Here is a 144,179-nt window from a genome sequence, read left to right on the forward strand (position 1 = left end):
ATGATGGCTACTTTTGGAATGATGATGGTGACCCCTGTGGAACTTCACAAGGGCCTGAACACAAAAGTCTGGCAAGCTCATACTAAAGCATGGGATGATATATTTAAAACAGGTTACTTTTTTTAACATGATTTCTCTCCTTTCCCTTCTCCTCTGTTTCCTATTTGGTGGAATTAACTTTCTTCATACTTGCTACTGTCCTACACTGCTGTTCATTGCTGCCTTCAGCACAGATTGAGACACCTTTGCTGCAGCTAACCACAAACCTATTCCAAGCATAGCAGCACTGTTTTCTTATGACTAACACTTAGCTCTGCTTGTGGGGCAATACCCAATCCCCAGGGAAGCCCCAGAAATTTGGGAGTCAGCAACATCATGAGTCCACTTTAATCTGTCATAAAAGTAAGTAGCCAGAAATTGTATAATCTCTTTAAAGGCAAAGTATACGAGTGAGAAAAGGGACCTCCCTCAAAGGGACCTCAAAGGGAGCTGTTTTCTTGAGAAACAAGAATTTTGCATGCAACAAAAGCCTGTTTGCTAAAAAAAGAAACGATATGTTTTCTGAACGACCTGGAATATAGTCGTAAGTTTTAAAAACAAAAGCAATTTAAATCATAAGGTGCAGTTTGGCTTTTTGACAACATTTTCTGTCTATTTAAGTTGAATTGGCCTTCAAGGTTACAAAAATTACTCTAACTCCAGATATGAAGTTAAGTTTATATTTTTCAATATTTTGCTAGACAGTGACAGTTATAGCTAAAGATTAAGAAAGGTTTTGGCACTTGGATGACTGTAATGCTAAGTGATATATTTCTCTTACGTATTTGAGTACTTGATACTTTGGCCATGCCAGCCACACATGTACTTATTGTATTGCTTCTTAGTTTATGGGTTTTAGGAAAGACACTTTAAACCAGTTTTGTTCAGAAAAAACAGTTTGACACCTTCACTTGACATGAATAGCTCCTTACTAGGAACTGGTCTTAACAACTGGGATGTTCATGAGAAAGGGTGGGCAAAATCTAGCTCTCTATATTTAAAAAAAAAATAGCATGTAGAAATTTGGCATCTACTTTTGCCTTCCCCTGGTAAATCAAAGGCTTAAATTTCCCCTCGGGGAGTCTTAGTGCTAAGTCTCTTTGATTTTTTAACACCTTGATCCCCTTTGAAAATTCAACCTAATAAATTTTACACACTTGTATTTCTGTTTGCTAAATATTTCACTCAACACATCACTGATTTCCTTTCCTAATTTAAGAAAGCAGAATTCCTAGTAGTTTGCAGGAGCTCTTTCTGTTCAGAAGTGGGTTTTATGACTGATTTCTTTGTTTAAAAAGTGAAAATACCATTATTTATTCAGTATAATGCTCATCGCTTGAAAAAAGAGCACAGCTTGGTATCCTCTTTCAAAATCCTGCATGTAAGATGTATTTTTGCTTTTATTTTTATAGTATTTTTAGTGATTTTCCATTAATTACCTCCTGCTCCTCCCTCCTCAGCCAAGCACTCAATTGACTGTCGACTGGAAAAACACTCGGCAAACCCTCGGGAGGATTTCCTGTGTGACATCTATTCTGGAGGACAACTTTCCAAGAAGGAGCTGTACGCTGCCATCGCAGAGCTCCAGATTGCTGGAGTTGAAACGGTAAACCTGACTTTCCAAAAGCTTGTTAAAATTAGCATCGTTCCAACTCCCTGCTTTCTTCCGTAACATCTGAGAGTGAGCTAAGCCTGTAGTTCCTTCGGTGGCCTAAATGCAAGTGAATTTTTACCATAAATCACTAGATTCTTTCTTCTGTTCATTACTCCTAGAGAACAACCAGGATGGCTCATAATCCCTTAGGTTTACAAAATACCATAAGGCAGTGACCAGCCGTAAATGTTGCTCTGAACTTCTGGCAAGTTCTTGTTTCTGTCACCACAAATGGAGGTCTTTTATGTTTCTTTTTGGTTTGTTTCAGACGGCCAATAGTTTACTGTGGGCTTTGTATAACATTTCACGCAATCCACATGTTCAGCAGAACCTTTTCCAGGAAATACAGAGTGTTTTGGCTGCTAATGAGAGTCCAAGTGCTGAGAACTTGAAGAATATGCCTTACCTAAAAGCATGTCTGAAAGAATCCATGAGGTAAAATTCTCAAATAATCTGCAAAAAGCAAAATGATCACTAAGTTTTTTACCAGCCAGTGTGTACTAGGGAGAAAGTATATATAGTATATATAATTTTGTTCACCTTGTTGTTTAGGGTAAACTATGATAAATACAGGAAGAACAAATGCTGAAAATTTAACCCATTTTGTTTCTTTCACTGCAGATTAACACCCTCGGTGCCATTTACCACTCGCACCATTGACACAGAAATGGTTCTGGGAGATTATGTACTGCCCAAGGGGGTAAGTAAATTAATTTAGCTTATTAGAATATTTTGCCATTGATTAACTGTCCTGTAAACCACTGAAGTTGGTCATATTTCAGTCTCAAAATGACTTTGCCAAAGGACAAGTCCCAGGATAAGGAATGAGAAATTCACACCAAGAATTCCCATAAACTGAAAGCCATGCCTGCCTGCACTGCTGTTGGATTTAGACAAAAATATTTTGGTGTGCTATTGCAAAAATTTTTTTCAAACTTTCCAATGAATTTCTGAGAAAACTATGACCTTTTCTGTGTTTGAATTAATCTTAAGAGACATGACATCTTCTGAGGAAACTGCTTCGCCTTTACTGTTGCATTATTTTTTTTCATTAACAAGCTGATTCACTTGGTAGCTCTAAGCCAATTTGTAATGAGACTCTCTCTACTGCTCTATTTATAGACCGTGTTGATGATAAATAGCCATGCCCTGGGTTGCAATGAAGAGTACTTTAATGGCTGGACTCAGTTTAGACCAGAGCGCTGGTTTCAGAAGAACTTAATAAATCCTTTTTCTCATGTTCCTTTTGGCATTGGGAAGAGGATGTGCATCGGGCGCCGCGTAGCAGAGCTACAGCTTCACTTGGCCCTTTGCTGGGTAAATACTCTAAAATGGCATTCTGTACATAATGCCTGCTTCTTCAACATTTAACCTAATCAGAAGATCTAGAAGCCAAAGCACGCTAACTGAAATGTTTGTGTTTCAGCTCATTCGCAAATACCAAATTGTAGCAACTGACAACAAACCAGTAGAAACACTCCATTCAGGAATACTGATTCCCAGCCGGGAGCTTCCCATTGCATTCCACAGACGATAAGGTATGTGCATAAGGGTCTCCTGAGTACATGAGACTTTTCTTTGAACCCCATTTAGAATTTTCATAGAACCGTGAGTGTAAGAGAACAGATGTTTTTCTAAGCTTTATTCTCACAATGTGAGATTTATTAAATGCCATCACATTTCTTTACTTTTAACAGAAAATATTCTATGTATTAAGAAGACAAATTTTGTATGGCTTATGGCCATACAGTTTTAAACTCCAAGAGAGCATGTTTTCTGTGCATGATGCAGATCAGAAATGGGGAAATCAAAATGTATATACTCTTGGGGAAAATAGCCATTATTTTGTTATAATAAAACTTCTCCACTGCATTTCTAGAGGATATTTCCTGAAAAATAGCATTTCATTTTGAGCATCAATGGTGCAGATAAAAAAGAAAATGCCCTAGTGAAGGAACAGTAAAGCAGGGCTCTACAGAGTTTAGATTAGAAAGCTTGATTTTAGGCAGAAGGACAAAGAAAAGAAATATCTATTTGTAAATAGTCATGCAATGTTGCAACTTATTATACAGTTTTGGTTCAAAAAATTGAATGTAAGATTTTTCTCTGCTCACAAGCTTATACAAATAAGCTAACAAAAAAGCTTAGTTGTATAAGAATCTAAATTGGAAAACTGGGTGTTTGATCCAGAATTAAGTAAGTCCTCAAATTAGAGTGACATTTAAATACTATGGGATATTTTTTTTTTGCTGGCCAACACCACAGTAAAGAATCACCCAATATAATTCAAGTAAGGGTATTAATTCCATTAACTCCTTTAACTGAAGTTTGTTCAGTGTTATTTGCTTTTAAATAATACATCACTACATAGATTCTTTTTCTCTTTAATACAGCTTGCAGAAAATAAATGACAACCCTGCTGCTGCCTTCTCTGAAAAAATATACATTGACTGGGAAAGCCAAAGCCTATGGTAACCAGTGGAGAAACTGCAACACACATCCCTTGAACAATTGCTGAGCCAGAAATAGTATCAACAAAAGCTCCCATACTGTTTTATTGGAAAATGTGGTTAGTTAGTTCAGCTGTACTTAGCAATGTTAAAAGGAGAGAAAAATACCGTGCACGTTCATAAACCTATGTAAATATACTGCTTTAGTGCAGCTGAGGGACTGTACGGAATAGAGCTTGATAATGAGCTGTGGAGTGTTATGTATAGTTCTTCTTAGCACACAGTGAAATTATTACAGCCTCAAGCTGTTCAACAGGCTAGCTTGAAAAGAGCTGGTTTCCAGTTTGTGGGTATCATATAGGACACCTGGGGGAACAACAGTTCCAACGGAACTGGTCCTGTTAGCTCAGAGTTGAAGAGCTTTGAGAAGTCAGCCTAAGGGAGAAGGAATTCACTTAGTCCTTCTCAAATTACCAATGTCATGAATTAAACTGAGAAGTAAGATGGCAGTCTGTAATAACGCTAACAACAGGGCTTAAAAATCAGGATAATGAAAGAAGCGTGCTTTCCCTAATGCTATTCACTTCCTTAATAAAAGGGAAATAAGGACAAAGGTATATAAGAGGATTTATTCCTCATGCTTGCACAGTACTTTGATTTGGCCAGTTGCAGTACTGTGCCTGCCACATACTCTGCTCATACCCGTAGAGTGTTTCATGGCTTCAACTCCCACACAAGCCATTTTATCACACATTTATTGTAAAACCTTAGTGGCCTTTTATTGCATGAAAGGCCTTATCCGTAAATGGAATCACTGGAATCCTATGGATTCTGCCACTATTAAATGATGATTATCCTAACAGGATAGTTACTTCATCAGATGAGTAATATAAAATGTATGTTTCAAAGAACCACAGGAAATTAGGGTCCTAAACGTTTCAGAGAGGTCTATTTCTTGTGGAGAGTTCAATACCTGTATCTAAAGGTTAAAGTTGTCACTGCCCTGCACGTAATACTGTGTGTTAGCTATTACGGTCACTAGTCTATTTTCCCCATCATGCAGTTTCAAGTACAGGTTTATATATATAACCAGGAATGATTATTTTTATTTTTTTACATTCTGAAATGGTACAAGTTCGTAGCGTTTGTTGGTCTGTCTCCTGCATTTTTTTTCATTTTCCTCTGCTGTTATACTCAGACATGTAAATGTAGCCATATTGCAATGTGTAAAGCAATTTGTGCATTATCTGAATCTTTCTAGTCAATTTGGTAATAGTCAATTTTGTAATAAAATAAAGATTTCTATTTTTTTTTTCTATAAATAGCCTTCCATAGTTTGTTATAAAGTCTTTGTAGCATTACAGAAATGTCTTTCATGGTAACTTCTTGCAAAAAAATTTGCTGTGGTACTTTCGTCCCTCTGCTTATCCTCAATGGGCTTGAACTTGAAGCTCTACAAAATCAAGTTACTTTAGTTCAACACTGAAAAAATTCTGCTCTATGATGCCCCCAAGTTTCTTGATTGTATGCTATAACCACACCTCAGCTGGGAAACTGTTTGCAAAACCCAGCTCCTGGCGGGAGGGTACCGTGGGCACTGCCTGGCGCAGGACCAGCCCGGGGGGTGGATCCCGGGTTAGCAAATACAGGGGAGTTAAACCCTGCAGCACGGAGCTTTGATGCCAAACTCCTTTTGTGCCATTAATCTTCTTGCTATTCCTTCAATCCAGGACAGCGCCAGTATTCAGGAATGTGTTAAATCCATGGCTACAGTCCCTTTCCCTCTGTATAATCCTATCAGACCTCAGTGAATGCAAGCTTTCTGCATCCATAGCACAATCTGGACATGCTCCTCCCCAGCATGCACAGCACTGAGGTCTCCAGGGATGGGATTGTTACATTTCTCTGCTATTAGGACAAGATAAAATCAATATAAAGTTTTGAGGAAAGATGAAAATAGTTTGAACCTTTGCAGGATCAAAAGAAATGATGTATATAAAAAAAAGCCATCCACCCAGCACTGTGACTGACAGCCTGATGGTTACGCAGGGAGCAAATTTGACAGTTATCAAAACCATGCTGTCTTTGCCAAGTGAAGGCTGCCTCCGGCTGAGTGAATGATAGCGTAAGAAAAACGGTGCTGCACTATGCGAGAATATAACTTTTCTGAAAATCATATTGCAATGTGTACGTTCGAGTGACTGTAGTTTGTGCCACTGGAACTAATCTGACAGCGGGAGCACTGGGTCCCAGAGCCTGGGGAAGGCGGGCTGGGAGGCCGGGGGTGCTCACCTGATCCCTGGGGAGCTCTGGTAGCTCGTGCTAAGGTGCAAGACTGTGTGGGGAGATCTACCCAAGCTGCTACGACAATAATATACACTAGTCTCTTCTTATAGTATTATGAACTAATATTACTCCATTAGAGCCAATGGAGTTGTGCCAAGATGAAAAAGTGTTAACAGAAAGTCAGGACTATTGTTCAATTCCAGGCGTATCACATTGCTTACAAATGTTCTGACGATTTAACTTTTAAAGACAACCAAAGAGAAGAGGTGTTATCTAGTTGAACTGACCTTGACAGCCTAGTTATGAGCTATTTCGAAATCCTTTATTGCTTCTGTATAGTAAATCACAGGTTCATGCTTACTGGACTGCTTATTATTTTCACTATTTAAATTTAGTGGACTCAAAGATCTAGACAAGTGTTGCTCTGAGCAAGGTTTTGAGCAACTCTATACAAGCTGAGGTACAAATGTGTGCTGTCTTCTGGATTTCTAAAAGTACAATAACCAATGACCTGGAAAATTTTATTCCGGAAGCTTTGTAGATTTTCAAGTTCCTGAAGTTTTCAAAGAAGTCCATTAATCTGCTACCTCAAAGTAAATGTCCAGAGCAATTTACCTAGGAAATAGGTAATTATCAAACTACACAGATAATGAATGACCAAGCCAGACTTGCACATTGAGAAACTCATATGGCTTTCTTTTTCTCGTATTTCAGAAGTATGAAAAACAGCATGATGCTTCTGAGATTAATAAATGTCCATGAAACCTTTCGCCTATGCTCAGCTGGATAAATTCAGTTCAGTTCTTTGCCCCTTTGAAATTATTTGCTCATTCAGAATTACTTATTAAAAAGACAATGACAACAGTACTTCCCTGTTATCGTTTCCTACAGTTACTCCTCAGAGGAAGATAGTTGGATTGTAAAATGAATGGAATTAATTGGCATCCACATTAACTTTCTCAACAAGGAAGTAAACAAGGTTTACATATCCAAAAGGAAGTTAATTCTGCTCAGGCTTTAGGCATGTTAGTGGGAATGGTATAGACAGAGTTGGAGCCAAATAATCTGTGGTTTTTTTATGAATAAAGAATGCCAGTTTTCAGGACTGACAATCTGGCATTTTTCATATATGTTCTGTTCATTATAAACTGGCTATTATGTAGTATGCTCTGAGCCAGCCTCTGCTTACACCTTTTAGTGCTGTGATCAGATGACAGATACTGTGTTCCAGTTTGTCTTCTTCCACACTGAGAAGGTTCTTTGTTCTCGACAACTAGAGGTAGAATTCATGTCGGTGTCAGTGCTGACTTTAACTGATGGGGCAAAATAACCCAAGCTCTGAAAACTTAATTCTGCAAAATGTTAATAGCTAATGTTCATTTCAGAACAATTTTTAAGAGAACAGCTCAGCACATGCTTAATTTTAAATATGTGAAACATCATCTTGACCCCAGTGGGACTGCACATGTGGGGTTTTTAATGCATTATCACTTTTTATGAGAAGAAAAAGTTTAACAATTTCCAGCATGTCATTTGTGGCACACATATCCAAAATTCATGTAAGGGTTGTAGCTTTAGAAGAAAAAGCTGATTTTTTACTTCAGATAATTGAGACAAAGGGCCTATTGAGGTTGAAACTACAAGCAATCTCATTAATCTCTTACCCTGGATGTGTGTGTTGTTTTGATAACTTGTGGATTGATATATCGTAGTGTGGGTGGCTGCATTCAAATTTTTTTGCTGTGTCCTTTCAGGCATGGCTTGGGAAAAAGTATGAATATTACATTACGAAACTGAGCATTATGCTTATTCACTTACATTTATTCTTGGGTATTCTGAGTATCGGCCTTCAAGACAGTGAAAAACACAGAGATGCTAAGTTGTTTTGTCACAGAAACAGCACATGTCCTGACCTTCCTGGCGATACTGCCGACTCTCCCCTCTCCTGTGCTGTAGCTCAGGGCTGCAATCCCACTGCCTTAAATCCCTTTCACACACCAAGGTATAAACCAGGAATACATTTGTTGACACTGAGAAATGTAAACTAACATGAAACTGGTATCAGCCCCTATGGAATCAGTACAATTCTTTGGGCAGGGAGGTGTAACTGGTACGGATGGAGACCACACTTGGGATCTGGTTCAATGTTACAGTGTCTTTTTTTCAAGACAGCCCAACTCTCCCTGTGAATATTACTGTTCACTTATTTCTTGTCTGTTTATCCAGAAGAGCATTAACACCTCATACAATACCTATCTGGACCCTATCTTCTATATTCCTATAGTCATCTTTGCTAGCAGAGGAAGAGCTACATTGACTTTCAACTCTTGCCCATAGTTTTTGTCTCAGCTGTATGATCAGTAGGCTGTGGCTTTGGAACAACATAAAAAGTTAAACTTAAGCTACAGTATTTGGATCCAGAAGGAGTTTTAGAAATCTTTACATTGTGGGGTTTGGATGGAGCTGAACGCTTATGGAGCAATCCTCCTCCTGACAAGGAATGCAACAATGAGACTTCTTTATGAGACGAAATATTTTTCTCCAAGGGACAATGTCAAAACAAGCGTGGAATGGAATGCATTTTATAATCAGGGTAAATTATACTTTGCTTTCTTGGGCATGTTCCTCTCGACAAGTTCGAACTCTTTGCCTCTAATTGTTAAGTGTGTTGAATGAACTCCAGGCACCGCATGTCAGAGAAGGGAAGGCAGCGGAGGCAGCAGCTGGCAGGGAGCACAACAAGGCAATAAAGGGGAACTATGAGTATGAGAGTTACCCCTTGGTCTTCCCAAATTGGTATGCATGTTTATGATACTTTACCCTCTGCTATCAACTTAGGTGCCCAGAAACTTGATAGTAAATCAAACAAATCACATCTGATTCATCCTGCTATTGAACTGTGTTCCACATAAACACAGGAGATAGGAGAGAAGCAGGGGAATGGTGCAGGTCTTGCTCACCTTGAACTAAAGGGTACCCTCACTGTCAGATGGACTTCCAGTAGCACGGAGTTGGCTCAAGGTGAGGAAAGGGAAAATGTGCTAAATTTAATGGAAAGAAGTCTTTAAAAAACTCATACCTCAGGCAGTATGGGTTGCACTGATCTAGACTTACAAGTTCCCACAAAAAAGTCCGTGTTGTTATCTCCGTTATACCAATGGAAATCACAAATAGTTTTGCAGATGAGGTCAATGCCTGAATCAAGCTTAGTCCCACTTTGTTCAAGGCAAAAAGATACCCACATATCTGATCAGGGGTCAGCCGAGAGCCAGCTCAATCCATGAGCAAAGGCCACCCTCAGTCCTAAAACTGGGACCTGCTTTGGTGGCTTTGCAGGAACATTCAACCACAGGCTGCAGATACCCAACTTTGTCAACACACTCATTATGTTGAGGATGAAAGTTGATAGGATTAAACTGACTGTCCTACCATAAAGCACAGGAGAAGGCCTCAGCTGAGGCCCAAATTTTAGTCATCTTGAATGGGACCTGCAGAGCATAAGTAGAATAAGGAAGACTGTGGGAGCAAGGTTCTGTGCAGGAAGACATTGGTTCACATACTTCTTCTGCTCGGTTCAGGAGATGCCAAGTTTTGGTACTCCAGAACGATCCTGTCTTCCCTCTGGCTGTGTTTGAAAGTCAGAGTAATAGAAAAGAAAAGCTTTAAATATACATTGCTGCTTGTGACACACACATCCAGTATCTCATTTCAACGCAAGCGAAAAGCTTCAAAGCACACTCCACTAGAAAAGAGAGCAAAACAGGAGATATCTTGTATAGAGTCACTGAACACACTGATAGACATTTCTCAAGTAATTGGACACCCTGGACATGTTATTAGATACTTATTGGAAGCTTCCACTGTAGCTTCTGCCTTTTAATAAGTGTACAAGAGGTTGGGATGCCACAGAAAGTTGTTTTTAATCATTAAAGACTAAACCCTGCAGCATCTTGGATTTTCTACCTAGTGGAAGCACATTGAGCAACTTGCAGAATTGTGAAATCTTTAAATGACTTCAAAGAAGACAAAATTAACTGCTATTTTTTTTTTTAAATACTTCACATATTTGAATTGCTAATGTTATCTGATCCACAGCAATATACTTTTACTATATTACATAGCATGCTAATTCTGGGTGTTAACTGTAATTTCTAGCTTTGATATAATAGAAGTTTTTCTGCTTTAAAATTAAATTGAAACCAATACTCTGTTTAAATATTTTTAGAGGATGAAATAGACAGGTATTTTCTTATAAGAATGTTTCACTGATGACATTTTTCAAAAATTGCAGTGAATGAAACATTTGTGTGTGTGTGTATGTATAAAAAATTGAAAAGCCTATAATGAAGCATGGATAACATCTCTAAAAATACTTAGTAAAAACTCCAAGCAAGTATTTTCCAAGCAAGGCTCGTGACCAAATAAAATTCTTTATGAAACGGAAATTCTGCTAAAAAATTTCACTTTTACATTTTAATGCAAATTATTCATCAGTAAATGAGGAAGAGATTACTTGTGAGGTGATAAGTAAAGGAATTTGAAGGTGTTTTGTCTTTTAGTAAGGAAGGTGTACAATAGTGTCTGACTTTTAGCTTTGAAGAACATAGGCAAATCATTGGAGGAATAGAAATTTGTTAGATAATGCAAAATAATGCTGGTTTGTCATCAAGGAAGCTATTAAGAAGTCACATTTTGATACAGGTCAAAAGTATACCTCCCTGAAGAGAAGTCTTAGAATAAGCACTGGATCTTTAAGAAGAAAAAGATAATTTCTGGCCGTGAATCATTTATTTAGTGAAAAGATCCAAGTACACTTTGCTATTAATGGGAACCAGCTCAATTCAAAACAGTACTCTATACAAATGTTCAATAAACATGATTTATCCATTCCAAAGCTTGAATAAAAGAAAGAAATGTTAGTTAGATTAAGAATAGCTATATTATTTTTTCTCACCAACTCACAGAAAAGTGGGAAATTGAAAGATGTGTTACTCAAGACGTGATGGGAATTTGGCTTCATAAGATATCAGGCATTGCTTTTCCTAAGAAAATTTAATATTTCAAAGTTCACGTCTAAGTGCTTTCTCTTGAAAGGACTGATAAAAAGTGCAGACTGAGGGAAACATTTGCAGTGAAGTGAAATATTGCTTTATCAGCTTTATTAAATCCAGAAGCAGTGCTGCATCTTTGTGGAGGCTTCTGCCCAACCTACCTATTAAATATCTATTTACATGCAGATTGAAAAAGACATTTCAGGGAGAGAAAGTGCAGTAGAGTTACAAGAAGAATGCAGGCTCTTAATTGTAAGGGTATTTAATTTTTGAGGCCTCTTTATAAATGATGTTTTCATCTTTGATTTAGACATCTGGGACTTCAATGACATCAACCAGCTGAGAGATAACTCAATGAGAGTTAAACTCTGCAGCCTCTTCTGAAAATGCAAAGAAGCTATTCACACCAATTCAAAAGGATAGGGTAGTTGTGCAAATTTTTTTAGGTGTGGTTAGCTAACCTGCAATAAAAGCCCTTTGGAGATTGCACCCCAAGGGAACTTCATGGGTTCACAGACTAATTATGGGCTGTTGTCCTCCACCCCTCTCATGACCATGTATCCTGATCTCTTGCAACCATGAGACTTTGATCCAGACAAAAACCTTTTTTGCAGGGTTGGTTTTAGTAGGATCAGACAGCTGCTCTGACTCACCTCTTGGCTACAAAATTGCTGGAGTCAACAGTAGGAAAGTGGCATGAGCACGTACCTGGGGGAGGACACCACGGAGCTGGAGAGGGCAAGATCACTTTTCCTCAGCTGCAGCATAGGTAAATCTTTTAAAAGATAAATCTATTAGTCAAAGGAAGCATGTAATTGTACCTGTAGCTGCACAGATCGACCTAGAGAGTGATTCTCAAGATCACTTTTAAGAGAAATACGGGTGATGAACCATTTAGTTTGAGATGCAGATCCTCAGGTTCTTAAATATTTAGGTGAAATTAAGGCATATAAATTTTTTTTTTCCTAAATGCCAAAGTTTCACTTTGGATACGCAAGAACCTTTCAGAAACTTTCCTTCTGTTTTGAACAAATTAGAAAAGAAGAACAAATTGAAAAAGATGTCCTTGTTGCTGAATCATGGCAAAACAAACTTCCAGCAAAGGGGCACACTCAGAGGGAAGTCTGGCAACTAATGCATGGGAAGACACACTTGAGGACATTTTCCAGGAAGCAGGGTAGCTTCAAATAGAATTGATTCATAACTCTTGCAAAGTTTTTCTTGCCCAAAGGCAGAATTGAAAGAGAAACGACATCAGTTCATTGCTTGAGGAATCAAAGAGTCAGCTGTGAGCCAACGGCGTGCAGATATTCAGCATTCACTGTGGACAGGGGGGGGAGTTTTATTTATGTGTAGATATAAATGAATGGAATAAATAGTTAAAAATAGCATATTATACTACTCACAGGTGGAGGTGTTCAGGGAGGGATATGGCTGATGCCAAATATTTGATCTGTGCTTTGATCCAACAGCAGGGTTCTGGCAGGTGCCCTTAGAAAAACAGAGCACACATTTTTCTGCATATTCAGTAGCCCCTCGGGAAGCCACCGTTTCCTCTGAGCCCCTCTTGGGTTGTGATTGGCACCCAGTATTCTTCACTGGAAAAGGCGATAGATTTCTGAGGACATGAAGAGTATTGTGCTATATATAGAAGTCAATGGGATCCAGGGAAAAACAACAGAAGGAGCAACTGGCAGTTCTGGGGAAAATTAGAGCTCCTGGGCAAATAAACAAAGGTGTGAATACTGTGTAATGGAAATAACATGCTCATAAGGGAAGTTAAAGTAGAGGGTGTTCAGACAGATCACACAGCAATCACTAACACGCCTGTCTCAACAGACAGAGATCAGGTACAAGAATGAAGGGGATTATGAAAGGAAATGGATATTGTGTTTGGCTGCCTGAACCAGCAGCCTGAGCCCTCATGTTGGGGCACAGCCGGCGAGCAGGGCAGCCCCGGCCGGGCTCTGCGCTCCTGCGGCTCCCCACTGCCCAGCAGCGGCATGGCCGGGGGCAGGATGCCCTGGAAGGGAGATGGGTGCAAGACCTCCATGGCACAAACAGGCAGGGACAGTTAAACTGCCATGAAACCTGCTTGTATGGTCGTAACGAAATGCACTATTCAAAGCATGAACATCAGCTACCTTTCCTAACGGTCTCACAGGATGCTCAAAATTTTACAACAAAGTGGCCGTGCAGGCCTGCGAAGCCACATGCCTAATGCTGGCCACGCTCAAACTCCAACACTTGTTATTCTTCTTTCTGGAGGGATGTTGTACTTCTGCGCAATGTGCGTTGAAGCTGACAGCTCCTTGTCTTTACACCTTGTATAGGGCTGGTGCTTTGTATTGCTGCTGAAAGGGAACGGGAACTAGGGTTGCTATTTTTTTGGACAATCTTGAAATTTCAAATTCTTTTGTGTTTGGAAAATGAAAGTAAATTAAAATGAAGATTTTTTTTGCAAAATCAAGTTTAGGAGAGAGAAAATAATACGGGGTGAATGCAAATATTATGCTTTGAGAAAAGGAACCTTTTAGAAAACTTGGAATTGTTTTTAAGAAATAGCAGGGTTGTTAGAAGAAATTATGCCAGGACAAAGATTTTTCTTTCAGTCAAGCTCCTAATGGGCAGCTTTCAACATTACTTTGTCAACAACTCTTCATTTTCATTTTGAAAGAGCATTTAATGAAAGCTGCCTTAATCTCATGGCATGATTTGATTTTAAGAAAGTAGATCCATCTTCAAACATCTTCAGGCACAGCATCATCAGGCACAATTCAGCAACATTAAATTGTGTAAAAACTTTGGACAAAGTCGCTTGGAGTAGAAAGTGTCCAAGAAACTCTTGAGCCGGCTTTTAAAACACACCCTTTCCCCAAAGACTTCTAAATCTCTGCGAGCTATATGGTAAACACTGCTTTACTCCTTGATTAATGATTGCAGCATGAATGATAGCCATCTAAAATTTTACAGATGCTGATTAAACTATTGACATTTTGTGTGTGAAAAGACCAGGTACATTATACACCTCCACAGCTATGTTCTTGGTATCCTTAGTTCCTTCTGCACCAAACTTCTGATTGACTGGATAGACAACCTGCCCCATGAAACCTTTCTCTGTTCATACAGTTGAGAAGACCCTAGTGAAACACAGTCTGTGATCAAATGCAGAAAAGCTTATTAACCATGCTTGCCAGGCGTATGGAAGGCTTCACACAAACACTGTTTGAGTTAGCAGGAAAAAAAATTCATTGACCTGAGTAAGGGTATTCATCAGAAAACTTTACACTGGACTTCTGTCAAAGGTTGCACATTTTTTTGGTGCGTGGATAACACTTACGTCTTCAGAAATATGCAGCCATTGCTCCCTTTCCTACATGCTCTTGTCTTAGCATGTGCACACAGAATCAACTAATTTATTTTCAGGTGCTAATGCAGAGCTAGAGTTTTGCTTATATGAGACCTGGCATGGAGGGCCATACTTTAATTAGGCAGTGTCATTCATGGGGGAAACCTGTCCTACAAAACATTTCCCACAATCTGTGTACAACTTTGTGATATTCTTAGCTTGCATAGAAGTCATAAATATTATATTATTAGTGACTTAAAGCAGGTAGATATTTTAAAAGCCCAGGTAACAGCATTTGACTCAAAGTTAATCTGTACTTGCTCAAAAGCAAGCAGGCTCTATCTGCTTTGATTCCTCTCAGAGTACTGTCCTCTCATTTCGTGCTGTACCTTTCCAGATTTATCTCGTGCAATTGGATAGAAATCTAGGATCCATCAATTCTCACCCTTGGTGCTTATCTCGACCTGTCAGACGCCTTTCTCCTTCGCTCCTGGATAATTCCCACGTGCATGTTTCACCTAACTACGCACTTTCTAGCATTCCCCGGGCTATTTTCTCAACCTGTACCATATCTTCCTTGAGACAAGCTGAGCAAAACCAGACAGGGCAGTGAAGATAACACATTCTGCCCATGCCCATGACTGTCCTATCAAATTAGGGCCAGAAGGCTTGTTTTAGCACAGTTATTGCTCCAGTAACCTTGTGTAGAGAGTGACTGCAAAAGAATATGAACCTGTTGCCATTGATGAATGACATCCAGTAGCTGAGATGCGAAAAAAAAAAGAGAATGTGCCACATATAGCATCTCTTTTGATCTTTTTCAAGGAGAGGAAAAATTTACAGAATGCGTCTAGACAAAGTGATGATTCATAATCTCTGCAATGTCTTGCAGCTGCTGGGGGGAGACGGGGTATAGCCAGTATGACTCCTTTCTTCTAGGCCCTTTCTGCTTTTTGGTTTTGTCACTGTTTCTTCCTGTGGAAGGGCATAGAGGAAAATTAGTCAGGATTGTGTTTGGACGGATCTGGAGCAGCTCTTATGCCAAAGATTTGTGCTGTTCAGCACATCCCAGAAACAGGAGATTTAACTACTTCACCGTTAATCCCTGAAAGTTCAGATAATAATGAATCAGTTGTATGGGAACTATTGCCAATGTAGCCAGTTTCTCATCAGATTTGGATCCGATGGTTGACTGAATTTTAAGAGAACAGAGGCATGACTCCACGTGTAAGTATTGCCATTGAGATAAAATACCTCTGGATGGCCTACGACTGAATAAACACAGAAGGTGCTGTAGTAGCATTAATTATTGGGTGAAAGTCTATCACAGATTCTTTTTTACAGAAGATAAGGGCTGCCGACTGGAAAGCCAGACAATGACCTGTGCATCTCAGCTGCCTGGAGAAGTCATGAGACTTTATACTGTATTTTTACTGTATTTTTAATTTTGAGCTTATCGTGATGTTGCTAATAATACATGTGGTAACTCCTTTATAATTCCCATGTGATAAGGCTAGGTTGAATGAGCTGGGGTGGTGTACATTTCCTCTCCAGCAAAAAACCCCACATCTGTTAGGTATTCTTCACTAAACTGGTTTGACTTGTGCTAAATGTTTTCCTAAAATAACCTGTGACACTACTTAGTGTCACCTGCTGAATTCTTTTGTCCTAAGAGACTTATTTCAACACTCTTATACTGAGTGAGTCAACCTCAGAGTCAACTGTGAAGGAAGGTACGTCTGGCAATGCCATCTCCAAAACATTTTCTGCAACTGCTTTGAGCTCCAGCTGGAGAAAGAATTTCCCTCATGTCAACAATTTGCTACTTAGTTGTGCTTTGCTAATTGGCTTGAGAGTTTTATGGCAATTCCTCTTTCATTTATCTGATGTTGTTTCCCCTGTGCTGATGGTGAGGAGTTCTTCAGACACGAAGAACAACTTTTTGCTTAGTCTTTATATACTGCAGTGTTCAATCTTGTCTTTCCTGAATGCTGAAAATATTTGTCAATTTTCTTGTAAGTTGGGAAGTGTCCAAGAAATGTAGGTTTGAGTCCTAAGTGGAATATCTTCGGGAATGGGTAGGTTCTCAGCTACATCAGCACATGCCAAGCTAGGGATTACTGCAGTCACAGGATTAATACAGGCAGCTTCATAACATTGAAACTAAAATCTAACACTTTTTTTTGGTTTAGAATTGACTTAACAGTTGCTTTGTATTCATTTTGACTACAGTTAATAAAATACATCAAAACACCCTTGAACTCCATTTCAATTCATAAACTGAAAACTAGAAAAAACCTTTGCTATATATTAATTTGGAAATACTATGAAAACAGAGATTACAAATAAAGTAGATGATGCTCACCTGCTTTTTTTAACACAATGTTTATTCTATAGCTTCCGAGGAACTAGCAAGGGAGTATCAGGGATCAGTGCCTCCAGGGCTCACGGAGTTAGTATAGTATGTGGGTTTTACTAAAAAAATTAAAGTTTTATCAGGATTGGACTTTTGTGTGTCTATTTTTGGCATCCTTCAGTTGAAAAACACACTGGCTGAACTTGCACTCCTAACCTCTTGATGGTGTTTTACTATTAATAGAAAATGTTTTAATAAGTAACCAGTCTCACAGTGCGTGATAATACATTCCCACTTCTTTGCAATCTGCTTCTGTGAACTTTATGACTTGATACCCACTTAAAAAACAATAGAGCGCTCTGCCAGAATGCCTGAGCAAGAAGGAGCAGGTGCCTGCAGTGCTGCCGGCGGCACCGCGGTGACTCAGCCACACGCCGCGTGCAGCAGCGCAGCCCGGGCTGGCTGGTCCTGGGTGGCAAACTTTCCCCTGGCTGGTGACCGAGCAGCCGCAGCCTGACTATGTAACTGTGGCCAAATTGCCACCAGCTTCCTGCCTCAACCCGTCTGTTGATGTAGGAGAGGAGCGGCACAGGCGTGTCGGGAGGATGCCTCCCAGGGACCAGGGATGCAGGGACAAGTGGCAGATGCAGGCTCACAAGTCTCAGCTGCACATTTCCCCCAGACTCCCTATTATTAGCATGTTAGGAGCTGGTTTGAATCTGAAAAGCAGGGAAGGGTCATGATTTAAGAGGAAATAAAGGATCCAGATAATTTTAAGATGCCTTGTTGCACAAAGATAATATGTAGGTCATGTGCATAAACCAAAAATGCCACCATGGGTTATGGTGCAGCAAGTGGGAGCCAGTGTCAGCATGTAGGTAACCGGCACGCTGTAGCCACCTCACCTCAGAAGAAAGGAGGAAAAGCAGTAGGAAAACCAGGCCAGGAAAGCTGCATTTATTTCAGAGCAATATATGACACTCTCATGTCAAATGGTATTTTCACTTGAAAGGTTAAGTGAGAAACAGAAATGGAGTGTTTGCTACTCTGTTCCAAGAATAATATTTAAACTAATCCAGCACCTTTGATCATCCGACTACGCTTTATGTTTATTTGTAAAAAATGTTTACATTTTTCTAGGCCCATGCGGATTTCCCCTCCTTTTGATCTCTCTACACCCCCAGTTTTCCTGTAAGGTTAGAGGGATTAATCTATATTTATGTTCACATAAGAAATAAAGTATCCTTTGTTTTTAAATTTTCCAAACTGGACAGGATTAAGACACAAATAATAAAAACATACAGAATAACTGGTTGCTCTTCCCTGCTCTTACAAGTTAAACATTCCTTCTCATGGGCACTCTCAGAGCAAGATTTCCACCAGCTCTTATCAGTTCAGAGCATGCAGATACCATTCCTTGGGTAAAGGTGAAAAGGCTCTTACAGCCAGAATAGTGGGAGCACAAGGTTTGGGGTGGCTGTGTCTCGGGGCTAGGCTGGAGCCAGAGTGAGGTGGCTGACAGTATAATAAATACATGTAGATGATGACTTTCCTTTGCTAGCTCGTATGAACGCTTCTGGCTCTGACCAATTAAGCAGGAGTCGATGTAGGCCTCACCCAGAGGAGTGATGGCCAGCCCCTGCATCTTCTCAGCCAGGCCAGAGGACCCCGACTCTCAGTGGGAAAGTCATTGCAAGTTATTTATTAGTGGTGTATCAAAAAAGGAATGTAGCTACGTGCTGTTCTTTGAGCAGTGTTTTTTACCCATTTTCTGTTTTCCACTTACGGTTTAGTTGATGGTTTATTATTAAAGCAAACCGATCGAGTACAAGGAAATGCGTGTGGTCATTGTCACTAGCCCCAGCAGGAGGAGGTTCAGGTTACTATATTTGCTCCACGAGATTCTTGACATGTACTTTGATTTAAAGCTTATGTCTCCATTAATTGTATACCTCCATCTTATGACAACGTACAATATCCCAGATGCACAACATTACTTTCCTGTTTTTGATGGTAAAAGGGATATGGCTGGCTGTGCTGGAAATGACCATTTCCATTTTCTAGACAGACATTGTTAAAGCTCCATTAGCCTTTACCTGAATGGTCTTGTTCCAGTAGAGAGACTATCATTAATTTTACATGTTAATTGCTTGGTTTTTCAGCTAGAACTGCCAAGGGCAGTTGAACATTTTGTCCAGTGAGGCTTGAGTCAAGACCACTTTCTTACTGCACAGAGAATACTGAAAATATTCAGAGTCTAACTGGCAACAAAGACATGAAAGTCTTTATAGCCACTGTTTTTCCTTTGCCATGCCAATGTTTGAGAACTGTTACAAAAATTATCTCCCACAGCCTTCCTGAATTCCCTACAATTTTACTGAGAATTTTCTCCTAGAACTGGTTCTGTATCAAACTTATTTCTCTTTCTGTCTCTCTCTCTCTCTCTCACCCAAAGCAGAAGCATCCTAAGTCCCACATCCTAAACCCTGAATTTGTTTTTGCATTTTCAGTTATTCTCCCTACCACCCATTCTATCTACATGTTGCACAAAGTCTTCCAAGTCCAGGTTTGTTGCAGCCAAGAAAAGCATTGGGTAGTCAGTGGTGTGGAAAAGTCTAATTGGGGTTTTCTTAAATTTTCTTGGGCAACCTGTTAGAAAAAGGCTAGTAGAAAATTATGATCAGCTCATAGGAACTTATTGCAAAAGTTTGTCCCTCCTTTGTACCAGCAATGAACTCTGTGGTATGAACTGGAATATATTCGTCTCAGAGAATGGACGAGTGAGTTTGCTGGGATTATCAAGCTTGCTTATGAGTAAGAGCACTGCCCTTGCTTTCAGCAATCGTTGATCTAAAGGAAAACAGTTTGCTTCTCATCCTTTACCTTTTATTAGACACTATTAAGGGTGGAAAAAAACTGTTGGAATTTGAGGCCTCAGAAACCCCGTGCTAGTTCCTTGGTAGTGTTACAACCCATTTTACCAGCCAGGCAGCCCATAAGAGCTGTAAAATTAACTAGCTGCTGCAGAAAGTACACAAATAATTATTTTTTTTTATCAAGACGTGGCCTTTCTAAACAATGTTTTCAGCAGAATTCTCTTTTATAACCAGTCTCAATCTTTAGGTATGCAACTCAGCCTACAGCTTGCAGGCAGTATCTAGACCATCAAGACAATTAAAAGAGTACTCAGCCCCGTCTTGGAAACGCCTTTCCTTGGAGGCAGTTTGGGAACCACAGGGAGCAGGTTGCAGGCAGGCTCGGTTGTATGGGCAGCAGCAACAGCCCAGTCCTGGCTGCTGCCACCTCAAGCCTTTTCCCAGCATGTCCTTAAGAATTTGCTGAGTGAATTAACTGCACATACACAGTAAATCCAGTGCTTCCAGGAAAGCATCGAGTTTTGGGAAAACATGAAATATAGTCATGTTATATATGCACAGCAAACCTAGCTCACACTGGGTCTACTATGTGCGTGCAGAACAAATACAGAGCATGAATCCTTTACGCGATAAGGGAAAGGCCAAAGAGTGCAGCCTATCCCAGCACTGACATGAGTATGTGACCCACTCTGCCCTGCCGGAAAATACGGGCACTACTGCTTGAGGTAAAACACACCCCTGTGTTTTTCCTGTGAGCTTTAACACCAGTTGTCAGCTGAATGGAAACTCTTACATTTTTCAATTTTTTTTCCTTTTAATTGGGAATTTGGAGAATAATATATATAATAGAGGGTTTTTTTCCCTGAAAGTGGCCCCAAACTGTGTAAACTTTCAGGTTAAGTGCTCAATTAAAAGGTCAAATTATCCAAATAGAAAACTGAAGTGTCAGGCAATAATTGTCTACTGGACTCGGTTACCTGAAGAGTTCATTGCACACTGACCTCGTTTAAATATTATACAAACTAGTGATACGTGTGGTACTTCCTACCAGTTATTTATAACTCTTAAAAATCCGGAGTTAGGTAAATATCAAGATCACTCTTCCGAAGTGTTTCGATATGAAATTGCAGGATCCACAGATACAATAAAGATGCTCTTAGAATTCCCAATTTTTCTAGAAAAAAGGTAGTCCCTATCCCTCACCAGCATAACAAAGACTTACATTTATATAACATGATATTTAAGCTATTACTATTGCATGCTAAAGAAGTCCCGTTTTATGAGCCACCCCCAGGTCTCAGCTCTATGCTGATACTTTTTCCTATGTGGTATCTATTGTGACTCAATGTTTCAAGCTCATTCTTTGCTTTTGACCAAAAACTTAGCTTCTATTTATACTATCTCGGCCTCTGGCAAATCAACAGGGATAGTGACATATGGTCATCAGACCTACTGTAAATCCTGCTCAGCGCCATTTCAAAAATTATTTCAATTCAATGCTTCATAACCAAGTTCTTACTTTATAATAGTTGTTAAAAAAAAAAAAAAAGTACTAAGAAAGATTTCAGTGTCTAGTTGCAGCATTCAATAGCCTTTTGGTTATGTCCAGAAAAAGCTATTATAGCTCATTTTCAGAAATGAAGAAGGAAATATACTTGAAGGTATTGTACTGAATAAATGTTTCTCCAGTGGAACTAGGAGTTCTTGTTGGCTACATCTAAACGGCAGGGCAGGTGGTGACTACATTTACCTGGAACGGCCTATGGCTTCTTTTTGTACCATACCCCAGGGAAATCAGGAGCAGGGTGAAAAGAGGTGTGCAAAGGTTTCCTCATGGCATGGACCCAGGATGCATTCCTACATCTAAGTTGGGGACTGTTCTTCTCTGAGCACAGATCTGAGTGCCAAGGTTGTGCACACCATCACCTGCAAAGCACAACAGTATTTCTATAATGTTCTTGTTATTAATCTTCATGTACATTAAAGGCGGTTTCCAAAGCTTACTAAAATTCATGGGTTCCTTTCTATTGGGTTTGAACATGCTTAGATGAGGCCTGAAATGCTTCTGTCTTTTGCACTCGGCAAACCTGACGGTGCCACATGATATGCAGATCCTCTTTCTCTTCTTACTTGCGTGTCCCCTCTGGCTGAAGTCACATGCTAACTGCAAAAACATTAACCACTATGTCCTCTTTAAACCCAACCCACTATCAGCAGCAGGGAGGCCATAACCTGGTGTTTTGTGGGAGATGTGGTCTATTTCTGATAAGGGCTATCTAATCACTTCACAAAGTTGAAAAGAGATAGTAGGGACAAAAAAACCTGCCGAATATATATTATTTCTCTTTCTTTTAGAAATCTTGGGCACTGTAAGCACACATCATCTAAATACAATGATAAAAAGACTTCCTGAGTCATCGGTTGGATTTGTTGTGAGACCTGAGTGAGTTAGCACTGACATATGAGTCACATTAAATCATTAACCCCACCTGAAAATGTCAGCATGGACTCTATGACCCCAGGCAACAAATTTAACAACACAAAAACTTGATCTGAAAAAGCTAACTTTAGAATGAGACTAGTTCAGACCAAACATAGCCAGTCCTGTGGCTTGAGAGGCAACCTGAGTCATGTCATGGCTTACACAGAGTGGTGCTGTGGCTGTACAAGACAGGGAGGTAGCTGCATCTTCAGAAAGTTTCTCATGCCTAAATTGGATGTTTTGTTCAAAATGAGAACAAAAGAATAAAACTAGACTAGGAAATAATTCGGCTGCCCAAGGAGTTGATCATAACAGCTGGCGCATTCATGTCCTGTCCAGTCTATGGTAAAGAGAGAAATCTGATGATCAGTTAAGAAATGTTTAAGTTACTCTTAATTAGCCAAGTGTCAAAGAAAAATCTTAGCTTCTCCTGGGTTTTGGTTGTATTTCTTTAATTAAAAGGCAATTAAAATGATAACATGCTGTGGGAAGCACCTAATTTTTTTCAAGGATGTATGTGTATGTCCTTGACCTGATGATACGTACACATTATTTTCACAGCTGTGACTTACAGTTTTACTACAGATGCTAAAAACAGATCTGGCCATGAGTATGTCATGACGAGAACAGCTCTTTTGTAGCCAAACTCTCCATTCAGCCACCACAGTCACCACAGTTTGTCTATTTTAATAACACAAGGGAAACAGTGTGCATTGTAGCAGCGTGAAGAAAAATCAGAGCACTTAAAAAGATAAAAGTCTTTTTCAGGGATTAGTGATTAAATAGTAGAAATGTCACTTGCAGTTTGAGTTGCACAAGCATGCACATACATGTGCAGTTAATCAGACAAGTTTGTCCTTGGTTGAAGGCAAAAGAGAGAGAAAATTCCCTTGCAGGAGGGAGGAAGTGGCTGGAAGTACCCGTGAAGGGTTATAAGGCACGAGATTGCATAAGAGTACCCCATTTCGAGTCACAGAAATGTTCAGAAACTTAAAAATGAGGTTGATTACCTCGTGACACCTGCTGTCAGTGAGGAAACGGCAAGGCAGGGGATGGCTTGTTTTCTGGCAATGGAAGTTGCAGGGGACAGATGCCAGAAATAGTTGTGTAAAGTATGTCGCGAACCTCAGCCCCTTGCTGACACTTGGGTTTGAGGACAGATTAGGCAAACTCAGTTTCAGACTACCCTATATCAGCTTGCCAAATGAGTTGAGATCCCATGGCAAGATGACCTCTGTCAAATTCCCAGACAGTCCAAATCTGTGTTTCCAATAATCCCAGGTCTGACATTTCAGACGGCCTTTAGCTTGGTGTCAAGGACAGCATATGGCTGAAAGGTGGTTTCTGCTGGGGAAATTATGCAAATCATACTGGCTTGGAAAAAAGTTGGTGGTTTTAACAGTACTTCACTTGAGGCATTGAGTTCTTTCTAATCCAGAATTCATAAACTGACTGCAAAATAATTACGCAAATATAAACACAGTGGACAGCTACAAACCAGACCAAACAGGTTTAGGAAGGCAAACTTCCAAAGTCATACCTGCAGGATGAGTTGAGAAGGCCAGGAGCCCACATGTTCAGATTGTAATCACTGTAATGTCCTCCAGGAACTTGAACCTGGATTGGAAGAAAATACCAAATAATGGACAAAATTGAGGCTTGCTGGAACAATGGAACTTTTTGGTGGATACAATCCTCTCATTTGTTGGAAATAATATGAAAGAAAATGGCTTGTTACTAGGAATGTTCAGCTCTGGGGCCCCCAACATAAGAAGGACATGGACCTGTTGGAGCAAGTCCAGAGGAGGGCCGTGAAGATGATCAGTGGGCTGGCGCACCTCTCCTATGAGAACAGGCTGAGAGAATTGAGGCTGTTCAGCCTGAAGAAGAGAAGGCTCTGGGGAGACCTTATAGCAGCCTTCCAGTACCTGAAGGGGGCCTACAGGAAAGCTGGAGAGGGACTTTTTACAAGGGCACATAGTGATAGGACCAGGGGTAATGGCTTTAAACTGAAAGAGGGTAGATTTAGATTGGATATAAGGAAGAAATTCTTCACTCTGAGGGTGGTGAGGCGCTGGAACAGGTTGCCCAGAGAAGTTGTGGATGCCCCCTCCCTGGAAGTGTTCAAGGCCAGGTTGGATGGGGCTTTGAGCAACCTGGTCTAGTGGAAGGTGTCCCTGCCCATGGCAGGGGGGCTGGAACTAGATGATCCTTAAGGTCCCTTCCAACCCAAATCGTTCTAGGATTCTATTTTTTACTTTAGTTACCTAGATACTGTCTAAATTATTGAACATTCAGACTATTGAAGCATTGGAATTACTATTCCAGATGAGACCTTTGGTCAGCCAATGATCCCACAGTCTCCAGGAGTGATCCAAGACCTTCAAAGCAAGGCAGGAGAAAGATGGTTTTAGCTAGGTACCAAATACGCTGTTCCTTATTAGGGTTCTCTTAATCTCTAGTAAGAGATTGTATTAAATCCTAAAATGTTTTATTTGACACTATTTCAAAAGCACATCAGCAGTAACCATTGTTATCCTGGATTTTTTTTTCATGTGGCAGCCATTCTCCTTTGAAGGTTTCTGCAATTTTAGCTTCGTGCATGCTGTGGTTCAACCTTTGCCATTTGTGTTGGCCACTGTGTTCACCAACACACCAGCATTTGAAAAAAGGAGATGCCAAGCCTAAAAGTGCGACGTGCAAAGACATGAAAGAGACAGGTGTGGCAGGAGGAACAGCATTTACCAAACGGATAAATTCTACAGTTTATCAGGGATATAAAGGAGCCAAATGATGCCACAGCTGTGTATAGCTAAACTATTGCTCTAATGATTAAATCCAAAAAACCCCAAGTCCATAAGAAATGCTAGTTGTGGTGGTTCACCCCAAGACATGTGTAGCTGAACTTACTAATCAGATTGATGGGGAAAGTGAAATGCAAAGCAGACACAGCGTTCCAGGCACTCCCCTATGAATCACTGTTGCAGCAGACAACATCAATGAGAAATGCTGATTGCCAGTTTTCCATTCTTTCCCCAGATATTGCTTCCTTAACTTTGCCCTTCACAAATCTCTTTCTTACACTGTTGAACGTACTCCTCTAAACAGCTCCTTCCTGTCAATCATCAGCCTGCAGCTCTCACCAGCTTTCAGAGGAACTGAGAAATGCCACCATGCGACTCAAGTGAGAGTTTGGCCTCCGAGAATCCTCATTTGTAATTCAGAGGGACCACGCTCCTTCCAGCTGCCTACATCATTCACTTGTAACTAGCGAGGCACATATTTTCCTAAATCCATGTGCAGAATTTGCAGTAGTGGCACTTAATAACGGCATTGCCAGACAACAGGCTCCCATTAATTTAGGGCATTCTTTCTGTAAGTACGAACCAGTGCAAGAGTTACGTATCTGTCATCACAGCAGTGGTGATCCAGAATGACCTTTTGTCTGGCTCCTCCTCAAATGTTTAGGTCTTGCGCTGCAATGCGTGGGCTCAGCCAATTTGTAAACAGATGAATACAAAGTGATTCAGGTAAGGTTACACAGGCAAAAGTGTATGGAGTGTGAGCATCTAGCCCAAATCATCCTATGTTTAATAAGGATTAAGGCAAATTATTTTCAGCAGGTAATTCTTACATTGGCAAATAAAGTGGGAGAGAAATTGTTCTTAGGTGTGGATGAAACTATTTACATCCTGTAAACAATTTTGGCAAGAGAAAAAAAGGTAGAGAAAAGTATTCCAATAAACTCAGTTTTGTTTGCATTTTGTAGATTCTTGACATCTGGTTCTTTTTAATGAATTAGAGTGGGTTATGTAATGCATAGTTTCTGATCAAATAAAATTTTCCAGATGACCTAGCTCATTTGAGGATTTCTTTTTCACTTTTTTCAGAAATATTTTCATTTTGAGTCATCCCTGAGTAATCGTTTCACTCATTGAACTGCAGTGGTCATTATTAAGAGCTTAGAGATGTTTCCCAGATCAGCTGGTGAAAGCATGACAGAACTATGCATAAAAAGAAAAAGGGGTTCCCATCTTTTAGTCTAATACCCCAAACGGAAGCCTTTGCTATCTGAAGGCATTTTGTCTTACTGGGAATATCTCTGACCATTCGCAGTAGTGCTGAGTAGGTTGAACTACTCAGATGCAGAAATGACCATCTGCACCCCAGAGCATCTGCACCCCAAAGCATCAGCACCCAGGTGTGGTTTTAGCTATTTAGGAAGGTTGGGGCGGTCACGCAGCAGCAGCGAGGTTCAGCTCCAAAGCAAATGTCAGACTCTCAAGCCTCTCAAGTGGATGTTGCCTTTTGAATCCCAGGGACTGTTTCACTGCTGCCTCTTTTGGTCTAAAATACTGCACACGGTGGGAGCCGCCTCGTTCAATGTGATTTAAGGCTGCCATCTGCCGTCAGGCTGCCAGGGGCTGGACCCGCTTGCGCAGGTGGCAGCATCCCTGATCTCTGGGCCCCATCTCCCTGCTTTTGCTGTCAGAATGGGGACCATGTTTCCAGCAGGGTGAATTCATCCTCATTTTTACATTTCAGAATTGTTGCAGTATGGAAGTTGTGGTGTTTTATGTATTGTTTTGCTTTGTCTCATGCGCTATAGTTGCCATCATCTCCCTAATTCAGAATTAAACAAAAAAACCAACAAACCATACAACTACAAAAGTAGTGTGGGTAATTCTGTAATTTGATGATAGTTTCCAAATAAAATCTACAGGGTGAATTACCTTCTATATGTGAATGAATTATGTCAGTAGCAGCAACAGCCTGATCTGTGCTCTTATTCTTTGTAACAACAACAAAAAAAAAAAGTCCAGCGTCTCTTTAAAAATGCTGTTAGGAGAATTTACAATTTTTAATGTTGTAGTTCCTTCAAACCACAGTTCTGGACTTGCATTCCCCTGTGCTTTGTGCCATATAAACACCAGCCCACGTTGTTTCCTACCCTGTTCAGTCTTAATGTGGGACTAAAGGCAATAGAAGAATTGAGCAGAGAGGAATGAAAAGTGCAAAGCAGGCAACAGGCCTCTATAATTGTGAAAAGAGATGCCAAAGGTTATTAATTTCCATAAGTAAATATGCTCACTAAGAGCTGGAGAAGCTTACTAACAGGACGATACTTAAACCTCTGTAGTGGAAGAGGTATTAGTAAGTGAAGAATTAATTTCTTCTTGCCTATTTCTCAGCAGAAATCTTAGGTGAAATCCTGGCTCTCTTTCCGAGGGCTGTCTGAGCTTGTAAATACCCAGAAGACAAAAATTAGAGAGCCTTGGTGCACAAAGAGCTTTTTTCCTGTTTGTCACAATAGAGCTATGGAAAGCCTGGCTTCAGTGTTAGTTTTGTTTAATTCATGTGATTTCTCACTAGCCCTGACTCACCTGACAATGATTCACCTTGTTCAAGGTAAACTTTCATTTTATTGAACTAGCAGGAAAAAATGGTGTGGAGAGCAGCCACCATTTATTACACTGCTGTGAAGAGCCCATGAAGAAGTGGTTTAGAGGATAAAGAATAGTTCACACTAGAAAAAAGCAAAATAGACCTAACTGACAAAAAAACATGCTTCAAAGTAGAGACCTATGGGGAAGAAGAAAAGCAGGATACAATCAATATAAAAAGGCACAAGTAGCAAAGAATGACTAATTCATCATTTGACTTACAGCGTAAGTACATAAAAGGCTTTTAAATATATATCAAGCTGCATTCATCAAAACAAGTTAACCTTCTTGTAGTCTCCTTTGGAATTAAGGTGACATTCATGCATTTAGTCTATGTGTATCATTTCCAAATTGGCAAATTAAAGAAAGGTCCAAGAATAACACTTGAAATGAATTGGAACTTGGCAGAAAAAGAAATATTAAAAGAACTCCTCATGTTTAAGTATCAAAGGAAAAGTTCAGTGGTTCATGGTTGTTGGAGGATGATTAAATTATGGAGTGAGAAGACATATTCTTGAGTCTTTATTAGAAGCAATAAAAGAAAGGTGTCAACAAAACAATCTCTTCCACATCTCTTGCCCTTAAGCTACAAAGGGCAGATTGGGAGAAAAAAATTGGTAGATGAGCCTGATATTTGCAATCCATGTTTCGTAGTTTTAAGATATGTAAGGAAATCCTCTTAATTGAATATTTTAAAACTGGACTGCCTATTTTCTACTGAAAAATTGGGAAAATGCCAGGAATCTTTTGGAATGGTTTTGGCTCTCCTGCAAGAGCGTGCTGTGCGGGATGGCTCCCAGTGCCACATCCAGGCACACGCTCTCCGTTCCCTCCATGTGAAAGAAACACACGCATTGAGGCTACCTGGAAGCCCCCGAAGGGCCTCTGCTGTGAGCGGGGACACAGCACGGTGCTACCCAGTTTAGTCACAACCAGAGGCAGGGCTGGACGCTGGCGCACACCAACTCCCAGCTCTGCAAACAGCCCCATCTGGGAGTAGCCTCAGTAAAAGCTGTGCAACTGTGTGGGCAAGAAATGAGAGAAGAATAGGCGCTTGTAAATTCGGGATGTTTTGACCACATTATCTCACAACATCTACCTTCATACAGTTCCTATTAGTGCTGAAGTTCTCTGACACCAGCCCACCCTATGTTGTTGTGTGTGTTTTTTTAAGTATAGTTGCTTCCATGCAGTTATATCTTTACTTAGCCCTAATTATCAATGTGAGCACCTAGGTGCAGCCAGATACACATCAGGGTTCACGGGAGGGCAGGGGGATGCCCTGTCCTGCGCTCACACAGATGATGCATTGCACGTGGCGTTGCTGTACCTGGTGTTCCAGGTATCAGTGTTTATTGCCAGGGGAGGGCTAACTCACATTTCTTACAATATCAGCTGTGCCTAGATCTGGGCTGCTGACATTTCACCTCCCCACTGGAGGGTTAAACTAGTGGAGGATTCACTGCATAGTCTCAACCCAAGCCAGTACTGAAACTAGCCAGGAGACATGCTTTTCCACCCAGAAGGCATTCCCTTTGGCACCGTTCCCAAAGGCAAAATGCAATTACTCTGTACTAACAAGACCGATAGGTGCTTTCACTCAACCCACATTTGCTTCTGGGCTTTGTTTATCTGATCTATAATTTGCTTGCCTTTGTAAGCGTTACTCATTCAGCTATCAACTGGATTGTTTTATTGTGTCTCCTCAGTGTTGATTTTTAGACACATGCACAACTTTGTGATACTATACCAAAGCATTAGGAATCTGGACAGTATTGGCTAGAGATGTATAACAGGAGAGAATCTTAAAGTTTATGGCTTTACAAGTCCATGAAATCGAAGGGAATGTTATGTTGGTCATCCATCTGTATAATGAGCTAGGTCCGAAGAGCCTGACTGCAAAAGGTGTATTTTCTAAATACCACACAGTCACCTGTTCTGCATTAGAAACACCTCTGTCGCAGTGGTAGCTGCACCTCTAATTCAGTTGCTACTATATTCTACAATATGTTGACAAATTAACGCAACATCTGAAGTCAAACAAATCCTCTGATGCCTAGCAGAGAGGGCAGGAAGGAATTCCCCTCTGTTTGCCCTTGGAGGAATACCTGCTAGGGTTTTTAACTGGCAGTCAGAACATCACCTCTGCCATCCAAAGCTTGTCTATGAACTGAATTTTCAGTGTTATGAGGACTGCAGTGGCGCAACAGATAGGAGAATGTCATTACAACCGGTCCTGAAGGACAGGGAAGAAAAGACTTGGCATTAAGTTCTCACCTTAAAAAACGGCATCCTAGACATTTTCAGGTTAATTTGTGAAGGAACACAATTTAACTAGCTATTGAAGAGCAAGCAATTGACACTGTTTGGGGGGGATGCATCTTTGAAATGGGGAAAGGACGAATGTTTTTGCATTTCTTCAAGAGTCTTAATGTCTTTTTCTTGAAGCCCAAGAGCAAGGACTTGAGGTTTGGCATCTCTCTGAATGCTTGGGAGTCCCTTTGCAGTAATATCTTAGTGCTTCCCAGTCCTCTACAAACTGATGCTGAGCATGTGGTTGGATGTAAAGTTGTCATTCCATTTCACAAGTGGGCAAAATGAAGAACAAAGTTGAAGGTTACATAGAAAGTAGAAATTCCAAGCCTTGGTCATGCAGGACAGGTCAGGTCATACCCTGATGATCGAACAGCATAGTGTGTCAGATAGTCACTCCTGGAGAGTTCCACTTAAATTAGGTGAATCTTCTTTATTTAAAGCAGGAAAACTGATATATGATCCTGAATCCAGAAGTAATTACTCCAAGCTGCATCCGACCTAGAAATCTTCTAATATTTCTTTTTTACTCATTTTGAATTCAGATGTGATAAATTAAAATCAACTCAGTTTCATTTCTGCCCCAGAAATATTGCTCCTCACTACATAATGAGTATCAGAGAGCTTTCATGCAGCACGGATCACTTCTGGGAGGAATCACACTGGGAGGTTAGAGCTCAACTGCAATGCCAGAACCGTGGGTGAGAGAAATTTGTTTAGCTGCTATCTTTCTTATGCATAGCTCTCACTTTTGCTATTGAGAATTTACAGTTTTAAATATTAAATTCAGTCATGAAGTTACTATTTGGTAATATTATCCCCTACAAAAAATGTAAATTATTACTGGATTTGAGTATTATTGATATTACTGATAGTGAGTTACAGTTAGACTGTAGATCTCTTGAATTGCAGTATGAATTCTGAATATTTGATAACTCCTCTTTGGCTTTTTTTTACATCTTGACAATTTTTTCATGCTGATAATTAATTTAAGAACACCCCAAAGCTATCAAAATGTTCCTAAATGAACTCAAACACAAACACCAGCAAATCAATGAAACTGTGACATCCCAAGATGCGTGTCATATTTTTTTGTACATGAAACAACCGGTTTCATGAACCAGTAGGATTTACAAGAAGTCCTCCCGTGCTGCTGGAAATTCCTGCTTTGTTTCTCCCGGCTCACTGGTGTCACGTTCGCTGTCTGCTGAGCTAATCTGCTGATGTAACGTCATTGACTTCCGTGGAGCTGTGCTGAAGGACAGGCCTGTTCTGTTCCAGGCTGGGAGTTATCCTGAAATAAAGCTTTAGGTTGTCACAATCAAGAACTTGCTGAGTAATATGGTGGGGTTACAGAGTTTAACTGAAGTGCTGAGATGGTGATTTCAGAAAGGGAAAGGGGCAGTGCAGGAGCTGGCAGAGGTCACATCTGACATTTCAGTGGCAGCTCATCTCCAGTGGTAGCAATAAAATTACATAATATTCTTATACTTCACAGTCATTCACTGAAATTAATGTTTCCTTAATAATTTATAGCTTCTATCCCTTCAGTATACTGAAGTGACAGCTATCCATGCTTATGTTTTCACTTGACAGAAGTTTAGTAAATCATATTTTTCCAGGAAGAAAAATTGGCTCCAGCTGTGCTTATCCTGGAGTGACCTAAGGGCCCTCTCCTGCGCTGAAGAGGAGTATTTCTGCACACCGCGGCAGCTGCGGGCATTCACAACTGGAGTTGTAGGTAGAGTTTTCCCAGATCATGCCTTGTGAGCATGAAGCATCAAAACAAGGTGCCTAAGAGGCCAGTCAATACTGTTTTCTCAGGAGAAGTTCAAAGAAAAGAAAATGAAAGAAAATTTGGACATTTTCCTCAGCCCAAAGCCATGAGGACAGCTGGTGGTGAAATAAAGGTTTAAAATCAACACCATGACAGAAAAGCAGAACTGCCGACACCTCTTCACTTTCATGGCAATTGGCACCAGGCATTTGCCAAGCCAAACCTGACTGTGGGGACTTGCCCTCTGCCTGAAAGCCAGCACTTACCCTCAGCTCAGCCCAGCCCATTGTCTGCTGGTACAGTCTTAACCTCACGCCTGGCTCCTCCTCAGGACAGAAAAGCACCATAGACATGATCCACATGGATCAAGCACCCTCTTAAAGATAATTACTTCTCTTACTGCTAATGTTGCTGCAGGTTCATGCTGATTGCGACCGGGCTAGTTACTCACCAAAGTGAAGAATGAAATACATGGTCTACAATAATCCTTTTTTCCCCCTGCTTTTTCTTTTTAGTAAGCCAAGCTCCTCACATTTTATATTTCAGGCTTGGGAAGGGGAAGGGTGATAGACTGGCAGGGGGAATGTACAACCAGCAGGCTTCAAAGCTGTGAGAGCTGGCGAAAGTCGTGACCCAGCCTTTGCAGAAGCTATATTAATGAAGTGAAATATTTAACATAGTATTGTTATCATCAGTGCATATTTGATGGAAACATAAAATGCTCATACAGGAGAATAATTGTGGTTCAAATGCCTGTCCCACCCACTAAGGCACTATGTATACAATAACTCTCTGTTTCAATCCTGACACAGTAACGTTTTATCTGTTCTAGAAGCTCCCACATGAAGAAATAGCTGGTATATATTTTGTAATTCTCCCTCTTTAAAAAAATAGTGACAGCAGGAACCTGTTTTTTTGTGATGAGGGAAGGAGAGATAATAACAGATTACCAGTTCCCTTCCTACATCAACACTGTGCACCACAGTCTGCATCTGGAGAAACTGGAGGTTGCAATACATAGTTTGAAAAATCATGTTCAGGCTCTTTCTGGTAAGCAGCACAAGCGCATGTTTCTCATTCAGTATGGTGTTTCAGCTGAAGTGTGTGAGCCAAATTCTGCTTTCACATTAGTGTGAATCTGGAGGGATTCCACTGGGTTTGGTGGAGTTATTTCAGAGCGAGACCACAGTAACCCAGGCTGCAGCCTCGCTCGCAGTCCCCACACTGAGAGGTATGGGGAGCATGGTAATAATTACTGATGATTCTGCTTCCCTGGAGCTCCCCGCACTGGAGCAATTATTCTCTCCTTTTCATTACCCATTCAGACCGCATTGGCTAAATAGAAGACAGATTCAACAATTAATATGGACTCCATAAGAGACAGTGAGGAAAACCTACTTGCTGAAAACATAATTCTTCAGTAATCACTAGGAATCCCTAACTGTAAAGGAGCCAGATCCAATAAAGCTTAAAACTTAAGTAGAACTTAAGCAGAAACAGTTTTCCTTGTAACTCTGAGTCAGGCATTTCAGTTTTGGAGGCACACGAGTTCAGATGTGCTTTTCTTTGCCTAGTTCAAAACAGCACCTGCTCTCTGAAAGATGGGGATGGTTTTTGATATTGCTGACGCATTGCTGGTGTGACGTGTCTGACTCTACCTCCGCACCATCTTTTGAGCTCATGTCTGTCCTAAGGATTATGGATTTCACTCCAGGGATCAGGTGTTTAGGAGGGCCAGCATCTTATTTTGGGCTATGTCAGTTGTTGAAGCCCCAGGTTTGTAACAACATCAGTCATTGTGCTGCCTCTGAGTTTCTGGAAACCTACTCTACGGTGGGTTACTGAAGGAACTTATATTGATCTGACAAATCTGAACCTCAGAGGTCTCACCCGAAGTTTCTTAGAAATGCAAGGTTACATCTGAAGACTAAGAGTTGCTGTGTTGTTTGCCATCTGCCATCTGCACTGAAGTGTCGGACGGGACAGAGTCTCTCCCTTTCTTCTGAAGTGATTGTGCCAGCGTGCAAAAGCTCTCACTGCCAGAAGAGCCTTCCCTGAAACACAGTATTAAATGATGCATTTGGCCAACATTTTCATTGGGGAAAATTCCCACTGGGATATTCAGATGATATTAAATGTGGTTTGGACGTTCAGATTAAGCTGGAACCAAATCACCTACTTCAGACTTGCAACCCTGCTGGATTCTTTGTACCTCAGCCTGCTTCTCTGACCAAAGAAGGCAGGAACATATCCAGTTTACCCTTTCCACAGTCATCTTGGACAGGAATGAAATTGAACTCAATGAACTTGGAATTTTTCACTGTAAACGAAGCATTTTCTATTTCACAATTCATCCCTGTTTATGGCTGTTACTCAGCCATCAGCGCAGGGCAAACAGCGCAGGGCGCAGCCTCGGAGGCTGGTGTGTCACCCCTTGGGCAGTCAGTCCAAACCTGCCTAGGTGGGTCCTGCCAGGGGCTGGCCTGGCTCTGGGATTTAGGTGGCTCACACAGTTCTCCCCGCTTGGGATCCGGGGTAAATTAAGCAATGCAAATGTTGGGCTGGTCCTCCCTCATCTGAAAGAAGAAGGAAGTCCATGACTCTCTGCATCCGTCCTCTTGGGACTGAAATGGGCAAGACTGAGTCAAAGCTTCATTTGTATTTTGCCTGAAACTGTCAGAATTTGACTGGATCTATGCCTGATTTTTTTCACTCAGCTGTTCTCCTGCAGTTTCCTTCTCTCAGCACTCTCTAGTGTTGCTCAGGGTGTATTGCTGCTCATCCCTCCTGCTCTGCTAAATAACCCTTGACCGAAACAGCCAGATGGAAGTCCTCACCTTAAATTAACACATCAGCCCCTTTCAAGACTACATATAGCAAAAGGAGAGGCAAATATAGACCAATATTAATCCGCTCTTCAATTGTCAATATTTGAATGGTGTTGGCTCTCATTCTGGACAGTAATAAAAGAAGCTGGCTAATCATACATAACTGTTGGGAGCTCTGTGCCATTAATTAAGGGAAAGTTTTACGCAGCTGTCAGATGCACAAGCTGAGCATTTCCTGTAGGGGAGAAAGATTTCTTTGGTGACAGTTTCATTATAGATTTTGGGTAGAAAAAATTGCATTTTGATGACTGAAAAATCATGAAAGAAACACCCAGTTTCTTCTGCTTTGGAAAGGATTCTCCTCTGTGGCCATCATCCTCCCTCCACGGCCACCCAGCTAAGTAATTCCTGAGCACGAGGCAAAATAAAACTCACCGTGTGCACCTCTGGTCTGTCCTTCATGAATACACGGGATGTCTTTGAAATGGCTGTGAAAGAATAATAAAACCTGAGCTGAAATATGCCTCAAAGAATGGATGGATAATTGCCCATTAGGATCACATAACTGGGAAAAATTAAATCAGTATAAACCTCGCTCTGATCTCTCTAATTTAATAAGGTTACACCAGTGTAATCAAGAAGAGCATCTCAGTGACTGCACATCAAATTAGCTCTCAGTATAATTGCACTGATGTTGGAGGAGTCACAGCAGACAGACATTTCCTCTGATACTTGCTGTAGTTATTTCTGTTGTAAGTAAGTGCCGCCAAACCAGGTCAGAGAAGGATGAGCTACGAGGAGGAGGGGAGGGAGAAACGGCTTTGATCTCAACACGAATAACCTTGATACTGTGGAAAGACACATGGGGACACTGGGAGTGTTCACATTGCCTGGTTGCAGGTATCCAACTCAGTTGCCAAAATTCAGGGATTGGACTTGAGAGAGAAAGGCACTTCAGACGGGTGTCACAACGACCTCCTGATTTGTCCAGATTAACGCAGATTCACAGCACAGCCTGTGTAGCATCCAAAGGAGATTTGTCCCCTCACTTAAGCACTTATGTTAAATGCCTAAAGCTAGGCAGTGACCTTTTCTTTTAAAAGTATCTAAATTATTCTTGCCCAATTCAAGTCATGAAGGGAAAAAAATGCCTGGATGAATAATGGCAAACACAATTCTGTGGAAAATAAAAGAAAGCGTACAACCATCCTTCAGCAATACTACCATCTGTTTGGGCTCAATTCTAAGAAAAGCCTTTTTTGAGGAAAAGGAGTATTTTTATTCTTATATTCACAGCACATGCCATAAGGTGAAATATATGATAATCCAAATTATTTTTTTCATGATGCACATTAAGTTTTTAAGACTGAGTTTGATGACTTTTTAGGAGCAAATAGCTCCATGGAAAGCAAAATATGGTGCAAACATATACCAAATTTTAATGACATTTTCTTAAAGAAATTAAGTATTTCTGGAATGAAATATTTACATTTTGCATTTCAAAATTATTTTATTATAATAATTAAACCTAAGGAGAAAGACCAAAAAATACAAAAACCAGTGAATGAAAACTAGAGTCACTGAATGGATGACTGGTTTCGCAGCCAGGTTGGCATGTTGTGCCTTAGCCCGCAGATAACTTTTGTTGCCACCACCACATGTGCCATCCAGAAACCATTCCCAAAATCAAATTCTTTCTCTGGACAGGATTATGAAATTGAACTTGTGGGGTAGCATCCAAGCTTGTAGGCAAAGATTTGCAATATCTAAAGTGATAAAATAAGGAAAAAATGACAAAGCTTCTTGCTTGACCTCATGCTTGAAGACCTGAGGGAATCAGAATATCCACTCATCCTGCCACGCACTGCTGAGCTGGTGGATGTAATCAGAAGCTCTGTTTTCATGCTTGTATTTTCTTCATCATCCTCTGAAGCACCTGACACCATTCACAGCCAGCACATCACCCTTGTTACAGATCTGTTTCTTTATCGTGGCTAATAACAGAATTATATTCAAAACCATAAAGCACCACAGAAATAAAAGTGCCATCCGGATAATATGAGCAAGTATATAGGGAAAAAGATCGCAGGGATTGCAATGGTGTTCCAGTTTATTTGAATCTTGAGACACATACTGTGCAGACAACACGCTACTTCAAACAAGCTGATTAATATATTTGAACACTTGAAGCTGACAGTCAAGTGATCTGTGTGCACCAGGCTTGGATGAAAGGAAGCCTAAAGAGAACTTCTGGGAACCTGTGGCCTCGGGATATTTCATTAATAATTAAGGAGCAGTTGACATTGTGCTTTTAGTTTCTTCACATCATGACAGTGTTAACAGCATTGCTGCTGTCACCCACTGTGCTGGGGAGAAGCCTTGCAGCAGGAGCTCCAGCCAGTCCCCAGACTGGTTTATGGTATCTGCCCTATGTGAGCCTTTCACAACTCTTTGCTATCGCTTTCTCAAACTATAAAATAAGGAATTTTTTCTTGGTATTACGATAGTCTGTGGGAACCCCAGTTCCCAAAAACAAGTTTTATTGGCTGAGGTGGTGTGAAAACTCAGAACAAAAAGCCTTTCCCTGCTCCAGACACCCTCAGTCTGAGCATGGGCTTAGTGACTCACGTACGGGAGCAGTACATTGTGACAACAGGTTTAAAATATAAACACTTAGTCAGTTTGCACATTATGGAAGAATATTAAGATCCACTTTGACTACAGCAAACTGTCATGTCATTAAATGTACTTTGTTTTTTTCTGCCATTGTAGAAAAAATCCGTATTTGGAAGGGATTTTTAGGTGTTCAGCACAACATTGCAATTTCCAACAACAGAGCGTCCGTGTTGGGCTGCCCCGAACCCATAAAGTCAGCTATGCACTTGAACAGGTTTGGGTAGCCAGAATGCTGAAGAACAGAAAATATTTCGAGAAGGGCTGGAAAGGTGGACTACTCCACCCCTCCGTGTGTTTGCACCCAGTGTTTGTGAGCACTCCCTGGGCTGATTGCGGGAGGCAGAGGCAGAGGCAGGGGCAGGGGCAGGGGCAGAGGCAGAGCCGCCGGGGCTGGGCAAGCAGCACCTCGCCCTGACCAGCTCCAGCTCCCAGGGGCGCTGGCTGCCCCGGCCACCCTCCCCCAGGTAACTTGTGCTGCTGGTGTTGGTTTGGCTTTTCTTGGGTTTTGCTTTTGCTCTTCCTCTGCTGCCACTTCTGTCCCTCGCTTGAGTTTAGTCCTACGTGTGCTCTTGTGCTACATGAACTAAGGAGCTCCTGCCAGTGCTTGGCTTTTTTTGTTTGGGCTTTAAAGTGCCTGGTATAAATTTTCCCTTTTGGTGTGCTGGCTTTTTCTGCAAAAGGACACAAGAATAAAAAGATCAGCTTTCTGAACAGAGCGTTTGTACCAGCCAGGTTGGGATTGTTCACCTTTGTGGCATTGTTGAACTGTTCCTTCCCTGAAAGCCCAGGGTGTGAATGTTTGAACTATTTTCTTTTTCCCATTTGGCTACAATGCAGAGTGGCTGAAAGAATTTTATTAAAAACTGTCCCTAGAGACTTAAGGACTGATATTCTGCATGTCCTGGATGCACGGCCAGCTGCCAGGTTGCTATTCAAATTGCTCTTGGGTGTTTCTTGTTTGCTCTAGGTGAGTCATCTCAATCCTTCCTTCTCCTGTCCCTTCCTTTCTGTCTGTTGTGTGTCCATTTCTCCTCCTTAGCCACTGACAATGCTCAGATGCATTTGTCCCCTGGTTTCATTATACCCAACATGTGTCTGAGTTATCTTTTTCTGCAGGAGAGCAATTGAGAGCTGCACTGAGGGAAGGTAAGGAGACTTTCTAAAACCCTATCCTATTATGAGTCCTTCCTTGGCTCCACATGAATCAGAACAGGAGCTTCTGCCTTTCTAGCTGGACCCTGACTGACACGTCCCCATGTTCACCTCTTTTCCAAGAGGCAGAATAAGGGACAGGGATGTACTAAAGAGGATCCAGTCCTTGCCCTGCGGCCACAAGACAGGCTGCTTTTTGCCTTAATTAATGCGTGCTAGGTCCTTCCTCTGCCTCTGGAATGTACGCAAGTTTATTTAAGTCTTTCTCCGACACCTGCAGAGTGGACATACCTATAATGAAATGGGATGCGAAGAGAACTAAGTAAAGTTGATTATTTTTTCTGACATTTAAGTACGACACATGGCAAGTTTTAGTGAGGATTAGTTGCGTACTTTTTATATTGATACACACTGTGACACAGGCGATATTGTAATATTTTAGGTTGGTCAATACATTAGAAAGGTCAGGCTTATGTGGCTTCAGCCAGAGTACACAGTAGATCACGGATTTTCTTGTGATTTTCTCTTGTCATTTTCAAAGCTTTTATCACTCTGCCAGTACCAAAACAATGATTTTTGAGAGCAAGAGAAAAAGGAGAATTTTACCAAGCCTTGAGCTCATGGTCAGGGCACACTACAGTTCATATAACATAAAGAAAAATCTAAAATATACCATTTTCTTTTGGATTATTTTCTGCATTACAATAGAAGCAGTGAAGCATAATTTGGGAAAGGAACTGTTTCAGAGCTGCGTCTGATCTGGAGGCTGGTAGTTCATGTTCCTTTTTAAACCAGTCAGGCTGCATTCCAGCTGGTCTGAATGAGCCTCCCCCCGCAGGGATAATATCCTTGAAACTTAATCGAAAAATCTGTATCTGGAAAGGAAGCCGAAGGATGGGAATGAGCTTACTCCAGTTCCTCTCAACTTCTAAGGGTTTTCTTCTCATTTTGAAGAAAGCGTTCTTGCATCAGCATCATCTCTTTTCCTCTCTCAGTCCCCCCAAATTGTCTTGTCCCTGTGAATGTTGTCAAACCTTCCCTCATAGAATTGACATCTTGCCAACAACACCTCCCAGGTCTGGTGGAGGTTTGCTCCTTACTCACAGCTTACTACAGAGGCAAGCTTTGTGCTTTTCAGACATAGAACAAAGGGCACAAAGAGGTCCTGCCTGGTGGTTGTACCGCTAATAAATAACCATGATTAATAATCAAGGCATACCAAAAACACCCAATGGAGACACCAAGTCAGCATCCCAAGAGATAGTGTAGGGTTCACAGCTGGACAGCGGGCCCCAGGCATTGACAATGATGTCTGATTCTGCCCACTAGGAGCAAGCGTGTGGCCAGATCCTGACGGCTCCCCAAGACTCATGGTTCTCAGGCAAGTCACTGCACGCTGAAAGTCCTCAGCATCTTTTGAAAATCCATTTGTTTGTGTGAGGACTTTAGCTGGGTGCCAGAATGAGGCTTGATGCTTAGCTTTTGGCAGCCCGTGTTCAAAATGGCAGTCTTTGTAAACGCATTGGTGAAAACAGAAACCAAATGGGAGCCTTGTGGGAGTCCCTTATTTTTCCGAAAACCTCCTTGGCTCCATATTTAATAATTTTAGCTTCAAGAGAAGGTGTTTCAAATGAGAGAAAAATGGATTTGTTCATATTAACCAGAGTCCTGAGCACTTTGGGAAAAATGTAACCATTTCATGTTGATGACCGAGCTAGAGTTGCTTGTTTATGCAAATCTAGAGCCACATATGGGTGCAATCAGATGCAATGGTCTCTGCAGCAGCAATTTCTAGATGCGATGGCAGAAGCAAATAACTGTGACATTACTTGCTTGGAAACTTGAAACTGCAAATTTGATACCATTTTCTACGTGTATATTATCACTTCTGCTGATACTCCCTTTTGTCTATAGGTGGCAGTGACCTTTCATTTTTTCTCTAAAATAGGGCAGAAGCATACATATATATATATCTTCCTAATTTTACTAAAGGCTCTGGGCAAGGAATGTGAGGCTGTGCCACTGTGAGCTCTGCACCCAGAGGAATGCCCACCCAGAGCATGCCAAATGGGTAGTTGTAATACTGCTCATACAATGCAAAAATCAGTGCAATACAATAATCAATTACTGTTGCAAGGAGGGAAAAAGTCTGAAGACATATTATACATGCACATGGTGGAGAACTGCATTTGGTGTTTTGGGATCATATTCCCAAGAGCTTTATGTAGCAGGTTTGTCCCATTTTTAGCAAAAATAACCTCCAAGTCTTGTCCAGCTTTCTATGAGAGAGAGGGTTCTGGTGAGTGAAAAACTTTAAAAATTCCACATGACCACTGTGTGTGTTTTATTTCAGTGAGAATTATAAACTTAATTGTAGAGAATGGGTAATCCCTCCTAGAGTAAAATACGCCAGAGATCAGAGCCTGCGATCTCTGCTCTGTATCAGTTAAAGATAACTTACCTGACGTGAGTAGAGCTGCATCAACAGGAAACTGGAGTAATTGAGAATCAAGCTACAAATCATTGTCAAAATAAAAACAAAAAAAGAATTTGCTTCTCACACTCGCCACAGATATGTACTGATTTTACAGCACTTGTGAAAAAGGAAGTACGTAACCTGCAAATATTCCGTCCTCTGCGTAAGTTGTCTCCTGGCATAAACCAGGCGGCCTTGTGAATGGAAAACAAAAGTAAATCCTCCAGATTCAACCAGATACTAAATTTACCATCGAGACTAAGCAGTAGGATTTGAATCTTGTTTTCTTCTCTTCCGATAGGATAATGCTTAAAGTTGCTAGGAAACAGAATTACATAGCAAGGACAAGAGGCCATTGTACGTCCATGGGGAAACGCTGGCTCTTTTCCAACATAAATCAGAAGTTCTGATTTATAGTGGAAATATCAGCTGAGAAGATAAAATCCCTGTAAAATAACTCTGCAGTCTGAAATCAAGGCTCAGTCCTGCAGCCACTATTTATGCAGCGATTCTCAGCAGTGCACGACCACGGTTCGTGTTTCAGCAACAGCGGGGGCCGTTCAGTGTCCAGCGCGGCACTAGGCACTTAGCAGAGAACAATAACCATCTCTGGAGAGAGTCCCAGCTTGGATTTCACGTCAGCTAGGATGCAGCATAAAACAGAAGCCAGATCTGGACCATCCTTGTAAAGCAAAGGTTTGTAGATTGAGGTTAGGAAAAAAACACAACGAGCCTGAGCTCCGTAAACACTAACGGGAAGCAGACACTTGGGTCTGTGGGCTGAAAGGGGAGCTGCCCCCAGTTCTCACATTCAAATTCTAGTGAACATGATTTAGCAAAACTACTCTTTTCCTTCTTTTCTCCAATAGCCAAAGGTTGTTTAATTAAAATACTAAAGAAGTTGCTCTCATCCATACCTCTGCAGCTTCACTGATTCATACAGGCATAAACCAGAGCAATAATAAAACAGAAGAGCACTTGGTACCCACGGTGGCTGTGCAGGACATCCAGAAGGATGAGCACTGGGGGTGGAGCCAGCTCCAGCCCTCTGCGTTCCTCTCTTTAGAGACCTTCCTCTTTCAATGTGTGGCTCAGAATAGTTTCTCCTTATTGTTTTTTTTGTGTAGCTTTAACAGTATATATACATACATATCCTGAGCCAAAGTCAATAGGAACCTTCCTCTTCACTTCAGTCTGGTTTGCCCTTCAACCATGTTGCAGGGAGTATGTTTGGCCCCAAAGAATTTATGGTCCTAGACCAAAGCAAGCTCAGAGGGTACATAAATGTATTTTAAATTAAGGGGAAAAGAAAAAAAAAAAAAAAACCAAAACAAAAACCCCAGCAGGTTTATGTGTACTTGTACATAGGAAAGATGCTAAAATTGAATCAAACACATTGCCCGTGAACAAAGTTTAAAGAAATCAGAACACTTTCACTAAGTGTTGAATTATCTAATGAACTAATAGTAATTAACTAGCTAAGATTATGCCTGGATTGTACCAGAGCTGTGACTCCAGTGGGTATGAACATAAGAAAGCCATTTTAAACTGACGAGCTTGGGTATCAGTAGTGCTGCACCTGTGGCAACACAAGATGCTCAAAAAACACATCCAGGACCACAGATGAATGCTGCAGTGGCTGCTTCATGTTGTCTCTGACTTGCTGCAGCTACAGTCTTGGCAGTGCTCGAAATAGCCAAGGAAATGTAGCTCAGTTAATTCTATGGGCTGCCGTCGACTGGTGAAGCTGTCTAGGGCAGGCCAAATACTTCCACAGCCACAGGCCAGAATTTTCCCCAGAGGATTTGTTATAAGTAACTGCAGGACATACAGGGCCTGATATTCAGAGTTTACATGCATGATGTCTTTGCATGCTGCCTCTTTTCTTTCTTCTTTTTTTTAAATGAAAGCCAAACAAAAATATAAACCCCCACCAAGCTGCTGTAATTTATTCATATATTTTGGTCTTTTTCACTTTATTCTGCTGCTAACTCCATGTTACTATCTACTGAGTGCTAATGAATGATGCAGGTGTGATTGCATCCAGTTTTCCTCAGCAAACAAGAAAAGTTTGTTAGTTTGTACCATTTTTAGTGAGCAGATGTGAGCCCCTCTGCACAACTGGGTTTGAGTAAGACTGGTTGGTGCAGACTGATGACTGGGGCAGGTGCCTTTGGGAAAGCAGGTGGGGCTTATTAGGAATTTAAACAGCCTGCCAATGTCTGTCACCATTGGCTGTCTCTTAATTTGAATTAGGCAGTAAATTCATATTAATGGGAAAGAAAGGGTTATTTGGGGTTTTTTTTTTCCCTCCACCTTACAGGAGCTATGGGGAATACAATGAGTGTCCCAGAGGGAGCTGAAGAAGACAATACATGCACAGTAAAGAGCTATCAGGTAAGCAAGAGCTGCCCACTCTCACGTTCCCTGGCTATTGCATATTGCAATATTGCAATTTTCAAATCCCATGATGTACCCAGTAGTAAGGACTGTATTATTTGCTGTTTCAGGCTCTGTCTGAATCTCCTGACAATATTAAAAATGGATCTGTTGCATTTGTTCAGGCTCCTTCTCCTGCAATGAATGGTGAAGGTATGTACTGGGAAAGGGTGGCATATTTGCACTTCTTTTGCCACCAGACAGGCGGAGAGAGGTTTATACTGGAGCAAAAATAAATATTGGTGTATGGTCTCAAATTAAAAGATGAGCCCATGCTTTAGCTCTTATTTGTGAATCAGTACATGTGTTTTTTCAGAAGCTTGAAAGCTTAAAGGTAAAAAAGAGTAAAATAGGAAAATATTTCTGAAGTCCTCTGGAAGCTGTTTATTTCATTGTTCTAATAATTTGGTTCTGCATCTGGTCCACAAAAAGTGGTTTTATAGACTGAAGACTTTGGTTAGTGTGAAGTGTTACAGGGCAGGAGTGGTTTGGCACTGGTGCCTTTCAGGTTGTTGCACAAACCTCAGGGTGTCCTGTGATAAACTACTTCTGCTTGGGCTCTGGTGGAAATAGTGCCTCTAACAAGCCTTGGAGAATCACTGCTGCAAGGAGCACAAATTGGGGCTCTTGAAAGGGGCATAATGCAGTAATGGCACCAATGTAAGGATCAGTGGCCTGTTAGTGAGGTTTTGTCTTTGGGGGGGCACAATGAGATGTTGTTTTGAAGACTGGAATAAGAGAGAGGTTCATGTGTTGGAAGGGAGAGCAAAATAATAGTCTTTAAATAATGTCATGGCATCCCTGCTGCTAGCAGGGAGTTATGGGATGATGCTGTTGCCAGATTGAAATATCCACTGGTGTGGAAACCAATAGTCTGGAGGGGATGTAGGAGAAAATAAAAAAAAACCAAAACAAAACACAAACCACAAGGGGACTCAATGTATTGAAAAAGTAAACTTATGCAGGCTAGAAACTAAACTTTTTGAGCTTTAAAATATTCCCCAACTACTGTGGAGAAGTAACCTTTGCGAGGCAAACGTTTGTGCTGTTGATCAGGCTGCTTTGCTTTGCCAAACCCATTCTCTGGTCACAGTGGGCACAGCTCTGGGACTATTTAGAAACTGGGCTGCTCTATAGAGAGCCACTATAATCTTCTGTTTGTAAAAGAAATCAGCAATGTGCCCTAGACTTAAGAGTCCATCCCCAAACTGCCTGATAATGATGCCTAAAGATAGGCAGGCTAGAACTGTATGAAGATTGTATTCAGGTGACAAAAAAAAAAGGGAGTAGGGAACTGTTTAGGGGAGGACTTCTTTTAGTGACTGCAATAGAAGACATTCTTTTGAAGCATTCTGCATGCACTCAACTTTCTGGGGATGTTTTGAGCAGTTTAATGTTAATAAAAGAAAACTTTGTGAAATTCTTTGCAAGCTGGTTACAGAAAATGAAATAAAAATAAAATGAAATCCACGTCCTAGCTACATGTTCTCATCCACAAGATTGTAAAGTCTTAGAAACCACCTCTGCATTTTTTTTGTGAAACCATATTTCTGATCCTTTCAGTAGCAATTTCAACAAATGATATGATAGAAATGTGAGTACCTTTTTGTTCATCTAAACATTTCCATCTTGTTCTCTGAATTCTGGTCCTGTGTTCTTGAGTAGGTGCATTGCTTTGACTTCAAAGATACCAAACAATTATTTGTTAACAATCAAATATGTAGAGGGATATGTTTTTCTGTCCTGTTTGTCATTTAGAAAAAGTGATTGACTGGGAAAAGTACCATAAGGTGGTAAGCATTATACCTGCAGTGGTGGTGTTACAACATAATTGCCTCTGGACCTGAGGTTTTGCAGTGAAATGTCACTTCTGATCCTGAGCTGGGCCTTGGTGGTACCTTTCATACATAGAAACCTACCTTGCTCTCATTTTAGAGGTAGTAGACCTTCTTGAAGAGAGCAGAGTATGTCTAATCTGCAGTGAGATATTCATAAACAAAATTTAACTGTGTCAACTGCCTGTGTTTAAATTCTAGAGAATTTAGAGTATAGCACAGTAATTTATAAAGCTAGATAAGGGACAGCTGGGAATGCAGCATGGCTGACAACATCATTACCAAGAGATCAGTCCTATTTACCAGAATTTATTCAAACTGTGTCACAAGACTGATGATGTAAACCTGACCACCTCTCTCCTGTTACTGTTATAGGGTGTGTTAGATACTACTCAACTACTGCCAGGCCAACAAGAGCATTGCAGGGGATGATGATGACTTGTTTCTCTTTCTCTGTACACTAATGAAATAAAATCAATATGCCCCTATTATGTATAAACTGTGGGTGTTAGTGTAGAAGTTGAATAGTTGGTGGGGGTATGGGTAAATCGCTACTCAGTGAGCGCATCCCATTTCAGACCTATTTGGGTGGTGTTCGTAGCAGGACAGCAACCGGGTTCTCGAGCGATCACACCAGTGGCAGCATGGGCTCCCCGTGGAAAGGTGCTTGTCAGCAGCTGAGCCCCACTTCCAGTGTTGACATCTTGAGAATCTGGTGTAAAGTACATGTCCTGAGCATTAAAAATTTGGCTTCAAGTAGTTTTGAAAAGTTATCTCCACGTGTTCATGGGCAATTGCTCTCATCCACAGACATGTGTCTCTCTCCTCACCTTTCAGCATGTCATTAATTTCTCCTTCCATGTCTTGTTGGCTTTGGAGCCTTTTTGAGCAGCATTCAAGCAGCGCTCATTTGGAGCAGTGTTGCTTCTGTTCCCATCTCTGCAGATTCAGCTGTGTTAATTTTACCAGTGTTTTCCTTGCATCGGATTGCTTTCTGCTTTCAGAATACAATAAAAACCAACAATTCTCTCCAATCTCTGTAAGGAAAGAAAATATTATTTTATTATTCATTGCTAAGAGAACCCTCTCAGCCTGTTACATCCAGTTGAAAAATCTAAGCTTAGACAAAAATAATCAGAGACTGGCATGGCAATATGCAGATGGTGCTGGTTACAGTTCAGAATCTCTGTTCCATGGCTAATTTCCTAATGCCATCTAGCTACAAGAAGTCAGTTTAAATGGTTGCCTACTAGAAAATAAAAGCCTGTAGCTGTGTTTCTGCTGGTGTAAACCAGCAGAGTTCTGCGAAGTAAATAATAGCCAGATGATTTACACTGTCTGAAGACCTAGAAAACAAGTGTATATTTTACTCTTAATGTATAAAATGAAGCATATGGCATTGTTTTACTTCAATGGATTACCTAATTAATGTAATTACTAAATCAGTTTAAGTAGCAAGTTGAAAAATTGGACTGTCCTGTGTTGATATTACTCATCTTTTAACTTTATTAATGTTTTAAAAGCAGATACCACTGAAATATCACTGGTTTGTGTAATGTAATCAAGGTCTTGGTGAAATAGAAGTGCGAGCAGGGTTTGGAGATAGAAATTCCTATAGAAAATGTAGTTGATAGTATTTCTAAAAAGAAATAATGCAAGAAATAGTACTGTAGTCTATGGTCATAAAGTGAGCACTTCTGGAGAAGACAGAAGAGCTGCAAAAAAGGCAAGTGAAGCAAGAGGATTTTATGAATAGTGTTAGATGTATATTTGTGGTCTTTGTCTTGTTAGTTTGCATTTCTGTGATTGCCAGTGATCTGACCATGTGCTGTGCATTAAATGGTATAGTTGATAAACGAGTCTATGAAATCTATATCTGCTAATATAATGAAAAAAGAATCCAGAGAGTTAACTTAATATGACCAGAGGAAGTAATGTTATTTGGAAGAGCTCTGTCACCATCTGCTTCACATCTGGGTGAGCGGATTGGTGACTGGTTCCCTACATTTGCTGCTTCTGCTCAAACAGGCTGACAGATGTGTGGACGTAGGGATTCTTTCCATGACTTGCCTTTCCTGCTCCTATTGATTATCAGGGCTGCAGACACTGCACAGGGTGCTAGCATCCACCTTCTCCTCCTGTAATGCTATTTAAATAGGAGCGGTGCCCTTACTGCTACTTCATGACATGCTGCTTTGCAAGCAAAAGGATAGCAAATTTGATCCTGACTTTTCCTAATGTTTTGTGTTGGCCTTTTTGAACCTTAAGTAATATAAGTACTTGGTGAAAAATGGGTAAAGGGAAGAAGGCCAGAACTAAAAGCCCTATATCTCCGAGATGTTCACTACATAGAGCAGAAATGTATCAGGAGGACAAAATGGGAAAATTTTGTTTGTATTTGGGTGGCAATTACTTGCAGATTAAAACAGCGACCTGCTCATAAAAAGAAAGATTCCACAAAGAAGAAAAGTTCGGTTAAGATGCAACTCCTTTGTTCCAGAGGATAAATCTGATTCAGCAACTTCTGCTACTAGCCAGTACCTAACGGATGTGGGTGTATTGCAATAACTCTGTGTGCCTGTGAGGTGTGAAACACAATGCATTTTAGTTAATTTTTTAAAGAATGGTCGTTACTATTCTTGCTGCTAGCTTCTCTTGCCCTATTCCCATTAATTTCAGTAAATCTGTTAGGTAAATAATGCTAGTTAACTCAGTGAAACAAAATTATTCTTAGAGCATAAATGTACTGTCAACCTTATTTGCATGGAATAGTTGAGCAAGATTGCAAAAGAATATTAGTATGTTTTTTCTTTTTTAAGAAAGGGGGGAAATGTCTTATTTTGGAACTCTCTGATGCTTCTGCAAACTCACTCATTTAGTCTTGTCATACCAGTTTTTGGAGGTCTCCCACACAAGCACAAGGTATACCTGGAGATCTGAAAATTCTACATCTACAGTAGCATTGTGATACCAACTCAGTTCTAAATAATGGAAGGAAAAATTAACACACACAATATCTATAAAAATATTTCAGAAATGTAAATTAGAAAATTCACTCTTTGTTGCTAGGTGTTTAGATTTTTAAGCCTAGTATTTGCTGCAGTAATTCATTCAGGGCTATTATAATCCATTGTGCTGGCCTACACTGGTGGACTTCTTAGTGCCAAATGTTGCCTTGTAGCCCTTAATGGTTCCTTCATGGCCATTAAAATATATTGTCTCCATAATTACCTGAACTCCAGGGAACAAGATAATGCTGTGGTACTAGAATTACATTGCTAAGCAAAATATCTGTTTGTAACTGGCTTGTATTCAAAATAGTCAGATACTAAAACCATATTTATAGTTAATGGCTTGCTCAGTTCAGTTTAAAAAAAATGATTTATTTTCTATTGTCAAAAGCAACAACATCAAAAAATATTTTCTCCTAGCATTTATTTTATGGCATGTTCACATGCTAGTGGCCTACAGGAGATGTCTATGCTGAAGACCTTGCCAATTCAAGATGTTCCTCATTCAGCAGCTAAAAATTACTTGCACTATGAATGAGTCAGTAGGATAAATGGCAGGAGGTGAGAAGCTGCCAATGTAAGACATCAGAGGACCTAATTTTATATGTTCCTGAGTGTCAGTATTAGCTGTGAGGGTGCATATAACTGCTGAAACCAGACTAGTGATAGAAGGCTAAGGAAAAGGAGCATGTTCTAAGAAAGCATCTGAAGGATTTAAATTAGGCAAATTCAGTATCAAAAATAGACACCTACCTAGTACATGGCTTAGGCTGCTGCCAGGAATAAAAAGAGCAAACTAAGCTTCAGAGAAAATCAGGGTATAGTGGAGGAGGGGGGAAGGCAATCTGGAAGTGCTGGACAGAATTGCTTTTGGTCCCACTTGAGGGAGTTTGGCTGCCATCTGTTATGTGCACCAGGCTGAAGTCTGGTGATATTCCCACTGCTTAGCAAAAGCAAATCAGCTGACAGAAGCTTGGGCGGCGTTTTCATTTATGTTGGACTGGTGGCTCTGAACTTCCTTTTGTGTCAGCTGCATCCTCAGGATTCCTGCCCACCTCTGGTCGAGTGCTGCATCTTGGTCCCAAACACATGTGAAATAGGTGCTTTGCTGCAGGCACTCCACACCGATGCTGCTGGGTACGTTAGGTCCCATAATGAACAGAAGTAATTCCATACCTATGTGGTCAGTTTTGCAGCTGGCATGGTCAACATAAAGCCTGTGCTTGCCTTAAGGCTTTGGCCATTATAATATTTTATTTGTTGGCTCTGTCTATTAAAACATAAGCGCTTGCTTTTTAAAATTCAGTGCGAATTCTGCACTTGGTCCCATTCTGTGTCAGCAAACATAGTGCTGTTCTTCATCCTCGGCCTATGGAAGTGCTTAAAATGCTAAAGTTGAGGATACGAAAGGAAGGGGGAGAAAGTCTGTCAGCAATTACTTCTGAGCAGGTAAATGGTATTGACATAACATAGCACTAACCATTGCTCTTCTCTGTACAGTTTTTCTTACAAGTCAAGGAAAAAAATGCTGGTCTAATATAGCAAATTTCAGAAAAAAATCCTTATTTTAAGCGTGTTCTTACAGAAGAGGGACTTTGTGCAGCTATAGTATTGCCTTTTTAACATACCCTGATGACGTGAAGGGAAAGAAAGGGCGAATCTTCTGTAGCATGACTGTCTTTTGTTAAATACTTGAAAGGAAAATGCCCATGTACTACTAGTATGAAATGCAATCTCACAGCAGTGCTGTAAATTGTATATTGATTTTAGTTTCAGAGCAGTTATTAATCTCATTCAGGGTGAGCAGCTTTGATCTACTTGCAGACCTGGCCTAGAATTTGGGAGGTTTTGCTTCTGTTTCTAATTCTGCCTCTGGATTGTGGAATAACTTTTGAAAGAATGGCACTTCTGTGTCTCTCTAAAAACAAAAATATCATGCACTTTTCATCCAAATAATGCAATTTCAAAGCCTTTCTCCTTCACAGTTTGCTGTGAATATGGCACAAGTCAAACTCTTCTGTGCAGCCCACCGCAGCAGTGTCTCCTCTCTGGTGGTGGGATCTGCTTTGCCTGGTGTCTGAGCAGACTTTCCCTGAAACAGTTTGAACTGTTTTGACACAAGAGACATGCTGCAGAGCTCATGCTGGTGATATTTTCCAGGTCTTTCATTCCTTCCATATAATTAGAGATAAAAGGAGCTTGATAGGTTCATGAGCTACTTTTTGTTTGGTTGGTTTTCTTAATGATGAGCTTATATTCCTATTTTTATACTAAAGACAGTTTTCCTGTGTTTCATTTTTTATCTGTTACATAAAGCAGATGTTCAGCACCTATTACAATTATTTTCCAATGGATATTGTTTCTGCTTTCTTTAGCCGGGGAAGGGTTTGCTTTTTTCTTCCTTCCCCAGTTTCCAACTATAATTAGAAGCTAGTGCTTCAGTTTTTTCGTATAGTACTGCAGGAGGCTTCGGAAACTGTAACTGATACTTAGTGGCCCTGACTGAATAGGTGGTTGAGTAGCTAGTTATTTGTACCTTTTCTTTGCATGTCAGTATGTTGAAATAGGTGCTCATGAAATATTGCAGAAGAATATTACTGGCAAAGGATTCTTGTCAGTGTGAGTTATTTTCTTACATGAATAGTAACAGAGAATCCAGGGAAAGAAATTTTCTCTATTAGAGTGCACACAAAGAAATGAAAATCTATTTACCTGGGCAGAACAGGTTGTACTGAGGTGCTCTGGCCCCTCTGCATGCTTGAATATGCCCAAAACACAATAAGAAAACAAATGTCAGATTAAAAATGTTAGAAGTAGAGTAGTTAGGTGCCAGCTCCCGGGCAGCTGGTGAAATGCTGGCCGCAGTTGTGAATCCTGCCACCACAGCCCTTGCTTTGTCAGCTGTTGCCTCCACTGCTGGCAAGTGTTTCAGTAAAGTCACTTGAGATTCACAGTGGCATGCTGGCACGCTCCGGCACTTCTCATCGCTCGGGTTTATGGAAGTTCCCACCTCCTGTTAGTCAGGACCAACCCTGAACTGTGAAACAAGGGTCCAGTGGGGACTCTCCATCACCGAGTTAAGGCTGTGGGGAAGGGGATGTCACGGCTGGATGCTGGGGCTCTGTTCTCCTCCTGCATTTGCCCAGGGACATGGCCAGGGTCCCCGGGCACTGCCACAGGAGGACAGTGTCAACCGGAGAGGGACGCGTGGTGTACAGTGCCTGCTTCTGCCTGCGTGGTGTTATGCAAAATCCTTGCGGGGGGTGGAAAGGTGGGGTAATTTTGCTGTGAAAAGCTAAGGGGTAGTTTTGAAAGCTGCGATTTAAGTGTTCTGCTTTCCTCGTCTTAAAAAGGAATTTAAAAAAATAAAAACTGAACACTGAAGATCTGTACTGTGGAAGACAGGCAGTTTAGTCAGCTTTTGTTGGTATCTGGGGTTTTATTTCTGTTAAAGTAAAATGTGAAGGGCATAATATTGACTAGACTATTACCATTAAAATTTGAAATAATTTCAATTTTACACTGAAACTGACAATTTTAAAATTCTAATTTAGCAAGTCAGTTTGAGACTGTCAGTTTTGCACAGTTATAATTAAGTAGATCTAAATTCATCCTTGAAATCTGTGGAGATGATTGACAGGGAAATCGGATATATATTCTAGTCAAGGTAGGGAAGCGAAGCTCAAGCTGAGGGGGAGCTGTAAGGTTTACCTCTCGACAAGCCTCCTCTTGTTTTCTGGGGTTTCACACCACATAATCTGTGATTCAGTCTCCCATCCACAAAACAGTCACAAAGATTTTTTTTCTTTTGTCTTCTGTAACAGGAGCATTTTCCTCCCGTCTTCATATACAGTATTAGGGGTTTTCATCTCAGCTGTATTATCAAAGTGCCATTGTAATATAGAATCATAAAATATACTTTTAAGATAAAAGATTTTTTCACATCTAAAGTGTGATGGCCATGTACGTACACAAGGGGGAATTATTTGTGAGAATTTTGAAGGGGGGAAATATGATTAAAAGCCATGTTGTTTGTGGGTAAAAAGAGTCGGAAATATAAGGACGAGAAGCCTGGCTCAGATGTAATTTATAAGTATTCAAATCAGGCTTAAACTAACCTACAGACAATAGAGGAGAAGTGCAAGTAGAAACTGCACTATGGAGAGTAGGCAGCAAGGCAAGGAACGGTGTTGGAAAAACGAATGAAATAAGTTATGACTGCAAAGCCCTGTGGGGAGTTTGGCAAGCCAGGAAAAGAAATCAGTCCTTGCGGTTTCCATTCTTTTTTTCCTGTTTAGCTTTGACAGAGGAAAGTGTAATATATTAACATATAACTTTGTCCAAAATTTTTATTTCTTTTTTTTTTTTGCATATCACTTCTATAATTTTAATTGGAAAGTAAGATATCCTCGGCATGTCCACTGGGCTAAGCAGTCAAAAACCCGGGCTGTTATGTGACTTTGGCAGCTCAGAGGGGGCTGTGGAGAACTTAAAATTTGCACTGACTTCAGTGAGGAATGACAGGAAAGAAAAGCAGACGGGCAGGTCTGATAGATGAGCGGCAGCTTGTACTTAGCACAGGAAGACAACAGGGTCTCTAAACAAGCTGTCCTCTGTGTGGTCCTCCCCAAGGCTCCACGTTTCAGAATTAGTTTATTAAAGAGCGAGGTCACCATGATTAATTGTACAACCAGTATAACTTCTTTGCTGTGCTGGATAATTACTGTTTTATGCTTCTGTTTGTAGTGGATGCAAAGGCAAGTGTTGCACGGGATAATGTGGCCATTTCTTCCCCGAAGACAATGGAGCAGAGCCCCGTTCCCGACGCGGGCGGGCAGAGTCTCGGGAGCGCTGCCAGGAAAACGCTGCCATCTGCTAAATCCCGCTCTGTCTTCGCGTTTTCATGGTCTGTACCAGGGCGTACTGAAGATCCAGCTACAGATTCATCAGTTGGATCGGCGAAACTTGATGTCAGCTCAGAGGCGCCCGGAGTGAACAAAGCACCAAGTGACAGCGTGGAGGTTCCCGCAGCAGCTGCGCGGGAGGAAGGCGCACATAAAAACCTGGCCTGGGCCCCGCCGGCAGCATCACTTCGTGACATCGATCTCACAGCATCGGTGACACCTGAGGGAGAGGATGTGGCCACCTCAAAGCCAAAACAAGTAACCTTCTTTGACAGGATCTTCAAACTGGAGAAGGGAAAGGAAGGGACTAAAACGCAAATTGGTACCCGGGAGGAAAGGCAGACTTCAGACCTTCCTGACGGGCGCATCACAGCGAAAGAGGCTGCTGGATTACAGAGCACATCAAACAGTGTCCCACAGGGGAAGGCAAGTGCTTGAGTAGGAATATCCATTTCACTCTTAATGAAACCTCTTGGGAATATTAATAGTGCGGGGCAACTTGATGTCACGATGGCTGTGTGAATGAATCGGTGTTGCTCTTAAAATTATTGCAGGTAACCCCCCACAGGGGTGGCTGAATAGAGGCGTGGGAGAAGAACCTATGGCAGAGTGGTAATAGCTCTGATGTCTGCCTCGTGACTAAATGCTGGCATCTGACCTCGAGTTTAAATTCATTTGTATTTCTCTGAAAGGTTTGGGCAAGATAGGTGTGTTCGTGCTCCAGTTGTCAGGATGATGAACAGCAGCCAGCTACAAATGGAAGGAAAAATACCTGAAAGTAAAATTGTTTCTTATGCTTTAGGACCTTGGAGTTTGACACTGGATGGTTTTAAAGAAGTTCTTTAGCATGTTTTGTGCCATTCTTAAAATGCTCACTCTTGAGCAATAGCTGCTTGTTGCATACCCTACGTACCAGAATAAGGAATATTATGGAGTAGCGATTTTTGCAGTCTTAGCTATTGTGATTTTTTTATTTTAGTCAAAGAAATGTGGTCCCTTAAAATGGATTTTACAGGATGAGAATGTGATATAAGAAATCAAGTAACTTATCTGAGAGAGCACACTAATCAAGAAAGGAGCTGAAAACAGACATGAGTTTAGATTTTACGCTTCCTGCAAAGTTTGATATCAGCAAATATACTGTAGGATTAATTTTCAGGTAATTAACTATTGAAAAAGCCCATCCCCTCGATGGGGATAAGTGGCATAACTCCTATTAGTTCTGCTGGAGCGGTGCTAGTATACACTAATTAGTGACCTAGCCAAAATCCTGTCCAATGTCAGGAACAGGAGGGAGAAACTAGCTGCATGGCCCCCTCATCAGAATCTATGTGTAAATGCCATTTTAATAGTAACGGCTTTTATTGGCCTAGTTCAGGCTTACAAATAAGACTGCTGTATGATCACTAATGCTTTGAATAGTGTCGAACATAGTTCACAAGGTGCTCTCTGCTTGCACAGATGACATTGCAGGTTATCCCCAAAAGTATCTTCAATTTCTATTCTTCTACCTTGTCTTCTCTATCTTATGTCTCCTCAAATTGGAAGATCACATTGCTTGTACAAACTTACAAATTGTAATATTTTTCTGAAGATTCAATTGTAAGACTAAACAGTTGCACTTTTGACCATTGCCCTTCAAAAGTGGCACCCATCGCTAGTATTTCAAGACAGCTATACATGCGCATTTAAAGAATCCATAGTCTCAACCTAGCACAATATCAAGTCATTCACTACATAAACAGAACAGGGTGAATAATTCAGAATGAATAATCTATTCAATGCATACTGGCACTTCTGTTTGTAGCTTACAAGATTGAAGCTTTTCAACACTGTAAATTCCTGCAGATATTTTTGACTAATACACACAAAGAAGTTGTTTTGGCTGTGGCTTGGAAGAATTGTTACTTTTACAATCAAATGCAAAATTGATAATTTCTTATTTTGCTGTGATTGCAAACTACAGAGTGTGAAAGGTCACAGTTCGTGCTATTGAAGTAGTACAGTGTGAAACTCTCTGCAATGAAATAACAATCTGAAGCAGCTTTAACCAGAAGTCAGAGTTAAACATTTGCTGGTAGCAAATAGTCATGTTGGGAAAGCTCAAGTAAGAGAGTGTTTCTAATAAGAAACCATCTGGGGACAGGACAAGATAATCTAAATCTTATTCTGCCAGTTCAAACAGATACTAGAAGCACTGTTCATTCAGCTCAAGCTTTTTTATATCAATAATGCCTAGCTTTCTATTAATTTTGAATTCTGTTCCAGTCTTCAGCTTGTACCTATCCACATCCTGAACATCACTAATGGGAATAATCTGTAAATCCCAGGCACTCATCAGCTGTAGGTTATGTTTGGTATATGTGTAAGTGTTCGCAGGATCCTGGCCCCCACAACCGCTTTTTGGTGCCTGGGGACCTGCTTGAGGACAGGTCTCCTGTTTAACAGAAGTGCCTGTACATCTTTTACACGTGTGCTTAAAGCTGTACCACTGAAAATCTTTGAGGACTCACAAAACTGGGGTTCAAGTTGCTCAGTGTAAATGAGTGGCAGAACTGTATCGCAGGGGAGAGTGAAATTTTAACCTTATCCTTGAATTTCTGGACTATCATTTTTGCCTTTTATCCTTCAAATAGGAAAAGGAGTATATGCTGGGGGCAGAGAGGAGTTAAGGACCTTTTCTGGGAAAAAATATATCAACTAAACACTTCTGATATGTTGCCAAACTTACTTTAACTCCATTTCTAAAACAAAGGCTGTGGCTCTGCCTTGCAGCACAGTTGCCTTCTGTTCCCTTTAAAGTTGCTAGCTCTCATGCAGGGTGCGAGAATGACCAAGTCTAATTTAATTGCTGTTACTGTAGTAACTACAAACTGTTACCAAATAATCATATTAAGAATCCAGATATTGCTTCCAACAGTTTCTTTTTTCTTTTTTTTTGTGGATTATGACTTGTAGTATCTGTAAAAGCAAAGCAAAGTTTCCCTGAATTGAGTGCCAGCACAAAACAAACAGCATTGCTGGTAAGTAAGAGAGAGGCTCTACAGTTGTAGCTTAAGAGCTGCACAAACATTCTGTGTTTGGTGAACCACTCTTTATTTTTGTGGTCTACAAAACTACATTCAGAACACAGCATAATTAAAACAAGGACAGAATTCATGAATTCATGAAGCATTTACTATGTAAGCCAACGAAAAGATAAATTATATGCCTGAAATGTTTCACTGAGCCATGATTCATACAAACAAAAGTGCTGGCAGGAATACAGTCTTTTGATATGTTTTTCTACTGACTGAACTGAAGCTACAGTATAAGTATTTAAGGTGTTTATCACCCCCAAATTTCGCTCCTCAAATAAATGAATTGAACATTTACATAGTATCTGTTAACTACTGATACTGACTTTCTGCTGTTATTTCTGGAGTTCTCTTTCATTATTTGCCTCCGGGGCTTTGTGCAGCATATTGCGCAGTGAGCTGCTACGGAGGTTTTTGTGGTTATTTGACTATGGCTCTGAAAATGTGATATCGTGGGACTCCACATTATCTCTCCCTGATTTATATGCTGATGGCCTGAGCCTGTGCTCCTTCCTACAGCAGTATTCCCACGAGAGCGCAAGATGGATCACAGCATCTATCAAAGTCCAGATTTGAGTTGTATCTTGGTAGCTAATGGCAGCCTTGTCTTGGGAATCCTGGAGTAGGGTTTCTCGTGCAGTAGTGGGTCATCACAGGGTCCATTTGTGCTCTGCAAGTTGGAGTTCAGGGATTTTTGGATGGCGTTGTGCCTCAAGCTCTAAACAGTCTGCAATAGCTTTTGCTTCTGCAGGGCAAAGTGTGGCTTTAGCAGGGAGATACCCTGGAACAGCTAGTGCTGCCAGTGGTGGTACCTGTCCCCTCTGCAGTTGTCCCAGGCGGTATCTGCTGCTGCTAGCAGCTGTTGGCTACAGTGCCTAGCAAAAAGAGCCCTTCCTCCTAAACTGACTGCAGCCCAACATCGGAGCTTGTGTGTGTAAAAAATAGTTTGCTTGTTTTTGTTTGATAGCATCAAGTAGTAAAGAGTTTGATAGCATCAGGTACTTCAGTTATGAAGCTAGTTCTGTTTAGCAACATATCTTCGGCCTCCTGCTTCTTTGGTCTCTTGCCTCATGCCTTCGTTGCCCCTTTAATATCTGAAATAGAGCCAGCATTTTTCTTATGACCAGAGCTCTTTAGATGGCAACCCTGGAAGCAGGGCTGCCGAAGCTGGCATGGCCATGCATGTTCTGCATGGGACATATTGTTCTTGGAGCCACTCTGGCCCGTAACTGGCAGCTGGACAAAGTGGTGTGTTAGACCCTTGTAAGAAACTTCTAAATAGCCTGTTGAAGCACTCTGAACTACTGTGCTGTGTTTCTTCCTGGGTAAACTTGGAAAACGGTGGGTGGAGAATGAGACAGAAGTCTGTTCTTGCAAGTAAAACCTTGCGTATTTTAACTCCTTAAATGCTGCGTGGAGACTGGTCACGCCATGCTCATATTTCCTGATGCCAAATTAGTGCTCTCACGTTTTAAAACATTTATGCATCTTTAGTCTACTCCTTTTAGTGACCTATAGGAATGTTTGTCCTCTGCAAATCCTATACAAATATTGTGGTTTTTCTAATCACCCAGTACAGGGAAAGGTTCTCAAGAGTACAACTTTAACTTTACCTAGTAAAAATGGCACAGAACAACTATGTCTAATTGGCAGGTTAGGAAAAAACCCCTTGGTGTCACTTAGACCTCCAGACAGTCTTTGAGAGCAGTGATTCAAAGATGCTGTTTACTGGAAACACCTGGACAGGCTCATCAGTTTTATTTCTTGTCCTGATTTTTCCTCTGGAGTAATCTGGGCATCTAGTATCCTACCAACTGCTTCTCTAGTCATTGTTTCCTAAGTGACCACATGTGTACTGCTGTCTAAGTAGTTGGGGATGGTAACTTCTGCTGAAGAATTATGGCACAACTATGATTGTCCATTCAATAATGTCTCAAATCCCCTACCAAAGTTGAGGTCACCATTGTGCCAGGCACAATTTAATAATAATTGACAGATCCAGCCCTGCACTTAGACAGATAGACAAAAGGGAGGAGGATTATTGGTAACACTCTGACATTACTAGCCAGATGTAGTACTCTTAAAAAAGAAAAGCTGAATGGGACATGGGGACTTGTCTCAAGCTTCTCTCTCCTGCACAACATTTGTGTTGGCTTTACGTGTGCAAGCTCAAGGCAAAAGTGGCCAGAATGGCAGGCAAATTCAGTATAAAAGGATGCCAAGCTCTCCAAATCTGGTCCAATAAGAGTCTTTTTTTAAAAAACAGACCCTTGTTTAGGTGTCTAAAGAGAAACAAGTAACTTAATATTACATACTTGTGAGTGCTTGAGCACTGGAAAAGTATTTTTGGGCTCTGGGAACTGTTATTCCAGGAAGAGAGGAGGCAGCTCTATCTGGCTCAGAAGAATTACTTTGGGTTGTTGCTTTTTTCCTTCTTTTAATCTGCACCAAGTTTGTGTTTGCTCGATAAAAATTATTTCTGGAATTGCAGAATAGAGAGTATGGGAAGCAATCTTTGTATGGTACAATCAGACACTGAACTGTCAAAGGCCAAAATCTCGGCGTTTGTTCCTATTCACAAGTTCAGCCTTGAAAAGAGAAAAGCAGTGTTGTTTGGGATGCCGTGTGCAACTTTACTTCTGTTTGTTACACTTGGTAGCTGAGAACAATGTTCCTCCAACCAACGGCAAATGCTGAATATATTAGAGAAGAGGGAAAAGAGATGTATAAATGCTTAATTGTTCTGAATGCGTAGGCTGGAGAAGTATGGCTGGAATTAGGGTTGTGACTCTCAGAGCAACATAATGCAAGTCACAAATGTTACTTTTGCATTCCACTGGAAACTAAGCAAGCTAGGACTGAGGAAACTCTGCCCCCTTTTTTTTAGGAGATAGATGACTGCAACCAAAAAGACCTACGGCAGGACTCGGCAGGTGTCAACGGTCCCACTGCTGAGCAACCTGCAAAGGCAGAGGTAAAACAAGACAACCCCCAACCAGCTGCTGCAGTAGACAACTCCGTCATGAGTTTCCTTAAAACACTGGTAAGCTTTTGCCTTTCCTTTTCATCTCTAGGCTAGGCTTTAAATTGCTTATAAAAATCCCATGTGGACATGTTGAGCTAAATGTAACATGTAAGCTGTCACGGGTGCTGAGAAGTAATGAAGCCAAAGAGATGCCTTTAGAGAATGACTTGAAGAGTGATAGAGAGATGTGTAGGTACAGTGCAGTTATGATCAAATGATGATGACCTACTCTGGAAACTTCCTCTTCTGCATAGACACTTGTACACCTGGAGGTATGTAGCTGTCTTAAGGATTTTCTGTGTGATGAAACTTTATTTTGTAATATCTCTAGAAGTTCATTTTTATGGATTAATTGGATGTATAAGCTTGAATAATATATCTTTGGTCCAGATATTATTCATTTTAGCCATTGACTTTAAGTTGTTCTTGAGAAACGTTTGTATTATAATTTTTCCCACATGGAGGAAAGCAATATTTGTACTTCTTTCACCTTTGTGCTAGGAAAAAAATGCTAGTTTCAAACATGATCTTTCTGATCTTTTGAAAGACTGAGTTGGATGTGACTGTCTGTTTTTTCTCAAATACATTTAAGGTCTCCCCAAGCAAAGCTGAAGCCAAAAGTGATTCTGAAGATAAGGTAGGCAGATTCCTCATTCTGTCACTGGTCACTAGATGTTTTTGACACAGGTATTTCCTCTTCATTGTGTTGCTTTTTCCCCAATTGATGATGTTATTTGAAATAATTTTTTAAAAAGTCCCCTGAATAAATTTGAAAGGAAGATGAGCACAAACAGTGCAATTCTTCATATCATATGTTACAATCAAGATCTGAACTGCAGCATTTTCTGCAAGGTTGATGATGACCTGGTAATGCTTTTGGTTGTTACTCTGACTTGTCCTTGATCTAAAACTACAGGTCCCTGCAGTGAAATCCTCCTTAGTCCACAGAAAACTATTTGCTCATAGAGTTGTGCAAAGCTTCTGGTTTTTCATTTCCAGTTGTGTATATGCATGTCTCCTTTATCTCTCTTCACACCTGCTGGAGCTGCCGTGTCCTGGTGGGGAGGACACACGAGGCCCCCCTGCCCGTGGCAGCTCTGTGGCTTAGGTGGGCACGGGGGGGTGCGCAGGAGCCTGCTCCCACCCTCCTGCCCTGCAGTGCATCCACAGCTACTGCTGGGTCCCTCCTTGCAGTGCAGGAGGACCGGCAAGGATCAGCTTCCCACTGAAATCTATAAAAAGCAGAAGGAGATCCCAACACATCCTCTCTGGGACTCTTCTGGCTGAAGCACCCCTGTATGGACTGTGCTACAGTCAGGGCTTCTGGGCTGTTCCTATGCAGCAGCTGAAACCTCAGGAAGATGATGGAGCTGCTCTGAGCAGGACTGGGACTTGCAGGGAGAGCTGTTCTTCCCTGACCGCTCAGGATTCTTCCCTTTCCATACAGAGATGAGGATCAGGTTTTTTAAGTGGGGTGAATTAAACACTCAAGCTGTTCTAATACAGCATCAGGCTGACTGTGTGTGATGTTCCCACTGGGAACTGAAATCTGTATTGGCTGGACAGGTACAGGTCCAGTCTGAGAAACACTCCTCCACGTAACAGGCACATGTGGCCTCTTGCTTTCCTCTTTACAAACCATTTGTTCTTGGATTCCACTGGCAAGAGGAAACTCTTTTTTTTAGCACCCATGAGCAGTGATGGTCCTTAATATGTGAATTCAGAAAAGCTTCGTTATTATAGCTTTCATTTGCTATTAGAGATGTTGAAAATATCAAAAACAAACTTGTAAAAAAGTGGAAAAACAAACTATAAAAATTAAGTTGAAAACATAATCTTCTAAAATGGAAAAATGTAGGAGTTTAAAGACTTCTCCTTTCCCCTTTTTTCCTGTTCTGTTAGTGCCAAAACTTAGAATAGTTTCAACAGAAGCAGAAGTGAGACAATTTGTATTAAGCTGCCTTCTTTCTTCTAGTGTTTTAGTGGCTTACAGGCATATCACTGACTGCATAACTGGGAACTTGCAGATTAAATGTCCTTACACATTGTTATGACCATAATAACTAACGTTTTTCTTGCAATGCCTGTGATAAAATTTAATTAACATATAAAGAATAAAACCCTAAAAAAGAAATGGTCTTTCCATGCAACTACTGGGTAGCCAAAATCACTATAGGCATTAACATTTTTTTCTATCCTATTTTTTATCCTTTTCGTCCTGTTCAATTTTTTATATAGCCTGGTACTAAAGTGGTGAAGTCAGTCTTTCCAGAAAGCTTGGTGAGTACATGGGGGATACAGATCACTCCCTGATTATAGCTCAATAATTCTGGAAATCATCAATCAGGGCTAAGGTCCTCCAAGATATCCAGAAAAGGTAGTTATCAAATTGCACTGTTTCAGTGAGACTTGTAGCCCTTTCAACAATTTCTGAAAAATCCGGTTGTTCAGTCCCGTTTGCATACCTGAGTTATCAAGCGCACCCATGTGCTTCTACAACAGGTGACTGTTGGTGCGGGCGTACTGTAATTTGGAAACAAATATGCTGTTGGGGTTTGGTTTGCTATCACACCTGTGAGGGTAAACAAATCCAGATGACTAGCAGGATATGCAAACTCATTATGTAGAGGTTAAATGGAAGTTGGTTTTTACGAAGAATTCCTTATCTTCACTATCTTCCTGATACAAAGAATGACATTTTCACTACATTAAAGGAAAAATATGTTAAAAAGGTTGATTTTTCAACTCTCATAGAAAAGCTGCAGATTTTTCAGCTGATATGTATAATGAAATAATGGTCACTTATTTCTCCTGAGAAATAACTCCTGTCTTAATGGTAAAGACGTGTTCTTAAGTGAGGCTTTCCCCTTCATGCAGTCTGAGCCTCTCCTGAGCGCCATGGGGCTTTTGCAGGGTTTGGCTGGCAGGGGGGCTGCTGTGCCTTTGAGTCTTGGTCACACTTTCATTTTGTCTGCTCGTGCACCCCCTTTGCAAGGAGGAGCTGGGTTTTATCACACAAGGGGTGGTACGTTCCCAGTGTCTCTCAGCAGTGCGCACTCATGGCTAAGAGGACAGACAAGCTTTCTCATAAATCTGAGAAACGGCCACAGCCCACTTCAGCTTTGCAGAGCCTGGCAGCATACTCCCTCCTGCTGAAATGCAGAGGTGTGCGGCATCAGTGAAGCTGAACTTGGTGATTTTTGTAGCAACATGCTGTCATCAGCGATGCCTCTGGCTTTAATCAGCTGGCTGAAGACCTGTATGCTTTCAGCTGCCTGGGCACACCCTTAAGGATTGTCATTTCATCCGTGTAAACACAGGAGGTTTAATATGAGTTGAGTCATAGTTTCTTGGATTGATTGATCCTTTGCAAGTTTATACTAACCAACATGGCATTCAGATCAGATCCGCCCCAGACCATCTATTTGACCCTTCTGTAGCAGATCCTGACTTGTTCCCGCATCACTTTGGGAATACTGAGAATGGTACAGAGTACTGCAGGGGAAAACAGCCAATTTTGATCCAACTGACCACAGCCTCTTCATAGTACAAAGCACTTTGTTGGAAGCGTGTAACTGCACTGAATGAAACAATCTTGAAACCAAGATCTCGACTTCACGTGCTCAGTGTGTTACATTCTGTACTCTGGACCTTTCCTCCTACCCTTTTAGTTGTGGTCAACCACAGTGCTTGATACTTCACATCGTAAATACTGTAGGCTGATTGTTTCTTTGGAGTTTGGGTCTCTTCATGCTTCCATAGTACCTGGAAATTTTTGTCAACTCATTTTAAAGCTTTTTACTGGTTGGAAGCTTTTATTTTTGCGTTGTTCAAGTGTAAAAGAAAACAATGCAAAGGGGCAAGCTAAGTACCCAGAGGGTGGAACTTGAGTCATTTGTCATTGAAATATAATTTTTAAAATTTGTATTTCTTCACTATATATTGGCCTGATTCTTAACTAAATCAGGAAAGAAATTGCCTAAAGGAGATCAGAATGAAGTCCAGGATACTAGCAAGCAGTAAGTAAAAGAAATACTACGTCCTCCTTTGTACTAGGTTATCACAAAGGCATCTTACTGCTTTAAAACCTGACGCTGTGAAACACTGAAGAGTGGAGAATGCTACCCCGTATTATTTGTGATTAGTCACATGTTATGGGCATGTGTACAGCGCAGTTACCATAGAACAGACTTTTGTGTTAACTTGTTTATGTTGAAGCTCAGTTAAGCAACCTTGGATACTTATGGCTTTGTGTCCCCCTCCTTTTTTACTATTGAAAAGGTGAAAATGGTGGGGAAGGAAGGGAAAAAAAAAACCTTATTGTTCATAACATGAAAAATTAAGCTTTTTTCCTGTACTGATAAATCCAGAAGGTTGTGTTGAAGTTTGGGGGGGAGGAAACTTGAATGGTGAAATTTTGAAGTGGTTCTTGAATTTGGAAATGTATTTTTCTTCCAGTGCTGTGAAAAGTTAAATGGAACATTTTAGCAAATGTTACACAAGTTTTCTGAGACTTGTAGAAAAGTCATGTATTTGAGTAGGCTCACCTCTACCCTTCCCACCATGCAGGGTAATTTTATTCTGCATTGAGCTGCAGGTAGTCTTTTTAAAAACAGCCTGATACTGCTTTCTCTATCAAGACATCAATTTCAATGTTTTTCTTAAATTTATAGCACTTTGTAGTGGATTTTTTCAATGTGGTGCCTTCTGCAGACATTTAGAATGGAACGAAAAGGAAGCAGCGCTTTCTGATTCAACACTTTCAGTACCAGTGTATCATTACTATTTTTCTTATACTTTTATTTCTAACTTATTTCATGAGTATTAATGCAGAATTGAAATATTTTATGTAGCATATATCATGAATATTCATAGTGCCCTTTTCCTAAATAATGCATTATGCAAAACATTTTAAAGTCCCTATAATACTGCAATAAAAAGAATGAAGGTATTTTCAAAAATGTATGTATCTGCCTGTTTTAAACTTATAAACCCCAAATTCAGTTGGTTACTCATGAATGTGAAGTAAAGAAGTCTCAGTCTTTGTGGGCTTTGGGTCTCAATTTAATGTAGAATTTGGGGGGCAAATTGTGGTCTAATTTTGAGTCAACTGGATTGCCCTAGCTTTTATATTTATTTCACTACTCATGTGAAAGAAAGTCTAAGGAGAACTGAGTAATTGGAAGAAAACAATTTGTTGTCCAGGGCAAAAGGGAAATGTGTGTTTTTATACAACATGTATCAGTGTTTGAATGTTTTTCATGAATCAAATAAGAACTTTGCAATAAGTACTGAACTTCAAATGCTGTTGTACAAAAGGGATCGAAAGCGGAAAAAGGCCATGGTGGGCAACCTGCTCCGAAGACAGCGGCAGAATCCCAAACTAAAGGAGCCAAGAAAAAGAAGGCAGAGAGTCCCAAGCTAGGACACAGTACATTTAGTAAACTCTTTAGGCATAAGGTCTGTATGAAACTCTAGCAAGAGCAGAACCCTGAGCAGTAACAGATGGCTCCTGTCACAGAGTGAAATGATTTAATTGGTAACTGAAATTAGCATCTGGCCAGCTGTGCAGTGCTCTGAAAACTACTGGTGTAGTTTCTGTGCCAGGCATTATGGAAAAAATCTTTATGTGCAACATTTCTCTCATTATACCATCTGTGAATTCAGGATTCTGAAACAATTCCTCTAACCTTCCCTGCTGTGTGCTTCCCAGTTACACTTACTAATGCTGACTAAACTTCCTTGGCCACTTAAAATAAAAATAAAATAAAAGGTACTGACAAACAATGACTTATGCAGATATGAACAGCGCCTGCAATTGTAGAACAGGTTTAAGAGCTCAGTCCAACTGCAGTTAAGGCTTTATGGTCCACATTGCCTTAACATGCACTGCCATATAGTTAACATTGGTGATTTGGTGAATGGGCATCTGATATGGTACAGAGAAGGTTGGAACATGGAATTTCCTTCAGAAAATAGGGTTTTTTCACTTAAAACAGGAAAAGTAATTGTTGCCTGAATTCTAAGCTTACTTTGGATGGAAAAAGTTTCGTTTTCAAGGATCTTTCAAGTTGTTCAAAATGCACACGTTTCGTGCGAATGGTTGTTTTAGAGGACACTAGCTTTTATCTTAAAAAAAAAAATCACTGAAAACTTTTCATCAGCTTTGGTCTCAAGGTCCATATTTGGGCATTTCTGCATTCTCTGAAGAAGATAATCTGCCATGATGTTCTGTGGCGAGGAAGCAGAGAATTGTAGCTTTTTAGCACAAAGAATGCAGAAGCAAAGACCCTTCCACTGGGGGAGGAAAGTAATTAATATTTAATGCTCACTCAAAACACCCACATGGAATTTCTGGTGAGTAGGGGGCTTTATAATCAAGGGCACAAGGCAAAGGCAGTTCTATAAGATATTTTCAAAACAAAAATGTTCTTTCCATTGTCTCATTTTTGAGATAAAAATGTCACCTGCATATTACTGAAGGAATAATAATCTTCCCAATGGTTTTAAGTCTACAGTTCTTGCCAACAGCTTAAAGTTAAGATCTCATCTTGTATATACTACATTGATAGCTAATAGTTTTGATATTTAATACAATTAAAGTATGAATTACTTGTTTGTAATGAACTGGGGCTTCCTGGTAAAAAAACATACCTGGCTAGCATTTTTTTAAGGTGCTAAGTCTCTTCTACAATAGTTCAAAATCTCGCAATGAGTTGTTGGGAGAGCTGGTTGGTTTTCATTAGGTTATTTGATAGAATTATAAAGACTTTTGGTCTGGAATGAAAGCAGTTATCTTGAAGGAATGCAACAGGCCTGAATTTTTACAGTAATAAAATCTGTCTTATAAAATGCCATTACTTTTTAAATATTTTTGTCTTGTTTCTAAGTTTATTTTCACAGCTTTCTTTCCACATACAGAAGCAATAAGTGGGGTATCGTGACATGTTAAGAATAAAGGAGAGAGATTAAAATGGTGCCAACAGTTTGCTTGTAAGGCTGATTGAAAGTGGAAATTCAAATCAGAGCAGTGCTGTGACAGGCAAGCCCTGAAGTTATCACCTTTAGTAAAAAAAAAAGTTCTGTTTATCTCTTTTCATTCAAAATACCTTAGCATGATGTATCAACTAGATGAATAGGTAATGAATTCCTTTATTTGAAATGATCATTTTAATATATGTAGTCATATTTAATTTTAAGCACTTCACTCTCTCTGAAAGCTCTGTCTCTCCAAGTCTTCCAAAATGCACTTCTCAGTACCTTAGTTAAGAAAAGATTTAGTATTAAGTTAACAAACATTGTCTTTTGGTGTCCTGTGTTTACATAAATACTAACTTTAAAGCAACTTGTGAATGGTGTTTTCAAACAGCAATGTGCATCCTAATATAAATCCATAACATAAGCTGATGGAATGGCATTTGGCCATTTGATCCCAAAGACTGAGTTTGGATGGCATTTGACAGCTGGGTCCCGGTCAGTCCTTTTATTCCCATCTATGTGTATTTGCCTTGCATTGCATGCCAGTTTTGCAGTATAAGTGTACTTATTTATGGGACTTTGACTTGGAAGGGTTAATCACTTATTTTCAGCATTAGTACTGAAGTCAGCTTGTGGCATTACACTACTTTTTACCACTTGCTCTGGATCTTGTTCTTTAGGTTTAACCACAAAAAGAAGTTCTTGGCTCCTGCAAAATTACTCTCGCCTATTCTTTCAAGAAATCTGCAAAGCCTGCAGCAGGCTGCCTAAACCCAGGGGTGCTGGGCTCATATTTACTTGAGTTTGTGGCTTGCTGCTCCTCTTTTTGTACAGCTCACATACTCATCTTCAGTGTAAGCTATGCTGGATGTTAGGGTCAATAGATACTGATATAAATAAGTACCAGTCAGCCAGGAAGGAGTTTAACAAACTGGATTCCTCCTGGCTTCATGTATTTTGATGAAACCAGGAGACCCATCACTGTGAATGATTTTTTTTTTTTTTTTTTTTACAAAAGAGTAAATCCCACCTAATGCACTGAAGTGTGAGGGGATGGACTAAACAAACCTCTAGCACCTGCAGAGCTCCTCTTTGTAGAGCTGCAACTCTTGCTTCTAAGCTATAAAGCCACCGCTGTTCTGTGCCCTTCATTTCCAGGCAGTCATCTGCCTATGTTTTGTATCCCAGAAAGCAAAGCCTCCCGCTTTGAAGGTGATGTTAGCATCTCCCTGACTGGTATTCAATTCCCCCAGTAGAAAAGACCCAGCTCTGGCTTATGTGTGAACTGAAAGTTGTACACACAGGCCCAGCTCAGAAAAAGATCTCTGCTAATATCTTAAAACCCTGTGTAATGTCTTACCTGAAGAAGCTGGGAATGCATATGTAAATACATATATTTTTAAAGAACAAGCTGAAGACTGCAAGCACAGTAGTGTGAGCACAAAGCAATTCAACACGAGACTGCAATGCTGCTGCAGGTAGAAGGATGTGATCTGGCAGTCCCTTCAGGCAGCCTCGCCTCTGCCAGAGATCAGTTTCCATGGTTGCAGGAGCCAGGACTTTCACAAACATTCACTAAAAATAAAATAATTTGTGACACAGACAATTCCTGAACTGTGTAACTGTGAGCACTGACATTGCTAGAGACAGACTTGTCTTTGTTTTGTTTCCCTTCAGGCTGCAAAAGAGACCCAACAGACAACTAATACCAAAGTGAGTAGGATGATTCAAGTTATCTGTATGAATAATGCAGTCAAAGGGTAATTATTCTCACTGTCTTTTTCAGTCTCAAAGACACTGTTTCAATTTCTTAATCAATTAATCATCTCTGTTATGAAAGGTGGGTTGCTATATAATTTGCTTCCTCTGTTCAAGACACTACTTCATTTGCAAGGACAGGGCAATGCAGCTCATGAGCTGCACCTTGTTGCTTGGTGTGTCCTGTGCAATGGTGGTCCACTGCACGCTTACCTCTTGTACCAGGTGATGATTGAATGTTCTCCAACTGTCTTGTTCTTCACATGTTTCCAATAGCCTATGTGTTCATGTTTCTTTCTAGAGCACTGAACAGCAGCCTGTTACCTCTGTAAAATCAGACAAAAATGTCCCTTCCTCTCAAGAGCCGCAGACAACTAAGCAGAATACAAAAGCCCCCGAGCCTGCAGCCCAACAGCAGGCAGCGGCCACTGAAGCCCCCAAGGAGGTGACGAAGGAGAAAGCATCGTCCGCTCCTATGCCACTGAGCAAGCTCTTTTGGAAAAAGGTATGTCTGGATTTTGGAGCTGGTCCATCCCCCAGCTCCATCTTCACGCAGCGTCTAGAGTTATTGCTGAGGATAGAGGTACAGTGAAGCAGTCAAATCTGCAAAGATGAGCATGTCCTACATGCTAAATGCATGAGGGGTATAAACGATATATGCAGTTACAAATGCATCCATGAGCTTCGAGTGGTCACGTATATACACAGTTAGATTCCTGCAGAAGAATCTGATAAAACTGTAGTCGTTAAACCTGTCTGTACTATTTTTGAATGATATTATGGAAGAAGGAATATTACTCTGTCAATTCAACACACTTGTTAAAAATCCTGCAGAGATTATAGTATTCTTTACTAAATTATATCTTTAATAGAGATACAGCTAGAAAAACGCATTTCATTTTTGAGAACTGCTTGATTTAGTTCTACATGTCTGAAAACCTGGGATCTGGTGGGTTTATTCTTACTCAATAGAAAAAGTTTCATACCAGAGTGGATCAGTCTTTAAGCTTGGGGATTGAAGTTGATTGCTTGGGAAGGTATATTTTTCTTCAGGTTAAATTACAATTTTAACTAAAATTAGGACTAATTTTGAAAATGTGGTTCCTGTTTCTATGATCCTCAGTGGTTTATAAGCTGAAGGCTTTTTTTTTTCTCATTTCATTTAAGAGAAGAGCTGTATTAAACTTTACTGAATCACTGTATGTTGAATAACTGCTTTCCTGGGCTTGTGTTCAAGTTCAAATCCCAGAAATGAAATGTTTCCAAACACATAGATGCTGGCAGAGTAGCTAGCCCTGCAGCTTCTTTAGCTGTATTTTCCCTACTGGGCAGTGATACTGGAGATACAGTTTGGGTACGTTACTTAGATTAAAAAAAGGTGTTTAGAAATTTACAGAGTAAACATGTTTGAAAACAATCTAAGCTTGAAACACTTGTTACTTGGGACTTAATTTCCTGTGGAACGGGGTGAATCAGGTACTTAGAATGAGAGGAAAGTTGTGAAGAAGAGGGAGAGGGAGGTTTTTTATACAGTTATTATTGCTACGGAAATCTCCTCTGTCTGAGTAGTCTGGCTTATTTGAAAACAGAGATGGGAAGCAGGATGTATGCTGAACATCAGGATGAAATAAGAAAAAAGGGCTTTCTGGCAGATAGTTGTATGCAGTTTTAGTGTAAAACTGAGAGTAATAAATCTGGTCTGAAGTTCAGTATTTTCATAATGAAGTAACAAGGCCCTTTGTGTATTTGAGAAAGAAAGAAAAAGTATGTAAGAAAGGAAAGTTTCCTTGCAGACGAATAGTGAAAAATCACTCCGGGGCGGGGAGGGGTTGAGCAATTGGTGGTGATGGTTGGTTTAAAAAAAAAAAAAAAATCTGATAAGGTTTTGGTAAGATTTCAAAACCTTATTTTGAAAGATTAACTCAAACTAATGTAGCTATAGATATTTTATTGCTCTGTATAATGTAGGTTCCGCCCACAGTGAACACCAGCTCCCTGTATCTCGTATTATAGCTAAGTTAAACTAGGTCTAGGTAACTACCCTGCGTCTTTTCAACCTTACAACAATCTTCATGTGAAGTTCTGGGATCTCAAACATCTCAACGGTATAACCCTTGTACCAAAATTCTGTCTTTCACTTCTGTTTGTTCATAATGTTGGGTTTAATTTATCTTACATCATCATTGAAACAAAGCTGCTTACATCAGTGAATGGAAAGCATAGAGAACTCTCTACAACTCCGAGCAGGTTTTGGCTGCTACCAAAAATATTAAGGGTTAGTTAAATCACTTACCCAAACGTACTGAACTACAATAATACGTGAAATCTGACTTCTAACTTTGTAAAATGAGGCCATTTCTGCTTAGTTAGAACTTCTTGGGTCTGGAATTGTCCCCAGACCAAATGTTTTTGCAAGTTTTCTGGAGTAAATTTCTGCAGTAGAGAACTGAATTTGGTCCTAAGGATTTAAAAAAAAAAAGAAATCTGCAGGTTTCAGCATTGAATCCTTACCTATAAAAGGCTGATGTTGCTTTACTGGATTTTCTTGACAGGGAATAATATTATATTTCTTTTGATGAAAGACCTTGATGACCCAGTCAGCTTGAAGCTAAAAAAAAAAAGATAGATGTAAAGAAAAAGTCCTTAGACTGCAGGTTAGCCTCAAACTCAGCTTGGTTTGAGGATTCTGTCTTTTTTTTTTTTTCTGCAATGATTTTATCTTTCTTTCTGGCACCCTTAATGTACTGCCCTTTTGCTAGGATAGAGAATTGAAGCTAGCAACTGTTCCAAACAGGTGTATACTTGTCACATGTAGTTTTTCTTTTTGAACTAACAAATAGCAACCACAACACTCAATAGATCCAGGATTCAGATCCAGCTTCTCTCTTTCCAGGCAGTCTCTCAAATATCTGTTTTCTGATGAGCTTTTACTTCAAAGTAAAGCTAATGAAGTGCCTGTCAACACACTGTAGTTAATGCTGCTGCTCTGACTGCAGACGAATAAATATGTAAAAGAAAAAGAAATAAAATCTTTATTCAGCTCCTCAGGTGGAAACCACTTCGACTGTATTTGCCCCATTTCCTGATCAGTCTGCACAAGAATTTTCGTAACTGTTACTCAAACGTTTGTCATACTAGCATTTTTTTCATATATTAATAGAAAATTAGTTAGTAATTTCATATATTTGTGTTGGAAACCTGATTTTCAAGACCTTGTAGATATCTGATCAGGGCAGAGAAACATGATGCTTCATTTATATCTGATCAAAGCATGACAGTAAATAATAGAGGAAAGTGATTGAGGGAGTATTATTTAGACTACTGTGTATTATCTTTAACAGTGGATATATTTTTTTTAAAAACTAGAATTTTAAGCTGTTGTAATTCTGTTGCAATACATACAGAAAAATCATGCCCTTTCTACTGAGGGGTATTTATGCACTGATAATAGAAACAGCAAACTGGTTAGCTATTAAGTGAAGCAGAATAACACTTTTTATTGCTGAGCCTGCAACCATACTCTGCCACAGGAAAGCAAAGATAAATATTTGGGTGGAGTGTGCGAGATAAATGTTAAACTTACAGAGGACTTATCAAGTTCCCGTATATTCCAGGACGGGGAATGTACCACCTCCCGTCCTGGAATATACCACCTATCAGGCAGGAGAGAAGGAGATTCTGGCCATTTTTTTTTTTATTATTTTGCTGGATTAAATAGATGAAGAAACTTTAACGACAATTCCCCCTGACTGAGGGAGTGAGGAGGACAATAAGCAATGGGCTTTTGGGAGCCATTTCACAACCTGACTGCTGGCATAGGTGCCATCCTTACAGCAGGGAGGGCCCTTGACCTCCTCAACCCAACGAATAAAACCAATAGGACTTATGAGTCAGAACCATGCTCCTGGGCTGTTTACAGATCTGTGTGGTTTAACTATAAGCTGACAGGGGTTAATACTAATTAGTTAATAGTCTGAGCTGTTATAACTCAAGATCTGCTGAGTGGCACCTTCAGGCACCAGCTGTAGGTCACAGGGGGCTTCAGGGTGGAGGTCCGAGAGCTCATTGATGGCTGAAGGTGAGCTACCTTAACTGCAGCAACCTCGGTCATCTTTGCATTGGCAAAGGAGGGCAGAAAGGTGGATTAAAGTCTCTCTAACCCTCTCTGCTTCCTGCCTGTGAGTGGCAGGAACAGATCTCAAGCATGACTGCTCTTTAAGTGGAAATTTCTTGAGCAAAAGGTCATCTCTCATGTATATTATTATGAAGCAGCTTTTCTTTTTTCTTAAAAAGGTATGATCCAGGAAAAACAGAACTGTTCCTTGAGTCTAATGAAATGCAGTGGAGAGTGCCAATTCAGACTCTAGCACAAGATCAAAGCAGGGTATAGTGTTTATCTCAGTTTTGAGGAAAGGTGCAGCAAGCAAAAGGAAAACTCCTATCCTATTTAGTTACCCAGGTCACAAAATAAGTTACACTCTCATAAGGCAACGCTTCATATGGTCAGGAACCTAGATAAGAAAATGGTGTAGTAACAGTTCTCCAAAACAAGAACCAGAAGAAGACTCAAACAGTAGACACAAACTTTCCACTGTAACTGTTTTAAGTAAGCTTGTTACTAGGAGAAAACTAGGGACGCTGTCGTTTGAGATGGAAGAATGCTTCCCAAACATAGTGAAACAAAGAGCCTAGTAAAAAGTAAAATACTCTGTAGTGCATAACAATAGCTGCTGACTTAGGCTGAATTTATTACAACTTGTGTCTAAGGAAACCGGAGGTAGAATTTAGACCCACGAATCCAGCAACCTCAGTTGATGCAATTTATAGGTATAAGGTGGTAACTTACATTTATGAGAACACTTAAGCATTAAAGACTCATGAAGGTGATAGAGCTGGGCTGTTTGCAAATTATTATTATATACAAATTGCAGTTTCATCCTAAAACTAGTCACAAAACTTGATATAATTTTTCTCTTTCTCCTAGGGGAAGTAAAGTAGTAACTTAAGCCCATTGCTCTAGAGAACCATTTAGGTTAATATAACATCATTCAAAGTTATTGACTTTTTATCTTTGTCAAGCTCTTCCTATTACACTCTCAATTCCTGCCAGAAACACCTTGGAGATTCTCTTGAATGCACAAATAGCAATTTTTCTTCCAATTTCTTAGGGGAAACAGGAACACAAATTAAAAACTCTGTTCTTAAAAGTATGTCAGAAAACCTTCTTAGCTGAAAGGGGTTTTCCCTTCTACTGAAAGACCATGCACAGGCATTCCCTGCATCTCTGAAGTACACAATATACCATGGTCGTGTCATCAGTCTCCAAGAATCTGTCGCCTTGATCAGTCTTATTTGAGAGGATTTTGTAATGTCTCTGGAGTTTCCTTTTGTCCCAGCATATCTGAATACCTGACCTGATTGCACGGAAGCTGTGGAACCTCCAGCCTTGGAGGTACTAAAAGCTCAACTTGACAAGTTCCTTAGCAACTTTGAGCAGGTTGGACTAGGCCTCCAGAGAGATCTTTGAGATCACAAAATCATAAAAGAAAATCTTCAACATCAGTTAATTCAGTCTTACAGGCAGAGATGGGTATACAAGAATGATTCCCAGAGATAATTACAAGAAATTTATCATAAAATTTTGAATAGCAAGCTGAAGATCTCAAACAAGATAACCTGTAACTTCTGCAACAACTCTGATATACCTAATAGTACCAAATTAAAGTAACTGCATAGGTACATTGGATATCTAAGCAAAAAAGAAGGAAAAAAACCAAACACAAACTAAAAATAAGGTATTCTAAAACAGGATTTAAACTTTCCTAAAGCCTCCTATGGAATCCATCAAGAAATGTACAAAAAGTCACTGATTACTTCAAACAAATCTATCTCTCTGAATAGTTGACTATCACTTAGCTCTTTATTTAAATAGACAGTGCTTTTCAGAGTTTGGCATCTCGCCCCAAGATGCATTTGTTACCAGTAGTGACACTAACGCTGTTGCATAGACATAGCTTGAGAGACAAAACTCATTTGGGTTGCAGCTGTAACAGCGTAGCAGTAATATGATCCCAAACTGTAATCTTTGAATGATGAGCTCCTAGAAGCGAGGTTGCTGCTTTATTGAGCCACTGTTTCAACTCATGCAATGAATCACTTCCTTCAAGCAAATAGATGGTGAATTGATTATATGTATGTGTGAATAGGCAGAAATATAGATTAAAATTATTATAGATTGATTATCTCAAAAATGTTCATAAATATAAATTAAATCTACAATTCCATGGGGAAGCAGGCTGTGGTGCAGTCATCTCTGGCAGCAGGGGACAAGGAATATTTATTACCTCATCATTCTTCTCCCCCCTACCCCACCCCCAAAATGCTCATTTCTTCCACAAAAGAGGAGTAAAGAACACAGCAAAATCTCTCATGCTGCTGTGGAAGTCCATGGCGAGTCCCCATCTTGCATGTGGGGTCACCCCAACTCAAAAAGAACATGACTGAACTAAATGGTAAAATATTGAGAGGAAAAATGCATAAATATATTGAATGGCTTTTGTATGAAGAACTACATAAATTAGGATTTTTTTTCTTTGGCTCAGAAGGGAGTTGGAGGAACAGAAGATGACAGTAGCATACGGAATGACTACTGTAACATAAAAGGTGAACAGGAAAGATCAGTTATTGCTCAAAATAAAAGCAGTAAAGAGTATCAAATTATTTAGTGACAAACAAAACAAAAGTACTTTTAAAAAAAGCATACTTCAGCTGTACAGTTCTCTGCCACAGGATGCTGTTGGATGTCAAGAATTTCTATCAATTCAGAAATTGTTTAGCTAAATTTCTGTAGGAAAAAAATCCATCAAGGGCTATTAAACTAAAAGATACTACATGGGAATCACTGAGTTGAAGACAATTGGAAAACCATACGAGGGCAGTAGTACTGTAAGCTGCTGCTGGGGGAGGCATCCATTTTTGCCATTCTGAGTCAGGATCTGGGGCTGCAGAGAATCCTTGGTGTTATCTTTTAAATTGTTCTCATGTTCATGTGGCTAAAATTAATTTTGTCAAAATATCTGAGTATGTATTACATGTGAGTTCCTGTAAGTAGAAGTAAAAATTGTGAAATATAATTAAGACCTATTTACAGCAGTTCTTTCCTTTCGTAACCATGGCATACATTTCAGCTGTAACTATGCTGGTTTTTAAGCAGCAGCATGTGTTGAAATACCGATACCTATGGTAACTGCTTCCATTTGATTCAGTATTGGAGGCTGAGGGTGCAACTTACCCAGCTTTTATAAGGTTCTGCACCTTTCTGCAATAAACTGCAGAATGATAAAGGGCTTGCTTCAGGTCAACTTACCTGGTTATCAGCATAATAGCTTCTATTTATGGCAGAAAGGAAGATACTTCTTTATACAATTACAGTGAGATGGAAATTAGTAGTTCTTGAGGGCACAGAAGAACGTTATTTACCAGGGCAGAAGAGTCAGCTAAGGAAATGCATGTTCAGCCTCCTGCCCAGCTGTGCCTCCACCTCCTATAGCAGAAATGTGCCTCCTGTTCACATAGTCTGCACTGCACAGGTGGTCTTGTTCAGTTAACCACACTGAGCGTTCCCAGGATAGCATTGAGAAGGCTGCGGAATGAGACAAGCAGGAGATTAATCAATAAATCTTATGGGGATCCATATTTCAGAGGAATTTACAAACCACATGTCTCTGGTTGAAGTACTGTTACAATAGACGGAACTTTCCAGTCATTCACAAAAGCTCAGTGGGACCCAAAATCCTTCTATAAAGGCAAGGGTCCTGAGTACCCAGCCGCTTTTATTGAATTCAAATGAGGGTCATCACTATCAAAGAGGGTGACTGTGACCCGTGGGACGAAGGGAAGTAACAGATGAGCTACTTAACTACCTTTTACCTCAAGAAGTCATTTATATCTTTGCAACTGGGAAGAGGAGCTAATGCTGTGAATGTGGCCAGTCTGAGGACGCTGTGGCTGGGACATTGCATTGCTGTATTTCACTCTCTAAGAAGGGTGCTAAAGAGTTTTAACAATTAGTAGTCCATGGTGTGTTTTAATTACTTAATCCTATTCTTTCTTTTGTGTGCAAACTCCTGGGTATGATCTTTCTTGTTTTTGCTGGTTTTACCTGAGCGTCATCTATTTGTGGCACATACTACTGTAGGTGTAAGTAATTTTGCTTGTTTTCTTTTTAAATCATAATCAAAGATAAATTATTGTGTTTGGGAACTGGTACTGCAATTCAAGAAAGGGTATTTCTTCAGTTTAAACAAGTGCTTAAAATCCCACCAGCTTATATACTTCCTTTGAATTGGGATGAATCAAATTCTTGACGAAACCTGGACAGATACAGTGATGCTGAGGATGCTTTCATGCCACCTTTGTTCATGATGTACCAACTTACTGGAGCGCTGAGGCACTTTGATTGTAACCTCGTTAAAAAAACCCAAAACCTCCCTGGTTAAGTCTGAATATTTTTTTCTGCTTTCTTAATATTTGCCCCAAATAACCCCAGAACGCATCGGAAGAAGCAGAGATCGTAAGCAATGAAAAAGCAGACACGTCTTTAGAAGCCGTGGCTCCTGGCAAAGACGAGAGTAAGAGCCCAGAAGCCGCAGAAGTGAAACCTAGAAGGGAAGAGAGCAAAACCCCCAAAGCGAACCTGAGGAAGTTTTTTAAGCTGGTAAGCAAACGCGGCGTGTCAAGAGCCGAGAGCGGTGCGCTGCTCGCACGCTGGGGGCGGTGACTCCTGCAAACGCTGCGGCACCGAGCGCCGGGGCGAGGCGGCGCCCGGCCCCGGAGGCGGGTGCGTGACCCGGCCGCGCCGCCCCGCGCTTTCCGCGTCCTGCGCCTCCCCCTGGCGGCGCGGCCCGGAACTGCCCCGGCGCCGCCCGGGGCCTCTCCCCCGCCGGGGCGGCGCGGGGGGCCCGGCCCCGCGTTCGCCATTGATGGCCGCCGAGGAAGCCTTCAGCTCCGCAAAGCGCTTCCAGCGGGCGATGCGAGACCTGGGCAGATGCTCCTGGAGGAAACCGCCTACTCCTGGCGACGGCAGTGTCCAGCGCCCCTGCGCTGCACCGTTAAGTCCTGTGCTTGCTTCAGGGAGAGTCCTATTTTGAGTAGTGAAACTTTTTTTGGCAGCTTATGTAGGTTACACGTAAAATTGTTGCTTCCAAGATGCTATCCATTAGATGGAAAAAAGAAAGGCGCGAAGTAGAATCTAATCCTCCTTCCCAGAAGATGACTGGGGGGAAGAAGGAAACCGGTGAGGTGGTGATGTGGCTGGTATCGTCTTGTGGTCATAGGTGCGAAGGGCTATCCTGATGGATTTGTGTACAAACAACAGCCAGACACTGTTCCTCAAGAGAGCCTAGAAAAGTGGCCGGGAAAATAATCTAAGTCTAGAACTAATGCTTTTCTGATTAAAATTATAGCAGGCCTTGAGGATTTATATAGCAATTGATCTATTTTGGCAAGGTTTGCAAATGTGTATGAAAGAGTTCTATTTTTAATCAATACTGTTTTATTTTCAAGCAGCTACATGGTGTGTGTGTGTTAGAGTAGCTTCTACGTTAAAATATGATAAACGTTTCTTATATCACAACGTAATGAATAGCCCAGGTGGTCTGAACTGGCTGCTTTCAGGTACGTGCTGGTACATACAGCTGTCAACAGTCACTGCCAACAGTTAAACTTTGTGAGTCAGACCCTAGAAGGTACAAGCAACACTCCATATCCTGATTTATTTTTTATTTCCAAAAGATTACGATGTTTCTTTTATTTTCAGTTTTTTATTAGCCTCAGCCCAAACTGTGATGGGTGCATTTACTTTTTCTTCTTCAGAGCTACTTTACTACATAGCTACTCTCGTATGTTTGAGAATCTAAGCTAAAATTCTTAATATCAGCCAAGAATTGTGTAGCCAAGGTGCCTTTAATTCCAAATAACACTGTACAAAATTAGTTCGTTTGGAAAAATCTCAACTTTATTCCTAAATCCAAGGGGACTTGTGGTCATCCTGCATAGAGGCTCGTCACCATGGCACACGCTAGGCATGCAGGTGACTCAGGAGCAACGCGTATCAAACACTGACATCTGTGGCAACCATGACTTCAAATCATGTCACCCTACCAAAAAAAATAGCACTGATTAAAAAATAAAGCTGTTCCACACCTATCTTAGTCGCTGTGGAAGAAAACAGAGCTATGTTAAGAGCAGTAGATATAACGCTGCTCTAATCAGAGCAGGGGCTTAATCCAGATGTTGGCCTAGAAAGACAGAACTAGTGTGTAGGCAAACACCCACCCACGTGGGAAACAGAATTGTGTTAACTGTGTAACTGGTTTTGCAGCTGAAACCTTTAGTATTCATCTGCTCTACTCTTGCCTATCAATTTCCAAACAGATCGTGGATCACTTTAATATATTTATTGTCCTTGAAGTATGTCTCAGGCTGTTTCCTCTGAATAACTTTTGGATTACTGGGTCACTGCCATGCTGTTGCACGCAATCGGAGCTATGTAGCTGCCCTACAGCTTCGTGCCAATGGATCAATCAGTATTTGTGGTTCCTTAGGCAGACAGAAGGATTTTAAGCCGCTGCTAAACAACTAGCTTCTGTAAAGCTTTTGAACTAGTGGTGAGTGCTGAAAATGCATGAAGGGTTTAAGACTCCAGCACGGACTTGATTTTCTCACAAGGAAAAGTGAGGGAAGCTCCAGTGCTGTGGGGCTGAGAGGTGAGTATGGTAGAGATGTCTAATAGGGCCCTTTTGCTCAGAATAGCTATACTGGTAGACTGTGTATTGGAAGGTATCATTTCCACTGTAGTTTTCTCTTGAGGTCTTGCTACCCTACAGTAATAGCCATAAAGTGGAGGAATTCCTGAGCCAGCTTTGCAGTAGCTAGCTCATGTCCTGGTAGCAGCGTAATTCTGGCACCGTGGAGCTCAGAGCAGAGTAATTTGCACGTTTTGGGGGGCTGCCATTTGCAGCCTCTTCAGTCCTCATGCTAATGTCATTAGTCTGCTGTTCATACTAATGCTAGTTAATTTAAAACTAACTCAAACATATGAGAATTTACACTGCAGCTCTGGCTACAGCATGGTTTAGTGGTGGACTTGGCAGAGATAGGTTAACGGTTGGACTCAATGATCTTAAGGGTCTTTTCCAACCTTAATAATTCTATGATTCTATGAAGGTACATTTGAGGAGCACAGCAAAGGGCCTGCCATCAGACCATCCCTTTGTGCTTTCTACCTGTGTGAGGAACTCAATCCTTAACTCCTCTTACCTGAAGCACTGGGGAAATGATGTCTTCATGTGGTTGCATCTGTTCAATCTATTTTACTTGCAAATCTGGACAAACCTCAGCCAATGCCTAAATGTAGTTTGTGGTGTTCCACCTCCCAGAGGTGACACGGGGGCAGGAGGCTCCTGGAGGTGTGGGAAATGCCTTGAAGTGGCATCAGAGCCTGTACAAACCGTGCCATCCATGTGATGCTGGTCACTGACTCATCCAGCAGGTCCTCTTGGAGCACTCCTGCCTTGCTGCAGATGGAGCAAGCCATGAATTCTTATAAGATAGGATCTTTACAAGCACGGGTACTTATGGTCTCTGAAACAAACAGTGCTTGGCAGTGGGAAGGAATGTGGCAGGATTTCCTCAATAAAACCCAGGCTCCTGTTTACAGATACACTTGATTGTTTAGTCTCCATTCTGGCAATAGGTGGATTATTGCTCTGGCTGCTGAAAGAGATTGACTTTTAATTTTACTTTAATATGATTGTCTACTGGGTTTCTCTTCTGCCTGCAGAAGATGATCCCAAGGTATTCTGTTAACATCCATGGTTATGTTACACAGGTCAACCACACAGGTGCCTAAGAAAAGGCATCTTATCTTCTTCTTAGGAGTCAAGACTGGGACTCAGAAATTAAGCTTAGTTCTACTTAAGTCTGTCCTGAGTCTCAGATATGCAAGTCAGTTGTTCTCCATGTGCCTCAGTTTTGATGTATTGTGCTCACAGAGCACAAGCACAGGCTGATAGGAAGTAGACATTTAGATCCATAGCACTATAGTTACCACTGTTGACACAAGGAGAGCCATTGCTAGAACTAGGAGCGATTTGCTCTGGAAAAGGCAGTGTGTATTTCGAAGACTGCCTGCTGACTTGCTAAGTACAGATGTCTCATTTGTCACAAATTGTTTGCAATTGCAAAGGTCACAAAAGTCATTGCTGTGGTTAAAATGGGAGAGTGTTAACTAGTGCTATAAAAGCTATTGGGGAAATTATAAAAAGATATAAAATATTAGTTTAAAGCCCTGTGATTCAATAAGAGATAAAGAAATACCACTGCTTTTTTATCAAACTAAGCCACATCTACATGAATGTGAAATCCTGTGCTTCCAGTTGAAAGACACTCAGCCTCATTAATCAAAATCAAATAGCTCTGTTGTTATTTACGTGGTGGGATACATCAGACCCAATGCAGATGTCTTGACAGAGGTGGCTACACCTGAGCTAGTCACTCCAGGCTCCCTTTAAAACCACTGAATAGTGGTGATCAGGTCTGAGAGCCCCTTAGGATCTGTGATGATGTGAGCCTTCAAAGTTCCTACTTTTCTCCATAGAATATAAACAGATGCAGAGCTAGGTAAGATAAATCCTTTCAAAATGTCTGTTTTGAGATATTTTGTGGAGATAAGGGTGTAAAATGGCTTTTTTTAAATCAGAATGAGCAGAATTACCAACTGTAAACTGAGGCTGTAGCCTTTGTCCTCAGTGGGGAAGCTGACTGGCAGTACGGTTGGTCGGAGATAGGGTTGAGTATGGTCTCTGCAAATAAAATGTCCTATTTCTGGATTAATCGAAGATGCTCCCAAGGAGAATATGTATTTCTGGAATAATTAAAAAAGATGATTTCCAAATTCTCTGCAGTGCCTGTACTGGCCTGCTTCCCCACGTAAATAAACTTCTATGTAATAAATAGCATTTGGAATCAAGAATAACTATTTTATGTTGTCCCACCTTAATTTTCCATGATTATTCATGAAAATGTAGCAAGTCTATTGCCTGTCCCCACCCTCCTCCATTTAAAGATATGCTGATCCACCCTTACTGCCACAGAAAACCCCTGCAGGAAGCTTTCAGCAGCAGCAATCCTAAATGACCAAAGGCAAGGGTAAGCGGTCAACAGTGCTCTAGAGAGAAACCCTTGTGATCGTGATGTATACGTTTCACTGAAGGCAAGAGGGAACTTTGTCTAGGCAAAGACCTCAAGGTCTTTATTTATGGTCTGGTAAAAAAAAAAAAAAAGAGATGGATTACTAAAGTTTGGCTAAACCAGGGCTTTTTCTTGTTGTTGGTTTTGTTTTGTTTTTTTTTTTTTTGGGGGGGGGGGTTGGTTTTGGGGTTTTTTTTAGGGGAAAAAAGGTAACAAAGTGGTTGCTGTTGTAGCATAAACTTTTTTTTTTCCTGAAGGCATTTAAAGACTTGCTGAAATAGAAATGCAAACTAGATCTTATCACAATACATCTTCATACACTGTGGACTGAGTTTCTATCCTGTCATGTTAAGACAGACCACGCGGTGCTTCCTCCCCTCCATTTCTGCAACCTCTTACACTGATAGAAAGTCACGAGCATAAACATGCAAAAGGCTGAGCAGCAGCATGTTCCAGAAAGAGTATTTTTCCCACATTTCTTGACAAGTAATGAATTGTTACGGAGTGGTTTCGCTTTCTATCACGCTGCTGCTACATATTGATTTTCTGTGGTTTTATAGGAAAATCAGAGACTGAAATAGGTCCTTGCAATAACACCATACATGGGATCAAGCTGATACTGTTGTGCTTCAAGTAACAAATCTACAAGCTGCAGAAAACCACGAATCGCCTGATCTATCTTTAGAACAAAAGTCACATCCTTTCATTGTTTTCATTGAACTTACGCAATGAAAAATGACATTTAAATTTGGGCACTTTGAAATTCTGGAGTTTATTTTATGCTTTACTGCTAAGCTCTGTGGCTTATATGGTACTCAGGAGAATACCACGTTGGACCCTCTAACACACTTTTTAATTAAACATGTACATACTATTCCTTTTGTTTCTTTTCTATTACTAATTGTAATTAAGCCTTAATCTAATTGTCACAAATCTTGTAACTTTTTTTCATTGAGCTAGCTTTGTCAAATAGGTTTTTCTCATTTTTAAATCTAGATAGAAACAGGGGATCGTACCTTAAAAACGTATTTCAGAGTCAAGGTTTTGTCTGAACGAGCTGCCAGTGCTGCAGCCTCAGGGTCTGCTCTGATTGTCCTGGCTGAGGAGAGTGGGCACCAAGAAGGGCCATTACTTAGATGTATAGAGAGAGAAGGCATAAACTGGAAAGCAAAAATTGCGAAGAATGGATGCTGATGATAAAATATAAAACTATATCCATAAAGCTGAGTGGATTTTAATTATTCAGGGGATATGCACTTAGTACGATCATTAAATAGAAAGGAAGTCCCAGTAGATCTTAGGAGATAGATTTGTCTCTGAAAAGCAAGCAAAAGCTCTTTCCTAGAAAACTACAGCGGCAGGGCTGATAGCACTGCCTTGTTTACTGGCTGATATGATCTCTGGTCTACTGCGATCTCGTTCATTTTTCTCAGGCCTTAATGAGAAAATTGACTTGCAAGAGACAGTCACTTCACATAGAAAAGAACCAGCAAAAATCTGCCTAGGAGATGTGGGTATTTCAAAAATGTTGGTAGAGTTTCTGAAATGTCTGGTTTTGTTTTAGTATTGTAAAGAGTATCCATAAATCAAACGTTGCATTTTTTGATTCATGTGTGTTTTCATATTGAATTAATGCCTTAAACAGGAACCCAGTTAGAAGTCCTATAATCCTTTGTTATTTTAGTCAGTCAAGGGTGATGGAGGGACAACCAGTTCAGAAGAGGTAAATGGCCCAAGCCCCAGTCACCAAGTAAGTGCCTGGATTTTTTCATCTTTTGGTGATGGGTTGTTGTCACCTACTTTCATACAACTCTAGCTTTTGAAATATAAAAATCACTGGAACAAAAGTGCTACATGCTCACTGAGCTTCATATATTTACATATTTCTTTACTTATCCATTTATCTTACCTATTCATGGTATTAAACAGGATTTTAAAGGGTCATTATCAGATTTTTAAAAAGTGTTTTTTTCCAGGTGTGTTCCTTTTCTTAAAATAATTAGTGGGTTTATGTTCAATTTTATTCCTCTCTCATTATTTTACTTTCTGTATGTACCTTGGCTTTCTGCATGTACTTTAGGCAGTGAAACTAAATACACACAGCTAGAATAATTTTTACTTTGTTGATTTACTTGTCTGCTGAGGAAAGGATCATTTAGTTGGAAACTCTGTAGAAGAGACATGAAAGTGAGAATGAAAACCATTCACTGCAATTTAACAAAAACCATGAAAATATTTTTTTCTTAATCTGTTTTTGTTTCTTTCATTCTGTCTTCATAAAAGCTAAACCAAAACTTTGGATGTCACCTTTACATTATATTCTTTATGGCTTTAAAAATGCTTCAGAAAAATCATATTTTCATTAGAAATACAAATACTGTTACCTTTTCTGAGGGTCAAACCCTCATCTGTTGCAAGTCAAGCTGTCCAGAATAATTACATTCAGTAATGAGAGAGAAAATGCAGCTTCTGTGTATAGACATAGGGTTTCCTTTAACCTGAGAGCAAAACTGAAGTTGTATGGAAAACTGACCTTTCAGAATTTCCTTTTTTATTTCCTTTTTTAATTAATAGTAAAATTATTTTCTCATTCTTCCTGTTTTCATGATGTCCTTTGATACTAAGGTTAATCTTTATGCGTTATTTCTCTAAAAGCACCCCAAATATAGAAGGTCTTGTCTTGTAACTTTTATTCCTTATTTCATACAGCAGCTTTATGAAATGATCTGGGTTAAACGAGTAAAAGTTACAGTCCTGGATCTACTTTCTATTATTTTATTATTTTAATTAGTAACCAGTTTCCTTCCATTTTTTAACTCAGTTTTAGTTAGTCTTCCTTCTTCTCTTGCTTGCATTGGTGTAAATTAGCACAGTTTTATTACACAGAAGAGCTCAAGGAAGACTGTATCTGCTGTTGACTTTTTCCTTTTTTAGAATTTCTGTGAAACGATCTCCTTAAATTATGCTGTCGCGTCTCTGGAATGCTGTGATTTTTCTTCACTTTTCATCACTGCCATTCTGTATGCTACAGAAATGCATTACAACACTGATCCAAAATCTACGGAAATTTAGGGGTCTGCCTTTTGCGCTTAAAAAGCAGCCTTGGATTAAGGTCTCCTGTAACAGGATGAAGGAAAATACTATCCTGTTAATCTTTTTTTTTTTTTTTTTCTCTCCAGTGGCACTGTTAACATTGAGAGAGTAAAAGCAATCTGTCAGGTGCAGATCACCCTTTAGAATAAGAAACATTAACATGTTTCATTATTCATAGGCTTCACTTTGTATTTCCTGAGCTGCTCCCATCAATATAAAATATGCCAATTTCCTGCCTTTCAAGGTTAATATGAAACACCTCAAAGAGATTATCTGATTGGAATTTTTTTCTTATTTTGCCTGGAAAATATATTATGAATATTTTTTTAAGTGTTTTGTTTTACTAACATCAAAGGCCCAAACCTTCTCACAGAAACAGTCCTGTTGCATCCAGTTCAGATTTGGCTGCAATACTGTAACTATGAGGCACCTACACAAACACGTGTGGTGAGGAAGACTCGAGTCTAATTTTACACCCGCAGAATAAACCCACAGATTTCACAGTGTGTTAATAAAAGTTAGAAGTTGTTCTTGCACCTTTGAACTCAGATGTATCCAGTCTCATAGCTGTATTTTGGGGGCTGTGGTTATTTTTGAACTGAATGTGCATATTTGCAATTGTACCAAAGGGAAACATTTCAAAAGCAAGCTCAGGCAAATAAGAGTAAGATGGATCTTGTCAAACTAACTGATGGGTTCAGCAAGTGAGAGCTTCCCATCTGATAGCTAAAATGAGTCAGAAAGAAAGAGTCAGAATTAAATTTGGGTTTATGAAGTTCTGTTCATCCTTGTGCTGGGAGAGCTCCTGCATCACTTGGGCACTCAGAAGTGCACCCAAGCAGGTCTCTCTTCTCAAGCGAGGTGAACAAGATGCAGGTAGTGTGGTGTCTGTGCAGCCCCAGACCACAGTTCTCCTGGACTCTGAGGTTATCGAATTTGCTTTAATAAACTATTGACACTCAGATGGTGCCTGCCTGTGGTGTATGGGGCTACTGATCACCTGCCTCTCCAGATTTTCTGTGCTATCTTCACATATTTCCTGCAGAACTAGAGCAAAGACTGCTTCAAATTGTATTTTTTTAAGTCTAAAAGCAGACAAATCCAGATGTAAGCAAATAGATACCCATGTATGTCTGTCCTTTGGAAAAGGAAATAGTTAAATACAAGCACATATTTTGTTGAGGACTTAAGCTAACTGGTAAAGACTGAATGTATTAAATGGTTGCAGGTTCTATAATTTAAATGTGGGGGTTTTTTTAAGATTAGGTGGGTAAGAAAGGTGAATCAAGTGAAAAAGGCCAGTGGTGGCATTGCTACTCCCTCTCATTCTTGTTTCCCCAAAATTAGAGTGGCTTGAGGGTTTTTTTTTAAATATATATGAGAGGTATATTTGCATCCTGTTCTCTAGAGTTTCTGCTTTCAGGTTTTTCTCTGAAATCACAATGTCTAAAAATGTATTTGTTTTTAATGAAAGCTAAGCTTGTCATGTAAGTGTAGAACCCTAGGCCTTTAGAAGAACACCAAATATTTCAAGACTAATGGTAAAATCCCCAAAGCTGGAAAAACTACACAGCATTAAGCTCTGGGCTTTGCCCTGAGGGCAGAAGTAAGATTTCAAGCTTTTCAACATGGCAAATTTGTGTGCTATTTTAATTATTATGTTAATAAATAAGGCAATATGATTTTTTTGCATAAGAAAAAAGAAAATCACATTTGCAAACAGATCTCCTAGCAAAAACGTATCTAGTCATTTGCTACTCTGCAAACAGTGACAGTTTCTTTTGCCTTATCCTTTGTTTGCCAGATCTGATTTTTTTCCTGTGAACTTCAAACATTTCCTGCACTTCTCTGAGTTTCGGAATCTTTTTCTTTACTATAAATACGTGCTCTGTCATTGTGTTTGTCTTTGGAATATTTGCTATCTCTTTGTTTGCTCTTATATGTGAAATTTTCTATGATGCTGTGGCCTTCCATAGCTAAACCTTTTGTTGTTGTTTTTTTGGTGGAATGTTGCAGTTTTATAGTGGGGTTGTTTTTACGCATTGCTTTATGGTGTCTTTTACTTCTTTTCTCTCCCAAATCTTTCCCTTGCACTTTTTGGGTGCATTCACAGCCTGGGATGCAAAAGCTGGGGGAATTTCAGTTGGCAGTGCATGCTTGTGACTCTCTGCATCTTTCCATGCATGATCTCTGCCTCCTAAAGCAGCTTCAGCATAGACATATATATAAATAAAGCAAGTCTATGCAGGGATGGTTTGATCTTGCAGTCTTTGCTCATGTAAGTAATTCTATCGGCTCCCTGGGAGTCCTTCCCTAAGTCAAGGCTGCAGGAGTTCCTCCCAAACTCTGTAAATGAAAACCTGTTGGACAGCAGGATTTCTCCCTGCCAGGTGGCCTTTTTTTTAATGTATTTATGGATTGCCTTCCAAAATGTTTACATTTCACACTAAAAATAACCATTGTTTGAAACTGCTTTAGACATTAAACTCCACAGAGAGGCCAGTTGCCCCAGCTGAAAGTGAACCTGTGGGCCAAAAGAGCAAAGAGAGTTCAAAAGACAAGAAGTCTACAGTGGAGCTGAGCAAGCAGAAAGGCAGCAAACAGGAAACCAGGGAGCAGCCAGACGCCAGGGAGCAGCAAGCAGCCGAGACCGACTCCATCCAGAACGGAGGAGACGCTTCAAAGGAACCCTCCTTCAAGAAGACAGAGAAGAGGCAGTCACTTGGAGGGTTTTTTAAGGGCCTTGTACGTTAACTTGATCTTATCCTTTTAGTAATTTTTCAGCCGATTTAAGCACTCAGCCTGCAAGCTGTTAACCGTGTGAAATTTGTGCTCGGATGGAGTGCAGCTTCACAAGCAGCTTGCAGGATTAAGGCCAAACAACAGCATGTCTTTGGGCAAAGGCAAGAAAACTTGGGCCTCAGGGTACTGATTCACAGGCAGGTATGGTTTCCTATGGAGAGCTATAATTATTCCCACACTTCTGTTTTAGAGGTTCATGCCTTGGCTTACAGGGATGACTCAACTGTTCCTGTAGCAGGTACTGAACCACCTACAAATTACGGTGTGTTTATTAAGGAAAAGTGGAGGTGGTGCCGGTTTACCAGAGTAACCTGCCTGCCATGATGGTGGTTCAGCCACTGCTTCAGAGCAGCTGGGAAATCCCTGCAAGGAAAGAATCAAGGTAGACCACTGGGTGGGTGGGAACCAGCATAGCAGTCACAAGATAAGCTGTTGATGTTAGCAATCAGTTATAGACTAGTTAAAGTACACAAAAAAAGATACATATGTTATTTTTTCTTCCTGCTTTTTTTGTTAAATTGTACCATAAATTTGCTATGCCCCCTTCACTGAAGCCTGAAATGTAGAAATGAAAGAATTCAGCATACTAAAAATCTGAGTTTCTGTACTGATGTAGCTAGTGGTTCCTCGGAGCATTAAATGGAAACTTTTTTTTTCCTTACCATATTCAGGGGCCAGTGTAGAAACAAAGCACAAGTTAGACCTGGGACTGCCTCTCAAGCCTCGGCAAGAGGGCAGATTTCCATTGCTTTTTATAAATCAATTGGAAGGATGCAATTTGCTCCTTTTTCATCACACTGTCACAACAGCAATGAATCCACAGACCTACGGGGTCATTTTTAGCATCTTCTGGAAACCCTGTGTGTAAACTGAGCTTCATCACAAATTTCAGGTGATGCAAAGAACCTAAAGAGATTTAACTGTCACCTGCAATGATTCCTAGTGAATCTGGCTCCCCTGAGACACAGACGGCTTTTTTTCTTCCCTCCCTCCCTTACTTCAGAGGCTGTCAGGAAAGAAAAAGAGCTAGGCAATCTCCAGGTCTGAAAGAAGAAAAGTCAAGCAATATAGATTGAAATGGTAATGCAGATTTGAAAATTAGCCCTGTTAGGACACCAGGTTATAAAGTTAGGCTGCCCTGCAGACCAGTATGACTCAGAGGCAGATGTTTTTCCACATCAGAAGTGTTTAATTTGCACACATTTCACAGAATTACTGTGTATCCTACAGAGGGCGATTTGCATTACCAAAATAATTACATATTAGAAGGGGAATGAAGAACAAAAGAAAAATAACTTTCTGCAGTATTGATTAACAACAGTTCAGCCACTTCTGCTGAGCCGCCATTGTTCTGGGGTAAAATCCTGATCCACCATGAATCAGTGGGATTTTCCTGTAGTTTCAATGGAGCAAGGAAGTCCTGGAGCTCACCTGGGGTAACTACCAACTTGCATTGCCTTCCACTCATCTTGGCGCCCAGCAAAGTCAAGAGGAGAAATCTTTTTGCTTAGCACAATGTGAAAAAGCCAGGGTATTGTTTTATATGTATCTGTGAATCATACTAGCTGATTGCAGTTATCAGACACGTGCATGCTCGTGCACTTTCCTTTCTTCACCCCCTTTGCCTCCAAATTCTGTATGAAATTTCCATTGTGCGCAACACCGGCGCATGTGTGTAACATCTGATCCACGCTCATAAGCATGGTGCGTAGGTGTTGTATCCTGCCCTGGGTACTGGCAACTTCGCCCCAGCAGTGAAATCGGGAGTGCTGTTCCTTAAACCACTTAGGTGATGGTAACAGATCTATAACATTAACTGGAGGGGAGGAAGACCGCCACATTTTTCTGGCATAGGTTATCTAGAAATGGGGCAAATGTTAACTACTACTATTATTTCTGGAAATAATTGAGATTTGTTTTTCTGGTCTGGAGATTTTTTGAAATTAAGCACGGACAGCCCTCCTTTGTCAAAATTCTCACTGTAGCCACTGTGTGAGAAAGGGTATATCTGTTGACAATTGCATTTTATTTTATATGGTGTCATTCATCCAAGCTGTATCCAAAAATCTTTCATAGAGTTTAACAACAGATACAGATTTAGAATTATTCCAGAAAGGGAGATATGAGGAAGTTTAGGCTAGTGAGGAAACATGCTTTCAAGTGCAAGTGCATGAAAGACACAGAGAGAGGCAGGAAAGGTGTCTCAATTCAAAGGGCAAGAAAAGCTTTTTGATCAAGAAAGGAGATTGTGAAGAGGTAAAAAGACCATTTGGGGAAAAAAAATGCAGAATAAAGGTAGAGGAAGTAGAGATGTTCTGGGAGATATTTTTGCTTGCTCGAGTACTATGCCAGGCAGTTTGGCTGTATAGTTCCTTATCTTCTGTTGCAATTATAAAGGCCAATAGTATTCCTACAGCTTCCCTCTCCCATTAACAAAAGATGGCACTTAAAAAAGTGATGTTTTTGATAACAGTACAGCTGATTTGGTCAGTTTATTGTGCTTTTGAATGGGGGGGGGAGGGAGGGGAACCTAATGCCCAACAATGAGGTCTGTGTATGGAAAATACCTCACAGAAAACAACGACTACTTTTTGAATATCCCCAAGAAGATTACCCACACCTAAGAAACCTAGTTCTGCAATGCTGCTAAAAAATAATCTACACATCTCCTAGGTGATCATACTAAGTCCCAGGAAGGTGTAATCATTAATCTAAAAGTATTAGATCATACACAAACCAATGCCAGAATTTCCCTTTCAAGATACCAACTCAAATATCTGGTAACAACTCAGCAGAAATATTAAGCTTTATGCTGATAAAATGGAAGCAGGAGATATTTAAGAGAGGATCTGGCAGGCCTTACTTGCTCATGTCATCTGCCCACCAAGCTCCTCCTAAATTCTGCTGAGCTCTTTCAATAGCAGCTATTTTAACACCGCTCTCTCCTGAATCCATCAGTTCCTCTGGGACAGGGCACAAAGTAAGAGGATGTCGTAGTGCAGGAGTGCAGCTGATGAGAACACTTCACTTCAAGCATCTGCTCCCAGCTGGACTAACAAATACTGAAACGTTTGATAGAAATGGAGCTATTTATGCAAGTAAACAGCGTTATGGCCTAGCTGCGTGGTTTTAGCACAGACAATAAGGTCTAGTGGTTGTTCCTGTGGTAAAAGAGATTAATTTATAAGCTATATAAAATGCAAAGGTATTTAGTGAGTCTTAGAAAGATTACATTAGAAAGAAAAAAACCCCAAACAAACAGAAGATTAATGACATAGTTTTCTGAGCTGGAATAACTCTTACTGAAGTTGTCAGAAGCTGGGAGTGCTTAGCATGTGGAAACTATTCTGACCTATTGTGATCAGAGTATCTGGTACAATGACACAAACTTCTCCTGAGCGCAAGCTGGAAAAAAAATATACTCCAATACCCTGACATTCCTGTGTGTGCACTTTAAAGTGCTCTGCCCAAAATAATATGTTCCAGCTTAGCTGTCACGAATGCAGGCAACTTCCACTGCACTGGAAGGGGTTATGCGAAGTAACTGAGAGCAAGATGTGAGCCGGTGGTACCTGTACTTCTGAACCTGAGGGCAGAGCTGGAATTTGCCCGTTAAAAGGGCAGGAACAAAGTTCTTTATTTCAGACTGGGCTTGGAAATTCCAGTTTAACAAGAATCATCAGCCAGTCTCCCTCAAAGCTTCCTGCTTTAATCAGCAACCACCTTGAAAATGGGTGCAGAAGGGAGACTGTAGAGTAAGCAAATAACATATGACGCTTCTGCAGATGCACTAAATGAGTCAAAATGGGGATTATCTCAAATGAGCCCCCCCTCCTCTACTCCTCCCTCCACCTATTCGTAGGAAGAATGGCAAATTGTTTCCTAGATCAGTCTAGAAATGGCTTAATATCTTCATGCATCAGACAGGAACAGCTACAGCTGACAGACTCCATTACTCTTGTAATGTGGGAAGTCTTTAAACTGATGTGTAGGTTTTTAGGGTTGCTGTATAAATTTGGAATGACTAGCTCGTTTGATATTGTTTGATGGATATTAGAACCTGTTACTTTTTTTAATGTGTCTTCCATTTGCTGTTACATAGAAGTGGCCAAAAAGATTTATTCTGTTCTAGAGAGCCTTCCAAACTCGACATCGGTGTAAGCAGAAGCAAACCCACTGCAGTCAGTTGAGCTGCACAAGATTACAGTTAAAGACAGGGGATTCTTTTAGTCCATTGTGATTTTTGGCTGCTCTTTTTTATACTTAGATTTTCAAAGGTGAAAAGTTAAAAGAATATCAGTGAGGTGGCATCTAATCAGTATAAAAACCCCACTGTTTTTACTTCCCTGAAAGGGATGAGGAAGTTGAGCTCTTTCACTCTCCCAGTCTGACACAGAACAGCCCTATGGTGACCTGAAGTGATGAGTCAGGTTTCCAGTGTGAAACGTACTGCGTGAAAGGACAATTCGCATATGATTCTGCACAGTTCCTATTGTAAGGAAAGCACGTAGCAGTCACCTTTAGCTTTGTCATGCTGTTTTTTCTGTTTAGCATGTAATGATTTAGGCATCCAGCTACAAACAGGATTGGCATTCTACGCAATGTTAACAGTGACCTCTGAAACAGTGTTTGTGGGTCCATTTTGCTGTTACGTTCTGAAGCTTTGATGGCTTCAAGGCCAGTAAAATCAGGTCAAGGCATCTTAAACTACAGCCAAGTTTTTATCAATTACTAGTCAAAAATTTAGTTGGTATAGCTAGATCTATGCATTTCTTCCATCTAAATCGGATTAGTGTCTTGAACTGGTTCCAAAACCAGAATGATATTTGTAGCGTAAAAAAGCTTTATCACTCTAACATTGTCAAATACCTGTCATGCATGAAAGTATTTAATGTTCCTTTAACTTAGAGCAGACCAAGGCTAGCTATAATACACTATTAATCATGCTTGAAGGACTCTTAGCATGGTTTCAGTGAACCGTTTAGGCCAGGGAAATTTTAGAGAAAGTTATGCCAAAACTACAATACTACAAGTACACAGCAACATGTCTCTGGTACGTTAGCCCGGTTTCTAAAGACAATTTCTTTCCATGCTGACTGGGAAAATTATATTAAAATAACCAACATGTTCAGGCAAAGTCACAAGCAGTAGCTTTCTGGGATTGTCACGATACAGATGGTGCTCATATACCTATGCATATTAAATAAAGGCCAAATTAAGAAAAGCAGAGAGTTTAAATGAGTGGAAAATATCTGCTAGAAAAACTCTGACACATAATCCCAGACTTAACTGTTCTGAAATATTTGAAAATTTTTATAAATTTCTATTATTTTATTCTACAGGGCTCCAAAAGGATGTCTGATGCGGAAGTGCAAACAGATCCAGTGTCTATCCTACCTGCTGGGAAATCCAAGTAACGAATACATGTGGCTGCTGAAGGATTAGCAGCTCTCTGTAAGCTCCCTTGCAGTAGAGATGACTCGTTATTTTCCTTTACATGGCTGTCATCAAATGCCTGAGGCTAAAGCAAACATTGGCGTATCATTTAAGGTATATCGTTTGCAGGGTTTGTTCATTAGATGTCAGAAAGCAACTCTAAAGATCATCAAGCAATGTGTAGTATATTTAAAGAAAGGTCATGTGGATGATTTTAAGTCTATAGAGGGTAGCGTATGTAAGGTAAGAAAGTGGCAGTGAATTAAATAAATAGCAGAAAAAAATGCATGTGACAAAGGAATGCAGTTTGTGCAGCAAGGCATGAGCAACAAATCCTCAGCTTTAGAGAGCTTTAAAGCAGCCAGGAAAAAAAAAATCTCCTTTGATAAATGTTATACTTAAATGTAAAAACAACCAAGTCACCTTTTGTGGTTTTCAGTAGAGCTGAAATTAGCAAGAAGTCTGCAGTATAATAGAATCACTGGTTATAAAGTTATGCTTCATATTGGTTATTAATGTAGATTAAAACGCTAAAATGCAAAAGCTTTACATGATTGAGACAACTTCTCTTGTCTTGGTGAGGTGGGATAACAAATTAAAAACTATTTAAGGTTCTAATAGGAACACAAGGGGGCACCCGCGTCCCCACCGTAGTCCTAACTCCAAGGCTGTACCTACAATCCTGTTATTAATGTTTTGCAGATGATAGGAAACTTAGTTGTTTCATCAGCTATTTGTTTATATCCATACTTGTAATTAATCCTAATAAAAACGAAAATCAAGGCTGTCCAGGCACCTCCCTGCTTCACAAGACTCCTGTAACAACTGTAGTTAATAAATTTTACAGAAAATTAAGATTTCTGTGGTTTATTCAACCCTGGGCTAACCTGGACGGGCAACCACGGGCCTGACATTTTAATCCACACTAGCATCTGAACAATACAGTGCTGTATATTTTGACCTCCTTATGATTAAATAAACAAATATTCATCCTTTCAAAAAAATCATTTGCTGCTTTAATCTTAAAACAAAGTTTGTTATTTACATCCCTGTTTTCTGACGATTGATGTGACATTAAGGCATAAATCAACACATAAAAGCCCTGCCTGCAGAGTGAATAGCTGTCATTCGTTCTTTATTTGACTAAAGATTATAACTGGAAATCAAGTGAGAATCCTGTAAAATCTGCAGAATTACATTTCTAACTAGTCATAGAAGACAGAGGCAAAAGAGCCTTATTTCTCCATACAAGCCATTGTAGGTAGGCAGTATTTTTGCACCGGCCTCTGCAAACCTGTGGACTTGTGGCAGACGACCAAAACTTGCCACTGGTTCTATGCACAGAGAGCACAGACAAAAGGTCCTTTAGTTATAATAGTACTTTCTGTTCTCCTCCCTAGCACAATGGGCCTTTGATGCCATATAAAGTGATATCAATCAAGAGTGACTGCTTACAGATTTCAAACCTGATTCGTAACGACCTACTTCTACATCTGTGTAGGACCAGTGACTTCTGTGCATCCTCATTTATGGCAGCATGAGAGAATTGGGCTTGTTATATCCAGCTTTGCTCCACAGAAAAGTCTTAGGCTTTGTCTACACTACAACAGTATACAGCTTTAATTAAATCAAGGCATATCAAGCTACATACAGTGAGACAACCACCATGGTTACACGCTGGTATGAAAGTGCCAGATGTCAGCATAGTGTTATCAGAAAAAAGGAATAAGCTATCATGCTATTTGCTGACTTCATACTGCTATAATTGCCTCTGTATTAGAACAGTATTTAAGCAATTTTCAAATAAAAATATGCTCTGGGTAATTAATTATATTATAGACTGTATATATATATTCTTATATTCTAGACAGTGTAGATATTAATATTATATTATGGATAGATCAGGCCTTCTGTGGAAAAGAACAACTCTTCCTTAGTCCACAGTTTAGGAGCAGGTCTGCATTGATTGAATTCTGTATTCCCGAGGCAATTAGGACTGCTGACCATGTGATTTGACCGTATCTCTTGGCAATGGGGCTAATTTCAGGAATCAGGAAATCCTCTTGGCAGAAAAACAAGAAAAACAGTAAGTTTGGCTGTGGGTGCCCCTTATGCCACGGAGCTATTATTGCAGATGAAATAACGGTTAGTGTTGGCACTGCCTCCCACATAGAAACTCCCCGTTTTGTTTGATTCCTCTCTGATAACAGGAACAACACAAGCTTTGAAGAAGCGAGTCAGCCTTCTCATAAAGCAGCAACACATGGAGCCCCAAGAGGAAGAAAGGTCTTAGGAGATGCATCCACAGTTAAGTTGAGCTTCCGCATTCCACATGCCATATAAGAAACATAAAAGTACAGCTTTTATGTTCAGGCCCGGTAAAGCTTAACAAGTCATTTGGAAATCAAAGCTTTGGAAGAGGCTGCAAACCAAGACAAAGGAAAAAGAGCAGCCAAAGCAATACGTACGTTGCATTTAGACTCTGTTGTCAACAAATAAGCTCTGGTTTTATGCATAGGATCTTTTGAGGGGAACTGAAGCAGATCGGACTGCTTCAAGGATCTTAAGGTGTGTTTCATGCAGGCATTTTGGAAGAATTTTAAGAGGCTAAAGCAATCTCATAAATATAAAAAACCCAGGGAACGGATTAAAATTGCTACTTTCTGTGTAAGAAATGCTTCCCTCCAACAGACAGATGTTTATTCCCCCTGCACCTTAAAAGAGCACGTTCCTGGGTGAGGTTCAGGGCTCTGCCGCACACGTCCCGCTGTCTGCAGGATGAGCCCTCAGTGAGCCAAGCTCGCCATCGAAGCGCGGAGAAGCAAGCAGCTTTCACAGCAGGTTGGGTGCTGCAGGTTTTCGTAGCCTGAAAGGAAATTATCTCCCACGAAAGTATATCCAAGCTCAATTGTTCTTCTCTGGAAGCTGTCCAGATGTTTAACTCTGCTGCATTTCAAGAAGGTTTTTATGGATAACTCCTGGCAAAACTGCCCTGTGCTGACTCTTACAATGCACAGCCCGAGCGAACAATGTGATTTCCGGTATCAAACAGTCCGCCCATTAATTCTGCGCGTAACCAGCAGCTAAGTACCAGCACCCACAAAACAGGTAATTGCACTTTAGCAGCTATTATTTATTTGGTGTAAGCATTGTCTACAGACCCTTGCCTAAAAAAAACCCCAAAAGCCTGGTGGTTTTTGGCCTGCCCTGTCCTCTGGTTGTCTTGTGCCTGTCTCGGAGCGGGTGGCTCTGAGGGGGCCCTGCTGGAGGCCACGGCCAGGGCAGCTGCAGCAAGGCCTGGCCAGGCCTGTCTCCATCACCAGGCCCATCTCCATGGCCAGGCCTGTCTCCATGGCCAAGCTTGTCTCCATGGCCAAGCCTGTCTCCATCGCCAGGCCCATCTCCATGGCCAGGCCTGTCTCCACGTCCAGCTGACCACCTGGCCCGAGGTCGCCTGTCCCCATCGCCAGGGTGGGGAGGGGGACTGGCAGAGTTGTCACACTTCCCCCCACGTTTTAGGGGATGGAGGGAAACTGAGGCAGTGCTGAGGGCCTTGCCCGTGTCTGTGCTCGGGGACAGTTAGATTTGTGATGGCTGCCGTGACCCCGCCTGGCTTTTCTCTGGCGGGAGTGCTGGGACAAGGCCTGTTGGCGGCTGCAAAATGGCCACAAAGTGTAAGGCATCGCTTGGTGGGTTGCAAAAAGAAAGAGACCTCGCTGCATGCGACCAGTGGGGGCTGAAGCATTGCTTTGAAGGCTGGTGCCAGAGCAGCGCCGGCTGTTTGTGTGGGCAGGCACCACACCTCGCTCCCATGACCTGCTCCACATGCTTTCAGGTCCCCTTGGCCGCTTCCACCAGCTGCTCCTGCCCCGGCCAAAGTGGGGGGACTGCCGAGGAGTTTCTGCAGGTCCCAGCTCCTGCAGAATATATGCCCGAAAATATCATAATTACAGTCTCATTCCTCCATAATAGGATCTTCAGAGGTTCCAGTTGGGCCACCTGTCTGCTGAAAGCATTTGTCCTGTTGAATTGTGTGCATCCATCAATCACGCTGTATTAGCATTCCCAGGGAGGTTTGCAGAGCAATAAACACCTCTGAGCGTATCTAGAAAGTACAGACTTTCTCCTTTTTGACCATGCCATGCCTGTATCTACCCTCAGCCTGGTGTTAAGCTGGAGCAGCTTTCCAGTTGGGAATCTGATTAGGATCTTGCCCCTTGTAAATATGAGTTTCTTTGCTTTAGGAGAGGTCTGCTCACAGTGAGACCAGGATCTAACATCTGAGGGAGTACAAAGCCATTTCCAGGGTATGTGTGTTTCACATTGCTAGCTCTGCACCCAGGGCGTAGAACACGTTTTAAGACTACCTTAATACCTTTTCATATGTAAATGTTTATAGCTGGCTTTGAGGCAACTTGTGCAACAAAATCCATGGTTTCATACACAGAAAAGATAGCACAACAGGAGAAAACCAGACAGGGTTAATGTACAGATGAGTTGTGGCTGCGGGAAGCGACTCCATTTGTGAGGTTAGAGATGGAATAGCTCTAATTTCTGTATACTCATTTGAGGATATCAGTGAAGAATCTGGATTTGCTATAGACTCCACCTCTTCTGGATAACACACCCATGACTTTACTGGCAACTTCAGCAGTTTAGCAGTTCTGAGAACACAAAAACAGGAAATTCTGCAGCAGCCTTGACGGAGGCTGAAGATGTGTATAAATTCCTTAAAGACTGTATTATTTTCTGAAAACAAATTATCAAAAGCCCTGAAGAAGAATAAATCCCTTATCAACACTCTGTGCTTTTACTTAATCATTTCCTATTAAATTTGTCACCTACTAAGCTGCATAGAAAAACAGCCTCCTGCACAGGAAGCATTAGCAATCTGACTTTAAACCGGAAAGGTACAAAGTCCAAATTCCTTCTTTATCACATCCCACTGCAAGCAGGTGATGCGGCATTTGACACTACCCCTTCACCTACCTTTACACAGAGTAGGAGTAAGGTTCTTTATGATTATCGCAATGCATGGGGAACGATAAAGACAGACCCTGGACACAATCTTCAGGACATTTAAAACATGATTAGAATTTTGCAGTCTCGTGTTTGTTGCAGCACTTCACAAATTTTAAGGATGTTTGTTATTTCTTCATTAAAGCTGTTTGGAAAACATAAGGGAAGTGAGGATTAAGTTGCAGAGTTTTCACTAACTTTTTTCTGTCAGCAGTTTCTAGTCAATTGGAGAAATAGATTCTTAGCTGGTATAAACTGAAATTGTATTCCTTGAGTAAATGAGATTGAAGCAACCCAGTATGTTGAGGCACTGTCATCACAGGAAGCTTTCTCTTTGCAGCTTCTGAGCACTGGCAGTGGCTCTCATAAGTAAAGGAAAAGAACTGCTTGTGAAAAATTTGCATGTGAAATTGAGCTTGCCTCTGAAGCAATCTTTTTTTTCTTTTTACTTTTGGTTTTTGTTTTTTTTTAAACCACTGATTCACAGTATTGAAAAAGCAGGTAATTATCAAATGCCCTGTTCCTACACAAATAGATTATATAACCCCTGATAAGCAAAAGACTGATAGAAACAAGAACATATGTCTGTCTGGTAGAACTGAAAATCTTCCTATCACTCATTCACTTTGGAAGGCTCAAATCAAAACACTGCTGTCACGATTCCTCTGCAGGCAGGTTGTCATAGCGTGCTGCATTCAGGGAGCATCTCCCTACAAGGGCACAAACAGAGGGTTTGGAAGAAAGTGTGGGATTTTGCCAGCAGCTGGCTTCAGCCTCCACCGGTGTGGCTGGGAGGGAGTGTGGGTTAACAGGGCAGTGGGCAGTGCTGTAATCACTGCTACAACAGGAGGCTTGTAGGAACAGCAAGAATTTAGTTTGCAGATGTCCTGCTGCCTGCTTCTGATCCCGTATCTGTTCCTTCTCAAAGCCTTCTCACTCAGCCTCTGTATAGGAGACCATAAATTCCTATCTCTACATAGTTTACACTATTTCTAGTAAATATATGAACATAAGTGCTTGTTGCCACCACTGTGGAGGTGATACCATGTTATGTATGAATGCACACCATGCTTCATTGCTGAGGAGATCAGGTTCATATAAACATCTAGATAAATAGATACCTGGTGAGTTCCTAAAGCCTGGTGATTCTCACTGGAAGTACTATAGGAGACTTGCAGTAGTAAACCCGTGCTAGCTCTTCAGCTAAAGTATTTCACAGCTTTAGATATTTATCTCTGTAAACTAAAATCCCTGGGTGTGACCTGAGGTGACTGAAAGGTGTCCTCTCACTCAGCTGTCAGAAGAATAGGAGAGCAAGCAGGTGGAGACAGTAACCTCTTAAACGTCTGCAGCACAAATTAGCAGGCATCCTTCATCAAATTCAGTAATCAAGGCTAGATAACTTTATTAGCACCTATTTATGAATACAAAATGGCTGTATCTATATTCAAATTCCCAATCATGGAGCAGAACCTGGTCTTAGATGTTATAGAAACAATTCCCTGTAACCAGACAACCCACTAATGGTGCACACTAGAAGCATTTTGGTGATGGCAGCTGAGTGCTTGCAACTGTGCTAGCAGAGCACCCCCACCAGAGGCATGAGCTACACAAATTTAATGCCAGTGTGACTAAATCCACGCTAACGCTTTTATTGATGTTGTGGCTATACTTGAAAATAATTTTCTCTTCTCCCACCCTCTCGCCTCTACACAATCCTGCCAGTAAAACTGCCAAGTAAAAATTAAGGTTTTGTCCATCAATCTGCTGTTGCAGTGGGGTCTGCAAGTCCCACAGAGACCCAGCAAGGGTTAATTACTGCAGTGGGGTGAGTCAGCCGGCTTGGTTTTCATATATGAGTTGCTGAGAAGGTTTAAGCTCCTTTGAAAGGGATTGGGAAGGAAGATAGAGGTGGCATATTAGCTGCTAGAAGAAAGGCCAGGTTTGGACAGGACCAGGTAGGAGCTGTGCTTTACTGAACCATCCCTCAGGCAGACAGGCCAGTGGGGGATTGTTTTGTTGTCTTCTCAGTCTGGAGTATGTGCTCAGCCTTTCACGTAGAGTCCGTTTATGGCCTCCCAAGGAGACACCAGTCCTTGGTAAACTTTTCTGGGTTTAGCCTTCTGTCAAGTTTGTGGTGTGATTTGTCTGGAAGTGCTGTGGCAATGCCTTAGCTCAAGCCCTCATTAAAAACCAACCTTTCAGAAGTGTTGCACACCTGTAACCCAGTGAAGCGATATGCTCTCCTGCCTTTTTGTTAAAAGCCTAAATTTGGACTTAGCCACCTAACTTCAACCCTGAAAACATAAACAACTTTGACCTCTATCAATATTTATTTAAAGGTGAATGGCAATGCTGAAATGTAAATTTACTGAAGCCCAGAAGTACATAGGAACATTCATCACAGAAATAACAAGCTTACTTTTCAAAGTTGCCTTTCCCTGTAAAATGTGGTGGTGTTTTGTAAGCAGTGGATATGTCACTATAAAGCCTCACTGAGACCCAAGCAGGGCTTGTATTGAATATCTCGATGTGAGAGAATGATGGTGGATTTTGGCACGTCAGCATCAGAAAGCCTGCCTGTGCCAGACAGCATGAAATACTGTTTCTTGGTGTGTGCTCTATAGTAAATACTCTTTAATCTAATTTTATTGGGTTAATCTGGGGGTGGGTGGGGGTAGTGTTTGGGTTTATTTTCTTTCTCAACAAGCAAAAATCTCTACAGAGGTGGAAGCAGATGTTTGTAGTTTATCTTGATTGTTGCAAAGAGGTTTAGAAACAGTGCAAAAGGAACCTGAAGTCTGTGGTGTGTTCGGAGTGTACAGGAGATGTGGCATGGCAAGGGTTAAGGTAAATCTGCCTTCTTTCATTGTCCCATGTCACCATGTTGGTCATGATAGCTGACCTGCAGTGATGTAATATAATATGGACACTGAGGCTTTTAACAAATGTCACTTTGAAACAAAGCATGTGCTTTTAGAGAAAGTTGTTTGTTTTAACTGAACCCAAAATTAAGCATTTGTCATCTTGTCTCCTGTAAAGCACATTGTTCTAGCTTGGAGAAAACCAAAACTAAACCATATGCTGAAAGCAGAAGAATTTAGAAAAATTTACTCTCTTTCCATCAAGTCTGTGCCTCATTTTTCTAGCTTCAAGAAAAAAAAAAAATAATTGCTGTAGACAGGGTAAAGATGGTAGTTACTATTCCTAGTCCATTACGCAAGAGTAGGTGCTTTCAAGTACTTGGAAACAAACATTGTACTAAAATTACTGCTGGTTACTGGCAGAATTACTTGTAAATGTCTATATTCTAGGATGGAAATAGTATTTAGGGTTTTGCAGAAAGTGTTCCTTAAGCTTTTTGTTCACAGATGTATCTTTGTTCTTATGTGCTCAGGTTTGCCAAGAATTTCCGAAGCAACTAATGATTATGCATGCTTCAATTTTCGGGTATTCAGCTTGTAACTTCTCAAAGAACTTAACCTTTTATGAATGCTGATTCTTTGGCAGTGAGATATTGTAAAGGTCACCCCAAATTGACATTATTAGCATGCTTTCAACCTCCTCATTTAGTTTGAATTTAGTCCCCCAAGTTGACTCTTCATGAGACTGTAGTGTTAGTTCCTATCAAAGCGGAAAAATATGATGTTAGTTTGGAACTGGATTTGTAAGTTTGGGGACAATTTACTATCTGTTTCTGAGGAATATTTTCTTATGTTTTCAGGATCAAAAATTTATTGTCAGACTCCATGCATTGATCGCATTTATCTAAGTACTTTTTTTTATGTCTGACTTCCTCTTAATACATTTAGTTGATCTCTGCCCTACCAACAAGAGAACATTAAGTATTGAAGTACTTCTGAAAGATCTCAATTTGCACTCTGAGATGAGAATTAAAACTAATGTGAGTAATCCAGTGGTTATCACCAACAAACATCTCAGATATTTAAAGTGAGATCTTTATTCTGGTTGTTAGTCTGAATTTGGATCTTGCTGTTAGCTGCCTATAGAGGAAAAAAAAATTCTTCTCTGGAAGAATGCAATGTCTACCTTCAAAATAGGCACCTCCAGTAAGATAATGCATTATTTCTTACACTTACACTTATATTCTTACACTTGTTCGTACTTCATAGATGTAATTGGGCTTCCTTACATTGCAGCTAGAGATGTAGCAAGCGCTGAAATACTGCCCAGCAGAGGAGAGGAGTTTGTGGTGCAGTGACAGCAACACAGGTCACCCTTAGGGCCTTTCCCTGTTGATGGCTGTTTTCCTCACAGCCTCCTCAAAGTGCAACGTGGGACAGATGAAGGCCTTATACACCACCTCTCCTCTCGCAAAGGGTCTAAAATGGGGCTGTGGGGCTTGCTTATCCTCTGCTGCTTGTGGGAGCTCACAGAACCTGGGGCTTCCATGCCAAGTGGAAGACCCTGAACCATGCAGGGACAAGCTACTCTTCCCAGAATAGTATGCAAGGAACACCTAAAAAGATAGCTACATATATGTGTCTAATTTCACTTTTCCCAGTGTATATTACACCTGAGACATTTCTCCACAAGACAGGTTTGGTAATTGTCTCCAGGGAACAATGTTTCCAGCCTCACCATAGCCCTGATGCACATGTGGTTGTTGTTCAAGTGAGATATGCCCATGCTTAGGCAAGATAGATTTTTCTTTTTTTTTTTTTTCCTGTTGCGTTTGGTGGGATATTTAATTATCAGAATTAGTCCTGAGCAGTTTAGGATTTAATATTGGGCCCACGAGGAGGTTTATGCTTGGGCCAGATGATGAACGCTATATAAAAGCTAATGTTGTTGCACTGTGTAAAGAATCAGCTCAGGTGGAAAAGGGAAGATGTGACAAGGGAGGTGTTCACAATGAAACAGACTGCAAACAAGCTGCTGCAGAACCATATGCACAACCTGTTCTCAGCAGTGAAATATTAAAGATGAAACAGATAAAACAATCCTTGGTATTGAAAATAAGATTACTGCTTTCATGCATGTGTATTAGCACTGCAGCCCTTTCCACAGCTGGACACTATTAAAGGGAATAATCAAATATCAACATGTGTTTCATGCAGAAAGAGACCCTAAGCTAACTGGCTAGCAGGAGAATTTTTGTATTTGTTTATTTTTACATTAGAAGGGTGACCAAGATTTTTAAGCTTTTTTTAGGCTGATATTGTGTGGTTAATCTGGTGGTGGTTACTGGGAACTCGATGTGATCCTCACCTCAAATTCCAGTCTAACAAATGCATAATACATGTTTTTTAAGAAAAAGTATAATGCATGAACCTGCTTTCACAGAAGATCTTGTCACAATTTCTGGTAGGTTTCAACATGCGCTAGGATAATTCAGATGTCAAAAACCGACTAGCTTTTACTGTAATTAAATGGGTATACATCAGGATTAGCTAAATTGAATTTAGCAGAATCACAGAGTGTAGAACAGATGCAATGCTGCAAATCTTGAGTGGCGCTCATCCTCTCCCAGTATGATAAATATCGCAGCTACTTACTGAATTACTTAGCATATGACATTTCTGAAACTGATTCTGGACATAGCAGGGGAAAAAGGACACCGTACACAGATTTGCAGTCATCACATCAGTCTTCCAGTGAGTAATAGCAATCCCATCCAGTTCTATTCAGACTGTAGAGAGCAGTCTCCTCCCCTGCCTTCCTGGCAGAAAAACAGACAATATTGTCACTTCCCCAAGTTGCTTCCTCATGCGGCAGCTGAATCCCATCTCCGTCCAGCTCTCCTGTTCTGGGCTTCACTTCCCCAGCGCCTTTGTGTCTTGTGAATGCTGTGTGACTCTCCATTCTTGACATGGTCTCTTCAGTAAATCTGAAAAAAGTTGCTGCTGTTATTACAGGAATTGAAGAGTACTTTCCCAGAATTACATATATTTTTAACCACCAGTTTATCAAAGTTTGCTGCTTGAATTTCTCTTAAACTCTCTTTTCTTACATAGCCCTGCTGTTCTACGGCAGTTAATCTGTTTGTCTATAATAATGTTAGGTTTGGTTTAACTTTTATTGAGGCAGTTGATAAGATCCTGTGGATTACTGAACTCAGTAAAATCTGTATGCCCTACAACTGTATATTACTTCTTGATCTTGCAAATTCACTAAATGTCAGCAGAGTGGTACCAATAAAATCGTACATGCTGCTTTTCTAACGGGGCAAGAATGAGTTGTTCTCTCCAAAAATGACTGTCTGAAACAGATTTTCCATGAACTGTTTTGTCAGTGTGTGTGCGTGCATGTACACACATACAATCCCGGCATTCCTGGGACCTCATGGATTAAGTTCCCATAAGCACACATGATATAATTTCTTCCAGGACCAGATTCATGTGGTAATGTCATTGTTGCACAACTGCTTTTCTCAGCTTTAAAATAAAGACATTAAGTACTAAATAATCAAAAGTTTTCCTCCTTACCTCCTTCACTCATTTTTTCCAATGTGAAATTTAAAAGCCAAAGTTAAAAAAAGGAAAGAAAAAAGAAAAAAAAAAAAAGATCTTCTCTATCGGAAATACAGACATTACTTTACATTAAAAAGAGTTTCATTATCTCCCCCTTCCCCACCCCCAAAACAGAAGTTGTTTCAACATCCTGGCTTGTTACTGCTTTCACACCAGCAATATGCTTTTTTGGCATGTACTGTACGTTACACTAACAACCCAGCCTGCCAACAACTTAATAGCTCTGCTATGAAATTATAGTTTTCAGGCCATACCCACTTGATTGACATAGTTTCCTTTTACTATTGCTTAATATCACTTCCCTCCTCTTTCTGCCACCCCCTTCTCTCCCCACCCACGTTATCCAGCCACATCTCTCTCTCCAGTGCCAGTAGAGGGCACTTGGACTTAGTTTCTTGGACGTTTCAGTCGCGCAAACTATTCAAGAAGTTGCACTTGCAGGGTTTTTTTCGTGTCGTCCCATTCATAGAAACCTAGAGAAAAAAAAAAAAACCAAAAACCAAACAAACCAAAAACCCAAACCTACATGATCAAAATTTACCTTGAGATCAGGGAGGGGAGAGTGGTGCCTGTAGGTGCAGATGTGCCAGGGATGGGGATGTCACTGCCGGGGAAGACACTGGGGGACACCATTTTGATAAACTCCAAGTCATCTGTTTTCTTTAGGAGGCTCTTTCTGATCATGGAGGGAGGCTAGTGAAAGGGTCCTCCAAAATGTTTTCAGAGCAATTTCTTCACAGCGGTGCTCTGGGTAAATAACGCTTCTGCAGCCTCAGCAAAATGGTGGCTTATCCTAACTATAGCTTAGCGCTGGGCACAGGACAACAGCGCACACCTCCAAACCTCCCTGCTTCTTCCTCTGTTTACTCTTTGATTATTTTTTTTCAGGATTTACAGCTCAAGCTGGATGTTGTGTCCAGTAATCTCTGTTCAGGTTTCCTGTTAATCCTACCCTCCTTCACAAAGAATAAAGCAATGCCACTGTATGGTTTAATTCTTAATATTTGGCTCAGGACAGCTCCTGCTCAGCACTGTTCAGGGTATCACTGGAGATGGGGTTTCATTTGGCACCTGTTCTGGAATCCCACTGATTAAAAGGTGATGTGGGGTGTGTGACTGCAGGAGTGGGGCAGGCAAAAGTGAAGGAGTGTCACTGAAGGGGAGAGATGGTGATAAAGGGGAAATGAGAGAGCTCTGGCTTCTTCATCTGCTGCCTTGCAAAAACCAATGTACTTGGGACAGAAAAAAATAATAACATGCCTAAAAATGTATCTATGCACAGTGTGACGTGAATGTTAAGCAAGCACTACAGAAGTGCTTTTAAATTAAAAAGAGAGAGGATAAATAAGTGCCTTATGTATATGAAAAGACATATTCCCCACTCCATTCTCTCCTTGTCTTTCAAATGGAGAAGAAACAAAAAGGTCAAGAGAGATTTGGTCGACACTGTAACACAGAAGTCACTTTTTGTGCTATTGTGGATGTGTTATTGTTCTTCTCTTAGTGCCTTGTTCATATTAAGAATAAAATAAAAACAATGCTAATGACAAGAGAGGGACAAAGCCGTGCTGGGACAGATGGCTGGCTGAGAGGAAACATGCTTACCTGTGTACTTTACCATATTGCTTTGAAGAAAAACTATGCTGTTTACTCTCACCATATCCTTCTCAGAAAGCAACTTTCAATTTTCTGCTTGAGACCCATGAAATCTCTTACTGTAAACCTTTCTCTCCTAACACTGCCATCCAACTGGGAAAGCTGTTACCTAACAGAAGTAACTGAAACGTGTGGTACAAAATATAAATAGGGTTGGTGGCTGACAATTGCACACAGTTAAGCAAAGACAACTGATTTGTGATTTACATCTGTCACGAGTGTATATACAGCTGTACAGTCAGTTCTGTGCTTTCAGTTCATATATAAGTCAGATAACTGTGTAACTGCTTAGTGAGATACATAATTGCCTAGTTAGGTACATAATTAATTAAATACCATACGCAGTCGTAACTGCATGAGTAAAATAGGAGTGCCGTCCTACCTGTCACAATAGGCTGAGCTTAGACAGACAGCTGAGTTATTAATGAGAAAGCCTAGCATATACTGGGACAACTGGAGTCCTTAACTTGTCATCTATGTAACCTCAGCAGAATAGCTGCTGCAGAATCCGTCGCTTCTAAAAGGAAGTATTCTTATCCTGCAGCCTGTACCAGTCCAAAGTTTTCAAGGTCCCTGCCCTAAGCTGAAGCTGAGAAATAATTTGCCAGCATTTCCTGTATTATTTCTAGGGCAAATTCAACTGCGTTTAAAAAGCACACTCAGCAGGACCCGTATAGAGTGTGCATTATCAGTTACGTCCTTTCAGCATAAAGGAAAATTTTTAATTTCCTACTTTCATTATAAATCGGAGAAGGCATTGTCTTTGTAAAGTATCTCAGTCCTTTTGTACAATAGTTCACACAATGAGGTTCTAGTTTATGGCTGTGGCTCTTAGGAACTATGGTATTTCCTGAGACTGAAAATGGTGAAACTCTTCTAAAACTGACTAATACATATTTCAGTTTAATAACGGAAAAAGTGTATTCTGAACTCTTTCTTTAAAGATAAAGGATGGTTCCTACTCAATATGGTGTCTGAAGTTCCTGGTATTTGGTGTCAGCATTCTGGTTCAGGCAGATATGAGTCACGGATCCAGATCAAATTTTTGTGTAAATGAGGCAGAAGTTCAGGTTCTTTGGTCAGTTCTGACAGGCACATCACTGCACTGAGATTTCTTTGGTGATAAGAATAAGTATTTAAACCTGTTGGCTGAAGCAATTAGCAGTTTACCCTTTAATCACAACTCACAGGTTAAAAGAGAAGTTATTGGAAGGGGGCAGGTACTTAGATAAACCCTAAATTTAATTTGAGGTCCTTGTGCTTAAAACTGTTGTGTTTTCATCCCTGGAAAGTTTGGTATATATTTCTGACTCTCCATGCATTTGAATTCTATGATGGACAAAGGCCTAGTTACCAGAGCCAGAAAGATTTTATTTTTTTTTTTTTTAAACACAGTATGGAAGGAGAAGGAGCAAAATAAGTTGTCAGTTGACCTAGTAAAGAGTATGACATTTCCCTGTAGTTTTGCCTGGTGTAAGGAAGGGTGGGATAACCTGCTCAGGTGTTCCTGTTGCATCTCTGTCAAGCAAACGTTTTCAGTAGTGCTATTGCTGTAAGTCAGTCGTCCTCTTGGAAGGGAAGAGGTGGCACAGGCTGGAGCTCTGAGCTCTCGGGGTGCTTGGGGAGTACGGAGCAGTGCCCAGGATGGACGCAGGCTTCTGTTTCCACTGCAGGTTGATGTGTACCCATGTGCAAGGGACACGGATGCACACCTTCACCTAGCTGAGGCTGAAGAGTCACTGCCCTTGCCCAGTCTGGGGACCAAGTTTCTTATGGGATTGGTCCTAAGCCCACCGCAGGCAAAAGGAGCCAGGTTGGTAGAACACTTCTCACTTTTGTGTTCAAGTTCATTGATTTCAGGCCAAATGAGCCAGAGGCAGCCATAAAAAGCAGCTTGCCAGCAAATTCTGAGATGGCAGCAATGAGCAGCTGAGTGGGGATGGAGACCTGCCTGTGGTTTAAGATTCAGTGATAAGCTACTTCCAGCTTTTCCTCCACAGGGCGGTATTGATTTATTATATAAAACAGGGAGTGTCACCAGGGTGAATCTGGGCAACCAGCATAAATCTAGTTTATATGCTTTCCTCTCAGTGTTCATGTACCTGAGTAGTACAAGCAGATACAGTAAAGGTTGTGGTTAATAAGACAGTAAGAAGCATAGTGAGGAAGGGCATATTTTCAGATAGTGCTTTTCTGACCAGAACCCCATTGTAGTGAATGAAAGCTTGAAATAGAAAGTACAAAAAACTGCACATTGTACCCTGATACACAGTATTTGGTCAAATATTTGTTTGCAGGGCTGTCAGAACTTGCTAGCAGTAAAAAACAAAAACAAAAACAAAAAAACCCCACACACTAGTTCACATCTGCCACTGCCTGACAAACTACACACTGTTTCCTTGCTTCTAATAAAGATCACACAGCAGCTAATACTCTATCAAAGCTTAAAGACCAAATAAATGCAGCGCTTACCTCCGAGGGCCTGTGCCCTGGTTTTATTGGCATGCATAATGGAAGCAGTGTCGTGAGAGGCTTGTGAAATGCACCTTCCCACGTGCAGCAATGCTTTTTGAACATCTTGGTGCAGATTTTCTTAAGAGATATCTGTGTTCTTAGAAAGAGCATGTCTATGCTCTGAGAAATGACTTATTTTAGGCTTGTCGATAAAACTCTGGAGAGAGAGGGAGAAAGAGAGTACTGAAAGAAGAATGATCTACCAAGTACAGCTAAGAATATAGTTTGCAAGGTACAGAGTGGCTTATTGGAACCAAGCAATCAATATTTTGCAGGATGATTTATTCTGTGAAGCAGGAACAGTGGTTCCTTCTTCAAAACCTACCAAGTGACAATGGAATTGAGCCAGAAAACCTAATTCTGGAACCTGATACATCCAGGAAGATTTGGGGATCTATACCCAGCCTGTGTGCAGCGGCTGATAACCTATCCGAAAGCTCCTGCCTGTTTGTGCCAGAAGCCGTTGGTGCTATCTATGTCAGAGATAGTTATAGAAAGAGAAACTGCTGATTTTGTTTCCGCACAGAAGTTGTTTGAATATTAGTGTGCTTAAAAAGAAAAAAAGACTCATAGTATCTGGAGTAGGGCAAGCAACATTTATAATGTCAGTGAGAGTCAAGTTTGGGTTTGGAATGAGCAGACTAGGCAGAATAAAATAAGCGACCCAAATCTGAACTGCAAGAGGCTCAAAACTTTCTTCTTCTTCACTCAAAATATTGCTCAGTGTGGCCCACTTTATCATGAGACATTTAAATGCCTTAAACTTAGGCACTGGGTAATCTGTTTAGATAAAAAGTAATATTTTGTGGAATGAGATAAAATAAGCCACTAAGAGATTTGATCACAGTCATCATGAATAATCTAATTTAACCCTTTTTTTGTTTTAAATCACCTGATTCGAGTCTATTTGTTCCCAATGATTCATGAAACAGCTTGTGCAAAGAAACAGTGTTCTGTGATTTTTCCGTAGACGGTCCAGGAGGAGGTTCATGTTGTTCAGTTTTTCATCACATGACCAGCCACAAGTCACATTCTGTTATTTCTGTTTCCTGTTTGATGACAGAAATAAGAGATGGCAGGTCTTGCAAATTATCTGATCTATTATGCAAATAAAACCCCAGCTTTTGAGAACTGTCCCAAGAACACTTTTCCTTCTGACTGTTCAACCCAATATGTGTTTTGCATCAGTACTCATGATGGAGCTGCTTTTCCTCAGTATTCTGGAGAACAAGGATGCACAAGATCTTTGTTCTCCGCATTTATACATTTTGCTTTATTTCTTTGGTAATGCTTTATGCATCTTTGGCTTAAAAGCTACATTGACACTTTGGAGCTGGGCAGTTGTTCATTTGATGTATAGACCAGTTTCTTCATCTCCCTGTAGAAAGGCAGTTCGAGGATTTCATATATGACTGTGCAGCTACATGCACAAGTGGCTATGTACTGCCACGCTGGCACTAATGGCACGCACTAATATAATTTAAATTAGACATGAAACTGCTTGTGCAACGGCAACAGAAACATTGCAGGCCTGTCAGGCCGTTCAAAAATAGTACCCTTCAGTTGCGGTGGGTGTGCTGTTATGGCCCCGGCATTATTGTCTATTAGTAATTGAACCAAAAAAGAAAAAAAGTAGTACAAGTGAATGACAGTTGAGGAAGAGATTTAAAACAATCCCACATTCGTTTCCTGTAGCCTACATAACGCTTCTTTTAATAATCTCAGCCACGTTGTTTAACACTGAAATGAAAATGAAAGATCACAAGATAAGATCACACAAAAAACAAAGGTTGCTAAACTAATTCTGTGTCTGCTAATAAACGACATTTTTTATAAAGGTATGTTTAGTAAGAAGATCCTTGAGAAAAAAAGCAAATGTTCAAGTAGTGTCTGTCAGCAAACTCGCAGTCATTTGACAAAATCGTACTCGCTGGTCGTAGTTCATGTTCAGTTACCTTGGAAATTAAGGGGGCTGAGGGGGTAGGGAGGAGACGTACATAAAGCAAAACCCATCATATAGAATAGATGTCAGGTTATAAGAATAATATACATTAAATTCCTGTTTTAAAAGCCTATAAATTATCAATCAGTAAATAAGGCCAAGCAGCGTAGCACGTACTCTGTGTCACTTACTCAGCAGCCAGGGGTGTTCCTGGAGATGGCAGAGTCTGGTTTAATCTGCAAACTGAGTAATTCACCCATAGGAAATCAAGAGCTGATTATATGCAGGACTCTTGGAGTTAAAGTGCTTTATGAAATCACATCAATGTAACGAGAATTTTGTTCAGGTCAAAACCAGGAAGGTTTGACAAGGTTGCATTTAAACTAATTTTAGGAGAAAAGCACGGTATTTGTTTTTGTCTATTTATTTTATAGTTTAGACTACAGTACTATCTATTCTCAAAAGAAAAATACAGAGTTTTCAAGTCTAAAAATGTGAGAGTTTTTTAACATTTGGAATAAATCCAGTAATTCAGTATCTCTCAACCCACAGTCAAGTCAAATTTCCTGCAGGATTGTAGTTTTATTTTCTGGTTTTAGGTGTATCTGGGAAGGGGGGAAGCGCTACGTGAATTTTGTTATAATTAGGTTAGAAAAGAATACTACCACTTAAAACTACAGTGTATGAAATAAATATTTCTGATTGTTAGGCGAAGTTGCAAGTACACGAGAACTGTTTGCACAAATTCATGCCTGTTAAATGGCCCTGTTCAGCACTGTTACGGCAGGGTGGGCTTTCCTGGAAGTGCACCAGGAGTAGCTCTGTCTCAATAGGACAATAAGAAAGACCACTCTCTGTTTCCAAATTCCCATTTGCTTGCAGATGAAAGTGAATTTCATAATTAAGAAATTGGTCATGGGTAATTTCCAGCTGCAGTTATTTTGGATGAAGAAAGGGGATTTCTGCTGTTCCAGCTTTTAGTTTTGTGGAGCCTGTTTGGAACAGTGGCTTTCATTTTGGTGGAGAGCTACCTGAAGTATATAAACATCACAAATCATCACAGCAAACTTTACTGATAAGGTGAGGCTTTGATGACTAGGTTGGATTTATACAACATAAATACAATAAAACAATGCTAGCAAACTTTGGTTTTGTGACATCTATGTAGACCCTGAGTGTAAATCAGTATATGCCTCAGTTTATCTTCATCCAATACGCTGATTTTAAACAGCAGTTTCCACTGGGCTGTATGTACAATTTTTTGAATTGTGAGTTTAAAATAAATGAAGAAAGAAGTCTGGGCAAATGGTCCACTTACTTCCCTGTCATTTCAGGATTCTTCTGTGCTCTGGTCCTGAGGTTATTTATATGAGAATATCAACTACTAGAAAATATGTATTAATAATTTTGCTGGAATAACTCTTCTTTTGGATTAAGGAGTTTTACTCAGAGGTCAGTATGTGGGCACCACTGCACAGAAGGAGAGTCTGTAGTGGACTTCATAGTGTTGGTCATTTCTGCGCTTCAGGATCAAAGTTCTTCTGGGATAAGGTCTTTGTTTATAGAGAGGTTGGGTTGGTGGTGTGTTTGGGTTTTGTTTTCTTTTTACTTCATTTTAGTCAGTTGGTTGCACTTTCAGAGTAGAAGGGGCTATCAATATTGTGCTGGTCTCCCAGTGGAGAGACTTTTTAAGGGAGAGTTTTGCAGCGTGTCCTAAAGATGCTCAGACTCTGGATTTGCCGGATCTCTTCGTTGAAGACTGCTGTGTAGCCAGCTCCCCTTGACAGAGAAAGCTTTGTCTCTGGCTCTCATGTGCTTCATCCTGAGCTTTGTGATATGCATTTTCCCAGCGGGGCACAGCTGTCACGGTGACTCATAGACTGAAAATCATCCTTTGATGTAGCTGTGTCTCTAACCATGTAGTATGTACTCCAGTTCCTTGTCCAGTCTAGTTTTAAGTGATTCAAACACCACTCTTGTTAGTAAAATATTCCATAGTCTAGGAGACTGTGTTGCTAGTCAGTCTAATTTCATTTCAGCCCACACTATTTCATGCCAGTCTTTAATGTTTACACACGTCAAATATTTTAGGCTGTTATCATATCCTCCCTTAGTCATAATTTTACCAAATTACATGTGTTCAACCTTTCTGTTGTCATCTTTTTTCTTTTTTTAAAATAAATTAATTTACCCAGAAGCCTAGTTATTTTTCTATGCCCTGAGTTAGCAACAGAACCCTATAAACAGATGGACATTGAGGGGGGGTGAGGAGGGGGAATTTTTGAAAATCAAAGTGAGTTTATACAGAAATATTAAAATATACTCAGCAATGTAATGAACTTTTTTAATTGAAAGGATTAAGGTTTTTTTTTTAGATAGAAGGCTCTCTGTAAAGATTACAGCAGTGGTGCAAATTAAGTGTGCTTTTTGTTGTTGTTTTTTTTTTCTTTTTTTAACAATCCCCTCCCTGTCAGTTCAGAGCTCCTTTCAGTGGTTAGATTTGTATGATTCTAAAATTAGTTGGTGACTTATGTTATTTTTTTCCAGGGTCTTTAATGGTGATTTAATTTAGCACATTTATGATTTATGTGAAATTATTCAGTATGCAGTTGACCTTACGTGAGACAATAAATTGCCCCTTTCAAACAATTAACTGGCTTTTGGAGTGTAGTTACGGCTGCAAGAGGAGTAAGCAGATAATACCGAAGAGACTGCTTGGAATTTTAAACTGATATTAGGAGGGTGTTTGAGTAGGCAGGGAGGCTGGCGCAGGCTGCCCTGCATTTCCTCCGTGTCTGGAACATTAAGTGTCCAAGTGCGGTAATGGTACTTCCTGTCAGTGGGAATTGTTTAACAGCTGATCGCTTCCGAAAGTGGAAGGGCAGGGGAATGGACTGAAATAGCTGGGAATAGGAAATTCCTGCAGAATAGAGAATAGAGAAGTAAAACCCTAAAAGGCCTCAAAAGCGAGTAATTGAGGAAGATGGAGCTGCAGTAGCTGGAGGGAGTGGCTTCTCTCACTTTTCAATTAGTTCAGTTTGCTCGACTCTCACTGGTGGGAGTGATACGATCGCGAATGTAGACACCGTGATGCAGAGTCCCACTCTGCAGAGTTACACATCACGTGTCCAACAAAAAAAAAAAAAGTGATGCATTCTTTCTCCCCACAAAGCCTTTCTTTTTATTTTTTTTTTCCTTCTCTTTCTCAAACATCTAATTGTCAATTAAAAATTGCGGTATTTTTGCAAATGGTTGGGGAAATGCTATTTTCCAGTGGGATATGAGGAGAAAACTTTACAAGCTGGGGGAGGGGAGAAACAACAAAGCACTTATTCTTCCCTTTCCCCTCCCCCAGTAGAGGGAGGAAGCAGAGGAGTGGTAGTAGAAGTAGGAAGAAGAAAGGAATTAAAAAGTAAAGAAAACTTGAAAGTGGAGTAAGGAAAGGAATTTAAAGGGGAACTGTACACTTTTTAGCAAATCTTTGGAAATAGGGCTAAATTCTGGGAGGTAGTGAAAACTCCGGATTTCGCAAGCCATTTGCTTTAATTTTAAGCGTATGCATTGTCCTGCTGATATCAGTTTAGTTAGTCTGATTTATTCCAGCTGAAGGTGGGGCCTAAAGGTTTAGGATAAAGCACAGATGAGAATATTTGTGTAACATCCTCACTGTTCATATATTAGGGGAGAGGTAAGTAACTTGGATAGTTTCACTCAAGAGGTTTCATAACCTTTAAGCTGGGTGTGTGCTGATTCAGTACGGTAAAAGCAGTATTCAAAATGAGTTAAGCTTTGTGTGTTGCATGCTATTTTCTGAGGATTAGTCCAACCACCTGTTACTAAAACATGAAACTTAGTCAGAAAAACAATTACATACCTTTCCAGATGCATACAGAAAGGCGCACCTTGGCTGAAATAATTGCAGAGCCAAGAAAATTTTTGTAGGGAACACATCAGCTTTTGTCTTTCAACATGAAACATTTCCAGCAGCTCTCACTGCATGCCAGCTTTGCATTTCTGTGATTTTTGTACTCTGACTTCATGCGCACACATGTGTGCACACACACGTGCATGCACACACTCGGACAAAATCTACTGCTTGCTGAATCTTCTGTTTGATCACAGTTGCACTGTTCAGACTGTAGATAAGCAAAGATAAGCAAAGTATACGTTATACACTTGAATGCATGTGCTTTTCCAGTTGTAGATGTATGCACAACACAAGCAAAGGGCATACAATATTGACCAGCGTGCTGACCAGGGGGAGAATCCTTCCTGACCGATTCTCGTCTTTTAGATCTTGGTTTCAAATACAGAGATCTTGTTTTGTTTTGTTTTAATTACTCTTGAGTACAGCTGGCTTGAAAAGCAGGGTTTCCAGTTTGCAGGGATTTCTTTCCTTTTTTTTTTTTTTTTTTTTTTGTTTGCTTGCTCGTTTTGAACTTGCTCTGGGTACCGGGACGCCAAAGCTCTCTAAACCCGCTGCAACCCGGGCCCCCCGGCCCCGCAGCGCGCCGGGAAAATTGACAAGAACAGCGGGGAAACCGAGGAGGGAGCCAGGCTGGCCCAGCAGCTGCCCGGCCCGGAGTGGCCAGGCTGGACCATGCCCCAGCCTTGCTGGCTCTTCAGCAAACCCCAGGATGTTTTAAATAACATGTTTCAGGCTTAGCAAATTGTGATTATCCAACAAAACCTCGCTTTGTCAGAAAGTTTCTGACCGGCTTTACTTTTGAGTAACTTGCTACATCTGACCCAAGAGAGTAAAAGCCTCAGCTTTCTAGGGGCAAGGAGTATATAAATAACTGATAATGCGTGCCCAAAGTTCTCCCACTGGGATTAATAATAGTACATAAATATTTATAACAAAAGTGAGTTGTCCTTGAATTAGATCTGGAGACACCATTCAGTTTTGAATGGAACTGAGCCTGCTTATACCAGATTTGTATTTGGGCCTGAATTTCTGTTCTGAGAACTATTAACGCAGAGGCTGTTTGGCCTCTTATGAATGCAGCTCAGTAACAACCCTTCTGAAAACTAAAACTGGAAAAGTTCCTCATTCCTTGTTCCTCATTACAGGGCAGAACACTTAGTTTTTGACAATGACCGGTACAAGCATAACTGCCTGCTTACTAGCAGGGTCTGAAAACAGCTTTAGAGCCTTTGTTCGTTTACTCAGCAGCTGTGACAATAGGTAGGTGTGCGAGAGCAGCAGCTACGCGCTCTTCCTCGTTCACTGGCTGTGCTGGCAGTGCTGCAGCAGCTATGCAGAAGAAGACGGTTTGCAACACCAAGTTGCTACTGGCTGCGTGGTGTCAGTTTTGCTCTTTTCTATTTCCTTAACAGAGAGGGTTCGGGTTAAAAGAGGAAACAAAAATGTGCAGCCATTCCTATCTGAAAACCAGACCTTAGCTCCCGGTGGTTCTTTTCTTTTCCTTTCAAAACATGAGCAAGATTAAAAATAAAGAAGTGTCAGTGTGCTAATGTTTCAGTTTCTAATCAGTTCACAAATGGCAGGAAATTAACTGGCTTTTCATGAACATCTGTTCCACTTCTGGCTTGAAAGGTTGGAGGCAAATGCTATCTGTCAAATTTAATAGCGAGCATCAGTAATAAATATACTTTTCATTTTTCACGCGCATACCCTCCCCCATTTCTCTATTAGCCATTCAAAATAGTACATTGTAGCCAAACGCATTGTTTTCTCTTCCTCTTGTATTTTGGGGCTGGGGGGGGGTAATATACGCTGTTAATTAAAAGGATGATGAACTGCCCCAGAATAAGGATCAGGAAAAAGTTGTGATTACAGTACTGCAATGCCGTACACCTGCTGGATGTGTTAGGAGCGAGTATAACAACACTCATCCTGAGTTCTTCTCGGGTGAAGTTTTCTTTTTTGGAAACATCATAATGGCTTGGGAAGCAAAGTCTCTTTTTACTAGTATTATTTATTTTTAAGTGACTTGAGGAACTAAAGGTCTTGTTGCTGTAGCAACAGTCTCTATGGGGATGTCACATTGAAGTAACTTCATTTAATTCACCTTTTCGTGCCTAGTGTTCCCATACAGCCAGGTTCTTCAGGCTAAAGTAATAGTACTCCACAGGACAGCTGTAACTCATTTTGCACTGAGCTTGTTTTTTTTAAGGTTGATAGGAATTAATGAATATCTAACCACCCTGGTAGGTAGTTTGTCCCCCAGGAGAGGACTTTGCTACCACTGCCTTGCCTCACACTGGGACTGGAATGCCTGCACATTATGCTCTTTTCATTGCTGGTGGTACTGCATACTAGAGGTTGTCTCCTTATTTAAAAAACTGACAAGCATCCAGGATTTCTTGTTCACTACTACTGGCTGATAGGGAATTCACAAGCCCAGAATCATACGTGGTGTGTAACAGCTGTGCTTTTCTTGGTTCCCTGCGGACACAGGACTTGAAATCCTTGACTGAAGAGACATGAGGATATCTACATTATACTCTCATAACAGTGATTACTCCTAAAGTTGGTTTCAGTACCAATTCAAAGAAAAGTTGCTCTAGAGAATGGAGAAGCTAAGTAAAACCTCAAGCAATGCATGGAGTAGAATGCTGGGTTTTGAGCAATGCACAGCTGAAATAGAGAATGACAGCCCAGATAATGCAACAAATGGCTTAAAAAGCACCAAAAGCTTCCCAGATTCCCTCATGGGGTCCGAAGAGGAGGACATTAATCAGGACAGACAGAGGAATCTGTAACCAAACAGGTTTGGCCATTACACAAGAATACCATGCAAACATGAAACTAGGGGAAAAGATCTTTATCAGTACCTAGCATGCAAAAACATACAGAAGGGAAACTCAAACAGTATTATGTGCTGCGGTACTATGATACAACTGCAGATGGATGTGTTAGCTTGTTTTCCCTCATTACTGGCAGTAATTACTGGCACCACATTGAACATTCAGTAAAAATACTTGCCTCAGTCTGCTTGCTCGGCATCAGAACTGCTTTTCCCACTACTCTGCTTAACTTGACTTGAAATGAGACTAGGGCTTTATGGGGCAAACAGGCCAAATTGAATCAAAGGACTTCAGAATTAATACATTTCTTTTAAGAAGAATTATAAGGTTTTAGAAAAATTGGTACACGCTGTCTTTAATCATACAGTGGAGTTACTGCTAATCTGCAGTGCCATAAGGAGAGCTCAAACAGGGGGAGAGGGCTGCCTTGATATTTCAAGGTGAAGCAGGTCCCTTAAATTACCTATATAGCTGATGTTTCTTTCTGTTTCTGCCCCAGTGAGAGGCATGCTGTGCCGATATTATCCATGGGAGAGCTTTCTTGATTTGTCTATTGCCTTTTTGAACACCGCTTTAATTAGCCCTTGCTTCTCTTTACTATCACCCAATGTGCCTGCCAGTGGAGTCAGTGTGCTAAGGGAGAAAAGTTTTACTATTACTTCCATCCATCTAAATCCAATGCAGGAGCCTAACCACTGTGTTTGTAACAGGGGCTTATCCAGCTGAGGAAGACTTCATGAGGAAATCCTGTGGTGGAAAGGAATGCCACTGGCACAAGGCACTCCAAAATGATGGTCACTGCCATAGCTCTTCTCCTCCTGGTACCAAAAGGCCAATGGGACTACAGAGCCACCAGGCTTGTCCCATCATTCTGGCCATATTATCATGCCTTACCACTGCTCGTTGTCCTCAATACTGCCTGACAGAAGTTTAAAAAGAGTGCAAGTCATTTACTATCGTTCATCTCTCAATTCCCAAAGCCTCCTACAAAGCTGGGGAAGAATTGTCCTTGTCTGACATGTGGGAAACTGAAGCGGAGCAGATGTGCTGAGAGATAGAGACTTGCTCACGCTACCATGAACAGCAAGCTGTAACTAGGAGTCAGGTTTCCTCAATTCATTGAATAGTAAATGCCAGGTTGACATTGTTCCTTCCTTAAGAGTTAAAAAAAATTAAAAACTATGTACTGCATGGCTGATGACTTCTATATCCTTATTCAAACAGATGCACAAATCTGGTTTAATGAAAGGAAAAGCAATATTGTCTATAAATGAACTCTGAATAATTATATTATGCTCTAAGCATTGAGTACCACAATTCTCACTAGGGGGGAAAAAAATCATTGGGCAAGAAAAATAATTGTCTTGCTAGCAATTACCATTAGAGTATTAAAGAAACTGATGTACTTATCATTAAATAGTCTCTCTGGAAGCTTTTGTTTCCTAATAAAGTGCTCATCTCATAAAGTATCATCAGGAGTACAGTAATTTGATTCTGATTATGAGCCTTTACCTGCTTACTAGAGAATTGCTTGTAAATATTAATACTGGATTCCCACCATGGGAAAAGAAGGTACAACTGACATTCTCAAATTATGAAAAATAAATCATTAAGGCCTAGCTGCTGTCCTCATCCTCTGTTAGCTACGTCTTCATGGCATCAAAAGCACATGAGACCCTGGTGACAAATTATATACCACGAAGGAGCTGTAACACTTTTCTTCAGCCTCCAGTTGTGCCACACGATTTGATTAGCCCAGCAATGGGAGTGACATTCACCCCTGTGCTACAGGGTGCGTAAGGCTGTCAGTGGTATTTAGCTTGGGGACTGATTTGCAGGAGTTCTTCGCAGGTAGACTTTCACTCTGTTAAGAATGGCAAATGAAAAGCTTTAAAAGAGAAGGTAGGAGAAGGACGTAGGCAGACAGTACAGAATTCCCTGTTCTGGGGCCAGTGTTCAGAAAGTGTTACAACATGCTGTTTTTTCTTGAGATTGCACAGTTTAGCCATCTGAAATTGTGCTTTTTGATTTGCTTTTTCTTATCAAGATGGACTATCTCCCTCTGCAGTCTAGTGTTTACATTGGTGATTCTTTTCACCCACTCATTACCTTTAGGTTTTTTTACTTGCAGGTGGAGAATCTTCCAGCATGCTATATAATATCACCATAATCTCCCCAGTATATTGGGTGGATGGGGAAAACCCCCACCAATAAATAGTTTGGTTTTTAGTTTTGCTTTGGCTGAAAATACAACATAAAGCTACAGTTTCCACCATTACACTACCATTTCAGAAATCCTGAGTGCTTCCAGACAGAGAACAAACACATTTATGCATATCAAAATGCCAGTAGGTTTCTACAGCCATTCTCCAAAATGGCAAGGCACTTATTCCACTTTCTAAATGTATCAGTCTCCTATGAACATAACTTCAGAAACTCGGAGCTCTCAAAATTTGCTCGAGTTTCTGATGTGCCCCAGCGCAACCTGTTAGTTCTTGAAAAACTGCCACAAAAATAGCATGAATCTTGTAGTTTCATTTTTAAGTACAGAAGATTGTAAATCTGCAGAATGAGGTGTGAAGAGGAAGCCTCCTAAGGAGAATTAAAGATAATTTTTTTGGATACTAAGTGTTCTTAATATGCTAAAAGTTTTGTCTAAAAGGCAGATGACACATCCCCTGCTTCTGCACACCTCTGCTGCCCTTTGGCTATCCAGGTCTTGTGGCTGTCATTTTCTTTAGACGCGACCTGACACTTAGGCATTGATATGATCAGCACTTCACAACAGAAGCCCTTTATCCCTGCCATTAATAATTTTCCTAAGTTACTTTATTGCAGTTGGTGGCAATAAATGTGGAATAAGATGCTACATTTGTCCCTAAATGATCTCGGTTTATGATTTCATATTGCAGGGTCAGAGCCTACTGGTCTGTCTTGTACCGTACTGAGTATGGCCTTGTGAAGCTCTGCGTGCCTATATTGTGCTTTATTTGGAAACCCTTACCTGAGAACTCATGGAACAGCAATCAGAGACACACTCTGATGATGGTGGTTATTACGCTGTCAGCCATTTCAAAAGCTCTTTACAGAAAAAAAGCTTATTGAAAAATGGGTGAAAACATGAATATTTGTCTGGTTTTGTGTGGGTGGGAATTTCTAATGAGGGTTCCAGAAATTTTTTTGTACGTCTTTTCTGTAGTTTTTATTTCCCCATCTCTTACATGTGTTTTTTGCATAATATTAATGCTAACCTTTGAGTCACCCACATCCTGGTATGCATCACCACATTTTCTGTATGAAACAGAAGAAGATCTTTACGTATTATCGACACACAGAGAGTAATAACTGGTATTTTTCTCCTCTTTCCTTCTGAAAAGGGGGGTGAGATACCTGTACTGGAAAAGTCTTACACAAAAACTTCTCTGAAAAAAGTATTGTCTATGGGACATGGCATGCTCTTCAGTCCATTTAGTTTGTCTGCTGTTCAGATACAACTGTTCTTTAAAAAAATGTCATATTTCTCCAATTTTTTCATTTTCTCACCTACTGCAACTGCTATAGAAGCCAAAACAACCTCTGTTGCGCTGTAGTCCTCCCCACACCCCACATTAGTGTTGCAAACGATTGCTGTTTTTGAAGCTGTTATGGTTTTCGTGACTTTTGTACCATTTCATGAAGCTCTTTGTATTTAATTTAAAGCAAGCTTGCCGGGGCTGAGACATCTTTTTTGTTTCTTGGTTTGGATTTTTGTGTCTGTGTATTGTTTATGTATATTTCTAGTATTGCAGAGCCAAGAGGAAAACTTGAAAACATGAAGCCAGGATATACAATACACTCAGAGCATGATATATTTTTCCCACACTGTGGAACTTGATCAGCTGTGGGTTTTTTCAAGCATCTCAGCAGGTTAGATGTCTACCCCCCCTCATCTCAGCTGGAAGATTAGTTTGTCTAGGAATACTGGGAATATTTCATTTATTTAGGCTTCTTTGTTTTCCTGAATCTTGACCTATAAGCTTTCTCCAGTTTGGATTACTTTAGGCTAAGATAGCTAAGTCCTTTAAGCATTGGAGCAGTAGAAACTAAGTCTACGTTTACGCCAGAGTGAAAGAAGAATAGTATTATAGTATATACTAGTTGTTGCTGGTTTTAATTCAGGTAGCACAAGTAAACAACAGCAATGTGAAGAATCAGCAGGAAGAAAAAATAATTGTATTCAGGATACTCTAAGGCATTGTTCCTTCTCCTTTACGCACTGAAACCTCTTCTTCCATCCATGTCCATCAAGCTCTGTTTCCAGCTGGAACCCCCAGACCCAAGGAAAGAGTCAGGTAAGGCCTGGAGGATGTTCAGTGCCCAACCATGGGATCTGCCTGGATGAGCTCAGTGGAGGCTCGCCTCACCCGTCACAGCCTGGGAAGCAGATCAAAAGATAAATGCCTAGGTAGCTTTTGAGGATGTGTCGAAGTTTTTCCATCTGTAAAATGGAGACGGTAGCACTCATTTGACACTACACACTTACGCAGAAGACGTGTGAAAATACTTTATGGAAGTCTTCACCTGTGTAATTACAGGTACTCTAGCTACCTCTTTAAAAAGCTTTAAAAAAAAAGGTTTTAAAGGCTTACAAAAATGAAGTTACTAAACATAAGGATTCTCGAAAATGTTACAACCCACCATGGAATTTCAGAAATTTCATTTTATCCAGAAAACAAACAAAAGGGAGTGGAATATAAAGAACACAGTTTTTATCTCCACAGACCTCATTTATGTGAAGGGGGAGGTTTACAGCAAAAACAAAACCCAGTCCCTTTACACTCACAAATTGCTTATGTAGAAACCTTAAACTCTCATTTGTAAACCTTTTAATGTTTTGGAAAAGGGAGTTCCAGTAGCGTTTTCACACTAAATTCTATGTCTGCCCACAAAATAGATATGCATTCAGTCCAAGCTGGTGAGAGGCAATCACAAAAAGAGCACCCAAGATAGTTAAAAGAAGTCATCCTGTCTGGAGCTGAGAGAAATCCCTTGGGTGTTGCAGCTCTTCTAAGAACCCCAAAGCTTTTTGTCAGTAATTCAGCACATACCTGAACAAAAAAAAAAAAAGTTGCCTGACTGGTTTTGTTGTTTCAGCTGTGCTGAAGCAGGGGAAGCAAACAAAGCTTTAGCATTTCAATTAAGTTTCAACTCTGACAATATTTTCAAGTAAATATTTATCAGTGTTGATGCCCTTCGAGTAGCTCAGTTACAGCATTTTATATTTAACAAATTGATTGTTGCTTTCAAAAAAAATAACGTGGGTCTTTCTCGCAAGGAGGAAAAATGTCATCCCGGGGGTTCCCTCCCTCAGCAGTTAACACATTCTGGTGGCAAGGAAAAGAGTTGTTTTCTTGTCTCCTGTGCTGGGATTTGTAACTGAAAAGGGGAAGTTTCACATCTATCTTTTAACACTTGACCAGATCAATGACTTGTGATATCAGAGCTTCACGATCTCAATACAATTTGCAGTAAATGTAGGTTATTTTTTCTGCCTTCAGGAAGTGGGCTGCCAAGCACTGAGATTCTTTCTGCTCCAATGATATAAACAAGCACCAAAGGAAGTCAGGTCAAACTCTCATCTCTTCCTTTCTGCTCCATGCTGTCATTAAGAAGAACAAAGTTTTGATTCGTCTCACTGCAGGTTTCAAGCTGAATTTAGCAGAAAAATATGAATGCATTTTAGTGTTTTCTTTTCAATATTTCCAAAAGATCTTCCAGTTAACTGGTAATAATCCCAAACGCAGCATTCGCAAGAAGCTGTGGGTTTTACTGTGACTTGGCCACTTCAAAGTAACAGCAGCCGTGAGATTATCCAATTGCAATTCTTGGCAGCAGCTGTTAAATCTTAAATTGCTGAAACATTATCTCCAATGCAGTATGATAGACCCTAGCGAAATTGTATGTAAACTTACATGGACAAATTTGAAACTTTGCATCCTTTCATACTCCGGTAAAACTGAAAGAAGTTAACTAAACAGGGAAAAGGCCTTAGGAAAGTAGTGATCACCAGACAGCATGGAGACAGCTTATCTCTTTGATCAAAAGATACTGGTTTTAAATCACAGGTAAACAGGCTTTTGAAGTATACCAGACTATTTAATCTGTAACCACCAACATAAATTATTTTTCACCCATTTTAATCAGGAAAAGTGAACATTTCAGGTTAGAGAGAAAGTGTCTTTAGCAAGGTTACCAGGTTATCCTGCAAGATGATGATGTGTTTACCACACCCCCTCTAGCAAGGCACTAAACACACTGTTAAATAACTAGAAAAGTACTGACTCTATAGAAGACCTTTTATAGGCATGCCTGCGAAATCTAGGAGTGGCTTTGATTGGTATTTATTCTGCCCAGTTATTCAGTTGCTGGGATTAACACACGTGCCAATGTTTTTGTATTTGCCTATACTATTTTAAAATCTACTACTTCTATTTCTGCAGAAGCAGCTAATCTTTTGGTGAGAGACTGGCCTTGCAGAATTGGGGGTCAACATGTAATGTTTCCTATCTATCTCTTGATATCCCTCCCTGTGTGTCTGTTTTGGAAACATGATTGTTGTAAGTAACCGAGCAATTGCTGGAAGAAAGAAAAACTAAAGGTGATTAAAGTTTGAACTGGCCTTTTACTTGCATGCATATAGCACCATTGAAACTACTCTTTCTCACAAATTTTCTTTTTTCCTCCTTTAAATCTGTGTATATGAAAATTCAATTTCTTCCAACAGCTTAGGGGAGGTGAATTTGATTTACTGGGGAATTAGGGAGGGTTGTTATAAATGCATGTCTCTTCATTCAGTAACTCACACTTGAGATCAGATTGGATGGGGTGCAGTCACAATTTGTCTGTGTTGATGAGCTTTCATTATCTTAATATCCCAAACAAGGTATCTGCTAGCAACAAAACCACTTCCTTTGTAGTACTGGGTAAAAAAACCACCTGGGTCTGTGTATTATTATCTACCAAACTTTAAAAATCTGCACCTCCTGAAGAAAAAGTAGCAGAACAGCTGAAACCATAAGCTCTGTGCTCAGCTGGCTAAGGGACTGAATATTTGGTAGGTTAATCTCTCATTATATTTGGTAAATCTCTCAAAGTTAGCTAGCTTTGTTCCTTTTATCTGGGTTTAGGGGGCTACACTTCAGTGAAAAAGTGGAAGAAAAGAGCAAAAAAGTAAATATAACAAATTGTCAGGCAAGCAGACTACAGCTAGAAGACTGGTCTGATGTTAAGGAAGTACTTTGGAGAAAGACGTTTAGGTCTGCAATGTGTGTAACCATTGCAAAACCTTTTTTTTCTCTCAATGAATTGACCCAAATTGATCTGATCCTTCTAAAGTCAAGAGGAGGCAAAAGTTATTTTTACCTCAGAACATTTTTACATCCCTGAAAATGATCTTTGACTAGTTTAAGGACATTTTACTACTTAGATGACAAGGTAAGAGGAGGAGGAGCCATTCTTTTGACTCTGTGTTAAGATCCTTGTGGTTCTGTTTTGACTACAGCAATTTAATATAGGGGTGCTCATACTGAAAATGTTATTAAGGACAAGAAGTGGGGAGAAAGTGAGAGATTTTTGAAGGTTAACCATAAAAGCTCTATCTAAAGGCATACCACAGCAAAATTCTTCCATCCAGGCTGCGTGGAATATCTGATTCCCCTTTCAGTTCCCACTGCATTCTGCAAAGACCGAGAAGTAGAAGGTGAATTTGGAACGAAAAAAGCAAGATCTGAGAACTTTGCCCTGTAGATTCAAGTGCATCTTGGAACATAAATAGACACTGAGCTGTCATTACAGGGTTGTTTTTTTCTGCCCACTGATGTGGTATACACCGTCAAGTCATCTGTAAAGCAATTAAAAGCTTTTTGTTCTAGCTTAGAGTAAGAGAAGTTTCTCCATGTATTTTTAATGTCGAAATAGATCCATTAGATCCCTGATGTGGACAGGCACTAACTTCCAGCAGCATCTTGACATTGATTAAATATCAAACCGGTTATTATTTGTGACTGATCCTCACCTGAGCAGCACAAAACCTTTCAGTGAGACAGCTCTTATGAGTGACATTTTTATGGATAAAATGCTTCCCCACTCTTCTTAGTACAGTACAACATGTCTGCGGTGAGATGTTGTAATATACACATCTCCCAAGTATTGGAATTAAAATCATAAGCATAACCATGTTAAAGCTACACTGTTCCTTTTTCTGAGCTATACAAATACAGAAGTAAAATATACAGCTTGGTAAATACATACATGAACTTCTGCAAACGTTGCATTTCGTTTTGTGTGTAAGTATGTGCATATTTATATTTACATGCACTTTCATTTACAAAGAAAGTGTTGATTTCATGTAGCAATGTAAATGATGAGGTACAGCTGGAGGATCTGTGACTTTAAATGTGCTTAATTGGGGAAAAAGTGTGGAAATCTTCAAACATGTACGCGGGTGGAGTCTGAAAGAAGAGCAAATGTCTTGCAAGGTTTCATTGTGCAAACAGTGATCTCTTTCACTAGATGTTTTGGATTATTTTGACCAGATTAGCTACCACAATGTAATGAAAAGCACCTAGCAAAGCGTTCAGATAAGCAATGTACTTCTGATCTTTTTGTTTTCCCCCTTTTGCCTTCCTCCCGCCCCCTCCCCCAGCCCCATGTGTCCCGGCCCTCGGAAGAAGCAAGGGGGCACGGCAGAGTTTCATTAGGCTGCTGCAATTAAATCCTTCAGTGGCTGCGAGGAACTTCTGAGATGTTGATAATGGCTTGAGCTGTCCCCGGAACACAGAAGAATTCACACTGTGCTTTCGCTCCTGCTCTAAACTCAGTTCCAGCGCAGGAAGAAACCCGTCTTCGGGTTCGCTGACAAACTCTGCCCGCTGCTGGGACGGTGTGGGTGCAGAGCCAGTTCATGTGTCCGCGCAAGCTGGGCGTTGCTAAATTTACAGCCACTTTTAAAACAAAAAAATAAGACCAAGCTAGCATCCTTACTACTGGGACCCATTCAGCCCAGGAGTTTTCACCATATTCTTCCAGGAGATGCTCAGTATCTCTTCCTTGGATACTTAGGCATTTCAAGGGTAAGGAAAAGTAGAAATTTTTTCAATTTCCCACTAGGTGCCTGTCTGCATCTTGCTACTACAGGTTGTAAAGATTCGGGTCAGCTTCCTACAGGGAGCTGTGCTGTGTTGAACACACTTTAATCCAGAGGCCAGAGCATTCAGCACCTGATGGAAGAGCCGCATCTCTCTTGCAGACAGTGACAGTCCAGATGTATTTTTTTTGTTACAGTCTGCCAATAATAAACTATCTTTGCTAATAACAAGAGGATTTTATAAACAGTTTTCCCTGAAGCCATTCAGAACAGAATTCTTATTTGAGTCATTTCAAATCAAATAATTGTTTTTCTCATGAAACAAGGTTTTCACTCGAGTCTGAGTCCCTAGCTGTACCAGAATTGGGGGGAGGAGGGCAAAAATTTCTCTCTCTTGCTAATACCAGTGTAGTTTCAAATTTTTAGGAAGAGTGAAAGGGAGTATAAAGCAATTAGAAGAACTAAGAGGTACCAGGAAGGAGGAATTGCCTCTAGGCTACTTAAGTGATGGCAGTTCCTTGACATTTAAACTGGTTTAAAAACAAAAAATTAAAACCAAAGCTCGAGTTGTTAGCAGTCTTGCATATGTAGAAACTGGTATTGATAAAACTTGGGTGTTGGCATAGATACATATGTATGTATGTGTACCTGCATGCATAAAATCCAAGGATGACTCTCCTTAAGTAAATGTGCACAGGCAGGTACCTGCAAAGAATCTGACTGTTCTTGATCGCTGTCGTCCAGTGCTTCAACGGGAAGACGGTATTTGCTGCTGGTTTTGTGCAGGGTTAGATGTCTTTCTGTGTCTCAGGTTTTAATCTATAAAATGGATCTGGTAATTCTGCACACAGGAAAAAAAGAATCTGTCTAGCTATTGACCACTAATTGCAACTAGTACTTACTGACTAATTTTGAATAACAGATATATTTTGAGTAATTCAGATTTTTTTTGTGAATGGGAGCAGATAGGAAAATATATCATTTGCCTGGAGTTGTTCAGCTCTGATAGCTGCCATTGTATAATATAAAATATAAAAGTTATCCTGTGTAATTAAGACACAGAAGAATTTTTTTTAAAGCAATCAATCAACTGTATTTTAACTAAAAAAAAAAAAAACAAACAAAAAAAACCATCTGTTGGGAGGGTTTTATTGAAGTTCTAGTTGATTACTGTTGTTGATGATGGAATATAATCCATTTTATCAAAGCAAATTAAATTCTTTTTAGTGAAGCAAAGCACAGAGAACCCAAAAAGAAACAATTTTAGCTCCAATCTATAATAATGTTTTTTGCTGCTTTGTCTTCTATTTCTAAAATTAGAGTTAAAAAAAATTAAAAGCCAGATTAAATATGTTTTGTAGTTTATCTGAGTGTTTAATTTGTTACAGGTTGTGCAATCTTTTTATAGCTCCATGCAACAAACCACTGGTTTAGGTCACTGAAGTCAGCTGGGCTCAGTGTGAGACCTGCCCATCTGATTCTCTTTGCAGGATCAGAGACAGTTTTTATCTGCGATGGTGTCTCTGAGTTTCAAAGCACAAGCTACAACGATAATTTTACAACTCTGGCACTTTCAGACTTGCTCGAGCAAAGAACACAAGCTTTAAATCCAGCTGAATTCAACACTTGTATTTATTAACAAAGTGGCACCCGGCCAGAATTCTGAACACGTAACCTGTTCGGTCATAATGCTGCCTTTGTGAGGATATCTGAATTTCTGGAATTCAGACCCACGAATTTGCTCAATGAACCAGAAAGCATTTCTATTTCTTGGCAGAAGGAGTTAGGAAAAATTACCAGGCTTGCATTTTTCTGGGGTCTGTGATAAAATTATTTTTTAACTTTATTCTTCTGAGTATTGGGTTGCTCCTGTACATTCCAGTCATCTCTGGATGACCACATTAGAAGAAGAAAAAAACAAAACAAAACAAAAAACACACAGTACTGAAACAACAGCAAATATTGTAATTTCCTAGTTTCTTTTTCCTAGAAATAACCTCAGAAAAGCTTCCTAAATAAAGATGGTAGGTAATGTAGGAGATTTGTCCAGGAGATTTATACAGTATAACTGAAAAGACTCTGAAAAGATCAGCAAAGGATTTTTTTGTGGCTTTTTAAATCATTCTTTCTAATTATAAAGGCCTACAAAGTGGCAGTTGGCAAAAAGGGAGTTGTTGAACTTTAGTTTTTGTTTATTTTGAGAAGAACTAGGCACTTTGAAAAATTATTTTGCCTTTAATTTCTTCTCTTTTGTGGTTTTTTTTGGGGGGGTTGTGTTTTGGGTTTTTTTAACAGCAACAAAGGTTTTGTCCTCTTTAAAGAAGTGTGAAAACCTTTATTGTAATTTCTTGCAGTACTTGAAGTGGCAGGACAGTTTGGACATTGTTAGAATGTCCCTTCATTAACATGTAAGTTGATAACTTTTTTTAAAGTGTTTAACAAAATTAACACCATTTGTTGTATACTATTTAGGTAAAAATCCCTTCCCTTCTTGACGGTTACACTTTGGTCTTGGCTACTGCGATACTGTTACTTCATTAACGCTGTATCAGAAAGTGTTCAGGTTTAGGAGCTACATTTCTAAATACAATTAGCGAGAGGGAGAAGACCTCTTTCAGCTCTTTTCTTAGAATATATTTTTAAATAAAAAGGCCATGTATCTTGCAGGTATCCATGAAAATTCAGGAAAGACAACTTCTATATTACAACTGTCATAATCCTCATTGTTCTATTCTTGAGTTTTGCTGATAGATTTAGAGGTGCTTAGAGAAGGTCAATGGGCTTCTGATAACCCCAATAACTCAGGCTGAGGCTTCAAATATGCAGTATGAATTGAGGAGATGTTTTGATGATGAATTGAGAAGCATTCCCCAAACTTTGAAGAGTTCAACTCCCAAATAAGTTAACCCACTCTAATACCTGACAATCTGCTCGCATTGCACGAAAGTCTGGTTGAAGCTATAAATACTTGATGACAGCTTGTAGATGCTCCACTATGAAGTAAGAGTCCTGTAGTGATTGGTTCATGCAAGCTGGATGCACAGGCAATATGATCTAGTGAACATGGGATGTCTGGGATTTGGGGAAGACTGGTTTCTATTCCTGGTTGTTTTCTGACTTTCACCTTCTGTTTGGTATCAGCACTTGGCATCTGGATTTTCTCTGCAAGTTGTTTACCCGGATTGTGAAAGATTTGGGATATCTTAGGACTCTGATCAAGTTCAGGGCTTCTAGGGGCTATCGTAGCATAAATTGTAAACTAAGCTGTGAATTTCTAAGCACAAGCCCAGGTCTGCTAGTGATACACAAGCCATTTTGAAGTGGTACACCAAGGAAATAATGTATCCTGCTATCTTCTCCCCAGTGGAGATGGCTGTTGGCCACATAGTACTCATGGCTCAGTAGCTGCCGCTGTTTTCTCTGCCAAGTGAGAGGAGAACTTTGGGAAGGAGGCATGTTGCAGACATGCAAACTGAAGCACCATGTGCTCCTGCTCTTGTGGTCCAACCTGGTTATGGCCTTCAGAGAAAACAATTAAGTGACCTACACTTGGGAACTTCTTGGTTAGACAGTTGGGAAAAGCATTTCTAGCACAGTTGGCTGATAGAGAATTTATTAGGTTTCATGGCAAAATTCTGATGTTCTCAAATTTCCTTTACCTCTAATTTGGAATGGAAATAAAAACTACTCCAAGATTTCCCATAGCATGGAAAAGCCTTGACTTTGTGGCCTTATGCCTGGAAGGCTGACAACAGGTTACCCATCCGAGAAGTTCTCGGTTTCATTCATATGTGGACTACTGAGGATAAGAGGGAAGCATCTGACAGACAAATACCTAAGGCAAAAATTGCACCATTTCCATATGACATTTCAATTTTAACACATCAGGAAATATTGTCAGAGACAAATGCTATGTCTCATTCTTATTTTTATTTTTTAAGCCTTTCACTTCCTCTTTTAGTTGTCTCCTTGGGCTTATTTGTCCTAATACTGTTTTGTTACTGTATATTTCACATCCTTTTAAATGTAAATGGAAAGCCAAACACTACAGTTGGATGAATTTATTCTGAAGCAGTGACAAAGATGCTGTAGCAATAGATGTGTCTTTTTTTTTTTTTTAATTGTTGGTCACAAACCAGGAACACACTGTTGCAGGTGCTGCACCAAAACCAGCAGTCCCTGTCCTCCTGTCCTTTGCATCCTCTCAGCTTCTGACCATAAATTTGAGTGCTCTGGACAGCATATGTGATGGCTGGAGTGTAAAAGAAGGCAAAGACCACATGGAACAAGAACAAATACTTCGTTTCAGATTTCAGTAACAGAAAAACAACCTTTGGGGTTTTTTTTAATTTTCTTCTATCTCCTTGTCTCTGTTTCTATATCACTTCACTTCTCCATGTCTTGTTTCTGCCCTCTTTGGGTATCACTTTTCAGTGCTAATCAGTCTCTCACGCTGCTTTCTCACATCCTGCTGTCCCTCCCGCCCGGGGTGAGTGTACAGCCTGCCTTTGTCGCCCAGGTTTGACAAGTCTGGTGGTGTTCCTTCTCTGAGTAACCGAGGCTCATAGTGTTGGTAATGTGCACTTTCTTTCGATACCACGTGAGCTGAAGTACGGACTTTTGCGTAAGGGATAGTTGTTCCACTCTGTGTCATTGCATCACGTATTTACATTTCTGGTATAATGTGCCCATGTGACTATTTCATTTTAGAGTGCCAGACAGTGGTTTTTGTCCTGGGTGTTTTGAACTATTACTTTCCGACTCTTCAAAACAGGTGGCATAAAACTGGCTTAACACTGGTATCCCTGTTTACCCTTGTTATTTCCATTTTAATAAAGAAATAAAGAAGGGACTGCCCAAAAGATCTGGTACATTAATATGGAGCAGATCTCTAAGCAGAAATTTGGTATGAAAGCCAGAATGAGGGATGCCCTATGAAGAGTGAGGAGCAGGAGCAAGGTGTCCCATTTAGCTAGTGACGTCTGCTAAAAGGTATCTGAACAAAATCTTTGCTTCCCCCCCTGACTGACCACTGTATGCCTCATTGACTTGCATGAGGAGGGTGGAAGAGCTGTTTTCTCCAGGATCGCAGGTGAATAGTTTCTATTCAAAGTAGCTGTTATGAACAAAGGTAGGAAAAAAATCACTCTCATGGGATCATAATGCTGTAGGATAATTCAGATTGGAACGGACCTGAGAAGGCCATCTAGTCTAACCTCCTGCTATCACATGAGTTCCCCTGTGTTTCTGTTACTGTCTTAGTTAATGAATAAATGGGACTGGTTTACAGATGTACATCTGATTTATTTGCCAGAGAACTCGGAGTGGCTTCTTCAGACTTCGAAAGACCGAGAGAAACACTGCATTTGGCTGCTGGAAGCAGGTCGCTATTTAAATGTTAGCGTGACTCCAAATGTTCCCTTGGAGGTCAGGCAGCCCAGTAAGCCACAAGTAAATGACCCATTGGAGAACTGTTCTGGAAGTCTAGATGTGAGGTTTTGCTTCTACCATTAGTTATTCAGATTTACAACTGCAGTTCAATTACAAATTCAAAGCAGTTAGTGTAAATTTGTTGCGCTGTTGCACACGTGCTGTAGCCTGTTCTGTTGCAAATCCTAGTTCGGTTTCCTGGATGGAGTACAGCCAGGATGCTTCGGTTCTCCTCTTCGCCTTACTGGTAACGTCAAAGTGTACACAGTCTAATGACAAGGTTTTCCTCATCTGTGCGCAGCTATATGTTCTTGCCACTTCCCTTGCATTGGCACTGACACTTGTTTGTCATTTCATGGAGCCTGAGTGTCAGAAAAAAACTGTTAGTGTTTGGCTGGTTTAGCTCCCTGAACCCCATCTCTGTGGCCAGAGACACCCCCCGGAGGGGAAGGGAGCTTGCCGTGGGGTGAGCCATTGGACTGGTTTAGCTGTAATGTCAGACTGAAGTCTTTGTTGATTTTTTAGTTTAATGTGAGAGGCCCTCCCTGGAAAGCTAAATTTGTATTGTTCGGTTGTTTGGCACCCTTCCAATTATGCTGATTGTCTTTTATTGGACATCACATATTTTAGCTGTACTTGATTAGAGCATTAGCTTGATTTCTTTGACTAATGCTTACAGTTCTCATGTTTTTCTCTGCCAGCTCAGCTAGCAGCAGCATGACACTGAGTGTCTGCATTTGTTCTTCCTAAGTAGCAATATTCAAAGCAAAAAAAAAAAAAACAAACTTTGAAGCAACCTTCTCTTGCCTAATCTCATTTCTTGACTTTATCCTTCTGAAGCTAGGACTAAAATCTGTATCTCAGGCCTTCTCAGTGTCTCGTCTTACTGTGGTAGGAGGAGGCAAAGTAAATTAATGGACTGGGACTCACAGGCTTGAGTTTCAAGACCAGCCAGGCATAGGAGTGCACATGCAGTATGTGCTAGTGGAGAACCACACTAGCATCCTACCTTGCCACGGGCATACACTGGCCCGGCATCCCTGCAGGCCTTCTGTTATGCAACAGAGACCTGCTCTTAGAAACTCCATGGCCAGTTATTATAATTTAAAGCAGCACATAACCTGTCTAAAGACTTATTGGTGAAATACAACGAAGGCGCAATTGTTGGCTCCCACTATGTACTTGCCCCTGCATAGAGCAGAGGTCAGAAGTAGGAGAGAGTCAAGCTTATGGTTTTGATTTCATATTAAAATGTTTTATTATGGCTTCATTTCATGTCCAGGGATCTACAGTTGAATCACACATCATTCAGCCTCTTAATTTCCTGTAATAAAAATGTAAGTGCTCAGATAAAGAAGTTCAAAGACCTTTTCCTGAAAACCATGAGGGTGAGGGAGAGAAAAATCTTCTCTACACTTCTTCCAGCTCTTAAACAGGTCTACAGTGTTAGATTATTTGTTTGCATGGTGTCCTTCATTGTCACCATCTTCCGATCAGAGGCTTTTGAAGTCTATACTTTAATATATTTAGCAACTTGGCAAACTCCATTTGCTGAGCTGGCTGGAAGAGGCGCATACCACCGTGTTATCCACACTCGGTGTGAGTGGAGCTGCCTGCCTTCAGCGAGTCTGCAGTCCCACGGCGGGAGTCAGGGCAGGGACACCGGGAACTGCCTGATCTGGTCACGCTGCATGTCTGCAACCTGCATTTGGTCACTGCCTCGGTCAGACACATGGACACGAAGCATTGCCCACTGAGAAATGGGAGCTTTATCCTAAATTTGAATGGCTGCAGAACTGAGGCAACGAGGAGTGCTCTGGACAGCCTCATGCTATACATACGTCTGTTTACCTTAAATTCCTGTTTTCATAACTGTATGATTCTACCAAAGGAGCAAGCCATTATCAACTTCTGTTGAAATCAGAGATGTATGTCATTTTAGAAAGGACGGGCAGTGCCTGACTGCATTTGCTCTGAGGAGCTTGCTTTCTTCTGCACAGGGATGCATTTGCCATACCACCATTAGGTATAAAGGTGTTGTGTGGTTACTGAAAGCATTGAGAAGCCATTGGAGCCTTTCACTGGATTAGTCTTATTGAGGACAGTCAGTCATAGGGTTAGTTTAACAGGAATGATAAACAAATTACTAGAAGTCTTTATTTCTACAGCGTTTTCTGCCTGTGTTCTCTAAATCCCGCAGAGGCCCCCATGAAACACCAACACAGTGACAAGGGAGCGGCAGCAAGCACAAAGCACGAATAAAGAGAATGCTAAAGCTGGGCTGCATAACCCTGCTTGATGTGCGGTCTCCTCTGATATCACAAACTTTTTCTATTAGGAAAAAGAAGCCAGAAGCCTTTGCCTACCAAAAAAGAATCTTTGATCTAAGTCTTTTATGTTTCTTTCTCCCCCACCACCACCAACCCCCCTTGCTAAAAGGAGCCATGCCAGCATTATAGAAATAGCATCTGCAAAACAATTTGCAAGCTGGTGTTGAATACATCTTGCTTTTCAAAAAGCAAATCTTTCACATAATGTCATGTGGTGATTTTTGTGATGTTGCATTTTTTAATGGCCTATGTGTAGAAGATAGATGTCAAAGACATCAACCCAACAAACAACTGTAAATATTTGCCTTGAGAAAGCATGTGGTATATCCTGTAATTCTTGGCTCAGCCTCTTAATCTGGAGGCAGCTTAATTAGTTGTTAGTGGACTAAAGCAAAGAAAATCTTTTAAAAATAAATTAAATAAACAATATGGGGCCTGATTTTTATGAAGTGCTATAGTCCACAGTGGCTTTTGTAGAACCTAAGGGTGCTCATCACTTTGAAAACTGGGCCCTGAACTCGTAGTTCGAAAGTTAAAATTTTATCTAAGTTCTTGGCACTACATAAAATCACCCAGTTAAGGGTTTTCAGAAACGACTGGCAATGCACAGTCCCCTAATTCCATAGGCAATACACAGTCCCCTAATTTCATATTTATTTTCCTGAATATGTGGCCATAACTTCAGAAATACTGAATTTCCTTCAGCTTCTGCTGGTTTTCGGTCCTAAGGAGGGGATAATGTTTTGGAAGGCAGAGGTAAGCTGACAAGGTGCTCCAGAAAACAGTTCCCTTTTGTGAAAAACTCTGATGTCTTGATATTTGTTTTCATTCTAATAACATCTTTCAATATAACTAAGGACAGTGAATATGCTAACAATTCCATTGACATATGGTTCCAAAGAACAGGTCTATTTTTTGCAGTGAGCTCTACAAGTGTGAAAAAAGACCTGAGCATTATTGAGGACAGTTTAATGGGATCTGTATTCAGCATTCAGTCAGGATTTCAATTTCTTTTTTAAAATATTAGACCGTATAAGGAGTGCAAAAGAAAATAATACATAAAATGTTAATGGTGTGATGTCATCTGGAACACTGTGTTCAATCTTACTTCAGCAAGAAGTACTTCATAAATAAAGGTGGCTAAGAGATGAGTGACATGTTTAAAATGGCTAAAGAAAATACTTTTTGCAGTGCAACACAAATATTCCATGGAACTCATTATCACAAGATGTTCTTGAAGCCAAAAGAAGTTAGATGTGTATCAGAAATAGCCATAGGTACATTAGATACAGCAAGAAAAGAAATTATAACTTCTCAAGCTCCAAGGCATAAGACACTATTAACAGATGTGGGTTAGAAAACAAATCTGCTATGGATGGTATCTTCTACAAGATCCTTGAATATCCCAAACACTGAACTGGCCAATACTAGGGAGAAGATGCTTACCTACTGAGGTCTTACTCAATATGGTGATTTCTGTACCTATGTGAAGTAGTAATTTCTTCAGATAAATAATACAATTCATTTACTGCACTTTGAGCAATTCTACTTTTGATTAGCTGCGTAATTTTCCTAGTTGGGAGCCCAAGACGACTGCAGCAAGGCAGTTCTGGATTAATTTGTTATTGTAGGAGTTTGTTCTTTACCTAACCAAAAGGGGTTCAGGTCTTCACTGGTGATTTACGGTGATATTTACACAGAACAAGCCACTTCTGAGCACATGGGGTCTGTGGTGGCTTTTTGTTTCTCTTTTGAAAACAGAGACCATCACATTAAACCCTAATTTAAGAATTTTCACTAGCAGTTTTGCCTGTGCTGTTAACAAACTGTAGATGCAAATATTGTTCCCACTCCATGGCTCCTGAGGAGAGTGTTTCATTGATATGTTAATATCTTCTTTTCTCTTCTTTCCATGACCTAAGATCTAAACAGCCACAGTATTAGATACAGTACTTGCATGAAACAAAAGTAACATATCATTCTTAGTTAGAAACTAAGCTTTTTCTATAAATGTTTTCTGCAGGGACAGTTGGGCTAAGAAATATTTTAATGTGTGGGAGATTTTGGACAACAATAAATAACACATTTTTACGCAAAGTAATATAGCCGAGATGCTCATGTTGCTATTTGTCTATTGCCATTCTTACTAACATGACAATTAAAGTAGGTGTAATATAAATCAGGACATAAACGTTAATTTTTACTATAAATCTCATAAGTTTGAAGTGTTAATGTGTGGAAAAAAACAACAATCAGAAAAGAAGATGCTTATAACTAAAGAGAATTTGGATGTTATCTTGCAACAAGAAATAGGGTGGATAATTAGAAAGCAGTTATGTGTCCTAAGCGGGACAAAATATTTAGCTGGAATTCAGGAGACCCCACATTGTTCAGAATATAGAAACTGCACTTGGAATATACCAACTAAAAATTAATGAGAAATGGACTACTCCATAGGGTTTATAATCAGAGTCAGGAAGTCTGTATTCTATTCTGTGATACTTAATTAATAGAATTAACTTATGATTTCAAGCAAATCATGTGATCTGTGCCTTGATGCTTCTACCTCAGTCATGTGGACATCAGTATCTTCCTTGATAAAACTGCTTTATTAACAAATTCAGCACAGCACCTTTTGAGGAACTGGCCTCTGCTGCCTGTGGTCAGAGCAGCTGACGTAGAATAAAAATGCTGAAAGTCAGTAGAGCTTTGGCTAAACAAAGACTCCCACCTTTCATGCATGCAGCTGAACAAATTGTAACATCAGTGGGAATGATGAAATTTCCCTTCTGTAGGCAGATGCAGTAGACGACAATATGTTTCAAATTTTCCCAATGAAAATACCCCAAAATATTTTCGATAACAGGAAATATTTCTTAGTCAGAAATCTTGCCCAGATGCCAAATAGCTTTTAACGAATTAAAATGCTACCCATTCTACAGTCATTGACACATACCCTAAACATTTTTACTGTAAGTCATTGCTTGAGGGGTTTTTGTGTAAGTTTGTGTGCAAGCACTCCAAATGAGTCATTAAGGTGCCGATTAAAAAAAAAAAAAAGTGTTGAATCTCTCTAAATGGTTTCACACAACGTGTGTCCGAAATCTGTATGAATCAAATCCACGAGCCTGGCACCTATTTCAAATCTCCACTAGAGCTGAACAAGCAGAGCAATTGGTATGAAAGAATTTTAAACTATGTAGAGCGAGTGATTCTCTCATCACATGCTCCTTCTTGAAATCAGAATGAGAAATTTCTGCCTTAGATGTGGTTCTGCTTGGTCAACAGATATAATAATTAAATTATATTTATCAATTAAGATAAATTTTCACTGTAGGAGCCTCACGTGGCTGTTGCATGAGCACTTCTATACTTATATAAGCATATAAATGCAGTTATATATAATTGTCAATTTGGGGAATCAATAAAAAGTGTATTTTAACTGAGGTATAGCTGGTGGTTCGGGATGGCACTGAAGAAGCAAGAGTATTCAGAGACGTCATCCCTGGATTACGGCAGGTTATCTTTTATGTGCTCTCTGAGATGCCCGTCTGGGACAGCAGCAAGCACTACCTGTTCCAAGCACAGATTGCCTTACAGCTTTGTACAACTACACGGCCTTTCCCAGCAGGCTCTGACAGACAGATGCAGCTCCATTGATTTTTTAGTAGTTAAAAAAGCGGTCCAGGATGAATTTGAGGACGTTTCGTGCAATTATGTGATGGTGTGTTGTATATACAAGTGGAAGATCCCAGTGTTTCAGTACCAGTTGAAGGAATTACAAAGCAGGTCAAGAATGTGCCCTTCCAGTGGGACAGATTTATCAGTGGTGTAATTTCTTTGATTTCATCAAAGCTGTAATAGAGTAACGTGTTGTCATGACTTAAGGCACACTTGTGTGTATCTTGGGTCTCTGGTACATGCCTTATTTATTCATGGTTTCAGTTTCTAATATCCCTGAGAAGAGCATTCTCAAGAAGCAGCACATTTTGTTTATGGAGCAGGCTTTTTTGCTACTGGAGGTATTCCTGAAAATATAAAATCCATAAGATTACTCTTTTAGAACTAGTGCCAAAAAAATAATCACCTAACTGAACTTCAGGATTCACAAAGCAGAGCTCTGAATTGAGGCCCTTAACTTTTGATCCCGCGCTGACCCACATTGTATGTGCACAGCAAATATTTAGCTTATGCGATTCAGGTATGCAAAAAAATGAGCACTTTAGTGTATGAACACTGGAGGGAAAAAAAAAAAAGAAAAAGCAGATCTGTGCGTGCCAATAGTATTACACAGCACAACTGACCAAACGTCTTCCAATGCCTGTGCTGAGCTTTTGTCTTGCTATGTTTACATGCAGTTATGTTCAAAAAGAAAGCAGCAGGGGTTTCAGTCCTTTATTTTTTCCTTTCTTTTTTTTTTGTTTTTTGTGGTGTGCATGTCAGCAGCTTCCATTTCATGGCTCCCACATATGTCATTTTCTAAAGTTAACAGAGAATTGCACCTCGCATTCTCATGACCAAAGTCTGAGGTTTCCACAGAAAATTAAAACCACTGAGGCATATTTCAGTCTGCTAGTAAAATATAAGTTGTCTCATTTTTTAAAATAAATAAACCATAACATTACATGAGAATCTATCTGTAAGAAGGGCATAATGGCCCTGAAACATCTTTAAGCAGAATTATGGTCCTGTACCAAGCTGCCAAAATGGTTTATAGAACTAAATCCTCCAAGTATTGCCCCAACTCCACCAAATGTTCCTGAGGACCAGAGATTTGTGTGGGGACAGTGTGATGTGCAGATCCATGCGAGAAAGATCCTATCTGTATTGGCACCAGCTCCCTCGGGACCCTACGCCTGGAGAGAGAATATTCACACCCTTGGGCAACTTTGCTTCTGCCGTAGTGCAGGATTGTTTTGTACTTTAAAACCGTTAGTGGTTCTGTGCTTGTCAGTCTGACGAACATGGTCTGACACCTGTAAGCTTCACGGCTGCCCAAATCCTACAGCCAGTTGTAGGGCATCTGTGCTAGGGGGTCCCGATGAAGCTGAGTCCACATAAGTGTGAGTGTGCTCATGGTAGTTATACTGTAGCCCTCTGGCCAGATAAGCTCTGAAATCCACCTGCTCCTTCAAATCTTTTAAAGATATTATTACTTTGAAAAAGCTAGGAACTTGCTCTGCAGTTCTGGCCTTGCTAGGAGTCAGTTATTACGACGAGCGTGTGAAGTCATCGCAGCAGGGAGCCAGGACCCATACAAGTAGAGAATATTAGTGTCCTCCTCCTAACCTTCTTTTGTTTTGACTTTGGCATTTTATATCATGTTTTTCTCAACACTTATAAATAAAAGCCAAGCCCACGTTCTATTGTTGCTTTTTAAACTTCGCAATCCTTTAAATTTAAAATGTTATTGTAAAATAATTAGATTTGTGAATAAATTGCCAGAGGTTTGAGGTTTGGTTTACATTTATCTTCCTGAGGAATGGCGTTTATCAACTCCTTGTGAGCTGTCATCACCTTACAGGATCTGCTAAATACACCATGTTCAGGCTGCTGTTTCAGCAGAGTGCTAAAGGCTTGTCCATTGTAATTAACATATTCGTTGAAAACATTTAAACATCAGCATTTGAAACCTTTAATACACTAAACTGCCTCGCTGCCCAGGAGGGCCTGTCTGGGGAAAGAGGCCCACGAGAAAAGCAGCAAAATAAAAATAAAATAGGGGAAAAAAAAAAAAAAAAGAAGTGGCTCTGCTTTCTTCAAGGAAATAGGACAGAGGCAGTTTCTTAATTGTTTGCTTGTTTATTTATTTTCTTCATACCATTATTTCCTTGAGGGGAAAAAGCTGTTAGGAATGAATTCTTACTCAAACCTCCCAATCAAACATGTGCACTTTATCATCCGCCGTCGGTTGGGTCCGATGTGATAGGAAGAACCCTCAGGACAAAGGAACAGAACAAAAAAAGGCATTTGGAGAATCATTAAACCACAATCGAGCCTAATTGCTTCGCATTGGTTGAGAAAACATCCAACATATTTAACTTTACCAGACAGCTGGTATGTGGAACCGGTAACTGTTCTTCAAGAGGGTTGGTTTCTTGGGTTTTTTTTGTTTTTTTTTTAATTACACCTGAGAATTAATATTTTAAAGCCTCTGGAGTAAATTTCTCTCTCAAAACCAGCAAAATAAATCTGTAGTGAGTGCATTGCAAACTCCTCTAGTTTGGGATTGTGGCTTTCCAATTCTGTTTGGGGACTTTGTGTTCAGCTAATAAATAATAGTGGAATGACATTTGGCCTTAAATATGTATTTAAATGAGTCACCTTGAATGAACTAGACTGCTCTTGCTTAGAAGGAAGGAACATTTAAGGAGATGTTTTTCAGCGTGGCTTGGGCAATGCTTTCTCATCTGAACTGTAATTTATGAGTGCAAATTTCAGTAGTCTGACCCTTACTTTATCTGATCTGTAGGTACATTCCGGGGGGGGGGGGGGGGGGCGGGAAGTGCCTATTCAGATTTTTGCATGTACAGGAAAGTGGTCTAAAAGAAAGCAGTATGAAAACAGGCACGGGGTGGGGGGGGGGCGGGCAGGGAGGAAGTGCCTATATTTTATGTTTAAAATCCTTCTCCTTTTCTGGCAAAAGACACTTATGAAATAGAAGATTTTTCATAAAAGGGAGACTTCCTCGTGCATACCCGCAGACAAAGCATCACTGCCCAGATGCAGCCCTCTCCGTCACACTGGGTAAGGCTACTGGGGCCTTCCATTTGCTTTCAGGCCGGTAAAACTGAATTTGTTTCCATAAGCCTGGCTATCTGTCTGGGGCCAAGGTACCTCTCCAGAATTTCTTAAATGTTATTATTTAATAATTCAAAGTTGTTAGATGGAATCCAGGTTTGGGTGTTGCAACAGAGTGCGCTTTTTAATAGTTCATCCTTAGTCCTTTTGGTAATGTTGACATAGTACAGGTGGACCTAACCATGCATGCATAAGAGACAGAAGCTTATTTTTCATTCTGTATTCATAATTGTCAAAGGCAAGAATTGTCAGAAAGATGTTTTAGGGACTCTTTTTCACTCTCCTTTTTACATCACCTTGCTTAACCAGAAGGGATCACAGCTGGGATATTTTTGTGCTGCCACTGCATTAGCAACAGCCACCATTTCACAGCAATCCTAGTGTTACAACCAAATGGTGGCACAAAGGATTCTGCTCATCATTCATTCCCCAGCTGTCTTTTTGCCTTTGCCACCCTCCTCGTCCTCCTCCTCCAATAAAACCTTTCACTTACAGAAATTCAAAAAAAGGGCTTAATCCTCCTGTCCCTGCAACATCAGCCCCACAGGTTAATGCACACTTCAATAGTTAAAATCAAAGAAATGGGCCTTCTTACAATGGGGTCTTTTAAAAAAAATCCTATACCTCTATTTATAAGCCATCTAATCTCAAAAATCCTTATTACGTATCGTGTTACTTTAAATCATGGACATGAAGGAAAGGGAGTCTTGGCATTCAATTATCCTTCTTGCTTTAACAAGGTGTGTATAATAAATGAGCAGTTCTTAATTGACTTCAATGCAATTTGACACTACTGGAGTAGGAAGAAGAGGCAGGCAGAAAGAAAGAAGACATGCAGCTTAAAGATGTTGGACAATGCAGTTATTTATAACATGAGATATTATTTTATGTCATTAAATTAATTAACCAGTATTTAAATAAATAATATTTAGTGTAAAAATATTTACAAGCAATGTTTTGCAAGTAATTATGTTTTATAGGTTTTTGTGTTGTCACAGATAATATTGTATCTGGTTAAAAGGTAAAATTCTCAAGAATTTAACAGTCATTGCTAAAGAAGTGTGCTTAAAAATGTGATCTCCTATTTTATGGGTTTCTTTCTTTAAATTAGACTTTATGAAAACTGATAATGCAATAATAAAATCCCTGCTCATAAATATTTTATCTGGGCAATGAATGATGCAGAAACATATTCAACCTATATCTCTGAATTTAGATTAATTTAGTTAATTTCTATAAGGTGTTTACAAGATGGGCAGGTCTTCAGAAGAAACGTTTGTCAATAGAGTCTTGGTGAATCAGGTTATGTCATTTTGGGGTGGCATTTTTAACGTAAACATAAGCCTTCAGGCTGTGGTTTTACAGGAGCTTTAATCTGGCATAAATCCTCCCTGTGACTGCGTTCATCCTCAGCCAGATCAGCTCCCTGGTCCGGCATCTGTGCAAGCACCAGCAAGGAAGGACACGGAGAGGTGGTACCACCATTCCCAGTGGCAGACCAGACCCTGGATGGCTTCACTGGGAGCAGTAACTGCAGCAGTACACTACACATCACCACTGTTCCCTGTCTGGGAACTCCCCAGTGTGTTTTGGTGATGCTGCATCAGCTTTTCCCCTCGTTGCAGAAGAGTTTGATGGAGGTGAGCTCCAGAGGCTCTGGTGTGGAAGGACAAATGCCACGGCCGCAGCTGAAGAACTGCTTGAAAAACATGTTTGACCCTCAGCACCAAAACATTGCTCTGTACAAAAAACTGCCAGTATTGCCTTCAGGAGACAAAGCAGATCGATAGGATAAATGTCAAGCAGCCAGGAGAGCACAGCGTGCCCAGCGAGTGCTGCCCCTGTCCCCCACATCAAGAGCACTCGGAGGGCCCTTCCCTGAGGAGCGGGACACAACTAGAGTTAATGGCACGGATACAGAGAAAGCTTCCTGAACTCTGCTCCAGTGATTTATCTGTTAAACCATACTGCTTCCTACTCGCTGTGAAAAGCAGTATGCAAGGGGAGGATGTGTGTGCATGTGCGTGTGTTTCAGTTAAAGCTGTTCCCTGCTTTGGCATAGTAAGTATCGAGCTAAAAAACTCCTGGGAGAGGTAGTTTGCCTGCATTGATCTGCTTTTAAAAATGGTTTTCCTAAACAGTGTTACTATAGATATTTTCGAAACTAGTGTCATTTTCAGTTAGAACAGGCGGTTTCGCCATTCTCCTCCACCCGCAACTAATTTTCTAGCATTGCAACTTCAAATATATCTTTCAGCCTCTGCCCTCAGTAGAGCCGGGACAGGAGCCAGAGCGCAGTAATTCTTATCAAAAGATCACTTTAAAACTTTAACCACGGGAGTAAGGTGTTACAGATTCTTAGATCTAATGAAGAATGTACTTCCATCCCCTAACTTGAGCAAAACCAGGCTTGTCACTGCTCAGGAAAAATGAAATGCCACAAGAGTGGAGCGGCGTTGCTTGCAGGATGCATAATAGGTTCTGTCAGCTCTTTCAATCATTTAGGTATGATTTGCATCAACGTTTACAGCTGCTGACTATTTACAGTTACACAGCTATTATGTCTTCCATCAGCTGCTAAATGAACAGGTGTTTACCATTGTACAGGCTGGAAAAGAGAATGATAGATGTAAACCAACAGCCCTCCGATAGGAAAGCTGTTCTCTTAAGGAAGCAGTAGAGTGTTGAGTATGGATATAAATTTAGCTAAGTTGCCTAACAACCCCTAATTTTAATACTGACTTTTTTTTGGTGTTGGTAGGCAAGAGACAGGGGTGACAGAAAAGGAAAGAAACTCAGATTGTGGACAAATGTGCTGCTCTGGCTGTGGCTGAGCTGGTGGACGGAGGGGGCTCCTTACTTCTTGCCTGAGGCTGTTACCTGCTCTCCTCTGGCAATAGAACAGCACCTGTGGTCACTCCCAAACTGCTTGAATCTTGCTCTTTACTTATGTGGGGTCAGTTTGGCATATTGGGGCTTGGGAATAGCTGTATGTGCAGCTGGGCTTGTGCCTGCTGTCTTTTGAAGACCCCCCCCAAAACGCCCTGCTGAGCTCGGACATCGCACCACGCAAGTCCACCCCATGCTTTACGTTCTCATTCCGCTATTGCTTTGGCAGGACAAGTAGGGGAGACAGGCAGGTTTGGCCCGAATAGGTGGGTTGCTCTTTCAGGGTACCCTGTTGTCCCCTCGTTTTGTGTGTGTTTTCCCATTCACACATCCTGCGCTGTCCCTCGGGAGCGTGCCAGCACGAAGGTCTGCAGGGCTACTGGTAGGC

The 144,179-nt window shown here is 40.4% G+C and overlaps 2 protein-coding genes across 6 annotated transcripts in view; both read left to right on the top strand.

Moving 5' to 3' along the window:
- The window catches only part of CYP24A1 (cytochrome P450 family 24 subfamily A member 1), a 9,468-nt gene extending 4,014 nt beyond the window's left edge, over positions 1–5,454 (top strand). Inside the window, exons 6-12 of the mRNA XM_087749891.1 lie at positions 1–112; positions 1,500–1,645; positions 1,962–2,128; positions 2,315–2,393; positions 2,816–3,010; positions 3,120–3,231; positions 4,087–5,454. Of these exons, the coding sequence (XP_087606017.1) occupies positions 1–112; positions 1,500–1,645; positions 1,962–2,128; positions 2,315–2,393; positions 2,816–3,010; positions 3,120–3,230 (810 nt within the window). The 3' untranslated portion in view covers position 3,231; positions 4,087–5,454. The remainder of the gene's footprint in view (positions 113–1,499; positions 1,646–1,961; positions 2,129–2,314; positions 2,394–2,815; positions 3,011–3,119; positions 3,232–4,086) is intronic.
- A 32,459-nt stretch (positions 5,455–37,913) lies between these two features.
- On the top strand, positions 37,914–93,673 carry BCAS1 (brain enriched myelin associated protein 1). Of its 5 annotated transcripts, XM_087750284.1 has the most exons (14): positions 37,914–38,045; positions 38,698–38,727; positions 43,533–43,606; positions 43,720–43,801; positions 53,241–53,824; positions 59,363–59,518; positions 60,093–60,137; positions 64,820–64,960; positions 68,156–68,191; positions 68,538–68,741; positions 76,785–76,952; positions 83,172–83,237; positions 87,059–87,325; positions 92,725–93,673. In XM_087750284.1, the coding sequence occupies exons 3-14, from the start codon at positions 43,538–43,540 to the stop codon at positions 92,797–92,799; spliced, it is 1,893 nt and encodes a 630-aa protein (XP_087606410.1). In that variant the 5' UTR covers positions 37,914–38,045; positions 38,698–38,727; positions 43,533–43,537; the 3' UTR covers positions 92,800–93,673. The 5 variants fall into 5 exon arrangements, with proteins under 5 accessions (XP_087606410.1, XP_087606412.1, XP_087606413.1 ...); XM_087750286.1 differs by lacking the exon at positions 83,172–83,237; XM_087750287.1 differs by lacking the exon at positions 64,820–64,960.
- Positions 93,674–144,179: the final 50,506 nt, after the last annotated feature.

Source organism: Nipponia nippon, unplaced genomic scaffold (genome assembly GCF_047370975.1).
Source record: "Nipponia nippon isolate SJK-2023a ecotype South Korea unplaced genomic scaffold, ASM4737097v1 scaffold_13, whole genome shotgun sequence".
NCBI lineage: Eukaryota > Metazoa > Chordata > Aves > Pelecaniformes > Threskiornithidae > Nipponia > Nipponia nippon.

Excerpts from the sequence above, each read along its gene's own strand:
- BCAS1 (XM_087750284.1), top strand. The coding sequence starts at position 43,538 with ATGGGGAATACAATGAGTGTCCCAGAGGGAGCTGAAGAAGACAATACA. Across the intron at positions 59,519-60,092 it reads TGAGTTTCCTTAAAACACTG|GTCTCCCCAAGCAAAGCTGA; the intron begins GTAAGCTTTTGC and ends AATACATTTAAG. Across the intron at positions 68,742-76,784 it reads GCAAGCTCTTTTGGAAAAAG|AACGCATCGGAAGAAGCAGA; the intron begins GTATGTCTGGAT and ends AAATAACCCCAG.